This window comes from Nannobrachium achirus (assembly GCF_963921795.1).
Source record: "Nannobrachium achirus genome assembly, chromosome: 1".
In the NCBI taxonomy this organism is placed as follows: domain Eukaryota; kingdom Metazoa; phylum Chordata; class Actinopteri; order Myctophiformes; family Myctophidae; genus Nannobrachium; species Nannobrachium achirus.
This window is the reverse complement of record NC_137810.1, coordinates 52,113,388-52,227,322: the sequence shown is the minus strand read 5'-3', so window position 1 is coordinate 52,227,322 and position 113,935 is coordinate 52,113,388. Positions and strand designations below refer to the sequence as shown.

Below are 113,935 nucleotides of genomic sequence, written 5' to 3'. Positions count from 1 at the left end.
GGGACCCCTGGGGGGGATCCTCAGATCTACTACAGGGGGCCTGCCAAATCTGAATTTCTTTTTGAAACTTCGAATGTTTTTATGTATCCTGGTTTTATGTATTGTACTTTGATGGTTTATTACTATTCTCAGTATTATTTATAATGTTTTTTTGTGTTAAACAGTTATGGTTGACAGCTGTTACTGCAGGGATTGCAATAATGAAGGTATTGCAACTTTTCACTTTGGGTGCAGAACATTATTTCCATTTATTGCACTGCACTCACACTGACCACACACACACACACACACACACACACACACACACACACACACACACACACACACACACACACACACACACACACACACACACACACACACACACACACACACACACACACACACACACACACACACACACACCTCTTTGTTATTGTCACCCCAAAACCCTCACCTTATTAGAGCCCATGGTCAATTACGCCCAAAGAGATTCACTACAATACAGTAATTTCAGACATGCAGGATATATTCGTCTTCATCATCATCATCTTCAATGTCCAACCTAATAGTGTTGACACAGTCTCCACCATAGCATAGAGTGAAAGGCAGGTTATTTGAGCAGCTGCACCGTCCCTTACAACCTGCTTTGCAGACACATTTGATGAGCTCAAGTACTGCCTTTGGAGCAGGGAGAGCAAGAAACCTGACTGGAATATACCCTACACTCTCTGAATTCCATCTATTTTCTTCGATTGGTGGAAGCACAGGGTATGGTATGGTCAGGTATGATTTATCCTGCACAGAGTTGGCGCGGAGGTAATGTGGTAGCAGTGCAGCACGAGTTGGAGGTAGCATCTCACCCTCCAAGTTCTTTGACAGAAATAGTTCCCATCTGAGTAATCCCAGGGTTGTTGGACCTTTTGAACTGTAAACATGGCATGCAAAATGTTCCGACTGCAATGTTGCAATCTTTTTGGTGATTCCAACAAATGTTCTTCCCCAGTCAGCACCTGAAAAACTATGTACGCAAAGGAACCCTTGACATTTGTAACATCCAATAACTTGAACTCACTCAAATATATAAATTTCCTTTTTTTGTACCGGAGGCAAGGACTTGATAAGGAATCGGGGTATCAGCCTCTTCATGTGTTTGCACTTCCTCAAAATCATGTCCCTTGATGAAGGTATCCTATTATGATGCCTACTTTGTCATACCTGACAAATTGCCCTGAGCTTCCATCAATTGAAAAAAATAGATGGAATTCAGAGAGTGGAGGGTATGTCCAGTCAGGTTTCTTGCCCTCCCTGCTGCAAAGGCAGTACTTGAGCTCATCAAATGTGGCTGCAAAGCAGGTTACAAGGGACGGTGCAGCTGCTCAAACAATAACCTGCCTTGCACTCTCCTCCCTGCAAATGCTATAGTGGAAACTGTCAACACTATTAGGGAGGACATGTATAGTAGTGAATTTCTTTACAACAACAAAGAGGTGTGTGTGTGTTGTGTTGTCAGTGTGAGTGCAGTGCAATAAATGGACATGTTAGACTGCGCGCCCAAAGTGAGAAGTTGCAATACCTTAATTCTTGCAATCCCTGCAGTAACACCTGTGAACCTGTCTAACACACAAAAATGTAATAAATAATACTGAGAATACTAATAAAAACAGTTAAAAAAAGAAAAGAACTTCCCCATCAAGATACGGCAGGCCCCCTGTAGTAACTCTGAGGACCCCCTAGGGGTCCCGGACCCCCTGTGGAAGACCCCTGGGTATTTGCTACTACTCATTTTTGCTTTCAGAGCCCAGTTACAACAAATTTAATGCTTCAGTTATGATCTAATTTAACATTGCTCTGGAGCAGGAGCAATGCGATTACTGAAATAGGCTCAGGGGTCTGTTTGGGGGGTCCCAGGTGAGGAAAGACCCCAACCAAAAGTCAGAAAGGTTATTCTGGCTGCTTTAAAAGTGTAATAAATGAACTCAGGATGTTTTAAAACCTACAAAACAACTCTAATATTATGAAAATCGGACATTAACTGGCTGGGGTACTGTTCAGAGGCAGCCATCTTGGAAACATGGCAGCCATTTTGATTTTTCAGTGTCTAATGTGTTTTATCATAGGAACAACCCCTAAGGAGTACTTGTGAAAAGTTTTAGGTTTCTTTCCACTTCTGAAGTATTTTAGTGCAAAAATGCATTTATCTGCCCCGCTACCATTTAGTGGTTAAGATTTAGACAAAACTATGGTGTGTGTGTGTGTGTGTGTGTGTGTGTGTGTGTGTGTGTGTGTGTGTGTGTGTTTAGGTGTCAGACCGCCATTCCGAAACACCGCCATTCCGAACATTGACTAGGGTTAGGGTTAGGGTTAGGGGTAGGGGTAGGGTTAGGGTTAGTTAGGGTTAGGGTAAGGGTTAGGGTTAGGGGTAGGGTTAGGGTTAGAAGTCAATGTTCGGAATGGCGGTGTTTCGGAATGGCGGGGTGTAACCGTGTGTTTATACCAGTAAGACGCCCTAAGGGCGAGAAGGGACCTCGAGGTCGTGCACAGCATGGGCGCGAGCAGACTATAGGATATAGCCCCATATATGGAGATTAACCTCGCCTCACCTGGTGTTCATTTACAACTGGCGGTTTGATCTAACCTGACTCCGCCAGACGGTGGCAGTAGTGCGTATACTGCATATACCACCCTACTTTTACCATCTGGAATAGATGTGGGGATGTTGATGTTGTCATCTGCCCATTTGTCGATTTGGTCAAAAGAAATTGGTTGAACAGAACGCATATTTTGGGACCATCGCTCCATTGTTCACAATGGTTTGTAATGCAGGCTGCTATCCCAGGAAGTCATGTGATCCAAGATGGCCGCGGTGTGAATATGGTCTATTGCTCGGGCAGACCCGATGTAAGGGGCGGGCCATTTTTTCAAATTCTTTAGCAGGTGATTGGATGGGGCCGTCTGTCTATCACAGTCTGCGAGTGCCAACTCCAACCACTCATATTGGCCTGTCTGCATGTCATTACACCCAGAATCCGCCTCCTGGGTTTCCACGTGGTCTGCAGTCAGACTCTATTGGCTCAGAGACGGTCAGAGCCCGCCCGTAGCTGCCGCTGATTCGTCCAGTCTGGGACTTTACGAGTGATATCAACTCTCCCCGAGCAGTCTCAGATGGTAAAGTAGGGCGGTACGCACTGCTGCCACCATCTGGCGGAGTCAGGTTAGGTTTGATCCGGTCTAGGCAGAAACCACAAGCAGAAGAAGCGGTGTCGCTTTGTTTTGTTTCCCACCGTTTGTTTCCCCAATCTCTATTAAAATGCTTGAGTAGCCTAGTGTAGTCTTGCCAGTCGCTACGAGTTGGACTAAAAGATGCATATACCAAACAGACTTTTCAAAAGCAAAACTACTCCGCAGTTTATTAGGTGGGCTCTAAAAGTATGTCCTTGAGCGCAGGGGAATTATTTTGGGTCAAAACTGTTTCCGGTTCGATAGTTCCGGCCAAATTGTAGTCCTTTGAGCGTACTACAACATGACGTAGAGTGGTTTCCGCTCCCGACCGGATCAAACCCCCGAAAAGTGAAGTGATCCCAGACTACCGGTATATGGAGATATAGCCCCATATATGGAGAACCCTGATGTCATCAATATTCAGCAGAAGGATATAGATTATAGCCCCATATATTATGGAGACCCCTGATGTCATCAATATCATCCCAGCAGAAGTATATAGGATATAGCCCCATATATGGAGATCCCTGATGTCATCAATATCTTCTCAGCTCAGCAGAAGGATATAGCTGACCTGTTCTGAGTCTGACATCACAATGATATGATGCTATATCCCGTAGCTATATCCTTCTGCTGAGCTGGGATGAGGTGTCGTGATGTCAGAACAGGTCAGTGCAAAATGAATTCTGTCTTGGCATATGTGGCAATGCCCATATCAGCGCATTCCAGTGGTTCGTGCCTGACCTGTTCTGACATCATTGTGATGTCAGAACAGGTCAGCTATATCCATATATATGGATTGGAGTCTGTGAGGTCAGATGTACAGGTATTGGCCAGCTCCATACTGTATATGGAGATCCAGGTGATAGTCAGCTCCACATGAGGAGAGAGGTCAGAACCAGCTCAACAGAAGGATATAGATATAGCCCCATATATGGAGCCAGCAAAGACATCTAGTGCTGGCATCAGTCTAATGTAGAACTCCATATATGACATAGCTGTCATGACGAGCACACTGTCAAAACTATACATAGCCTTTACCCCTTGTGCTCAGATGCAAGAGGAGTGAAGAAAAGAAGAGAAAGAAGATTAATGAGGGATTTTGAGTGACAAATTAATGAGGGATTTTGAGTGACAAACAAATTAAAGAGGGATTTTGAGTGACAAATTAAACTGGGATTTGAGTGACGGACAGGATCTGGTGACTTCCATATAGATGTATACAAACACATATACACATCAACAAACTAAAAGGAGGAAGATATGTTGACAAATATTGTCACCAAACCGTGTAGCCTAAGTGATTTCCTTATATGGCTTCACATATCAAGTGTACTAGTAGCACACAATTTTAAACTGACCTGCAACATTCTGTCAAGCAAACAGGAGGTTAGATATGCAAGTCTATAACAGAATATACATTGCAACAATAAACAATAAACTTCAATGTGAATGCCCTAAGCTGGTGTATGCATCTGCAGTTGGATTTGACGCAATCTGGACAGATTATTGTCATTGAAGAATCAGACCTACAACTAAAAGACATCCCGCAGAAATAATGGAAACTGAAGATGACACTTGAGGGAAAGTTTAGCAACAGAAATGTACATTTATAGAAAGATAGCAGACAAGATACCAGACAAGGTACCCAAACAAAGGAAACTGGCTACAGAGTATTCCCTTATTGCACGCATGGCAGAGATCCCAAGAGCATCGTTTTCAGGTATAGAAAAGAGAAGTTCACTTCTTTAGCCTATAAAGACAAAAGTAGGCCAGGAATCTAGCTTGGAGAGAACAACCTGCAGCTCATTTGCTTGTGTAACACAAGTCTAGACCAAGAAATGTCTAGAGACACAGAACTGATTAGTTATAAGGTTTATATATTTAGTTACAACAGTGTTACATTTGGTCAATGATTTAGATCTGTTTAATGCGTTCCCTTTAACTCATATCTGCTATTATACACAATACATGTGTGGGTGGCTATTATGTCTGTTTATCGTAATTCTGTTATTGTATCATGTTTGGCGAAAACAAACAGGGGTTCTCCCAGATGTGCAAGGCACACCCATATTGTGCTCCGAATGGCCCAGATACAAGGTAATATAAGGATTGAGACAAAACAAATTTCCTTCATAGTGTCAAATGCATGTCTGGGAACAATGAGGCAAAGATACCCTGTTTCAAATCAAAAGATGAACGATATATAGGCCTACAGTGTGTGTGTGTGTGTGTGTGTGTGTGTGTGTGTGTGTGTGTGTGTGTGTGTGTGTGTATATATACTGTATTTATGCCTATAATAAGCCTTAGTCTCTTCCCTCTTTATGGTTGATCAGTTGTATTTCATATGCAAAGGCGCTGTACAGTCTTGTTTATCATTTCAAAATAGGTTTCTATCTTCGTTAAATGTGAATGAAAACAATTAATGTCTTTGAACTTGAATTTGTACTAGTCTGTTACTGTAGGCTAATTATGAAGTTGCTACCCATGAGACCAGTTGCATAGTCTTACAATATGATATAGATACTCTATATGGAGATGTACCTAGATGGAGATTAGCAAATGGTTGCAATTCCAATATTAATCATTTTACTGTAGCCACACTCATGTAATGAATGTGCACATGAGCACACAGCCAGATTAACTTATCAATGCTGACCCTTGCAATTCGAGTGCTTATTGAGATTTAGGGGTGCAACAGTTAATCAAGCAAAACAATTTATTCAATTGTAAAAACAATAATAATGATATTCAACAATAGCACAAGTAGTGAATCTACAAGCTCACAATGCCTCGTAGTACACATGACACATTGTGAATTTGTAATTTTGTAGACTGGCTATTCTCTAGTGACACCATCACATGACAAAGTATAAAATAAGGCATATTGTGTTAACCAGACTAATCGATTTAGTTGATTATGAAAATATCTATCGCCTATAATATCTATCTAAATCTAAATATCTATATGCCTATCGACATTCTAGATTTGCTTTCATTCCCTTCTCCACTATTATGCAGAAACTCAGACAAACGTGCCAGACGTGCCATGGAAATACAGAGGGGAGGGGGGCCTTCTATCTGTGCTGTGACAGTAAACATATCTTGAGCAGCCAGTGTGTGTATGCTGCTGTATGTTTAGGGGAGGGCTAGGAGGAGAGAGGGAGGAGATGGCATGTTGCCACAGTGAACTCACTGACACCCCCCAGCTCCCTGAGTGGAGCTGAGGCCAACATCGGGACTGCAGCCAACAGGAGAATAGCAGCAAGGCTGTACAACTAGGCCAGGCCAACTGGAACACGGTTGCTATGTGGATTCTGGGATCTTTCACGGTGTGTCAGATTGCTGCAGGCTTGTCCTCTGTGTCGCCTTGCTGGACTTCTGCTCTGCTAATATACCAAGGCCCTTTTTTGGATGCACATTTCAGTTCAAGCCACAGGCTTGTCAGCAAACAAACCATGCACATTCCTGTGGGATAATAATAAACTTTGTATAGCACCTTTCATGACAAGGAATGTAGCTCAAAGTGCTAATGGAAGGCTATACAAATGAGCAATATAAGGAATATGATAGCCTACATTCTACATACTGAATGCAGTAGGACTAGATATGACCCTAGCTATGGACCAGAGCCAGTATGATACATTCTCCTCCTGCTCATTAAAATTCCTGAGAATTACCCAAACCAACAATGCAAGGCAGAAGACCCAAGGGTGCACTGCAATACATTTCTATTCAAGCTATTGCACTCCTTAATCAAGACAGTATAGTGCAGACAGTAAGGCAATGCTGCCATCTACAGGAGACCAACCTTACTGCATGGCCTCATGGCATAAAAGATGCATTCAGAATAAAACATGTAAATGGACAAGACAATTATTCTATTCGTAGAGATTCAAGTGACCATGAATTATGTCCACATTGTTACCACAAATATGCCTCTGCTCGGGTAAAAAAAATAGTCCACAGTCAAACATCAAGTTTAAACTTCAATGCAATAATTAAGAGCAACAACTGGTTCAGAATTTCACAAAGGAGGATTTTAAAGAAGTTTATTGAAATAAAGATCAATTTCAGTCCCAGTCCCTTATGGTTTCAAAAAGCGTGCTTTGGGTTTTAGCGCCAACATCACAGATGACTCTTCTCCAAAGCCCTCTTTGCTTATACAGCAGCATGTTTATAATCAGAGAGAAAACCTATACAACAGGTCATTTGGCACAATCAACTCATACAATGGTGTTCCTGTGCTGGCATATCAATACTTTCCAACAATCTGCTCCATATGTGGGCAAAATGTTGACCACCTTTACTGATGATTTTATTCAAAATGGATATTTTACCACAACAGAGCTGTAATACAGTAATTGTAACAGAATGTCTATAGAAAACAACTTTACAATAAGAACAGTGAAAACTAGCTCATTTTTAAAGGGTGGCAGCAGGCTACCAGGCGATGCTGAAAGTTGATTCGGGTTGCAAAACATTCACATTCTCTCCCAGCCTTCTCCCCACCCTTTCCCTCCCTCCCAGCCTTGACATCATGTTTCCAGATCCAACATCAGTCTAGAGACCCAGTAGTATTCAGCATTGTGGTGTTGGAACTCCGAGCATGGCCATGTGTAGTGTTTGCATTTTGCATTTTGAAAATTGACGACAAAGGCGAAAACTAATGCCAAATCTATGCTCCTTTATATGGTGGTGTAGGGGGTGATAATCTACAAACTCAAGTCTCACATCTGCGACAAACTGAGCTTGTTGATCGGCCATGTCCAGCACAGGACAGGACAGTGTCATACAAGGAAGCATAAATCAGGTTTAAGATGACATTTAAACGTCTAGGCCCGGTCAAGCAGATCCCATTTTAAGTGAGATATCTTTCACCTCAGTCCGAGTAATCGGTCACCTCTCAGAACAAAGTCTGAGTGAAGCGTCACGTGGGATTGATCAATCAAAATAAAAATCAATTGTTTTAAAACGTAGAGAATACAGTGTTTCTTTGCCAGCGCCTAAACAGAGCATTTTGTTGATGCATTTAGTTTCGTCCAACTTGGTATGCACTTTGGTATACATGCTGGCCAGAGCCATGTTTCAATGGATGTTACTTCTGTTGGACTAGGCCTTTGCTTGGATTTGTATGTCCTTGGGCAGTTGTTTCAAGTAAAGATACAAATACTGGTCATTATAACACATTCATAAAGCATGCACTCTGATGGACAAAGAGAAAAGTTTCATTTGGACAAAAAACCCAGGTAACAGCAAGATTAGCAGGAAAGTGCTGATTTTTCATATTCACATAAAAAAGGTCAATGTAAGAAATGCATTTGCCGACTAAACCCAAACTCAACTCTTGTCATTTTCCAAGCAAATTCCGTGACAGCCATGTTATTTTACCCCCACTTTGTTTTTATAAAAACTGAATGCATTTTTCGTAAAGCTTCTCGGAGAATGGTGCCGATCCAAGATCAATGGATTTGTTCATCCTTATGAAACATCTGGTGTCATGATCTACAGATAAAAAGGCAAAAATCATCACGGACGAGCTTTCCTTCACTGAGAGGCCTTAAAAAAAGGGAGCCCTGCAGTACTAGGAACACCAGGCAGGCACAGACTGTTGGTAGAGTCATCCGCTCCAGACTGGAGAATGATTGAGGGCGGCTTCATCTTAACAGTCGTCTTAATGACTATCATGTTGTAGGTGATGAGCAGATCAAACATAAATGATTCTGTTTTTTTTTTGTTTGTTTTTGTTTTCTTATATACACTGTAAACAAAATAAAAAACATAAGTAAGGTTACGACGATAACTTGTCGGGCGCCAGATGTATGGTTTAACCCAAACAATTTTTTTGCACATTCTTAAGTGGAGTAGAGGAGGCTTTTGGATGATGTCTGCATCATCTTACAATTAAAGGATTTCCTTAACTGTGATGCTGAAGAGTCGCGTCAGCAATTAAAAATATTTAGGAAAAAAAAAATACTTATCGCTACTAAAACATACAAAATAAACTGGATTGTAATGCTGGCCAACAAAAGCTAGGTATAATCCTACATTACATCCTAATTGATAAAACCAAGGACCCTTGCTGTAACCATTTAATAGACGAGCGTCTCAACTTGTCAAGACTTAATGAGGGGACTGTGTTTCACAGCTGCTGTCAAGCTATATTTTGAATGAAAATAACATGAGCTAAGAGCAGCTCTTACACGTTCCCCCCTTTTAAGACATTTGCACATAATTTAAGGACTGTCAAACACACACCTGTGCCTGACAATGTACATTTTGTCGCGTTGTCTTCATTCAATCGATAGGTATATCGTTATCTCATTAAAAAGGGGGAGAAGGGGGAAAAGAAAGATGAACAAACTAACTGCAGCAGATGCGGAACTTGATGGCCAAGGCAGCTTTTGAATGAAATACTGGCTGATGTTCAAGACAGGACGCAGAGACAAAAAAAAACAAGACACTGCTTTGTCATACTGATATTGAGGAGTGTATAATTCTAAACAGACTCATTACTCCAACAAATGTCAAAATAAATTAAAAAATGTAAGGAAAAACCCATAGTAAAATAAGTTCAGCATCAGAACCTTCCATTTGAATATACTGTATGGGGGGAAAAAATGTTTAACATCCATGTAATTCCTCTTTTGTGTGTACTCAAAACAAGCTATTTGCGTTTGGCATACAGTCTGCAGACTCGTCTCAATGTCCCTTTCCTTTCAGACTAAAGCCAGAGATTATTAGGAGCTCTCCAAAAGAACATGGATGTTTTGCGTTTACACTGTGTGAGATGTCTGTGCACTATAAGGGTTTATAAGATCGAGGGCTGGGTAAAGGGACTTTGCCAACACAGGACCTTTTTCAGGATGCAGTGTAGCTACACGAAGGGACACGATGTAGTGTAGCAAGAGTACTCAGAGAGACATGATGATGCAGTCAGTGTAGCTACACGGAGAGACCACGGCCAAACCAGCCAGTCTCCTCTTCCAAAAAAAGGACAAGACAAAAAAAAAAAAAAAGATTGAGAGAGAAAAAAATATCATATGGTCTGCTTTGTCCTCACTAGTGCTTTTGGCCCCAATGAGGGGAAATACTCCCTTCATGGCATCTTTCATAAGTACTTTTTAGAGCAAGCGGAATCCAGAGTTTTCCTTTCTCTGCCTGGTTTCCAGAGAGAACAGGGAAACAGTCTAAACTAGTGCCAGTTCTGAAGTTGCTGTTGATCATACTCAGCTATAAGTTTCTTTATATGTGCCAGTTTGTTGTGTAGATATTCACAGCGATTCTTCTCTTGGCTATAGTTTGGATTAGTCTGCAAAAGTAGAAAGGAAGAACACAGCATTAGAAACACAGACAGACTTGCGCCCGACTCGAGAGATGGTATATAAACGATCATATGAGCAAGAAGTGTTTCCGGAACGTACCTTTTTTATTTTATGATACTCTTGGAGTATCTGATTGTGGATTGTCTGTTGAAAAAGATGAGATAAAAGTGTGAAGGATATCAATGTACAATAACTGGCACAATAAGGCCAGAGCAGTTGAGTAATACTCAATAAGCTTTGACAAGAAAACACCTATAAAAAATACTTGTAAAAGGGATAACATGCAATACCCACTGCACCAATTTAATGGCATATACCGTACCTTATACTTGTCTGTGCCTTGTGGGAGCTGTTTGAGCTCGGTGTCCAGTACGGTGAACTGCCGGGTGATGCCCTCTATCCGCGCATGCAGGCCACGGTACTCACTGTACTCAGAGTTGAAGTCATTTTTGTAGCTTTGACGCTGCTCCGGGGAGCCAATGACCGTGTACTTCCTGTGCAGGAGACGAGGGAAGAAGACCCGAGTCATTGCAATGATTTTTGTTTTAAGAGGGAAAACTCGTCCTGCATTGGACTTTTCATGTGTAGCGCTTACTTGAAATAGTCTGCCATCTCGGCCGATGACGAAGGAACACTGGTGTTGTTGAACAATCCATTCAGCTCTGAAACCAAGAGCAAGGTCACAATATAAGAAATAGGCATTGATTTACTTTTAACCTATAGACTAGCGTCAATACATATCATCGTCCCTAAACTAAAATATCACTGCAGTGCATAGTTAATACTATGGTATGTTTTCTAGTCCACTCTGACTACCAGTCTCCCAAGGTCTCACTTACACAGACCCTTTTGAGTCCTCTCCCAAAGAGGAATTATCCATGAGGCAATTGTGCCCAGTGTGCTAATACACACAAGACCACCTTTTTTAATCACCCTCACACTGGCAAGAAGTTTAAGATTAATAATGTAATAACTTGTGCTTCATCCCATGTGGTGTATATGATCAGATGTCCGTGTGGTTTGTCATATGTTGGCAAAACTACTAGACGGTTGAAACAGAGAATGAGCGAACATAAGAGCTCTATCAGGAGAAATGACAGACTACCAAGGAGAGGTGGTAACCATGATCTTCTACCTAAACAACGGGAAGCATACTGGATACATACATTGCAGACCCTTCATCCTAGGGGGCTAAATGATGAATTGTTGTTGAATGCAATGCTATAAATTATAACTTCTAAAGAGAGCCTTAGCCAGTGGTGGCCTCTTTATCAATTTAGTCTTAACACTCCTTGGCCGGTCCCTGTGTATTTTGTATTTCTTTATTTTGCTTTATTATGCTTGTTTTCCACTCTGACATTGAGAGTATGACATATTTGATTTGTGTATATTTGTTGATTTCTGTGTATTATTTGGCATGACTTTTCTTTATTGTCCTTTGTATTATTGTAATTTGTTATTTTCAATGATACTAAGAGGACCTCAGAAGATACTGTGTACTTTCAAAGTCACATGACCATGTCAACACAGCTGTCTGAAATGAGTGATAACATGATGACTGTTTCTGATTGGTCATTTGTACCAGTTGAAATGTATGTAGTGTTTGTCAGCCACAAGTGAATTTAGCTTGAGGAAGGTCTTACGACCGAAACATTGCTTTTAATAAATGTACCCCTGGAACGTGCAAGTGGCAGTGTGCGGGTGTATTTTTTCATTGAAATTCATTCATTCTACGGCTTTGTGACCTACGCACCTGCTTGAGAGGAACTACTGGGTGTGCGACAGTCTTCTCTTAACATGGATTTTCTCCATAAAATGCGTTAAATTGCAACAATAAAATAGTTTTGATATAAAATGCAGATACTTGTCTCAAATTTCAAGTCCCTGCAAGAGTTTCATAAGTACTGAAATTAATGGAATCTAGTGCATGTTCGAATAAAACAAACCATGGTATGCTTTGGACAATGGTTGCAGTTTTGCCGTAATTCCAAGTACAGTATACCATGTCCATGAATCACCTGTTCACATGTTCTTTTGAAGATTTAGAATGTATTTTGATGGAGAAATACAAACAGTGGTGAACCAGGAAAAGCAATTGCACAGTGGCATTCTGCACTCTTTCTGAACCACACTGATAACATATTTGATATGCATGAGTCAGTCTTTTTGAGTTCCACACCACACAGTGGAGTAAATGGTGGCATTTTGTTGAACAGCAGGGGTCTCTGGTGCACAATGAGTCACATGCTGATGATCATCATGACGCATAACTGCTCAAACTGGTGACTACATGGTGTCCAGTCACACCAGTCATTTCAGTAACTCCTTCCTCTATATTGATGTCTGAAATATTTGTAGGTGAAGTAGGAGTCATGAAAGCCGGTGTCCAATGCATGGTTAGATTTATAATAACATGAAGTGAAGCAGACTAGTGTGTGTGTCTCACCTGTGCTTCTGTGTGGAATACTGCTGCTTTTCAGACCCTCAGGGCTAGAGTTAATCTCACAGGTTCGCTTTGGCTCAGGCACATGTTCCTCGCTCCCCTTCCTCTCCTTCTCTTTCTCCTTCTCCCTCTCTCGCTCCCGCGCCTTGGTCTTATCCTTGTCTTTGTGTTTTTTCGACTTCTTCTTGGACTTGCCATGCAGGGATGGCAGACTCTTGTCCCGGGATCCGTCCGGGCCCGCGTGTCCGGGGGACGAGGAGGACGCGACTAGGCCGGGCACGACGAGCGGCGCGGGTCCCGAGAGGACGGAGGGCGGCTGGCCGAGCCTCTCGGACACGGCCGCCTCCTGGCTCTCGCCGTCTCGGCCGTTGTGGTTGGAGTCATTGCTGACGTCCGACAGCGGGTCGAAGGGACGAGGGATGTCCAGCAAGGGGAGCAGCGGGGTGCCGGACAGTGCGGACACCGCGCCGCCGTCCGCTATGGACGTGGCTGTTGAGGCCGCCGTCGACCCGGCTTGCGAGCCGCCTGCCTCCTTGCCATTGGAGGAAGAGCTGAGCTTGCCATTGAGCGGCGCTGCGGCTGCCTTGCTGGCGAGGTGCGATATCCTGGGCTTCTTGTTGGCAAGAGGGTCGATGAACTCTGCAGCAGCGGGCCGTTTCTGGCAGAAGAAAAGTAATGACAGCGGTTTTACAAGCTGACCCTCAGACAGGGGTTCAGTGTGAACCGGCTTCATCTTTTAAAGTGAGTGAGGGGGAGTTTATTTTTATAAGCCTGTGTGTTATTCACCCATTAAGAACTGAGGCTGATTCTACGAATGCCTGCTAAACCAGTAGTTTTCAAACCTTTTCATGCCAAGGACCCACAGAAGAGAAGATTTGTGTAAAACAAATATATATATTATGCATGTCTAAATTATATATATTTTTTTTAACACTTTCACGATTTTCTAATATTTTCAAAAACAGCAGATGTACAACTACTGTTCTAAACTAGTGGTTCTCAACCTGTGGGTCGGGTCCCCCAGGGGGGTCCCTAGATGACAGTGACGTGAGAATTTAAGGACTTTTAAAACCTTTTTAATAAACAAAAAAAGACACTTACAGCATCAAAAGTAATCAACAAACTATATCATAAAAACTGGTCAAACATTGGCCAATGTGAGGCAAACATTTTGAAAATAGATGATCTACAAGCTCACAACGCTTCGCGCTGCGAGGTGTTGTGAACTTGTATATCTGCTATTTTCACAATATTTAGAAGCAAGTCAAACAAAATAAAATGCCTCACATCCCACACTACACTGTTCTAAATCCTAAGAATTAAAATCTAAAATGACAGATGCTTTCCCGCTTTTAATGGGTTAACAGAACCAAGGAACCAACTTGAAAAGTCTCAACACTATACCTTGAAGTTGTCTTGGGATGATAAAAGACAGAGCAAACAAACTGTGTTAAAAAGAGGATACAGAGGTCCAGGGGACTACTGTATAACAGTTCATCCGCACTGCCCACGATGCGATGTGAGCGATGCGACGAGACGCGAGTGATGAAATCTCATTAAAATACAATTGTTTCAATGAGGACGTCCTGACCTACCGCGAGCGACAATGCGCCGTGCCGCGACGTCGTCCACCCCTCCGGTTTTCGCTCGCGGAGCCTCTATTTGAGCGAGGTTTCACGGCGACGTCCATATAGGTAAATGGCCATGTCCCGCCCCCCAAACACTTTATATTATCATTTATTTATTTGATTGGTTCAGGCTACGTTGCAACGCAATGGCCGACGCTCCATATGCGAACAGTATTTTGCGGGACATCGCGTCGCGTCGCATCGCTCGCTCCCGTGCAGTGCGGATGAGGTGTAAGCTGTCAGATGGAGAGTCAGACAGGTCAGAGAGATGGGGGTGGTGAGAGGAGAGACAGACGAGAGAAGGATGTGTAGTCTCAGCACACAGAGTCTATGATGACCATGCTCTTTCAGCACAATACCATGGATTCTGTTACAGACAGGGTATGTTTGACCCGACCTATTGTAATGACTTTGGGTGCGGCTAACCAATCACTGTGTGGTTGGCCGTCTGTCTTAACAGGATGATTTAAGACTCTCGAACAACTCCAGGGGACCAGGGTTTGGAAGCTCCACTGACCCGCACAGCTCCTTAACCAGCGTGCCTTGGCAGCGGAGCTCCCAGCAGACAACCTTCACCTATCGTCGTTGTCGGGTGGAAACCTTGTATGTGCAAAACCGTTCGTTTTGTATTTACCATTTTAAAAATTATCAAAACTAGTGAAAATAGCCGATCTACAAGCACACAATGCCTCGAGGTGCGAGGCGTTGTGTGCCATAGCCTTGTGTGATGAACCAGGGCTTTACTTTACGGAAAAAACATACACATTTGAAACTTGGAGATACGGGGTTTCTTCCAGACAGTGACGCTATGCTGATGAACTGTCCGCATGCACGACTAACCATCGGTGGCACTTGTTTTACACCAATGCAGCTAGGAAAGAGCCTGGGGGCAGTGTTTGTGTCTGCAAATACAGACTGGGGGAGGGAGGGAGGGAGGGAGGAAGGAAGGAAGGAATGGAAGGGTGTCTGAGGTGAGAACCACCTTAGAGGAAGGAGCTAATAATAAACATGAGCAACTCACTCCTCCTTCCTAATGGGACTGAAAAACCGGGGAACTCTTTTTAGGACTGGCAGTGAGATCAGGAGACTCATCAGGAGCAACGATATATAATCAAAGCATGGATTAAGAGGGCAGAGGAAATTATAATTTGCGGCACAACCCTAGCCGACAAGTGTTACTCAATGAAAGTGACATCTTCAACTGAAATATGACGCTAACAAACAGCTTGAATGTGGGAGAAATGAAAGATATTGTTTGTCAGTGTCTGTACATGCTAATGATCATTGGTGCAAGTTTCAGATAATTTGCTGAACGCACAGAGGAGAAAAACCCGGTCAGAAGGACAGACAGAGGTTTGGAGATTTATAGTAAGGATGAGGAGCGGGGCCATTGACCATAGTACCACAGTGGCCATAGGGTTGCTCTTATGGGGACAGACACATGAGGTACAGCAGGAGAGGTGACACAATGCTCACCTGAGATGGAGAACTGCTGGCCAGCTCCTTGGGTGGGCTCACCGGGTTCTCTGGTGGAGGGGTGCTCTGAGGATGACACAGTTTCCTGAGAGAGAAAACACACACACACACACACACACACACACACACACACACACACACACACACACACACACACACACACACACACACACACACACACACACACACACACACACACACACACACACACACACACACACACACACACACACACACACACACACACACACACACACACAGTCAATAACTACTTTTATACAGAGATCCCACAATAGGGCATAAGGACAAATATAAGTGAGCGAGGGTCTGTATGTGTGTGTTTCTCTGGGGATGGTCTCATAAACCACTAAGCCATGGGATTTCAACAGGGGGTCCGGGACCCCTAGGGGGTCCTCAGAGTTCTCCTTTTTTATATTAACCACTTGAACCCTATAGCATCCATATTCTGAGAACTTAAGCCAAAAATAACTCACAGCGCTGTGTTGAGCTTGTAGATCGTCTATTTTCGGCAAAGATCTTTGAATCCAAAATAGACTGATGATTGGCTGTCATTGTGCTGTCAAAAGATGAAACTATATGCAATCTATTAACAGGTTGTGGGGGTCCTTGCTTCATCTCTCTCTCAACTAAGGGGTCCTTGGCCTGAAAACGTTGAAGACCCCTGCACTAAGCCATTGGATTGGGCTGAAAACTTGGGTGTTATAACCAAAGGTGTTATAGTTACATCATATACGACTGACGTCAGTCATCAGACTTACACTATGCGGTAGGTCTGAGACCCACGTTACTAGACCCAGTTTTGTTGCAAGTTAGAGCATGCTGAAGTTGTATAACGCACTCAATTGCTAGAGTTACAAAACTCACTTATAATAAATATATATATATATATATATATATATATATATATATAAAACATTTAATTTCACGCTCTATCCTCCTTTCTCTTGTTCGCTTTATTTCCCTCTCTTTGACACACAAACATACGTTGATGGGTATTGTTACAATGGTGGATTTGTGGGAGTAATGGGTTTGTGCAATCATAAACACAATGGAGGTGAAATTCAAGAGAAGCAGGGATAGGTTCAACCTTAGACGTCACACCTGATGGGTAAACAAAATATCAATTTGGCACCGTGACTACCTCCACTGCCAACTCAACGGTGGAACAAAGCCAAAAGGCACAAAAAGGGGGTGTGCACACTGTAGCTACCTTAATTGATTATGAAGGTGTCCAACACAAAGAGTGATGTTTTGAGTCCATACCCTTCATCAGAGTAAACAAGACACCTTCTTAAATATATCTATGCAGGTCAAGTGATCGTTACCCAATGAAAACCCTCATTCCATGCCCATACCCTTTATACAGAACAGAGCATAGAACAGTGTTTCTCAAACTTTGAAATTTCAAGGTCTCCAAGTAACTCTGACAGTGTACAAATGGAACCAAATGAACATGTCAGGGTTCATTTGGTTGCATTTATACACTGTCAGAGTTACAGACGTGTATGGGTTAATTTAGACCCCCCTAAAGGAATCCACAGAGTCCCTTGAATCCACTTTGAGAAGAAACGGTGTAGAATAAGAGCGCAATATTCCCATTTTGAACAGGCTGTATGAAAGGAGCAAATGATTTGTTAAATCAAGTAAATCATGCTTTCATCTAAGAACAATGTGAGAGGGTGCAGCATCCAAGTAGGTAGGGTGATAGCTTAAAAAGTCCTGGAATAAATTCCTTACCAAAAACTTTCTTCACCAATGTGTTTGTAAAGGTCTCTAGTAACACAACTCACAAAGACTGAAATTCAGTTTCCCTTGGAGAATCCCTTACAGCTGCTGAAAGTTGGGGTCCCATTAACTTTAACTATACAGGAAAAAACACACCAAAATAAATATGCTTTAAGTAGCATGTGAGGGGTCAAACTAGGGGTATTTCATGATTCTGAATCCATTGCAAGCATTTGTTTTGGGGTAAAGGCGGCTCCCACAAAACTGTGAAAAGTGATGACTCATCACTAAACCATAGTTTTGTCGGGCAATTATTTTGGCCATAGCCGGGGAGCCACTGGGCCAAAATGAGAGAGGACCTGTGATGTCATGACATACTCCAAATTTTAGTTTTTCCTATTAATTTGGTCAATAAGGTACACCGAATGAGAGGCCTGCTCTGCCGGAAATACTGCGAAAAAAAGTTTCCCATTGACTTCACTATACTGGAAAAAAAACACACCAAAAAAAGTAGCATGTGAGGGGTCAAACTAGGGGTTCTTCATGATTCTGAATCCATTGCAAGCATTTGTTTTGCACGAAAAACATTCCTTGGGTTAGATTTCAGCCTCTCAAACCTGTGAAAAGTGATGAGTCATCACTTTTCACTTTTATTTTGGTCCGTTTTCTAGCCCAAGGAATGTTTTTCATGCAAAACAAATGCTTGCAATGGATTCAGAATCATCAAGAACCCCTAGTTTGACCTCTCACATGCTACTTAAAGCATATTTTTTTTGGTGTGTTTCTTTCCTGTATATTGAAGTCGATGGAGTGAATATACAAATGGCCATAACTTTTTTTCGCAGGATTTCTGGCAGAGCAGGCCTCTCATTCTGTGGACCTTTATGACCAAATTAATAGAAAAAACAAAAATTAAAAGTATGTCATGACATCACAGGTAACATCCTATTCTTTGAGCTTTTGGGCCTGTGGCTCCCCGGCTACCAAGGAATGTTTTTCATGCAAAACATGCTTGCAATGGATTCAGAATCATGAAAAACCCCTAGTTTGACCCCTCACATGCTCCTTAAAGCATATTTATTTTGGTGTGTTTTATCCTGTATAGTTAATTTAATGGGACCGTAACTTTCAGCAGCTGTCAAGGATTCTCCTATGAAAACCGAATTTCAGTCTTTGTGAGATGTGTTACTAGAGACCTTTACAAACACATTGGTGAAGAAATGTTTTGGTAAGGAATTTATTCCGGGTAAGGAATTTATTCCAGGATTTGACACCATTTCTATAGATATCCCCTTACTAATGACAAAAGTCACTCACTAAAATTGGAATTGACTTGAGGGAATTGACTGAACATTTCTCCTGAAAACTCCAACCTTCTTGAATTCCCAGGGAAAGGCTTGAGAAATTGCAAAGAAGTTATAACCCCAGCAGCCTCAACAGACCAGTCTGTTCTAGAACATCCAAGACTTTCAGATCAGAGGAATTCTCAATCTCTGCACACAATTTCGTGGCAATATCAGCACATGTTAGTCATGGCTCATGACCTCGTATCACGTTTTGTTCTTTCCACAGTTCACAAAATGTTGTTCTGATGTATTATGATGCACACAGCTTAACTGATTATGTACCGAGAGTTCTCTGACTAATCTGTCATACAATAGCTGCACATAAACACACCTTATAAAATCTTTGAACATTCAGAAAGAACACACGTGACCTCTGCCAACACAGATTAAGGACATCTTACAGAAAGCAGGCCAAAATGATTTGCAATACAACAGCCGCCCACTGGGAGATAGCCTTGTGGGCTGCAGTAAGCCATTTCTTTTTATATAATCACTAACAATTAGGATTAGTCATAACTGCACAGAAATGAAACAAAGACTTCAGTATGTTTATAAAGTCTATATGTCAAGTTTAATTGATCCGTCAGTAGAAATGGGTCTTTAAGGCTATACAGTCCTGAAAGGACTTTCTGTACACCAAACACTCTAGCACTGCAACAAGAAGCCGCAGATACAGACAATAAGACGTTTTGATCAGAGAAGTCATGGCTCATGGCCATTTGGCACACTTATTTGGTACGGCTTAAACGGCAACTGCAACTGGCAACTGGATTATGGCGTCTTTACAGTCACCACGTCCAATGCCTTGTCAGCAGGGGGCAGTGGGATACAGCCAGACTTGTTAATGCCGCACCCCTGGGTTCATTGTGGGGTTGAGGAGCTGAGGGACTGGGGTACAGCAATACTGTGTGCTCATGGGCAACTTGCCTGGCAGGCAGAGAGACAGACGGGGACTGCACATAAGTCTGACCACCCATAAGTCTGATCTCTCATTACTCAAACGGTGGTCAGGGTTAGGGTTAGGCTAGGCATAGTTTTACTGAGGTTAGTGTTAGGCATATTTTTACTGAGGTTGGGGTTAAGGTCAGGATTAGGCATCGTCGGACTAATGGGACGTCAGAACAATGTGTGGTCGGAACAATGACATGGCACCAGGCAGACAGGCGGTAGGACTTGGGGAGGCAGTAGTTCAGTCAACAAGACCAGGCCACCAAGAACACCAGACTGGCAGCTCCACCGTCAGACAGACAGACAGACAGAGACAGACAGGCAGCCAATCGGCTCGTCAGTCAGGAGCAATGGGCATGTCAGCAGGCACACAGATACAGCTGGACCTTGGACCACTGCCATCTCACACATGGATCAGCATGTGCTAGAACACTGTTGCATCACAGGCAGCACAGTAGACTGACTGCTGCAGCTCAAACTCAGAAAATGAGGGAGGGAGGGAGGGAGGGAGGGAGGCAGTTGGGAGGCTATGGATGTTAGTCAGCTGATAAAACTCACCACAAGGCTCAAAGTGCAGAAGAGAGACTGAAATCAGACCGAATCAAAAATAGGATGCATGCATAAACGTGCACGTGCAAACGCACATTCACACAAGTAGGAAGCACGCATTAGTACAGTGTTTCTCAACCTTTTCAGGCCGCTAACCCTAAAATGATCATATTTTAACTGGGGACCACCCCCCCCCCCCACCCTGACGAGCACTAAGAGTTGAGGCATTACATTTTGTATAACACTGTTCTATTGTGAAAATAGCAGATCTACATGCTCACAACACCTCGCGTTGCGAGGCGTTGTGAGCATGTAGATCAGCTATTTTCACAATTTCTGCCTCTAATATTTGACAATTTGGCCAATGTTTAATTTGTCATTTTAGAGGTATTAAAAAGTCCTTATATTGTCACTTTAGAAATGTGCATATACCCTCTATACGCTTATACTTGGTTGGCTTGTTTACTGTTGAGTGAGAAAACAATGTTGCACATTAAGTTAATCATCTGGGGACCCCCTCAAAATAATTTGGGGGGTCCCCAAATTATTATGCAGTGGTTCTAATGCAGAACCACTGCATTAGTACACTGAAATTTACACATAGTACACGTGCAGCCAGAGAAATTCAAACACCCTTTGTTTGCAAAGCGGTGGTAATTTGCCACCAAAACATTTAGGCTTATTATGGAGACTGCGAACATTTCCAGAATCAAATACATTATGAGCGGTCTTGGTAAACCCAAACTAAGCACTGAGAATTGATGCCTGGTCTATAAATAGCTATAGCTGGGGAGCTGGCGTTTCCTTACTGCCCCAGATCTTGAGAAACCAGATTTTTCCACTGGGAGGAAGGCCAGCAGTGCATGCTGTCAACAAAGAGAACACTTAGTCCACATTCAGTGGAGCAAACAGAACGCGTCATGAGGACCGCGGAGCCACCTGTCATTCTAAACAGATGGATTTTCTTCCTCTGCTAAATGACTTGTTTCTGTCTCCCCAAGTATTACATTTCCATGGTGGAGTAATTACATAAGTCATGATGACAGGGATGGTGTGTTGCAGTCATGTAAATACATACCATAACCCGAGATGACCACTTTAAAACAGAGCCTTTAATAGGATGTTCCAAAGGGTAAGTTGCTCGGCGCATGCAAGTCATTCCTTAAAAGAAATATATATATAGCCTACTGTATATATCTCGCTTCAAAAGCGAGTAAAAGTATCAATACTGCAATGTAGAAATACCCCGTTAGAAGTTAACACTTGGGACGCCATTATTTTGGTAATTATTTGGCTTTAGAGTGCCGCCATTCACTTGCGCTTTATTTTGAAGAGCCCCGGAAGCCACAAGTGAGTCCATGTTGTGGAAATTGATGTCTGTAATGGCGGCCGAGTATGTTTATTTTCACACGGAAATGAAAATTCCTAACCGCGGCCAGTCATACCTCACGGCCCAGTGTCGCCGTGAAAAAAAGCGGTTCTCTGCGTTCAATTTAAAATGTACTTGAGTAAAAGTATGAAAGTATTGGCATCAAAATGTACTTAAAGTACCAAATGTAAAAGTACTCATTATGCAGAATGTCCCATTTCAAGTTTTCAAATGTATAAAAATCTTTAGAAAATAGCAAATCTACAAGCTCACAATGCTTTGCGATGCAACGCATTGTGAGCTTGTAGATCCTCCATTTTCAAATGGCCGAAATGTATATAGGGATTAAATGGCTAATGTATGTTTTGTAATACTAATCAAAATATAAAAAGTAACTAATAAATTAAGTTTTCAAATAATTGTAGTGGAGTAAAAGTACAATATTTGTCTCTGAAATGCAGTGGAGTAGAAGTACTGATAATTGGAAATACTCAAGTAAAGTAAAAGTACCTCAAAACTGTACTTAAGTACAGTACTTAAATACAAGTACTTCGTTACTTCACACCACCGCACAACTCACATTCCAGAACCAACACTGCACTCCACACTTTCCCCGAATACAAGATCAGCAATACACAACACTATCATCAGTGACAATAATAGCTTTGACACAAAACAACATCTATCAAGTATTATGGTGCATACGGTTTACCACATGAAGCTGTGGTAATGTATACACATAGCTATGCAAGTAGCCTTTGGAACCATGTGGCCCATATGTCAGGAGCCCATCTCCTGTTCCCATAGTGCATAAAGCAAGTACACCCCTACTGGACATGGCACTAGTACAGGGGTCTTCAACGTTTTCAGGCCAAGGACCGCTTAGCTGAGACAGAGATGAAGCAGGGACCCCCAGATTCCATATAGTTTCATCGTTTGACAGCACAATCATCTGTGTATTTTGTATTCATGCCAATTTGTGTTATCAGATATTTAACCACTTGAACCGTCAATAGTTAATAAACTTGACCTTTCACTCTGTACTTACCAGTAGTGTGCTCTTTTTTCCCCCCTCTACACCAAACCGAAAAAAGACGATCTACAAGCTTGTAGATCTGCTATTTTTGGCTAAAGTTCTCAGAATATGGAGGTTAGGGTTCAAGTAGTTAACATAAAAAAGGAGAAAAAAGGTTTCGATCACAAAAAGATTTGAAGGACCCCCTGTATTAACTCTGAGGACACCCTAGGGGTCCCGGACCCCCTGTTGAAGACCTCTGCCATAGCGCATACTGGACATGGCACTAGTATGTCACAGGGACTTGCCCCCAGTCCAAACCCTGACACTGAATGACTTGGCCGGGGACTGAACCCCTGCGACCTTCCGACCTCGGATACGTTAACCTCAAGACCACTGAGCTGGTGTATGTGTAGCAACAACTTAAAAGTAAAAAGAAAAAACGAAAACTAAAACATTGGTTACGCAACAAACTAGGGAATCATTTAGGAACGTATCCAAGAAAATGCCTTAGAACAAGACAGAAAAAAACTAAACGCTCCCACACTGTTCATTATTGCACTGTGCGTTTCAAGCACGCGCTCATCATCGGAGTCATCTATGAAGCATGGATTGTTTCTTTTTAGTTTTCTTTACAACAGTTTTGAGCAATTTTGGGGGTTTGGATGCGCATGTCCCACTTCTTTTTCATGGAACTCATATCCGACATCTCCCTGCACCGATCTCTCATAAACAAAAACATGTGATGAATGGAATGCCATCTCTGTCTACGTCACAGCACATCTCCTCACGTACCGAACAAGGATTCTCTTGAGAAGCTGCTGGTCTCCCTCGGTGTAGCCCGGCCAGTCCTTCTGAATATCCTTAAACAAAGAGTCCTTCAATGTGAAGGTGTTGTCGCGCCCACTCAGGATGGCCACCTGGAAGATCACAAACACAATAGAACACTTAACGGGTCATCCCAGAGTGGGCTGGAATGCTTTTCTTTCATTTAAAATGTTCTCCTAATTTAGTCGTTATGCCAATTCCTCCAAGTAATGCCCATCGCTGCTAGTCTTGGAGAGGGTGTAGACAACCATGTATCTCTACATATTCATAGTTACAGAGATACCCTCCTCACCCAACTTCCAACCTGTGATCACGACCAATAATGTGTTTGAACATACATTGGTACAAAAGGCTGGATGCACCGTTCAAGCCCAGTGTCTCGGTTTTTGGAAAAACTTTACAACGCCAACAAGGCACCTCATGTGCTTTCTAAGATATGACATTCAAGATAATGGGTGAAGGGGAAACTTCTGTTAGGGGTTATGGATTTATTTGTATTTGTCATATGAACCATTTGCTCACAGAAGCGCAACTAGCATAGGAACTTTTAAAAAACAAAAACAAATCTAAGAAATTCCATGTATAATTTATAAAACGTAATCTCTTTTGGGTCTCGACCTTGAAAGTTTGGGAACCACTGCTGTAGAGAGAGAGAGTGTGTGTGTAGAGTGTGTGTGTGTACGACACCTGTTGCAGGTGGCTGTCCAAGGAGTCCTTGTCCGACTGCGTGAGGAGGCCATCTTTCTGCAGTCTGACGATGAGCTCAGGCTTCCTGTATGGTTTGAGGGCCAGCAGGTGTGTGAGGCGCTCTCGGAGCGGCCTCTGTTGCGTGCCGCCCTTTTTGAGCGTGCTGCTGGAGATGATGACCGGCCGGGACGTCCTCCTCGACGGGGCGATGTCCGAGAGGCCGGGAGCCGGTTTCCGGATTTGAACCTTCTTCCCTGGTGTTCAGAAATGTAGGAATGTTAATTAATATGTTTAATGTTTTGTTAACATTGCCTGGTGGTTGAATGATAAGATGGGATCATTACTTTTTTTTTTCTCTATGCAGTTATTCACCCATCTAGAATGTCAAGCACCAACAATACTAGCGTCTCATTCCAAAGTCTGATGTAGGTATAAGAAATGTAAGTACATTGATATCTGCGTCCTTTGCATTTGAAACTGTGAAAAAAAAGTGAAAATCAAAAAAAAAAAAGAATAAATTAAAAAAAACATTGCCTGGTGGGGGCAGGGCAAATCTGCAGATGAGTTACTGTAGATAGGCCTGTTACACAGTGATTGATCTTGACATCCACAAATTCCAACTCGCCAACCTTCGAGTTCAAACCTAAACTTCATCATGAGTGTGGGACTCTGCTATAATTCTTTTTATTCTATGATTGAATCCTTTTTTGTAGAGCCAACAAACCACTTATAGGACTAAACAGGAGCAGACATGATCTCAAAACGTAACTCTAGTCACCGTCTCACAGCGTTGAAGTCCTCGTTCAGCTGAATCGTGCTTACCTCCCACTGAGACTCAAAACACATTCGGGCCAGACCATGCATTTTAAAATTTAAAATGTGTATAATATTCATTTAACTCTGTAAGGGTCAGTTTGGGTTTTGCTTTTGTTTTCTAAATGGCCTCCATGTACTTAAGGAATCAAGAATAATGCCTAATTTATACTCTTGTCATATGACATGTTGTGAGCTTGTAGATCTGCTACTGCCAGTCTTGGATAGTGGGTAAACCGTATAAATCAAACTTAAAGGGCAACTCTGCCCTAAATCACTTCTAGGGTCATTATTCTACTTATATTGTTCCCAAAAGACTGTCCATGGGGTCTGTTAGGTAGAAATGCCCCTGTTTTCCAGTTTACCCAGCAGCTCTCATAGCATAGAGTGGAGCCTACTGTATAAGCCTATCACTTTTACACTATTCGTTGTGGTCATAAGTGATTTTCTTTTTCATGAATGTGTTACTAGATGTCATTACAAACACATCCACACCTTGGTTGTCCCACACATGCAAACACAATATCATAAATCATGTTTTGGGGTGAGCAATTGGCACAAATGCCAATCAAAGTGACTGTACTGGCCAATCACAGGGCATCTTTTCCGGGACTTGGCAAAACACATAAAAGCATAACATCTGTTTAGCAGAGTGTGATGGCTTGTGTGGGACAACAAATGACATGGATGTGTTTGTAATGACAACTAGTACCACATTCATGAAAAATTAAAACGCTTTTGACCACAACAAATAGTGTAAAAGCGACCGGCTTACAGGCTCCACTCTATGATATGAGAGCCGCTCGGTTCTGCTGGGCAAAGTGGACAACAGGGGCATTTCTGCCTAATAGACCCCATGGACAGTAATCTTGGATCAATATAAGTAGGAAAATTTGCCTAGAAGTGATTTAGGGCAGAGTTGTCCTTTAAGATGCTAAAGCTGTTCCACTTGACCAGACCACACATTGAGGTTGACTGTGTGTGCGTGCGTGCGTGCGTGCGTGCGTGCGTGTGTGCGTGCGCGCGCGTGTGCGTGACATATTTATTACATATGTGCGAGAGATGGAGAGCAAGTGTAACCCAGTGTGACAGCATTAAAACACTATATCGTCGATTCGTCGCTGCTGTTGGGTGGAAATCTTGTATGCCTTAAACTGTTACTGTTTTCAGGAAATGGACAAATGAGCCTGTGTTCCTAATGGATCCAATGTAATTATTTGCAAGTCTTGTTAATACTTGTCATTGGTACAAAATGTATAACACACACAGACAAACCTAGGCACTTTACCTAAGCATTACATTTTTTTCTCTCACAGATACAAGGTTTCTGCCTGACAGTGACAATAGGCTTGAGTCATATTTAATAAGGACCTGGTTCCAGATGAGCCATGCAGGCCCCATGCTTTGCCCCCCCCAACCCAAACACTTATGTCTGGCCCACAGTGAGTCTGCTCACTAGGGGAGCCAGGCCAAGACAAACACACAAACCATCTGGGTACAGACAACAAAACTGGTATTAACACACTCAATCTCCCTTCACGGCCATTAACACTAAATAGTCCAAAGCCAGCAGCAGCAGACACGAGTAAAAGCACAAGTTTAGATTGGGTCAAAATCAAAACTAATCATCAGCCAAGTAGAAGAAGGAATATAATTACATTCATATTTTGGTTTTTCATCCATGCATAGAGTATATTCACTGTATATGTGGGCGAGTGCGAGGCTGTCTGGTTTCCTGAGGGACTGACGCATGATTATGTGGTCAGTCCAGTCCGTGCCAGCGCTGTGTCTCCTTACCTACGTATCGTCCCCCAGGTTTGATGACGATGGCACCCCTGCTGCGCGTCTCCTCCTCAACCAGGGCCATGCTTTGCCTGGCCTTCTGGTAGGAGTCATCTGTGGCACACACTGTGATCTTGTCCTGGATCCCAGCCAGGCAGTCCAGCTGAATGCTGCCCTCGCTGGGAGGATACAGAGGACAGTGTTGAACAGCAAAAGAGTGACACAGAGGCAAAAGGTGGACTAGGCTGAATGATAATAGACTGTTTTAGAGAAACAAGAATGTGTTTTTACAGGATCTTCAGGACAGGAGGTCCCAAGGCAAAAGCTGTCCCTTTATTTATTTATTTTTAGATATCGCTTTCTCATTGAGCCCCGGATGGAGCATTGGCCAACTCAAACTTCAAACAGTGGTAGTCTAATCAGCACTGCTGATATCCATGACAAACACCCTAAGGGCAACGCCACCATTTGATTGTTTTTTATCAACTGTGGATTCCCACATCCCGAATCAACTGCTGCATCAAATCACATTCTTTCCTGCCCCCTCTCCTCCCCCTTTGATTCCCCTCCACTTTGATGAGGGTTTGGCACTGAATGAGACCGCGCTGGCAGTCATCCTGGGTAGCTGAGCTCTGTCATTGGGTTTACATTGGAATTAGCGGGCCGATTAGGGTCCAGACAGTGATGTGAATGAACTCCAATTGACCCTTTTATTAGACATATTTTTGGGGACAAGTGTGTCAGGAGACTTGACCTTTTGCAGAAGCGGAGGTCAGCCCCTCCGCCTCACATCTCTCTTCCTAGCCCTCCATTGCAGCACAGATGGCGGTCTGATCCATTTAACCTTGTCAGCGTTTTTTTGTCTCATGGTAAAATCTGAATCCGGTGGGACAGAAAGTGGGCAGAAAGTGCTTTAGCTTCCGAGCTCTACCTCTCCATTTACTGGCTGACAGCTGGAGCCACACCGGGAATGTCTCTTCTCAAATCCTAACTATGAGGGCTACATTCCAACAATTCCTCTGTAAGCAAGCACACTTAATGTGCTACGATGTCTCAACATTACTCACAGAAAACAAAAATGGCCTGTAAGGTCGTGACCCTTGACACAATCAACGGGAACTGGAGTGTGCACAGTGTCCGTACATCTGTAGAAGTGCTTGAGAAACTCAAGAGTCTACATTTGAGGGAGATGTGCGTTCACAACTTCACATGCTTTTGTGTGGCCTCACCTGGTTATGTACTGCTGGATGCAGTCGAAGCTGCCCTGGGGGTTATCTCTGCCCACATTCGACAGGTAGAACGTAAAGGTTCGCAGCTCATTGGGACTTTCCGACCGTGGTATTGAGATTTTCTGTTGGAAACAAAAACAGAGGAGGAATATAAGAAGGAAGAAGGGAATATAATAGTGGCTGTTGTCAAACAATCTGCCATATACATTACCACCTGGCCTTAAAATAATGAAAATAGCCAAATAGTACGTTTGTGCGAAACTCTTGTATGATGAAGTAGGGCTTTAATGGAGATACAAGGTTTCTGTCTGACAGTGACGATTATGCTAAATATGCCTTTAGGCACTTTGATGAGCTGGACTGTGTGCTAATAGTTTTCATGAACGCACACACACACACACACACACACACACACACACACACACACACACACACACACACACACACACACACACACACACACACACACACACACACACACACACACACACACACACACACACACACACACACACACACACACACACACACACACACACACACACACACACACACACACGTGGAGAGGACATAGCTTTCTAGAATTTTACCTTCTAAAGAATTGATGTACTTTGCTGGGAGTTTTAATTGTGGTGTATATTTATGTATCGGATTCGTCTTGTCTTGAATGTACTCATTGAGCAGAGCAAAGCGATTTTCTCTTGTGTACAATAAAGACATCCAATCTAATCTATATATGCCATATTAAAAAACATAACTTTAAATGTACTCACTGCTGTCTACAGCCAAACAAATGTTACATTTACTGCTGACTCTACAACCACTGTCTTTATCCCTTTCTCTCTCATTATGTCAGATTCTCCTAATGTTTATTATTAAACTTTGTATGTCTATCTATTGAGGCTAGCTAGATAATAGTTTTCACTATCACAGAATATTGAACTGTAATCTAAATATTCCCAAATCTAAATACCATTTGCAACATTAGAGGTCTGCCTGAGAGGCAAAGAGAACTAAGATTATAAACCACCTACAAACAGACCGACCTGCAAGAAACTCTGAAATTGGAAACTCCACAATTTAATCAAGTACACCAACTTCCAAATCTAAGAAAATGGGCAAAGTTATAGAAAATAGGCACTTTTATCATTGCATTGGACTTAGTTTGCTGGCATCACAGATTTGTCAGCAATTATTTTGTACCTTTGACAGCAGGCTTATGATATTAGTAACAAATAATAATAATGATTTCACTTTGGGTTTTCCCTGTATTTTTCAAAGACCTGGACATTCTTAAAATCTGTTTCCACACATTCCATACCTTCTAGACCTGCGTAGGAGCTTTGCTTGGAAGAACAATTTGACTCATTGCTCCAATAGAACTCCACTCAACATGGCTCATTCATTCCCATATAGCCTAAAAAAGCACTAAGATATTTTTGTATGACTTGATATTCATACCATCAACCTTATTTTCATTTTAATGATTAAGCTTCCCTTTATGCCTTATTATCTGAAGGAGTAATATCCAAAAGTGTGTTTTACATAAGTCGGCCTCCTGGTGGCGCTATAAAAGTAAGATGTGAAAAAAGCAGGGCAAAGGTTTTTCCTTGGCCTATAGGGAGTGTGCATACAATGTTTTACACTGATTGGTGGAGTTATATGTAAAAACACATATCGGGCTATTATAGTGCCACCATGAGGCTGATATGAAAAAAGTGGCATTTCTTCCTCTGCCTAGTGGGAATGTGCGTGCAAAATTTCATAGAAATCGCACTCTGTGTTCATGATTTGAGGCATTTTGTTCAAAAGGGAGCACTCTTGCAAACTTTGGAAGCCAATCAGGATGGAATATGTCTCAAAGACCCGTTTAGTCTAATGACTTTAGAGATACTGTGTACCGATTTGCGGGATTTTTGGACAAAATCTTTAGGAGTAGTCCAAAAAAGTGTTTTGCACAAACCCGCCTCCTGGTGGCGCCCAGGCCCATGTGAAAGATTGGGGGCAGAGGTTCTGCTCTGGCACCCAGGGAGTGCGTGTACGGTTTTGCTGCCATCGTGCCAAGGGTGCCGGAGATTAGCTGTCCACAGACGGAAGGACACGCGGACACACGGACAGGGGCGAAAACATACAGTAAATGGTAAATGGTAAATGGTGCATTTATATAGCGCTTTTATCCAAAGCGCTTTACAGAGATTGTGCATTACATTCACCCATTCACGCACACATTCATACACCGGTGGCGGAGGAAACCATGCAAGGCACCAACCTGCTCACCGGGAGCAACTAGGGGTTCAGAGTCTTGCCCAAGGACCCTTCGACATTAACTCAGGGCCAGGGGAGCCCGGATTCGAACTGGGAACCCTTCGTGCTCTAATAACGGTTTCTCTACCCCTGAGCTATGCCGCCCCCCTGAGCTATACAGTGAGCTATACAGTAGTCTCGTCCATGCCTTTCAGCCTGGCGAAGACAATAAAGGCTGTCTGCTCTGGTTTCCCTGACCTGAATTCAGGACGTTTCTCTCAGCCAAAGAGGATCACTCTGACCTGGGTTTACAAAGGCTTGATAAAGTTACTGGCAAGATGCTGTTAGGGAGCCACGAGAGCCCAGGTCTCCTTCGACTATCTCATTCCACCGTGACCTGCAAGGCAAAACCTAACCCAGATGAGCGGCTGGCCTTGTGACACACGTCGTTCTTTCCTGCCCGGTGCCCACTGTGACGGACTCGCTGAGAGGCTGCTAGTGGCTCAGCTCTGTTTACCCAAGGTACCAACACGTGTGAAGCCTGCAGGTGGCCAACTATAAATAAACAGTGTCCCCTGCCTTTCTGGAAACCCTGGTGCTCTCTCTCTCGCTCTCTCTCTCTCTCTCTTGCTCTACGTTATGTGAGACACTCTGCTCTCAGTAGAACATAATGCCCCATGCCTCAGCTGCAGTCATACACACATGCAGATCAGAATCAACATGACATTTCAGAGTCAGTTGACCTAGCGTTCCCATCTACCGTGACTTACTACATACAAGATAAGAGGGGGCGATATTCCAACGTTTATATGGGATTGACCACCCTCCAAGCAAGTACAGTACATGAAGAACAGAGTAAAAATAAATGAAGTCATTTTCAAAATCAGGCTAAAAATCATTAATTGACAATGAGAAAAGTATATATGTTTACCGGCAAAAGCTACAAAAGTTGTCAATAGCATCGACAACATGCATAGTAGTTTCTGTGCATAAAATGGCCTGCTGTCAAAGGTAGAAAAGAATTGCTGACAATTGAGATATAAATAAACAATTTCTTTATGCTCTGAACACACACATTGCGTGCACATACCATGGCCAGGCCAGGGCCCTATGTCGGAGATTTATGCTTCAATTCAAAAAGTACTTAACTACAGAACTACTAAATTATTTTACCATTTGTAACTACATCTCTCTGTGACAGTAGTATTTTCCTGCTGGCATACCTGAAGCATATATAGGTTCACGCCAGAAAAGGACATGAGACTCGGTCCCTGTCCACAACTATAGCCAAGGAGAGACAGACCACCCGTAGTCCTGCCATGGACCACCAGTTGAGAAACAGTACACTAAATGACCTGGTGACTTAGGATGACAAGTCAATGTGGTCAGTTACTGGGAAGCAGGGAGGTCAAGAACTTCCACATAAAAGGGCGTTCTAATCTCAAGAAGGGAAATTGTACCGAATTTCCCGGTTGAGTCATTATTATTAGGAAATGACCACTAGCATAATATTTTAGTTAAATAATGACAGTTAATTAAGGGCTTGATAAATGCGTTTGTATCGTGCAACAAATGATATTAAGCCCTTAACAGTCATTGTTTAAGAACATGTGTAACTATAATCATTCAGTGTTATAAGCAGATTATAATGGTGGGCGTGAGGGCAAACCACTAGTACATGAACATTTCAAAAATAGACGATCTACAAGCTCACAACACATGGCATAGCATCATGCTGTGAGCTCATAGTTCGGTTTGAATGGGGCTTAATTGGTTAAATAACGTTATGATATTATAAAAAAGAAATCTTTGCTTATAAGTTAATGTTCTCAAACGATCTTTAACCAAACCCATATTTAGCATCGGACAGGCTCTAGTACACACATACACACACACACACACACTCATGGAAACGGGCTGCTTTAGGGTTAAGTGAGGCTTCTTGTGTGAGATGTGTTTAACAAACAGCAATGGTAGTGGCCTAGCGTGTCCCATAAAGGCATCACTGGAAAATGATGGTGTGACTGTGCAGAACAACATGAGGACAATACAAATCATGATACAGCAGCTGGACCATGTAGGAGCAGCAATTCCTACATCCTCTGCCATTTCACTACAGAGCCGTTTAAGAGCGCACAATAACGCTGGCCAATTGTATTCCCGTTTTATTCATTTGTACAAGAGCGAGTGAGAGAGAGAAACCAGATATAGTCGCTGGCAGATGAAGCAATGGAGGCAGAGGCACACTGCAGTGAGTCAGTCGAGTCACTGACTCACTTTGAAGAGGATGGCGAGAGTCAGAGGGGGGCTGGTCTGTGGGCTCAGGCCCATGTTTACCAGGCTGTAGAGTGTTGACATCACCCAGTGTGGCATGTCACCTTGTTCTTATTCACAACTACACTCACTGTGTCACTTTGTTCTTATTCAGACAAATAGACAAGAGTACAGTCAGTTTGAAGAGATAAATGTGTGTTTGCTTAAAGGAGTTGGACCCAACTAATGTTGCTATTTAGTGAGTGGTTTTCATGACGGTAAATCATTATTATTGCTGTAGATGTTTTGATCAACTTGCCATGCCCAGCTCCTTGTAACTCTGCAGCAAGCGCTGAGCTGGTTATAGCAAAAATAGAGTGGAGAATGTCCCAGGAGCGTATTGGATAAAATGTAGCGTCAACTGAAACTGATCTATTCTATTTTTGCAGTTTCTTTATGATGGAAAAAAGTACGAGTTTGAAGATGTGACAAGAAGATGTGACAAGACAACAGAAGGCATCCGTTCACACAACATGACTGATGGGGCACAGTTCTACCGAGCAATGAGCAGAGAGAGAGAGATGAAGTTTCATATTCATTAACTTCTATTTGTCATGTTGAGCTCAGAGCAGCATCACGGCACAATGAGAACTTTGACAAAAGTAGCATGATGGAAACAGCACAAAATGGAGAGCGAACAAAGAGTTACTCAGTCAGAACTCAGTAAGCAGGAGAAAAGCCAGGCATTTTTATTTAGGAGAATGTTAACCCTTTAAAAATGGGATGGCATCTGTGTCATTTAAAAAAAAGGAAGATATACACGCTCACACTCACAGCTGCAAGCTTGTACATCTGCTATCTAACTATTAATTTAGCTAATGTCTGTCTGTCAGTCTGTCCGTCCGTCTGACCATCTGCATGCTGACATCACCGATACTACACAGTTTCGCCGCCATGGTACCCGTCTGTCTGCATGCTACTCTGATGTCATACTCTGACATCATAGTACTGACATCACAGACTGGCCTGGACACGGACGGAACACCATGTATGGGCATAAAGATCTTCCCAACAGGCACTCCAACATGGAACACCATACAGTATATGGGCAGAAAGATCTGCCAAACGGGCTGAGACTCCTACAGTACATTCAATCCCTGATACTGTGCTAAGACTATTATGAAAAGTATTGAAAAATATTGAAAATGTTGAATAATTTTGAAAAATAATAATAATAAGTTTGAGAACTACTGATTCAGAAGGCATGTGTAGAATCGGCCTCAGGTCTTAAGAGCGTCTTCTAAATGCCTTAAGCGCAAATTATAATTGCAATGTACAGGTCCTGCAGGGAAAATGCAAAGAGGGCAACAGCAAGGACCTCCAAGCAGCAGACGTTCCGTCCTGTGACTCCACAAGGCTGTCTACGCTGAGACGTCACGCCAAAGTGTTACTGTTAACCAAACCGCCGTCTCCCCTACGTAAAGGCCAAAAATACACCCACATAAAAATGTGTGACACTTCTTGGTAGATGCAGGGACGTGCGTGGCACACTGGCACAGTGTCTGACTCTGTCTGAACAAGTACTGTATTTATCCAAGTGTTTTTTGAGGGCAACATTTATCCTTCCTGGAGATGTTGTGAAGGTTAATACAAGAAAGAAACCACAGTAAAAAACAAAAAAAGACATGAGCAGAGATGTTAAATCAGTAGGGATGGGACAATAATTGTTATTATATAGTTTATCGCGATAAAAAACACTTACAATAATGGTATCGTGGAGATTCAAATTTATCGTGAAATTATCCTCCTTCATGCACTGGGATCAATTCACCTTTTATTTGGAAACCTGGAAATAACGTACTTGATACAGTCTTCTTTTTCACTTCTACCAAATCTCTTTCCCAAAAAGATCTACAAGCTCAAAATGCGTCACAACGCGTTTTGAGAAAATGTTCCGCCCCAGGATAATGGATGTTGGGATATTTTGATTATTGCGATAATATCGTAAAATCGCCATTTCTTTGGTCACAATAATCGTGACATGAAATGTTCATATCGTCCCATCCCTATAAATCAGATGACAAAAAACAAACAAACTGAAGGAGCCAGGCTGCAGTGCAGTCGCTCCACTTATCCACACAACCCTCATTATGACAAATTCTCAGAGTGGATTCTAACAGGCTGTCCAACACAGCCCTGCTTGGCTGTGCTTGGAGCCCTCCTCATCCCTTCATTCTGCATGGTATCCTGCAAACAATGCTTCTTTTCAAGCCCAGGGCCGGAGGACAGGACCAGGACCCCTCGTCCCCAGCTCCTCTAGTCCTCTCTGTATAACGCCATAGTTAATGAAACATGAAGAGAGGGAGAGGAACAGAGAGAAAGGGTGAGACACTCAATATTTGAACACTAGTAGCTCATTAGTAAAACCACAGAAGTGCCTTGGGGCAGGAGGATTTGGGTCGAACAGTACCAGACAAATGCACTGGCCAAAATTTATAGCACTATATAAAAGATAAAAGGCCTATCCTGTTGTTAGTGTTAACCCATTTAGGCATAGAATTATTTAATGCTTTACTATTGAAAAATAGCAGATATACATTACAAGCTCACAGCACGAGTGCCACGTTGTGAGCTTGTAGACCTGTTATTTTTTTTAAATCGTCTTTGAATATATCTTTTTAAAGGCGAACATTTCTAACTCAAATATTTGCTTCTGGGTGGTCCCTGGAACAACATATTTTGTCCTGCATGAAAAAGTTTGAGAACCACCGATTTATAAGAAGGATTTAGAAGACATTTATAGAATTGCGTCTAATTCAAAGACTTGCACAAATGTTAACGATTTTTCAAAAATAGCAGATCTACAAGCTTGCAGCTCGGCAGTCAGTGCCGCGCTGTGAGCTTGTATATCTGCCATTTTTTAATAGTTAAAGCATAAAATAATGGTTAAAGTGACACAGATTTGCATTTAGGTCTAAATGGCTGTAAGGGTTTTGCTAACATGCAACATTTTTTGCCAGCTTAGCTATGATCACCTAAGGGAAGGGAGATTTCAGATTTTGACGTGTGCCGCATTAGGAAAATTATATTATTCTTTCCATTTTCATGCAACTTCTGTGTGACTTCCAACAGATATGCGTGTGTGTCGGTTGTAAGGCCGACGGCCTTGTGTTGCTTGGATGGGGTCCCATTATAGACTTGTTCCGACTGGCAATGGAATCGTGCTGTAGATCACTGAATCATACTGCATATCACTGACTGAATGGAAGAGCCGATTGTGTATTCCTATGCAGATATAAAGCAGATTTTAACCAGTTGAGTGTAGTAGTAGTTTATCAGAGTCCCTGAATGATGACCTATACCCTAGGCTAGTGGTTAACATGTTAACTTTCCATGGAAGAGACCCAGGGTCTGCCTGGAAGGTAGAGCCCGACTGTTGCCATATCGGCCATACCGGTGCCAATACCAATTGCAGAGAGTGCTAGACCATCGATTGCTGATATTTTTGACCGATATTTTGTAATAATTAATACAAAATATATTTCAAAAACTTCTAAACATATTTTTTTTAAGATTGAAAACATTTAAATAAAATGCAATCACATTAATACAAAAAACATAAATAATGTTTTGGAACATAAAAGGCTTAAGGATTAAATAAATTGATTGATTGATTGATTGATTATTTTATTAGACAAAAATGGAGAACAGTACAAGTATAGTCAATACAATTGAAATATAGTACAGTACATGTACAGTTAAACACCCTGCCTAAAAGGAACATCCCAAATAAGACCTTTTACAGTCTTTTTTTACGTTGAAAGCCCTCTGTATTTAATTCATGGACATAATAAATAGCAAGCAAAGAAAACATTCAATAATATCGCAGTTATAAAAACACTATGTGTACAGGATCGGGGAAACAAGGGGGTGGGGCTAAGGTAAGGGGGGGGGTGCTCACTTCTCACCTGTCTATGGGACAAGTGGTAACTACCTCCTTCTCTGGCCTCCTAAAAGGTGAGTTTTCAGGGCAGTTTTGAAAGATGCCAGCGAGCTCCATGTTTTAAGGGAGGTAGTCAAGGAATTCCACACCTGGGTGGCAGTGTTGTAGAAGGAGAATTTACCCATATTTGTCGTATGAGTTTGTCTTTTTAGATCATTGTGTGCGCTCCCTCTGGTGTTGTGGCTGTGGGTGTTGCTAACTTTTTGGAGATGTTTGGTCAGATATGCGGGTACTGGGGGGATGAGTTTTTTTTTTTTTCCGTTTTTTTTTTATTTTGGGGCTTTTATGCCTTTATTGTAGGACAGTAGACTGACAGGAAATGGAGAGAGAGATGGGGAGTGACACGCAGTGTCTCATGGAGGGGATGTTGCGCTAGCAGCAATAAGACTTCCAACTTCCGGTGGCGATCATCTCTTCAGATTAAGCCATGTTGTGCTAGCAGCAATAGTAGTTCAGGTGGTCAATCTCTTCAGAATAAGAGTATCTCGACTAGTGCGGTCTAGTTTTTATATTTGGAGTTAAGATTAAGATTATAGGAAATATAAGGGCATTTATTTTTAAATAATTTACTGTTTTGTCTTCTTTTTTCTTCTCTTTTTTTTGTTTTGGGGGTTTTATGCCTATATAGATAGGACAGTAGACTGACAGGAAATGGGGAGAGAGATGGGGAGACACGCTGTCAGGCATCAGAGCCTACGTGGTATGCACCTGGACCGGTACTAGGCCAGCGGGCGCCCCGTTTTTCTTCTTTTTGAAGATGGTGGAAACATGTTCCAACCGTCCTCCCCATGCTCAGCGTCCATGTTGACAGGAGAGATTATCAGAGGAGCAGAGATTTTAAAACGATCATCAGGCTCAGGACTGAAGAATGGAAAGAGTTTCCCGGTGAAGGTGCAGCCAGTGAAAGAGTAGAGATGAACTATACTCTCCACATCATAAAAGGAGACCAGACCCTCCTCATAATCCACAAACACTCCCACTCTCTGGAGATCCTCTCTTACAGGAAGGAGGACATGAGGGTCAGCAGCAGCCTTGCACTCATTATCATAGCACAACCCTATAGTCCAGTAACCATTGTTGGGACTCAGTGTGTTTCTTCCTTTCCGGTTGATGGACTCCCTGGCCACTCCTACACTCCACTTCGTCCCTGCAACCTGAACCTCATAGTAAAACCTTCCGGAGGAGAATCCTTGTTTTCCTAAGACATTGAAACATTTACAGAGGCTCTTTGTGTTGTCAGGGAGATATCCAACACACTTGTCTTCCATCATCAGATAGGATGAGGTGGTGATTTGCTGTATCAGGGTCCAGAGTTACAAGCACCTCATATTGCTGTAAGCTCCTCAGCTCATCTGCCTCGGCATCATACAGCTTCTCCTTCATCTCTTGACCGAGTCTGTTCTTCAGCTGAGCCACAGACGTCCTCACTGTCCCCACATGTGAAAACTGATGTACATTGACCTTTGTCCAGTCCTTGGTCGGTCTCCACCCAGTGTTGTTGGATTTAAAGTTCTGGAGGAGGTGGTCTTCAGTATGTGAGAGCTGTTTCAGTTCCGAGCTTCTCTTCTCCAACTGGGTGACTTCCTGTTGCAGCTCTTTAATGAAGCCCTCAACCCGTTTCTCTGTTGTTTTCTGCTTCTCTTCAACAACCACATCAATGAGCTCAGCCTGGCTTCTCTCAATACAGCTGATCAGATCAGTGACGACCTGCAAACCTTCTGCAATGACTGTATCTGCAGCTTTCCTGCAGAGCTTTACAGAGCGTTTTAGCTCCTGAATCTTCAGTTGTCTTTCCTGGATCATCTGCTGAATTTCATCCACCGTCTTTGCTTCATATTCTTCTATCAACTGGTGGCTCCTGAACTGTTGAACCATCCCAGAAATAAAAGTATTGACAGATAAGTCTGGTCTCTTAATGAAGGGCTTTGCACATAATGGACACTTACACACATCACGAGTGTCCCAGTAATGTTTGATACAAGCTTTGCAGTAGTTGTGTCCACATGGAGTGGAGACTGGATCAGTGAACACATCCATACAGATAGAACACAGGAAGTAATCTTCAGAGACGGGAATTCTGGCGGATGCCATTTCTACACTCTGAATAATTCTGGGGTGTCCTCAAGCAGTGATGTCTGATTTTACAAGAGCAGAATAATAAGCTCAAAGGTATTCCTATGATAGAATACAACCTCTTTCAGACTGCATCTGTCATCTCTTTGACTAAAGCCCCCCCTACACTGTGTAAGCAGCTTTTAAGTCCAGTCTCATGTCATCAAACATGACGTCATCATATTTGATGCCAGTTTTGTCCATATATGGACTACCACACGGCTCCAGACTAACCTCTCTCCTCTCCAAGAAAATATCTGGTAACCGCAGGCTTGAATTGTCAAGACTTCAAAATTGGTGTGAAGTGAATGCCTTGTGGAATAAAAGATGTGATGTAGCATTTTATGGTTTCATTTAAACAAGGTACAGGTTGCACTCAGATCTGCAAGAGTGACTTAGTTAGTGAGGTTGCCACTAGCAACACACTATAGTACTTGTCCAACTCTAGTGAGGTTGCCACTAGCAACACACTATAGTACTTGTCCAACTCTAGTGAGGTTGCCACTAGCAACACACTATAGTACTTGTCCAACTCTATTCTATTACTTGTCGCACAGTTTTGGCAGCACACTCGAGTCATGTCAAATCAACTGGCTTCATCGGGAATCATGTGCTTGCATTTTGTAGAGTTGTTGAGATCATTTATTAGTGAAATAATTGTCCCCATTGACTTGAAGGGAACCACATTTGCAATTTCCCAGAATTGCATCTTTCTATTTTGTTTATTTTATTCCTGCATGTCTTTACAAACAAGGACAAACGTTTCAGCCAGTGTTCATTTTGACAGCAAATCTTTATGTAGTATGTCCTTTTGTTTTAGTCACATTTTAGTCATCTGACATCTTTTAGTTTAGTCTAGTTTTAGTTGACTAAATAGGAAAACATATCATGTAATGTTATAAATATATTGAATCTGTACCCTACTGTGTATTTACCTAAATACTAGGAGCAGCATTTTCACCACATAGTGGGAGTAACAAGCAACCAGGGCAGCGATATTTACAAAACACTTTTCCATAGATCTGACAGTCCACATCTCTCTTCTCCATATGCCCTGCTCACCAAAACGTTGATTCGTCTCTGTGCTCCACACAAGTAGTTACGTTATGGATGTTGTGGATAGTAACATTAAAGATAAGATAATGTTAAACAGAACGTGACAGCACAGTCAGATACAGACTTTAAAGATAAGATAATGTTAAACAGAATGTGTTAGCACAGTCAGATTAATACTTTTAAAAAGGGAGCCGTTGTTTGAAAAAAGGACACATTATTAAATCGATCCGTTTTAATGTTTCACCTTTGGCATCTGCGTAAAACCCATAATGTTCTCAAATACAAGAGGTTACGTTTTACTTTGGCACTTAAAGATAGTCCATGCTGGCATTGATTTCACTGACCTGTGATGCAACTCCCACCGTAAAAGATGGAGGATTATTTACTCCAATAATGGTCTTTATTAACCTCTCTCAATAGAGGGTCAGCTCTAAATCTCAAATAAAATCTCCAACTCTGTCTCAAAACACATCCATTCCAGTCCACAAGCCCTATCTATAACCGGTAAGACTCCCTAATCGGGAGATAAGCGACCGTAGGTCACTTATCTCCACAAATAGGGCAAAAATGTGTTTTGCCAAAATCTTCCTGATCCATGTTGATGACATGAGTGTAGACATACTGTGTAGTGATTTTCGTGATTTTAGGCCAAAATCTGTAGGAGCAGTGTCCAAAAATGTGTTTTTAAAAATCGGCCTGGAGGTGGCGCTATATGGGAGAGATTCATGTTGATGGGATGAGTGTAGACATACTGTGTACCGATTTGCGTGATTTTAGGGCAAAAATTGTAGGAGCAGTGTCCAAAAATGTGTTTTGCAAGAATCGGCCTCATGGTGGCGCTAGAAGAGGGCCATGTGAGAAATGAGGGGTGGGGTCTCCGCGCCGGCAAGGCGGACGAATAGGTACCGGCCCCGGCTGTCCCGGTCGCTCCTAGCCGGAGTTACGGCATTTTATGTGAGCTGCAGTGTAGGGGGTCCTCCACTGGGGGCGCCACCACTTTTGCATCCGTTCTGGAGCACCAGGAGTGGGTGGTCCCCGGGAATTCCCCGTGAGCAGCCCCGTTGGGGTGGTCATTTGGTCAGTTTAGCACATTTGGTCATTTTTTACATCTGGGGGTCCCCCAGGGACCTGGGGGTCCCTGGAGCTCCGGGGGTCCTTGGAGGTTGTAGTTTGGCAGGTAAGGAACGTGTGTGCAAAATTTGGCATGGATCGGGGCAACGGTTGCGGAGATATGAGCAGGGCAAGAGTGTGACGTGTGAGGTGTGACAGACAGACTGACGGACTTACGTGTGAGGTGTGACAGACAGACTGACGGACTTACACTTTGTGCAGGGTTTGATAGTAAATGCGACCTACGGTCGCAACCATAATTTTGCCAACACTTGTGCATGGTATATCTTTACTATATGACATATACCCCTCTTACTCCTGTCACCCCCTGGCGATAGAATTGCGTCTCAGCGGTTTATAATGGCCACGCTATCACTTCACGGTGCGCTCTTCAGGTGCAAGGTGAAAGCTGTCCAGTTAGTACAATTCAATATGAATGACAAAAACATGTGAGGTTGGAGAGTGACACTAGGCTATCCAGCTCTGTAATTTAGAAGCTTCCTCAGCCCTCCTTAGCATGCCACTGAACTGAAAAGCAACAGGTCTGCCTCCACTGTCAGCTTGCTTCAGTCAGTAAAAAGTAATGCAGTATTCAACGCTTCAAATGGCCTGTAAGAATACCAGCTTTTCCACCATCTTATCCCTACAGCTTTATATGGGACTGTGTGTGTGTGTGTGTGTGTGTGTGTGTGTGTGTGTGTGTGTGTGTGTGTGTGTGTGTGTGTGTGTGTGTGTATTCCCACTATGATGCACATCAAATAAAAACATTAGTCAGTAAATGCCAAAACAACTTCTTAAATTACAATGCATGAATTTTCTTTAACAATCATCCCTTAACTTATGACTTACAGACCTAAGCCAGGAGTAGGCAACCTGCTGCTCTAGAGCCGCATGTGGCTCTTAGGTCGCTCCCTCTTGGCTCCAAGTTGCTTGGGCAAAGTTAGCCTAGTAAACAACTACATTTCGTAATCCAGAATGTTTTCCGGAAGTGGGCGGTTTACGAGGCTAGGGCAAAGTAGTATGCAAAAGATAATTCATAATAATAATACTTTATTATTGTAGAAGTCATTACGTTATTCTTACATTCTCCTGTTGCCTACAACCAGATAGAAATAAGAAACTAATTATTGAAGGAAAATAAATAACGTATTAATGCTTGGATATGTTGTTTGCTTTCACCACCAACGCATGCTAGCTTACTGGTGTAATTGATCTGCTTTGAGAAATTAGCAAACAATAAAAAATAAAATGAAATAAAAATAAAATAAAAGTAATATTGAAAGACCAGAGAAAAAAAAGCACAAATGAATAAATAAAGCAAGCATCTTATTTGCGGTTCCAGAGATTTTTAATACATTTTTGGGCCAAAAATGGCTCTTTTGATAATAAAGGTTGCATACCTCTGGACTAAGCCAATCACGCGTAAGGTTTTTAAACGGGAGAGCGGTTCTCAGATCACTCAAGGTCATATCTGAGCCCTTCAGGAAAAGGATTAGTACGTAAGGTAAGTACTAAGTAGTAATAGTCTACATAAAGTGCAAAAAGAAAAGCATAATGGGTGGAGTCCGCTCCTATGCAGAAGCAACAAGACTGCAGTGTACTGCACTGCACCTTTCTTGATATTATCCAAAAATAAATTATCAGACACAGGGATGGCAATAGAAAATGCATCCAGTGTGCCTGGAGGACACGGCGCACGGGACACACCCTCCATGGTACTACGCTATCTCCCAACAAGTCCAACTGGGGGACAGCGACGCTCCATCTAAAATGAGAGATTTTGGATTGGACATATTGTATATGGCCATGCTGCAGATGTTAAAATTAATATAGTAGAACCTTTGCCTCCTTAATCTTGTCTCACACACCAAAGATTATACTCTCTAAAGTCTAAAAAGACCCTAAAAAAGCAGTATGCCTAGCTTTCAAAACATATTCAGACTTTATTAAGACAGTCAGTCAAACCTGTGAAACAAGCTGTCCCTCATTGCATGTGATAATTCCCATCTGGTTTGAAAGTAATGCCTCCAGACAACATGTAAACATACAGTAGTAAACAGGCGTAGTCCTGGCTCTGCCAGTACTTTAGCAAGCTGCTGCCAAGAGGGCATTTGTGTGTGTGTCTGGATAAGCAAGCGTGCAACAAAGCCTGGAACGCACACAATGTTGTTCACCTGCATAAAAATGTGAACCTTACAAGAAATGTCCTTTGAATGTCAAGCCTAACGTGTGTGTACTATGAGTCAGTGACTTGTACAGGCTGGTACTGCAGAAAAAGTTAATGACGAATTTTAGAGCTTGCCATGTCTGTGTTTCTTAGACAGGACAATGTCTGCCAACATTCAGAGATGCTGATTCACTAGCGCCTTTTATCCGATATGCTTTACAATGTGCATTACGTTCACATAGATCGACAGCAGAGGCAACCATGCAAGGCACAAACGGGAGCAGTTTAAGGGTTCGGTCAAGTACACTTCGACATGCACCAGGGTTTGATGCTTTTAATATTGTTATAATCTAAGGCTGGGCAATATATCAAAAAAGTATCGATATCGAGGTATCAACATGCGAGATATACATATTGACGGAGACGGCTTGAAATGAGGTATTGGTGTATGTATCAAATTAATTAACAGACACACTATGCATGCACGTAGCACATGCAAAAAAAGCATAACCCGGTGTGGTTATTTCAATAAAACCATTGTTGGAAAATGGAAATAAGGCATTTAATTTCTTTACTCTGTGTGTACTGTGCACTGTGCAGTGTGTATGCATGGATATGCTATTCATTATTTGGGTTAGGCAGGCAGTGGACCTAAAGCTGAACAAACGTTAAAAACGATATAATGCAATTGTTTTTACTTGTATCGTGAGTAATATCGATAACAAGGTATTAAACAACGTTATTGAATATCACAGGTTTCCTAATATCGCCCAGCCTTATTATAATCAGAAGCCTAATGGTCTACAAATGTACTGAAACAATGTATTCATTTGAGGTTTGGCACACAGCACACAATTGATTTTGCATAAAGAATAGGATAATAGCAAATAACAGCATAATACCGTCCCAGGTTTTTAAATCGTACCAAAGAATAATTTCAGATGATAAAATAAATGATTAATAACACTTTATTCATGGAAATGTTCTAATTAAGAACAACGGGTAAACCGGTGGTGGGGCATGTATTCCCAATTTGCATCGTTCCCAATTAGGCCAGTACCCAACGGGCAACGGACTAGTATTCTATTTCTAACATAACTTCATGAGTTATGTATAAGTTTGTCTTTTAGTCTCCTGCAAGGTCTTTGATTTTCTCTCCCTTGCTGCCTTCACTACAGACACTGGCAAGCAGGGGTGAGACGACATAAGTGTGGCCCTCGTGGTACTGTAGGTGTTTACACACAGTGGGTAGTTACCTGCTGCCTCTATTGTTTTCGAAAAACACAATGGCGGCTTTGCCAGTGGGGCAGGAGCATTAAGGGGAGAGAAAGCAGCTGACACACACATAACTGGAAAGAAAATCTTTGCGAGGCCTAGGGCAGAGATAGTTTTCACCCATGTGTACTGTATGTGTCCGTCTGCAGGCTCTGCAGCCATTATCGCTAACATTTACAAATATACCAACCAGCTTCATATTTCCTGTGCATGCTGTAAGCAGGCAAAATAATTAAATATATTTAAATATATTTGGGGGTGGAGCAACGTGGCTGGAAAGTGTAATAGAGTGAATCTCTGTTGAATCACAAATGTTTTGTGCACTATAGAGGACTAAGCCACTAGTAGGCACCTCAGATATACAGTATTTATGTAGCGTTATACATGTACATAGGCTGAGGCATAACAGCAGATTTGCAGCATGCAGGGAACACCCCCCCCCCCCCAAAAAATAAAAAATAAACTTCCCCCTGATCTAGTCAAGACCTAGCTCCACCCCTGCGTCTGTGCATGTAAAAATATATATTTCCAGCACGTTTACACATGTGGGGGAGTAATGTTAACACTTATGTTGCTATGATTTTTTCTCTTCAATGTCTCGCGTTGCCATGGTTACCATAGACTTCCATGTAATTGTGCAAGTGTGTAAAAAGTGCACGCCCATGCCTAGATGATGCACCACGTGTGTAGATGCTGTTCACAGCTTTCAAACAAAAAAATCCGCTTGGAAATCCGTTCAGGCATTCATGATTTATCAGCCATTATGTTTTCTTCAGATGTAAACAAACATGGCTGCCATGTTTGAAAGAATGGGTTGGTATGGGGGTTAAACATGCAATTTCGCGATCGCGATCATGCCTAATACATTTCTGGAGGTCCAAAAAAAATTTAAAAAAAAATTTTTTTTGAATTTTTTTTTTTTTTCAAAAACGGCCCAAACTCGGGAAACTCGGGGTTGGCACAGCACTAGTACCAATACAAACTCGGGAAACTCGGGGTTGGCACCATATGTGTTAAGTCACATTGGTGAAGTTTATAAATATCACTACATCCGTCTCTTTCACACAGCCAATGGTCCCACTGGCTACAGTTTATAGTTTGACACCCCGGAGTTAGAATGTAAAGCAATTATGGATTAGGGTTAGGATGCAACCTAACAGTCCTCTGTTAAACGTGTTGTGCCAGAAGAGGAACTCCCAATGTTCATATTTGGACTCTTTTGCATAGGTGTCCATTTGAATACTGTGTTTCCATGTTGACATAAGTATGAAATTAGTGTTGAGTCCATTTGAAAGAACCACAACCAGGTTTGTTGTCTTCATACAAGTAGGCCCATATCCACACCACAACAAACAAAATATCTAATTCTGAGCCTTTTTTTATTTGATAAATCTTAGATGCTGTACATTATTCATGAAAATAAAAATAAATGTCCCCCATCAAATATTTAGATCAAGCCTATAACTAGGTTGGCAGTTTAAATGGACAATTCTTCTTGTCCACTCACTGTCTGATGCAAACAATGGTCACACTTAAATATACAGCAAGCAGAGATAACCCCAGTCTCCTTTTTTTCCAGCTGGCTGACAACCTACTGCCTATAAGTGTCCGGGAGTGCGTAGTCACCTGAGTGTACAGCACAGAGTGTATGTCACCCATCAATCAATAGAAATTGTTTAGACGTGTGCTCCTTACAGAAGTGTACAAGCAGTTTGGGTGGGGGCGGACATGAGAAGCAGGGAATCTCTACTGTGTGTGTGTGAGCACTCCACTCTGTCTGGCCTGGTGGGATAACTCCAGGCCAGTAGAGCTGTGTGTCCTCTTCCCGATCTGTGCAGATGTAATTGCAGTCACGGCTGCCAGAACGAGAGGAAATCTAATCCGGTCAGTGGTCGCTGCAGCAGATAAAAACTTGTGGGACTCACTAGCAGTGAGTCAGTGCTTCTAAGGCTGCTGCAGCCTTGGTCTGCCAGGCCTAAGGCAGGTGGCACTATACATGCGTTTGTGCTTACGCATGTGTGTGTGTGTGTGTGTGCATGTGTGTGTAATTGCGACTGTCAGGTCGCATTTACTATGAAAACCTGCAGCTCATGTCCGTCAGTGAGTGAGTGTCACACTAGTAGCGCCCCAGCTGTGGGCAATCAGCGACGCGCCACACGATATAGGGCGATATACGATATCGCCCTTACGGCGTTACCTGTATAAATATACACTTTATCTTAAAAAGATATAAAAAGATGCCTTTCATGGTCAATTTCAAGCCCACACAAGTATAATCAGGGAGGGTAAGCACTAAGAGCTATGTTGAAACATTGTAAGACATTTGTAGTGTGTAACAATTGTCTGTCTTGCGTCGGGTCCATTTGGTTACATTTGTACTCTCTCAGAGTTCAATAGCTATGTTGAAACATTGTAAGACATTTGTAGTGTGTAACAATTGTCTTGCGTCGGGTCCATTTGGTTACATTTGTACTCTCTCAGAGTTCAATTAAAGGGGGTGAAACAAGTGATGTTTTTTGTCGAGAGTCTGTTCCCCCGCCACAGAAATTCCACCTCAGCCCACGTATGTCTGTTTAAAACTCATGACCACGCACTGCAAAAGCAGACAGGCAAGGGCATGGAGTGTCAAGTCAAGACTGAGCAGGGGTGCTGAGAATCTTGGGTAATGAAGGCAAAGACGTTGGCTGCCATGTCATTTGTGTCCAAAGTGGCCACTGATACCCAAACGACATTATTTTACGTCAAATTTAATTACGATGGTTTTTGATGGAAAAAGACGTTTATCAATTTGCTCACTGGGCTTATCGTGCTATATCTTTGTCCAAATGGTACAGTATGTAGTGTCCTCTGCGATTATGTTGTGCGTCTGTGAGCCTAACGTTTGTGGAGTACAATGTTCTTGTTATTAACTCATGAGTAATGGGGAGGGTGAGGGTAAAGATGGACTGACACTACAGGATAATTGGGATGATTTTAGATCCCACTCCATAATCTTTGATTCCCTACGAGTACACCTGCAAACTGAAATAGCTCTACAAAACAACATTTTTAAATGGAAAGCATTTCTTCTCACTCACCATTTCTCATGAGTTCTAATCTACGTTGCATCAATGACACTATGGTGACAAAGAGAAGGCGACAGACAGAAAACGGTGACCTTACCCCTTGGTTTCCAGTAAATCGAATCAACGGCTGTGACGACAGGCCCTGAAAGAAAAGAAGAAGACCATTATGATTTTATTTACACAAAAAATGTTAAACACTTTGAAGGGATTGAATAAATGTCATGGAATAGATCCTTGGCTAGCCCTAATCTGAACTCATTTAAAAACAACAACAACAGATAGGCATAAAAGCAGAACTTTACCTGCTCAAGCATCAGTTATGATATGTGCAGGGAGTCAGAGACCAAAACCACAGCATATTATTACTTTAGGTTTACATCTTAGCTTATGTGTGCATTACTGTACTTTATGACTTTATACAATCGGGTAAATCAATCCACCCAGCATCTCTTTCTCATGGGAAAGCAGACGCTCCTTTTACTGCACTTAATATTGTTAAAATAAGAACAGTCAGACAAGAGGCAGGCCCCCTGTGAAGGAAAATCACAGGGTAAAGCCCTTTGCACACAGGACAGTTGCGTTTTTTTTCGTTCGCTGCATGAATAAAACGCATTGGATTTGGTGTGCAATGCTGTGCGGAATCGGCGCTGCGGATCCCAAAAGGAGTCATAAAAGGAGTGATGAGTTTTTTACCGCATGCGACAAGACGCACGAATCGAACTGAGTTCGGTCGAGAAAAAAAACGCACGGCCGCAGCCACTCGTCGCACGGCCAATTCGGATCCGGTGTGCATGAGGTCGTAGAGAATCATTGTTTTCTTTTTAAAAAGTGAAATTGTCCGTTTTATCCGCACGGATAAACGCGCCTGTGTGCAAAGGGCTTAACTCATATCACATTCGCTCACATACCAACTACTGCACAATATGAACACGGGACCTTTACACTCTCCAAGATGAATTTACAATGTACCTCCTCTTAGCAAGGAATATCTGAAATTCGCATTAGCGTAAGTAACTCAAGGTCTGCAGAGATCGATCGATTCCCTTATTTCAGAGCTCCCATGATACCCTTGGAGCGGCTTCTCTTCCTGAAGGTTGTAGAAGCCAAGACCACTGCCAAGCTCCATCGCTCCACCGAGATGGGTTGAGTCTCCCTTTCACATCCCTGACCCTTGCCTTCCTTTTACCCCATTAAAATCATCCCTACAGTGCCATGAGACAGAAATTCAAAGAAAAACCAATAAGTTGTCTCCCCAGCATAGGCCAGTTATTATCACGTTTACCCGTTACTGTATATTTGCCAACACAGACAGAGCAAGACAGAACACAGACTCTGTCTAAATCTGTAGAAAAACACAGTAGCATGCCAGTTACTGGGCAGTAAATGTGTGTGTTGGTGCACAGCCATCCAGCCCAAAACGTGGCACTCGCAGTGCTGACATTTTTCAAATATTTTTAGCTGTTAGTAGCCCCCAGATGAGGCTCACACGCACGGCAAGTCTGGTCAACTTGTGAGGGACCACACAGACCAATACGGTCAATTGTAATATGTCCAACTTTCTGTGGTCTCTGCACGCTAATGGAATAGCAAAGGCCTCAAAGCATGGATCTTTCTATTTTTGACCAGGAATTCCATTTTCTGACACAAAACAGATGCTACAGCACTGACATATTGCATACTGTTTGCAGGTGGTAAACAGATAAATAGGTCAATATCCACCGAATGGCACCGATATGACAAGATATGATCCAAGTAAATGATAAATATTATTCACATCATCCTCATCACCATATGCATCCAGTCGACATAACACTGTGCTTCTCATTTGCAAAAACATTACAATAGATTTTTCATAATCAACTAAATTGATCAGTCTGCTTAAGCCCTATTATAATACAGTGTCATGCAAAAATAGTGAAAATATCCTAGAAGCTCACACCTTTGCCTATAATGGCACGACAAAATAATTGCTAAAGCAATGTCACTTCATACATTAGTTGGAGCAAATCCGATACTTCAGTGACCACGAGAGCGAAGGTCCGTTTCTCAATGGATTTGTCATCTAGGAGGGTTATTAAACAAATCTGTCCGGGGTGTATTTTTTTAAATTGCTGGGAAAATGTTTGACAGCTAGGGTAATTTTCAGTCTCATTCACTTAGCCTACTATACACTACACTATCAAGGAAAAAATTACTCCCAAAAATTCAAACTAGGGGTTTTTAATTATTCTGAATCCATTGCAAGCATTTGTTTTGCATGAAAAACATTCCTTGGGCTAAAAACGGACCCCAAAAGACTGTGAAAATTGATGACTCATCACTAAACCATCGTTTTGTGGGGCCATTTCTTGCCCAAGGAATGTTTTTCGTGCAAAACAAATGCTTGCAATGGATTCAGAATAATTAAAAACCCCTAGTTTGACCCCTCACATCCCACTTAAAGCAGATTTTTTGGGAGTATTTTTTTTCCTTTATAGTGTAATGTATAGTAAGTGAATGAGACTGAAAATTACCCTAGCTGTCAAACATTTTCCCCATCATTTTGAAAAATACACCCCGGACAAAAAAAATGTAATAACCCTCCTAGATGACAAATCCATTGAGAAACGGACCTTCGCTCTCGTGGTCACGGAAGTGCCACAAATGACCCAGCTACATGCACACTGTCCAACCATAATACTGAGCAGTATGTTGAGTCATGACAACCTAACCATATCATTCAATATAATGCTTGACTGCTTGCTTGACTTGACCATGCTAGTGATGCCACACAATGACAGGGGATAGCCCCAGTTGTCTGTGCAATATGAACCCAATGGCATGAGGGTACTATATCTATTGTAGAAGGTTAAAGTTTAAAATATAAGGTGATATCTTGCATACTGTAAGTCATATTGGGACGCAATTCTGCACATGCACTGTATCTAGCTAACCCTACGGTACCATGTCCTTGGTTCGAACTCCCTTTGGTCCGACCACCTAAACCTAACCTTAACCCTAACCTCAGTAAAACTATGCCTAAACCTAACCTTAACCCTAACCTCAGTAAAACTATGCCTAAACCTAACCTTAACCCTAACCTCAGTAAAACTATGTCTAAACCTAACCTTAACCCTAACCTCAGTAAAACTTGCGCTGGTGAGTACCTAACCTGCCGACGCTGGTGAGTAGCTAACCTGCCGACGCTGGTGAGTCGCTAACCTGCCAACGGTGTTCGGACCAACGGGAGTTCGAACCATGGGGCAGTCCCCAACCCGACTCCATAGACGTTTGTCCTTTTCAGCCATTGTTAATGTTTCGTGTGTGTGTGTCTGTGCGTGCGTGCGTGCGTGCGTGTGTGTGAGAGATTATACTGTACATTAATTTTGAACATGAACTAGCATTAGTAATAGTTTATGTATCTGCAGTATTTTCCCAGCACAATCTGACAAATTAAGCAGCTGCTATAAAGCAATGTGATTGCAAAAGCCTGTGTGGCTGTGGCCTTTCACAAAAAAGCACCACAAGTCAAGTCAAAACAAAGCTATGTGGTGTCTAAAAAAGTCTATGGTTTTGATGATATTTCACCGAGTGACTTAACAGTGAGGCAGCAGCTTTATTAGGCACTATAGCTGGGAAGATCATACTAGACTACAGTGAAAGGCAAAAGAGGAAGTCGCGTTAGCTTTTCTTCCTCGTTGATGCGCCAGGAAGTCAGGCGTGAACAAGAAAATGATGATAAAGGTCAGGGTAGATCAAGCATAAATAAAACACAAGGTACAGTAAATGGCAAATGGACTGCATTTATATAGCAGTATTGTATTCATCTATATAGCAGTATTGTATTCATCAGTCGCACTCGTGCACCTCACATTTAGCAGGTCTGTCTGTATGTGTACTGTAATCCGTGTGTACGGTATGTGGGGGCAAGTAAATTATGCTGGTGCACCGATATGAAACCGTTAAAGCTCTGTAATATATTTTGTGTGTGTGTGTGAATACAATCATTTCGTCCAATCTGTTTGGTAGGGTATGTTGATACAATCAATATAACAATATAACAATTGGGGTGGTTGGATTTCATCTCCCTGCTCTTGAGACATTTAGAACCTTTGACACGATCCCGTTTCTGATTTAACACTCGGGTCACTTGCACAGGGTTCAAATCCGGGGTAGACCAGGAATGTTAGTGCAGCTTTAAAGGTAGGGTAAGAGATTTCATTTTAAGTTTCCTCCAATCATCATCAAGTGGGGGCGGGTCTTGGTGCGCATAAGGCTAGGCCTGGGGCGGTATGGACATTTTGTTACCGCGATTACCGTCTTCCCATTTACCGCCGGTACTGCGGTAATTACCGCACCCCCGTATCTATTAATTAAGGTTCGGCGATAAGCCAAAATATTGCAATCATCTTCCCAAAAGTCGCCTCTCCACAGTGGAGAGGCGACACAGCCTGACTGCCCGAGATATACTTCTCCGTACAGCACAGCGGGTCTGGCTTTCAAAGGAGCAGATCTACAAGCTCACACCACATCGCATCCGCGATGCGTTCTGAGCTTTTAGATCTGCACTGTCGGGTTACCATAGTAACGTAGGCTAGCTACTTGGGCTTTTCAGACACAAACAGCTATGTGAACAAACCAGAAGAGGAAGGGTAGTCAGATCGTGTACAGTGATTCTGTAAACTCAAGTCACGTCTCAACTCTCAAATCACAGTGATTGAGTGCTGCTATATACAGGTTTTAGTTACAAGACTTGACAGAAAAGGTTATAAAATCGCCGACGCGCCGCTGGACGGAGCACAACGTGCGACGCGGTGGAGCTGGAGAAAGTAAAATAGTTTCATTTTCGGTTTTGTCCACGCGGCCCGCGCTCCGCCAGTAATCCGTATGAATAAAAAAAGATATGCCACAACACAAGGTATGTATTAACATCCTTGTGTCGAGTGGATTACAGAGAAAGTATATGCTGCATTGCTGCTCCGTCATAGAGTTGTGCTCCGTACTCTACTGCCCTGCGTGCACTGTGTGTGTGTGAGTGACGTATGTGGGCGGCTTCCAACGTGTGGTACACGGCCCAGAGCAGAGCGGCATGGAGCGCATGCGGTCCTCGCTTCTCCCCCGTTTTAAAACTCGCTCGTTCTCAATAAAAATAGACTATTTTTTTGTCTTTTTTGACCGCGGTAAGGACCCTGACACCGCGGTAGGCCGCGGTATACCGCGATACGGCGGTACGGCGGTTACCGAACCCAGCCCTACATAAGGCCCGCCCCCACTCCATCCTGATTGGAGGAAAACCTGTCTCCTCCACCAAAACTGAAACTTTTTGTTATTATTTGAATTACCGTAAATGAAATCACTTACCCTACCTTTAAGCACAACAAACACAACCAACTAAAAAAAGTTATGCTGGAGCCCTGCAAAGCATTTCACATTCACCCATTGACACACATTTACTCACTGTGTGGCAAGTTAACTACGCAAGGCACCAAACTGCTCATTGGGATCAGTTACGGGTTAAGTGCCTTGCTACAGGACACGTTTTCAAACCAGGAACCTTGTGATTCCAAGACAGCCACTCAACCCCCTGAACCACTGTACAGCAGGGTTTTCACACGACTCCAGAAATAACCTATTTTTGTTGAGTTTTGGACAAACCTTTTAGGAGCAGTAGCAAGAAACGAGTTTTAAGAAAACACAAAATGGCTTAAAATCAAGTGTGGCACAAATGTCCGAGGCCTATATGGGGAGTTGTATCATGATCCAAGGAATAAAAACGAATTGATTGTATGACCTATGGTTCAAGAGTTGGAGGCGAAAGTGGCCCGTTAAAGCACCATATGCAGACGGACAGGAGCAAAGACATAGTATAAATAAATAAAATAAAAAGCCATTATGGTATCATAAGTGGTGGGTCACATTTGTGTGTGGTTAAAGCTTACCCACTCTTACTTGCACTCTGCATTTCTTTAAAGCACTAATATGGACTTTTACAACCCCAAATGTGGTTTTCACATCACCACTCACTGGTTTGACACAGGGCACACAGACTGATGGGGTGTGATGCCATGTGCCACACGCCTCATCAAAGACGAGCATAAAAACCTGGTTTGCACAAAAAATGCATGTCTTTACTCAGACTCCGATTGGACAACAGAACCAATGTGGGACGGCCACGTTGGCCTGTTGTCCAATCACAGGCTGCTCACTGCACTAAATGAATGCAGTCAGTGAGCGGAGCGCTCAAGACCGTGAGCAGTCCTTTGCACTCACTGAAACCAGTTTTCAGGGACTGCTGATCAATGGTGTAAAGCAGGAGTCTTCAACGTTTTCATGTCAAGGAACCCTTAGCTGAGAGAGAGATGAAGCAGGGACTCACACTACATAACGTAAGAAATTGTGTTGCAGAATGCAGATTTAAAATGTTCATGGATTTCTTATACAGTTTAAACTTGTTTGACAGCACTATCATATGTTGGATTCATATATTGTTCAACCACTTGAACTGTCAATACTAGTCTGCTCTTCTTTTCCCTCTAAACCAAACCTCTGTGCCCAAAAATAGCCGATCTACAAGCTCACAATGCCTTGCGAGCTGTTGTGAGCTTGTAGATCTGCAATTTTTTGGCTAATGTTCCACTAAGAATAGGGATGCTATGTAAAACACATGATCCTATCACACAAAGATTTGGCGGCCCCCCTGTAGTAACTCTGAGGACGTCTTAGGGGTCCTGGACCCCCTGTTAAAGACCTCTGGTGTAAAGTAACTAAGTACATTTACTTCAATATTGTACAAAAGTAATTTTCTTTGATGTTTGTACTTTACTTGAGCATTTCCAATTTCCAATACTTTTACTTCTACTCCACTACATCTCGGATGTAGTGGAGTAAGAAAAATAGGCTTTCAACATCTTAGAGCCATCTTTGTTTTGCTGAGAAGCGAAAGTGTATTTTAGTTTTTTTACTACAGATGAGAGGCTGAGCAGTCTGGGCTGCCGCGGCTGTGAGCACAAGGGCTCATCATCGGTGACATAGCGTTAAGGAAAACTCCAAACCCTATGGACCAGAGCTAGGTAAGCTTGAAAAACACATTAGCCACGCAAAAACACAATATTGTGAAGAGTGGGTATTTCATGCCAAGACAGTACCCCTAATAAATAGTTGCATTTGAACAACAAGCACGGAATGAGTTACCTTACACCCAGTCAGTCAAAGTTCTCTTTTACAGACTAGCACTTGAGAGACAGACAGTCAATTATCTATTCTATTCACTTATTTTGCCAGGATCTCCTTGTGACCCCCAGGGACCCCCCAGGCACAGTTTGGAAAAGTATTGACACAACACACAAATTTGTGCGACAACTTATCCAGGCCATTCAAGTATTTCTAAACTGTCCAGTCATTAGTCAAGACAAACGGCGGAAATCCAGCGAAACGCTAGGGGGGGGACATAGAGTTTGTGGGGAACCCCCACACTATGTCCTACACTAAAATAAATTCACCCATTTTCCTTCGGATACAGGCGGCTTTATCAAGCTGCTGTCATCATTATTTACTTATCACTGCTGCAATGTCTGAAGGAAGCCGAACAATACCTGGCAGTACAAAGACGTAACAAGACTGAAATGAACAACCTTGAAGTTTCATTATATTCAACATTTTATTAACTTGTTAAGTCATACTTGGGAGTTCATGATACTGTAGCGTCTGAGCTGTAGTGCATCAGTGGACTAGAACAACAACAGTCGCCACCTTACGACGTCATCACCCTGACTCAACTCACTACAGCTGACTCCGAGCTGAGCACTGCACTGCCCCGCTATGATTTCTGTGCGTGGTCAAGACTACAGAAAACAAATTCATGGTTTGGCATTTCTGGTGGAACTCTGTCAATGGGAATCAATCATTACAAATGTATTCAACCAAACCCATTTACAGTATAGTATGAGATTGCCTGTGTGCGAAGCTGGGTGGTTTAAGATGGGCGGGTTGCATTCAGAAAGTAGACAAACCTCTGCCCGTTTTTCATCTGGCAGACAAGAGTTGAATACAGTAATGGGAAATGAAGAGTGACATAGAACAAGCTCAATGAATGAGACTAATCTTGGCAGTTTCCCATTTGACTGACTAGATGATCAGGAATGTGGAAACCAACATTCATAGAAACATGGTCGACATCCCAGTTTTAGTCACTACAGCACAGTTTTAGCCACTACAGCTTGCTCTGAAGACCAACTTTGTTGCTCCTTGTGACTTGATGAGATACTAATCTAGACACTGCCCCAGCTTAACGTGACGTTGGGTGTAAACAAAATTAGAGGAGACAAGCGAAGACAATTTAGGATTCATTAGACAACTCTTCACCTCATCAAACCCATTTCCAAAAACGTTGTTGAGACAGCAAACTATAGTTTCCTTTGTGTAAACCAGTGGTTCCCAAACGTTTTAGCCCCATGACCCAAAAGAGAAATGACACATTTGCCCAGGACCCAAACTAGTGAAAACAACAGATCTACAAGTTCACAGTGTGTCGCTTCATGCCTAATGGGTCCCACAAATGGGTCCAGACCCACTGTTTGGAAAACAGTGGTGTAAACCAGGGGTCTTCAACAGGGAGTCCGGTACCCCTAGGGCAGACATGGGCAACTGGCGGCCCGGGGGCCACATGCGGCCCCCACCTTCACTTCATGCGGCCCGCAGGTTAATACCGGAATACTGATATATTATTGATTTCAGCTGTTAGAATTCCAAAAATGACTTTCTTTAATTCCGTCAGGCTATATTAGTAGCTTAATGACTAGTATAGTATTATTATTATTACTATTTTTTTATGTCCAATGTATTTGTATTTAGGTTCATAAAGTTAAACATGAGTATATAACTAAATGCGTTTGAAATTAAAACAAAATGTTACATTTCTGGATTCCAATTAAAAAATAACAAAAAATTATTCAGGATTCCAATTCAAAAGAAGCAAAAATAGCTTGTAGATCAGCTATTTTTGCTTCTTTTGTATGAGATACTAGAATGACAAAGTAGGATGAAGCAATATGCAATGTGGCCCTCTGGAGTCAAGGTGGAAATATAGTGGCCCTCGCCATCATCAAAGTCGCCCACCCCTGCCCTAGGGGGTCCTCAGAGTTACTACAGGGGGTCCTCCAAATCTTTGTGTGGTAGAAGATTTTTTCCTCCTTTTTTATATTAACAACTTGAACCCTAGCATCCATATTCGGAGAACTTTAGCCAAAAATAGCATATCTACAAGCTCACAACGCCTCACGCTGTAAGGCGTTGTGAGCTTGTAGATCGGCTATTTTCGGCAAAGAGGTTTGGTGTAGAGGGGAAAAAGAGTAGACTAAGTACAGAGTAAACGGTCAAGTTTATTAATGACAGCTCAAGTGGTTAAATATCTGAAAACACAAATTGACATGAATCCAAAATACACTGACGATTGGTGCTGTCAAACAATGAAACTATATGGAATCAATGATAAGGCTGTGGTGGTCCTTGCCTCATCAGTCTCTCAACTAAGGGGTCCTTGGCCTGAAAACGTTGAAGACCCCTGGTGTAAACAATACCAAAGTCAGGCCAGCTAGATTTACTTAGAAATGAACTCTGAACTCTCTCCTATAGCCTATCCAGCCACACCAGCCCTTTCATGGAGCACTGTTCTCTGGTCTACCGCTGCAATGTTAAACACAGCACCCAATTTAGCTCTCCCACCCTCCTCTGCCCTCCCCCACCCACCCGGTCCTGCTAACATAGTGCAACACTCAGCCTGTTCATTTGAATGGGCTGCTGACATGTCACTATTCTCTGGGACCTGAGCCCAGAATGTTCCACAGAGCTTGCTAACCTTAGGGGACAGAGTGTGGTGGCTCCTGACCATCAGGGGCGTCACAAGGGGTAGGAAAGTGGGACTGAGTTACCAGGGCCCAAGGTGGAGGGGCCCTAGCAACTATTGAAAAATAGCAGGTATACAAGCTCACAGCGCGACACCGAGTGCCGCGCTGCGAGCTTGTAGATCTGCTATTTTTGAAAAGTCGTGAAAATGTGTGCAAATCTTTGAATATGTATTTTTTAAGCGGACATTTGTAACTCAAATTTTGCTTCCGGGGGGGTCCCTGGAACTAAATATTTTGAGATGGGGGTCCGTGGCCAAATTCATATCATTTTGGGGGTCCTTCACATGAAAAAGTTTGAGCATCACTGACATGGAAACATGGGTTTCTTGCACACTTTTTCACAATTTTTCAAAAATAGCAGATCTACAAGCTCGCAGCGCGGCACTCGGTGCCGCGCTGTGAGCTTGTATATCTGCTATTTTTCAATAGTTAACATTCATGGGGGGCCCGCAGTGAATCCTTGTACCCAGGGCCCAGAATTTGGTGTGACGCCCCTGCTGACCATGGTTCGGTGACAAGGCCAGGGACGTTCATACACACACAGCCACAGAATGGGGACCAGCTGGAACCACTGTTTATTTCTAAAATGAACTATGACGGAAAAAATGTTTGTCGACTACCTTTTCTCACGGACGAAAAAAACTAGACAACTTTCTTTCAACTTTTTCTTTCTAGTTGTCATTTTATGCTTGGTTGCGCTCGGGTGTTGCGCTCTGAAAATAGTCGATCTACAAGCTCACAACACATCGTGCTGCGATGTGCTGTGAGCTTGTAGATCGGCTATTTTCAGAGCGCAACCAAAAGTAAAAAAGAAATCACAATATGACGCCATCAAGGCGCCACGAAAATTAATTTTAGTCCACTAAATCAACTGTAGATTTAGTTGACTAACATCTTATGATATTTAGTCGACTAAAACTAGACTAAGTAAAACATTTCAGATGACTAAAACATGATTAAGACTAAATGGAATTTTATTCAAAAGACTATGACTAAAACTAAATCAACCCAATTTCCTGTCAAAATCAACACCAGCTGGAACGTGGCAGAGATGTGACAAAGCAGCCAGTTGGTAAAACCGAACGGATGATTACAGTCTTTACAGAAGCAATGTTTAGGCCTACAGATGTGCCGTTTCAACTCTCAGTTTTTACTGCTCTTTTCCTGAAAAATAATGTCCTGAAAATGCATTTTTTTCCCCCACCGGTTTCTGCAAATCCCCTGAAAATCAACCGTCTTCCAATGGCAGGACGTGTGAAGTTTTGAAATGGCACATTTGCATAATAACATTTCCCAATTTTAAGAATAACCTACTTACATTATTCCATATACTGTATATGAATTAACTGCTACACAAGCAGAGCAGACATGACAACTTGTTTACATGCACTGTGTGTGAAAGATCTACCAAGGGTCAGGACCACAGACTTACGGTGCAACAGTAGCCAGATAATCAAGTAAAGAGTCAAAAACTCCATAACGCAATGTGCCAAGGGGGGCCTATAGTGTACAGTACATTTTCAAAAATTCAAAACCTATGTAAGAGAACATAGTTGTAAAATGTATAATAGTCTATGCTAAAATGACACTCCTTAAATTTGTTTTAGTAGGGCGCCTGTTGACCTACTATACAGTACCACTTAGGCATTGCCACATAGGCATGGATGCATGGCGGCGTCGAGGGTTCGATTCCCAATCTGGACGACCTTTGCCGCATGTCACTCCCCATCTCTCCCCCCATTTCCTGTCAGTCTACTGTTCTATCAATAAAGGCATAAAAGCCCCCCAAAAAACAAATCTTTAGTAGTATACTTAATAAATACGTTATTAAGCATCAGCTCAGAGTATGAGGGATAAAACGAGTGTCAGCAAAATCCACCCAGTGGTTCTCAACCTGTGGGTCTGGACCCCAGGGGGGGACCCCACATGACTTTGGGGGGGTCCCCAGATGACAGTGACAGTCACGGCAACCACACTTGCAATTTCCAATTGCATCTTTCTAGTTGTTAAACAATATAGGAAAGAGGAAAATAGCATATCCGTGGAACAGAGTCAAACTAAATAATAGTGCCTATCCCATATGCTTGTCAGATTGGGGAGTGGTACCCAGTTCAAATATGATTTGGGGGTGCTCGAGAACCACTGTTCTACACAATTAACCTCTTAAATGCCAGTCCACAACAATGCAACTTGTCGCAACTCCTTGCAACAAAACCGTTGCATGCAACTGCTTGCAACCATTATTGCAAGGAGTTGCACTGGTGTGAAATGGCCTTAAAAGGATAGTTCATCTAAAAAATGACTTTTCATATCGATTACTCACCTCACGGAGGCTTGAATTCAGGGATATCGTTTGTGTTTTGTCGCATTACTAAGCCAATTATTTGAGGACTCTTTGTGTCTCCATAGGGAACCACTGCTGGTCACCAGATTATTGGCTAAGAATGCGACAAAAACAATATATCCATGAATTCAAGTCTCCATTGGGAGTAATCGATAGGAAAAAAAGTTATTTTTGGGGTGAACTATCCCTTAAACGGTTTTGTTGCAAGGAGTTTCGACTAGTTGCAAGGATTGCCATTGGTGCGTCTAAAGGCCAGACCGCACCAATGCAAATCCTTGCATTCTTGCAATCCTCTAAGAGACATAAGTCATTGACGCCAACATGTGCGTGCATACACAGATGACATGATGCTACATTGCAACAGTGACAAGTATGCTAATCTAGTTACATGCTGGGAGTTCGTTGATGGGATTTATTCAAAGCGCTACCCGCTGCTCAATGCATTCACCTAAATGTGAAGGTAAACTTTAACTGTGCATGTGCCACCCTCCCCAATGGGTCCACTATAAAAGTTTCATAGGATTACCCCGTCTTGTAATAGATGAAGCAGGAATAGTTGGGGAGCCCAATCCCTATAGCGATGGCCTTAGAACTGAAATTGTCAGGTGCTTTGTTGTATCACTGTCATGTGAGGAGGTGTTCCACCTGTCTAGGATTTCAGGGTTGGAGAGAGCATTTCAGATCATGGCCTATCAAGGACTGAACTTATACTGGGGCCGTGCTCTTTCGACATTTGCAATAACAGGTGTGTGTGCATCTGTTTTACACCAGCCTGATCTGACACATAAAAAGTAGGTGCTGAGAGCAGTGAGGGCGTCTGATAAAGATTTTGCAAGAACGATAAATTGCAATACTTTGGAGAATACGAAGCCCAATAGGCTGATAAGAGACAGATTTATTTTCTCTGTCTCTCAACAATTATAATATCCATAATTCAAGACATCTGATGCCACTGTCTGCACATATGCTTTTCATTAAAAGGCAGATATTTTTTGGTTTACCCCATTTTACATTTCACAAACTTTTACTGCATTTAATAATATTAGTCCTTGAAATGCTGTTTTCTCATGCATTTGAAATATGTGTGTGTGTGTGTGGGGGGGGGGGGGGGGGAGACACCCTGTAGAATTAATCATATTATCACCTATTGAAGGTAAGATTATATCACCGGTAGTTCTTTCTTTCGCTGATATTATTAGTGATTTTTGTGACTGAAGGTCACAGTTAACTATGTAAACCGGCACATCCTGTCAGTAGGTCTGCGATTCAATAACACCTCAATGTCTATAGCTGACCTCAATGCCTATGGCAGACCTGCCCATATATGGAGGCTGACCTGCCCAAATATAGAAATCCCTGATGTCATCCTGCCCATATATGGAGATCCCTGATGTCATGGACCTCCATACAGTATATGGAGCTGACCAACACTGACATCACTAACTCTACATCACCTGGATCTCCATATACTGTATGGCTATGGCTGACTCATTCTGACATCACCAGGATGACTCTCACATCTGTGAATGCCAAAATAAATCAGTACAGTACGTCAGTCTAACCAATATGCCCATATCTCCATATACATGGATCTCCATAATACTGTATGGGTATCAGGGATCTCCATATATGGGTAACTGGTCCGATATATATTTATAAAGGATACAATTAAATAGAAGTCTGTATATGGGTATTTCCTGATGATGCCGTGGGAACCACAGTAACAGAATCCATATATGGCCAAGACAGATGGTGCGACCTCGCCCTTTAGGGCGAGGTTGCTTTTCGCCCTTAGGCGTCTTATTGGTAACTAACTTACAATCAGAACTAAGATGTTATAAAAGGCTGTATAATTTGCACACTGTTGTCCACTTGCAGAGCCCCACAGCACGAGTATATGAAAGTGATGGGCCTTGGTAGCAGCCCTGGAGAGATAAAGAGTCATAAAGCTAAATTAACAACTTAAAGCTGCACCATGTTAACTTTCCTGTGAATGGATTTGAACCCAGGTCTCCTGAGAAAGTGCTGACATTTCTACCACAGAGCTAATAGAGAAATTGAATTTTGTGTTAAACCAAGAACAGGGTTGTATCAAAGGTCATGTCTAACCTATAGACACAGGAGGATCATAATATCCAAATGGATTTGGTTCCATTTGTACACTGACTACACTCAGAGTTACAGACCCGTTAAGGGGCCATTTGGAACCCCCTCAATGACACTTTACAGACCCACTGGTGTAGCAGAGCGTTTCCAGTGAGCCAACAAGCACAAGAATCTCTACCATCGGTAACACACCTGTGAAGGAAGTAAGGAAGGGGCCCAATTTCTTTACAATATGGCTACAGGTAAATACAACTTTTGGGGAGGTGGAGTTTGCCTTCAGGTTGCCTGACCGGGCAAGGGCTCGTTTGAGAGGGGACGCAACCGTCTATAAACACAGCACAAGATATCAGTCTAAACACCTGTCTATCAGTCTAAACACCTGAACGTCTTCTGGTCTGTGGAATGTAAAATAAGAGCACTGTTTACCTATAATGGGCGGTTTTCACTGTTGCTACACTTAAAAATATAAAATTGTGTGAACCCTAGCTAGGTATTTGGCATAACAATATAGGTATAAATACGTAAGTCGTAAAATGAACAGTAATTTAAATGTTACCTATCATTTTAAGCAGGCATGACCTTTGGTCAAGCAGAACATGACCAGTACTTGCCCAACGGGCAAGTGCGTCCGAGACCTTCGTGTCAACCCCTGGGCTACTATGATGTGTGCATAGAGCCTATTAACTCATTGAGTGCCTATCCCGAATTAGTTCGGGATATATGATCGTATCACAGGGTGCCTATCCCGAACAAGTTCGGGATATAAAAAAAAAAAAAAAAAAAAAAAAAAAAATTTTTTTTTTTTTTTTGAAAAACATTTTTTTGAATTTTTTTTTTTTTTTTTTGGACCCCATCAAATCTGGTGAACATGATTTCAATCGCGATTTTGCATGTTCCACCCCCATACAACCCCATCTAACATACAGGGCAGCCATTTTTGTTTACATTACATGTAAAACATAAGGGCGATTATCTCAAGAATGCCTGAACGGATTTCCAATCGGATTTTTTTGTTTGAAAGCTGTGAACAAACTGCACAAATCCACTCTGGATTGCATTGGATTTTTCAGAGCTCATTCTTCTCTGTTTTTTTCCCATGCATGAGGTGTGCAAGGTTTAATCATGGCTAAGTTGACGAAAATAAGGCTTCTAAAATGCTTGGTAGCCAATAGCTAACTTCAAGCTAACTTCATCCTCTTCCTGTACATGCAGTCATGCACAAAGGAAAGTGTTCAGGCAAGTCATGGCTGCAGGGCTTCTGCATATACCAGCATATCTCTATGGGATTTTCTCTGGCCACTGGGCGCCCTCTAGTGGTGAAAGGGGTGGCACTAAATGAGTTAACATACTCTACTTAACAGATTGGACAAAATATCAATTCGTTCACAAAATAAAATAAATTACATAATAGAACTTTAAACTCAAATCATAATACCAGCTGTAGTTGTAAGCCCCTGAATTGCACTGTGACGGTCTTTCTTTTAGCAATGAATCAAAAGTTGCCGCAACCATTCTAGTTACCTTGCAAAGCAGCACTTGCCAGATTGCAATGGCCCAACTTTTAAGATTTACAATCTGCACATGTCAGAGACAATGTAAATGAGACTGCATTGTCATAAGAACGCTGGAACAGATGCTGAGAAGATGAGTAATTCACTTTCCCCAAGGTGGCTGCCTGGCTGGCATCTTTGACAGATGGACAGGAAGAGCAATGCAAGAAAGCAGTCCCTTGTCCTGAGCTGGGACTGGGGGATATTGTAGTAGGCTTAAGGGCAGGATTTTTGAGACTCACCAACATCTTATAGAGTTGGTTATCTTTCTCACAATGCTTAAAGTCTACTGCTGAAGCGCAAGGTAGATGAGTGTGCTTGGCCTGTGTCTCTGCCACTGAAATGACACATTAAAGAATTAGCTAAAATTAGTTTTAGGAAGCCATATTTTTGAGCAGTGGTCACACCACTCCTATACGGAGCTGTGTGTGTATGCGTGTCTGTATGTAGCCTGCAATACCTCTGCTGACCACACACACACGTTAAGGGAGGGGCGCTGTTGTTCAGGCCAGGCACGCACACACACGCACACACACACACACACACACACAGCCTCCACCGCTCAGTTCACACTGGTGTGATTTTTCCTATATAAGACAAATCCACATGTGGACGTTTCTGGATTAAAGCCGATGACGTTAAGCAACATGACCTGGCACTCGGTGATGCCAGGTCGTCATGGGCCCAATGTGACATCTACTGCACAGGACAGTGCGAGGAGCACCGTGACATTTGCAGTCACACTTGGTGCTGGTGGTTATGGTCATCTCTTTGCTGTGTCCCATTCAATCTGGAGAAACCGAGGAGTCAGCATTCCTTAAATAACCATGGCACCGACGCACGCAGGCTGACCAACGTCAAGCAACAAAATCCCCACCAGTCTCCATTACTTCCCATACCATTCCCATAGGGGCCGAGAGGCAGGGGAGTTGACAGCGAAGCGTAACAACAAAACGGACTTCATGTAACCTGACCTCCTCAGGGCAGCCTATACAGCAACGCCTAGTAGTCAGCTGAGAAAACCATAACTGAATTGCAATGGTACACGGAAGCTTTTTTTTTTAATTGAACGCTAAGCTTCCCAAAGTGCCAGTTTAGAAGAGAGTAGAAGACTCATTTCAGTTAGGTAAAAGTAACACACTAACTGGGTCAGGGGACCAAATCAATTCAATCTGAATCAGTTCCCCATCTCGGGGGTAAAAAAACATCACACCGGTGTGAACTGAGCGGTGGAGGCTGTGTGTGTGTGTGTGTGTGTGTGTGTGTGTGTGTGTGTGTGTGTGTGTGTGTGTGGTCAGTAGAGGTATTTCAGGCTACATACAGACACGCATTCACACACAGCTCTGTATAGGAGTGGTGTAACCACTGCTCAAAAGGCAAGTCCAAGACTACACAAACACTACTGTATCAATAATATACAAAATAACTAAGACTTTTTTTCAATCATGTATAAAAATGTAATCCCTATGCATTTGTAATGTCTTCAACTCAGGAAAGCTTCTCTTAATCTGGAGCAAAGGGTTATTTGTTTGACGTTTTTTGGCAGCCTCAAAAAAAGGTTTAATATAGGAATGCAATGCTGTTCCAGGAATTAGCCTATGATCTATCACTGGAATGTGTACAGTTTGCAAAATGAATGACGAATTCAGCAAATGATTCATAATCATGTTTTGTCACGAGAGCCACAGTGTGCAATTCAAAATACATACTCCTAATTAAATTCTAATACCGATATCAGTTACGTTTACAATCATGATTCATGGTTATAGTTTTAATAATCAAAGAAGTCTTAGCCTAAGCCTTAATCAAAATGTCAAGTCTACGTCAGAGTTGAGCTCAAGGCTGAGCACATCATGAGATACTGTATTAAGAAATGTAAAAATCACACGCCATACTCACAATCCAATAATAACATGACCATTATGTCATCTATGATAGAACATGACATACAGTATGTGTCTAATATTCGACTGTGGAGCACTAAGAACTCATCGGTCACCACCAGTAAATTACAGTGGACAAAACTCAACAATACCTCAAAAACAAGGCTGCCATGTGCTTGGACATCATGTGAATATACATTTCAAATTTACAAAAACAAAAACATCTGAAATAAATAATATTTTATTTTCAACCAACAATTCATCGAATATTGACAATAAAATACTAACAATATAGACTCTCTCTCTTAAAGATATACATGATTGGCCAGTATAATAACCCACTACAGGGCAATGACCAAATGTACTCATCGTTACTCAGCCAAAAACATAATCATAGGTCTTTTTCTCCACGTTCCACATAACCTTGAGTCTGATGATGCTCAACTAGCCTTGCTCATTTCCTTGCTTATGTCAGAGCCAGTAAGTTACAAAATAAATAAAAAAAAGGAAAAGGGGGGAAAAAAGAGAAAAGTAAGTGAGCCTCCGGTCTGCCAATCCCCCGGACAGGGCTCCAGTTCACTCTGTCCTTCCTCTGAGATGTGCAAACAGAGAACTGGCTGACGTTGGCAGTCGAGTCTGATACAGGGAACAGTGGGCTGACTGAGGTCTGACTACCTGAGGAGGACTACTATTACAGAATAGAATTAGAAAACACGATGCCAAACACACAAAGACACCACCTAAAGTGTACACTCTTCTGGATGTACAAACAATATCAAACAATATCGCCTCGACCGAATCCTGTTACTAAAATTAGGTGTTCGATTCCATCGTTGGCTTGTAAGACAAAAAGCTCATGTACCAACTATGATCAAAGCATTTCAGGCTACACGACTGCAAATCCCTGCCTGAACAATGAAAGGGGTTTTCCAATACCCTTTACATTTTTTAAATAAAGGTGGTCTGTGTCAGTAGTGGGGTGCAGCCATCAGGACACGAGGAAGCTGTAGAGCGGAATGAGTTTATACTGTAGATGGTTTAACTGCCCTATGGACAGAAAGTGGTTTTGAAGGTGTGCTCTGTAGAGGCCCATCAACACGCAAGTCCAATTTGGATATGGCTGGATGTTTTCAAAGGCAATTACAGGCAGGAAACTGTACTACGGAGCATAAAAATCCTATCTGACAGTTATTGTTACACGACTCACACGACTATTTGCGCTGGGGCAAGAGTGTTAAGAAGAAAAAAAAGAAAAAAGAAAAACAGCGTAACATCGTGTGGGGCAGAATTGGCCGGTAGAATATGGGGAGTTGGGTCATGATTGTATGACCTATGGTTCAAGAGTTATGGGCCAAAACGTGAAGTGGCCGGTTATAGTTTCACAGCGATTGGTCCAGCGGTGGCTGAGATTAACACGCACACAGGACGGATAAAAAAACATAATCTCTGTTAAGCCACAATGTGTTATCAATTAAATTCCATCTGACTTGATACTGGACCTTACATAGTTGTATGTGCTCCGTACATTTTCCACAAGCAGGGCTATGTAAGGTCGTACATTTATCAAAGTGTTCTATAACTCACTGCTATAGTGTTGGGGAACAGCCTATACCTCAGCTACCTAGACAGTGAACTCAGCACTCTGCCAGGTCTTGATGAATCCTTTGTCCTAGGTAAAGATAGAAGCTGGACTACAGCACCAATCACTGCATCAACTTTGTTGCACTTCCATTTTTTCCGCGTCTCAACTTTACCCATTAATCATATTAAATATGGCGGCCATTTTGCTCTTACGTCATACTCAGGAAAATCTACCCCTATGTATGATGTAATTGTGAATACGTCCAAGTCAGCATTACTACATTTCTCACTTACTTACTCTGTCTGCTTGGCGTCATCTGAGGGGCACGACCCTTGACCCCCTCACCACCGTAATGTTACTACGGTAGGTCATGCTAAGTATGATTTTGATCACACATCATAAAACAATTCACCATGTCTCTATCTAACTTTAACACTAAATAACGGATAAGCTAAGATTAAGCTTGCGATGCGAGAGTGCGGTCTAGCCATCACCAACTCAGAACTCCTGAATCGCTGCCTTCCAAACCAGGGTCTTGAGCTCTGCTGTGTTGTTAGCTCCGGTGTCACGCCGTAGTGCATCCAAGAGAGGAGGACTACCCTCATCTGTAGGGCTGTCACGATTATGACATTTTACTTGACGATTAATTGTCACTCAAATAATTGCGATTAACGATTTAATTGTGTTTTTGTCGTTGACAATTACATTTCTGTTTGGCTTGTAGGCTTTGAAGTTGCACATGGCAGATATGACACATAACCTAAATATACAAAGAAATTATGGACATATTTGACAACTTTCTACTTAAAAATAACATTGATAGTGGAAATAGCCGATCTACAAGCTCACAACGCGTCGCATCGCGACGCGTTGTGAGCTTGTAGATCTGCTATTTCCACTACTTTTTACTTAAAAAAAAATATATATATGCATTTTCAACATTCACGATTATGACGATTATGAAAAATAATCACGATTATGTAAAATAATTGCGATTAGACGATTATGTAATAATTGTGACAGCCCTACTCATCTGTATATACTGTAGCCTCAAAAGGGAAAATATGGATCGCTACACCAGGACTAAGCTCCAAGTATGTCTAATGATTTGTATTTCCCACAAGACCATTGTTTTTGCCAAGCCTTTGCCTAGAGCAGGGGTGGGCAACTTTGATGATGGCGAGGGCCACTATATTTCCACCTTCCACCTTCACTCCACTCCATCGCAGCGCGATGCGTTTTGAGCTTGTAGATCGGCTATTTTTGCTTCTTTTGAATTGGAATCCTGAATAATTTTTTGTTATTTCTTAATTGGAATCCTGAAATGTAACTTTTTGATTTAATTTCAAACGCATTTAGTTATATACTCATGTTAACTTTATGAACCTAAATACAAATACATTGGACATCAAAAAAATACATTTTAATACTACTATACTAGTCATTAAGCTACTAATATAGACTGACGGAATTAAAGCAGGTCATGTTTTGAATTGTAACAGCTGAAATAATAATATATCAGTATTCTGGTATTAACCTGCGGGCCGCATTAAGTGAAGGTGGGGGCCGCATGTGGCCCCCGGGCCGCCAGTTGCCCATGTATGGCCTAGAGAGTACAATACAGCTTCAGTTCTTACCAAAGGCAAGTCTGTACAGGAGGTACATCCCAAAGAAATGCAACTCTTAACCATTAAGACAAAAAAACTATTTTTTCCCCTCCGTCTCTTGCGTTTACATAAGCAATTCGAAACATTAAAGATTTAGGCTTAAGCCTATGCTATCCCCAAGTGATATGAGTCAAGTAGGCCTATTGTATATTTAGTTTTGTTGTTGCTTAAAATTAATAGATTCACAACAAGACAGTGGACAAATTCACATCAAAGGACACAAAACATCAACCACTGAGGCTATGTCGAGTCATAAACACATTCCTCGAAATAAGGCTGGACAATACGGTTAAAAAGGTTATACACAACATTATTATCATTATAGATCATTACAGCTATAATACAAAACTGCAGTACGAATCCACGTGGCTATGCACATCTTTGTGCTCCATCCAAAGAAAGCGATCAATTTTTTCCTATTGATTCTAAAGCACAACATCAATATTGTTAAATTAAATTAGCTCATCCTTAAACAAAAGCTTGTAATTTGGACAAGAGGTATGAGAATAGCCTACTACAACTTCAATTTGAATTACATTAGTTTAAGACTGCATCTCAAGAGAGCAATGGATCTTTTAGCAACCAGCTTAGAGAAATTCACATTGTTTTGTAAATTGTCACAATAATCTAGTAAAGCTTGGCAATAACAAACAATATCTCAAAGAGTTGAGGAGGGTTGGCTGAGTTTGCCCTCTGGTTGTCTCAAGAGTGATTGTCAATATTCTATGAGACAACTTCCTCTCAAACATTTGCCTTTCACTGACAATATTATTGTCTTCTCATCAGCTGTAGTACACAGCCACTGAAGCTGGAGATAACGCCCTGTCCTCTTGGCCTGCCAAGTTCTTCTCAGTCAAATATTTATAGAACTTGAAACGTTAGATGGCCACCAGACTAGCTAGTTAGCAACACAAGGAGCTTATATAGCCAGCAACAGCAGATTCGTATCGGAAATGAAACCTGGATATTCTTGCTCTCGCCTTTAAACCCAGTGAGGCCGACTAACGAAAGATGAAGCCAAATATAGTATTTTGATTCCCTTTAAGTTGTTAAATGTACTTCAGTTCCCCTGTCTCTAAAAGCCCCAAGCTATGGTGCTTTAAGTTGCTGTGAGGGGGTTGGGAACAGGGATGATGGCCATCTTTCAACATAGTAATAGGTACTTTTCAGCATTCTTCACCAAGCTTTCATTAGCTGGTTCTGGGAAAGGCTTTCCCTTAAAGACAGCAGGACAAATATTATGATCAAGTATGACTAGGGACGATGGTTAGACTCAGAAAATATGAACTGTTATACTTAGTTTGGGACAGTTATTGGCAAGCTAGCAAGGCAAGCTCTTAATAGATTTTTTGACAGCTCAGCAAACTTGCTGGAAAACATCTGTAGCCTGCTTGACTGAAGTTAACCAATGCTAAATGTAAACTTTGCACACGCCAACCCCTCTACTGTCGTTACTAACTTCAGTAACTTCGTGGTAAACTAACTGTTGAGCTGAAGAGACGCACCTCAACGCAACTGAATGCGTCAAGGGTAATTATATTCAGTATAAACCGCCTGGCAGGAAGCTAGCTTTGCTCAACGAGAACGTTATTTATACAATTATGACAACCGTAAAGTGGGTGATCCTGGCAGTGACTTAACGATAGCAATAACTGTTCACAAATTATGAAGCGGTGGCTCTATTAAAATGTGGATGACAAGACTAGTGCTATCACCAAACTAGCCCAGCTGCCCAGGGCTTCAGTTCATGTAGCCTATTACTGTACTTGGCCGCGCGACCCTTTCAGCGAGCGTCGCGCGACAAAAAGAAAACGACACACGAACACACCTCGAAAAAGTATCGAGGCGACACACGTCGACACTATTTTCTGTGGAAAATGCGCTATTTTATGTCGCGCGACGGGAGCTATACGTTCCAAAAGGCACCCATGTCTGTCTGTCTGGGCTGGTGGGGACCTCTCCTCACTCCAGCCTGGCTGTCACAGCTGCCTGAACGCAGTGGTGGAAAAAGTACTCAAGTAAAAGTATCAAATACTGTAATGTAGAAATGCTGTGTTAAAAGTAAATGGCTGGAATTACAATTTCACTTGAGTAAAGTACAAAAGTATTGGCATAAAAATGTATTCAAAGTAGCAAAAGTAGGCTACTCCTTATGCAGAACGTCCCCATTTCAAGTTTTCAAATGTATATAGGCCTAACAATCTTTTTGAAACATAGCAGATCGATGCGATGCAGTGTGACTTTTTAAGTTGTAGACCGGCTATTTTCAAATGGCAGAAATCTATACATGTCTGAAGTGTTTAATGTATTTTTTGAAGGCCTAATAATAAAAATCTACAAATTAAGCAACACATTTTTAAAAAAAAATTATAGTAGGGTACAACATTTGAATCCGAGATGTAGTATTATGGAGTAGAAGTAAAAGTACAAAAATGTGGAAACACTCAAGTACAAAAATAACAAACAAAAAAACAGTACAGTACTTGAGTAAATGTACTTAGTTACTAATTGCCATCACTGCCTGAACGGATCTCCAGTCACACAGACAGCACACACACACACATAGACACACACAGATGAAAACATGTCAGTTTTTCAAAAACCCAACAAGCTGTTTCATTTACCTTGCTGCTCTGGTAGCCCTCGAACGCCTTCAGCGCGCTGTCAGTGAGCTTGACGTGAAAGACGGAGACATTGTTGCCGTTGCTCACTCTGCCACAGGACAGTCCATAGCACTGCTCCTCCTTCAGCGCCGCCATCTTGCTACCATTTCCACCACCGACCACGCGCAGCTAAAGCGCACGCACTCTCTCCAGTCTGTTGTAAACGCACGCACGCAGGACTCCCGGAGCTTTTCAATGAATATTCAATTAACGGTCCATGCGTGCGTGGTGAAGTCACCGAGGGAGGGATAACATGCGACGCGAGATTATTAAAAATGCCCCACATATGTATAACACAACCACATTTTAATGACACGTTTCAGTGTCTATTCCACAAGTCAATGTTATTATACTAATTTGTACAATACATTTTCTTATTGACAATTATGTTTAATCTAATGAATGTATTCATATGAATGCATACTGTGATTAATTACGTGCTAAGTAGACGGTCACTCATACATATAAATATGTAAATGACCCGTGAATGGATAGACTTGGATGACACAAAATAAACTAAGTATAAGGAAAACACATTGGGAAATCATTAGCGGTGCGTAGAGGGAAACATTAGGTCACTGGACTACGTCATCGAAACGTCAGTGTCTGAAAAAACCCCAGGGTAATTTGGGAATGTCCAAGCTGTAAACAAATAAAACGGAGAGTAATCTATTAGTCTCACATGAACATGTTCCAGAGTAGATAACGATAAGCTATAATAAGAACAGAACATTTTATGGAGTTTGTGTCTATGTGTGAAAGAGAGAGAGATATTTTAAAAAAAAGTACACAAACTTGCCATTTCCACACCCATACCTGTAAAAATGTTAACTAGCACATATGTATACAACATGCAGGAATTTTATTCCAGGCCATTTTGCAATGCCATGTAGCAAGACATCAGTCCAGGAGTTTAAAATAAATGTATGGCTTGTTGATCCCAAAGGGTGGGAAAGGACAACAGTAGATTGCAATGGCAATATATTTATATAATAACTAGAAACAAAACACTTGGTGCTTGAAGATTATGATGAAATGCAATACAGGCATATAGTAAATAAAGAAGAGTGCAGGGCACCCGAGAAGTCTGGGCACCTCAATGTGAAAATGTCTATTTTCTTCCACAAAATGTGAAAAAGTAAAGAATAAAAATATGCAAAATGTGAAAAGGTAAAGAAAAATATGCTTTGGAAAATGGTCTGAAATAAATGTTAGATGATAATGAACAAACACGGTACATTATTATCAGAGCTATACATTTACCCTTCAACTTATTGTTTGACAGGTTTTATACAGGAAGATGGCACCGCACCCGGTCGGAAGATGCTTTAAAAAAAAGACTCAAAACAGATCTTAATGCCTTCGCTTGGCCTTTTTTTCTCCATGTCTTTTATTTTTTTGTTTGTCTTGACTGAGTTTTTATACGTCTGTAGCACTTTATTATTGCCAAGTGATTTGCAAAAAATGTAAGTGTGTAAATAACATTTATTATGATGTCTGGACTGGACACCACAAAGTTTGCCAAGGTGTCTTATGTTGAAAGAAGAGAGAGAGAATACCTTTAGGTAATAACAGAATAGACAAACTTTTATTGAGATAAATACAAAATAAACCAAGTCAGGGAATGTCAGAAACTCAAGAGTAACCTACGTAATCTTCTGTAACTATTGAGTATGTCTGTGACACTTGTACCATTTTTATCTTTTTACATATGGATTCACTTTTGTCGCATATAAAGGGTATTAAAAATAAAAAACAAACTAAATTATAAATTAGCAACATTGCAATAACATTAAAGGAAGACACAACATTAGATAAATCATATGAAGTCTATAAATAAACCAAAGAATGCGGTTGAAGGCTCATTCTATATTTGGTCTTATTCATTGGAAAGTGAGGTATACAATATTGAAAGTGAAGAATGAAAACGCTCCTTTACAATTTCTTACACGCGGACCACTTTTATTATTATATAATCTTTGTCCTGAATGATTCTCTACCCTTATCTCTGCCAGTCTGGAAGGCCAGGAGGCATAGATTATATTTTTGCCTGTCTAGAAGTGCATTTCATTAGCCTGGCATGGCCAGACTAATATCACTGCGTAGTCATTAGTCTGGAATCTTTGGGGCGACACCTGCATTTCCAAGGGGGTGGATTTAAAAAAATATGCCTCTGGTGATAAACCCGCCCCATATTTGCATACTGGGCCCTGATTGGCGTGCTGGCATATTCGTCTGGTTTCCAGGCTAGCATTTCATGCAGAGATCTGCATGTGTTTCACACACCGCTCAGCTCTACTCTCCGCTCACTCACTAGTAGGTGACGTCCCAGCCTTAGTCACACAGCCACCAGATGCAAATGAAGGGAGAATACAGACTTTCAAAGAGCAGCGGAAATCTGGGAATCGTTAGCGGCAACTGTTAATGCAAATGTGATGGAACCGGTAACTGTTATACAATAGACCATATTCACCGGGCAGCCATGTTTGCATTGAAAAACCAGGGGTGGCAACGGGTGGCATTTCATTAACGTAATGGCAAGATGAACGTCGTGTGAACATGGTCTATGTTGGAACCAGTTCGTCAGAAGAACCTGATCAGGTTCCCAACCCTATGGCTTGCCCAGTGTACGTGTGGGTATAATACATGTGGATGCATTGTTCCATCGGGAAAGGTTCAGTGTCTTGCTCAAGGGACACTGAACATATAATAAGGGATTGAACCCGGGAACCCTCCGGCTCCCAAACGGCCACTCTACCTACACCATAGCCTTACAGCCACAGACTTATACCTAATGCAATGAATAGAGGTTGAGAGAATTAGGACACAGGGCAAGTGGCTTACCAGGGTGTGAGAACCTCAAGACAATACAGCATCTAGGTTACGCCAATCGATATCACATCTCTCCTACAAAAGAATAAAATCACATTCTCTAAAAAATCAGGTCGCAACTGATTTTCAATTAAACTCCATGACCTTAAGCTTTGAAAATAACTTAAAAGGACAATATCACAGTAGTTACTTTTTGGGTAAAATATGTCTTATGTAGAGATTAGATCATGAATGTATAATTATTTAATTTTCATTCCAGTGCTCAATTAGCCAGTATCATACAATCACTACAAACAATTATGCTTAATTTACACTTAAGCGCCGAAAATAGCAGATCTACAAGATAAAAGAGTTAAAAGCTTATAGATCGACTATTTTCAATATTGTATAAATCAGGCTTTAGTGTCTGGCAATGTGATAGGGCTACATACAGTAACTATAAAACTGCCGCTACCCCAGTCCCCCCCCCTCCTTTAATATTTGTTGTATATATTTCTCAAACATAGCAGAGAAACCTAGGGACAGTCAAAGTGAAGAGGCAACTGAACAGTCAACATTGGTTTCCCACTTCTAACCAGGTTCCAAAGGCATTGCCAGACATTTTAATTATTTCACTGTTTAGGCTCTCCTTTTGGAAGGGTGTTGGCTGGCAATTGCTACAGGTTTGCTTCAGTTTCTGGCAGCAATCACAACAGATAATGCAACACCACCGATGGCTACCGCAGTGGCACCAAATAGCCACTTCCAGCTGAGACCCTGGGGAAAAATTGAAAGAGATAAAGGAATAGAAAACAATGCATAAGTTGGATGATCATTAATAAGTCCTGAGCTTCCCTCTGTGTTTCATATGCAAGGCCTAAACTTAAAATCAATCAATTTCTCACACACAGTTCAAATAACAAAGCATGATCTGATGACAGGAAAGTTCCATAGAACTTACTACATCATTCTTCCAAGGTGAGCAAACAAATATTCCTCTGCTGTTATCATTAGAATTAGCTGACTCAGGCGGCATTCACACAGGCACGTTTTATTACGATTAAAACGAATCCTATAACGTATTGTTGGAAAATACACAACGGTTGGGCATGTGTGAAGACGCATCCGTATTCTTTTTCGAATAAAAGAAACGAATGCAAATCCACAAAAAAACGGTGGTTTCGATGCGCTACCGCAAACGCTTCCCTGTTGGTGTGAATCCATCTGTCTCAAATACAGGCAATATATAGAGCCATGTGCGGGTTAAATCCATAGTTATTTATAAAAGGTTAAATCCCCCTCCAGACCGTCCGTTCTCATTAGATTTCTGACCATTCTGGCCGCCTCCTCCCCTCATTGATTCAATTTCTGATCACCGCTCCCTCGATCGCACATGGTGTATTATTTGAGAGGAGTTGCTCACAGTTAGATAAAAGGAAAGTGCCACAGGAGTCACTTGTATATCATATATAGGCTATAGTCCTAATATAATATAGGCCGATGTGTGGGTCTCTCGCCCTTGCTCGCGCGCGCGGCTCTCTGTGCCAAATAATGTCCAAATGGAGACGCTTCATGCGCGGAGCGCAGAGAGGGAACCAGCGGAGGGCAAGACGAGGGGCAGAGAGAGAGAGAGAGAGAGAGAGAGAGAGAGAGAGAGAGAGACGTTGATGTCCTCCTCTTCGTAGATATTCATATCTGGCTATTAAAAGTATTTGCTGTCTGGTTTATTGCTGGTAGATTTTGCGAGTCCCTCCGGCCGCCGCTGGTTTTATTTTTTGATCGCCCGTTTACGATCGTCGACCGCAGATAAATAGGCTGACGCCTGCGCCTCAATTTTGCGGCGGTCCTGCGGTTACATTGTGAGTTGAACTTGAAGAATTAATAAACACAGGGAGATGGAGGGGGCATTATTATGCAGCTTGGATACATACATGTCCCATGGACAGACGTGGACGATTCCTTGTTTCGGATGACAATGTGCAGTGTGAGGGCAAACGTATCAATTAAATATGCAAGAATGTAGCAACTTCACCCCTCCCATTCGCACGACTAAACCGAATTATATTATGAGAATGTGGCCTTACCCACGAGGACTTGGCCTGGTGTTTCTGTGTGCCGCTGAGGGTACTGGTAGGGTTACCCAGCATCTTCTTGTACATGGCCTGCTCCGCTCCCTTCTGTTCCGAGTGCTTCTTCACCAACTTGGATAGTTCTGCATGGATAGTCTACATTGATAAGAGACAAAGAAAATGTGAGCAAGAGTTGCATGCCTCAGCCCAACTTGTGTGATATATGAATTTCACATAAACTCAAATAACAAACGCCTTATTCCCGGATGGAGACACAAATGCATTTGTGTCCCCATCCGGAATCAATGGGGCTAAATTTATTATAATCAAATTATTGTTTTAGGAAATGTGACAAAAACAAAAAAATATGATTGGACTCAAAGTCTCCAAGGGGTGAGTAATAGATAGGAAAAAAAAAACATTTTGTGGTCAACAAATTTCCTTTGAGGTGGGATTTCATGTTCTACTGCTAATGTTAGATACACCCTTAAATGCCCATGTGGACTGGCTTACATTGGTAAGACCACAAGGCCTTTAAAAACTTTAAATTGCTCAAGACTTAAATTGCTTAAATTGTACTATGAAAAACAATGTCTAGTTATGTAAATGGACAACACTTCACCGAGGTGAAACAAAACCTCCACTCATAGATGTGTGGGAATTTATGCAATTAAACATTCACACAGAAAGGAAGATATAAACTCTTAGCTCCTAAAATGTGAACTCTTCTGGATGCATTAACTGAGAACTGTGGCCGATGTGAGCAATTTTATATTGGACTATACTTTTGAATGAATTAATTGTCTCGGTCAGTCATTAACTATTTTATTCGCGTTCTGGAGTTTTCTTTTTTGCAAAATGGTGTTGCATTATTCCAATGTGAAAACGTATAGTCCATTTAGAGTCATATATACTGCGATTTTCATTACATACTGTTGCTTGGCATATAAAGTATGAATGTAGCCCACAAATACAGTATGAAGTATATGTAAAATTAAATCTAATAATTGATGGCATCTCAGACTTGATGGCAATGTGCAACAGGTGTTAAGTACTGTGGTGGGTAATTAAGATGGCAATCCTCTGTACTGCTACTGTATGCATCAGTCTGAGGAAGAGCTGTGTGCTTGTATGTCGATGGCAGCAAATAAAAATCCTTTCGTCGTGAGCCAGCTGGTGTGTGGATCTCTGTTCAACTTCATATATATACCCATAACCACAGACAAAATGTGTTTCTAGCTGTGCTATGCTGCACTACTAAGATATGGGTAAATACTGTGCAGGTCAGGTCTGCCAGTCTGGTGAGGATTGAGGTACTGAAAGCATACAGGTGAATATTCTGATACAGAAATAGCACAATCATCCTTATATGTACTAACCAGGTAAGCTCCAACACCTGGCTTTGTCCGGTCAAAAACTGGTGGGAAAAACATGTAAAAAATGTCCATCGCTTAAGCGTGGGTTACATCAGGCCTAGATATGGCCTACATCTTGGCACAAACGGCTCAAAGTTTGTTCTAAGCCCTGGGTCCGATTGGCCAAGTCAAACTCATAAATAGCACCGCTCACTTCTCACTAGGTGTGATTTTTTAAATAATCATGACAATGATGACTACTTTGGCATATACTGTACAGTTTATCATGTAGTTGTAGGAAGGAAATCTGCCCAAAGATGAATCACCTTTACAATAGTTTTAGGGACCGAATACTCTCCCAGAAGTATTGTTATAGTATAGTATAGTATAGTATAGTATAGTAGGGATGGGCCGATATGAAAATTTCATATCACGATTATTGTGACAAAAGAAATCACGATTTACCATATTATCACGATAATCAAAATCCATTATCCTGGGGCGGAACATTTGCCACAACGCAACGCGTTGAGAGCTTATAGATCGGCTATTTTTTGGCAAAGACATTTGATAGAGTGTAAAAAGAGACATATATTATAAGTACCTTTTACCAATTATAGAGGGTTTGTACCGGATATGCAGCTCGGCAAATAAAAGGTGAATTGATCCCAGTGCATGACAGAGGAGAGGACAATATCACGATAATTTAAGTCTCCACGATACGATTATCCTAAGTGTTTTTCATCACGATAAACGATAATATCGCTTATCGTCCCATCCCTATGTGAGAGTGATTAATATTTTTCCTCCTCAACAAAAGCCATGCTACAAAAACACCTGGCCTCATTAGAGAGCCACCATCACTCACTGGGACATCTGATCTATAGGTCCACACTACACTAGTTTGTCATTGTCGGTTTGTTTGTCCGTCTGTGATCAGCAAATCTCCAGCACAGCTGGACCAATCAGCATCAAACTTTTCACACACACTCCCAGTAGGCCAAAGAAGACAAATTGGCTCCACTGTGGCGTTATAACAAGGCCACTTCACGTGTCGGCATATACAGCAACTCTAGAGCGTGAGAACCTTTCTAGTTGCTACCATTCAATTAGAGTTAAAAAAAAGGATCTCAATGTACTGTAAATAAGCCTTGTGCTCTCCTGAGCGTATCCTTTTAGTTGACCTTGTACCAGTGAACGGTACTGTCATGAAACTGTACCTTTTCCTATGCAAACTTTTAATAAATACTTCAAACAATGCAAAAGATTTTGTCCAAAACACACAAATCGGTACGTGTTATCTCTAGAGTCATCATGTGATCAAGATGTATCAGTCAGATCTTTCATATTCTGTTCCGACCGGCTACATTTGACCTGGCCTGGCAGAGATCTGTGGGCAGTGTGTACTTTTCTATTTTAACGATGAAACGGCAACACACAATAAAACATTTTCTGCATAAAAAATACATGTGTTTCTTTCATGATAATTCACAAGATATTGTTCACAAAATATTTAGTTTTGTATTTTCTGCGTTGTGTGGAATTACAGGATGCATGTGACATTTAGCCTATACCGATTATTTATTTCGGGAAACGTTATTATTTCAAGATTATGTTATTTCAGGTCTCAGAGTCACTTATCTCTTCTAAAGACCCTGACACACAGTCACCCGCAAATTCAATGGGTGTTTACAATGGGTGCAGCCACACTGGAGGCGTCATGTGCACGTGTCAAAAGCTGTTGATGCGTCTCTCAGAGCACGGTTCTAATTTTGAGACATTGACGCATGGCAAGTAGCACCACAACACAATGACTGTAACCAACAGGTCCACGTTCAACAAGAGTGCTTTGCCAGTGGTTGAGACTCGTCTGACACACATCAGCAGCACGCTATGGCAGGCAGTAGAGAATCAAATAAAAGTAAGTTACTACCGAAGCAAATAACCAATGCAAAGTATTCCAAGCCACTGTCCATTACAGAGAAGCATGCCGTAAAGCAGTTGTTCCCCCCTGGGGGTCCTGGGACCCTCAGGGGTCCTTGCTGGGATTTCCCAGATAAATGATGGATAGTTAGGAACCAAATGGACCCTTACGGGGATGTAAGTCTAAGATTGATTGTTATGATGGTCCAAGGTCTAATGCTGGGGTTCTCAAAGTGGTGTTCAGGGACCTCCAGGGCCCTATATGAAATTATTTGAAAATCTTTTTTAACACCACAACGCTTGTGCACTGCATATTTCAGACGGGGGTCTGCGGCCAAACACACTTTCATTTAGGGGTTCTTGACATGAAAAGGTTTGAGAACGACTGCCGCAAAGCATCGAACCCCAACTTGGGGGACCATTCAGTGTGGGTTCACTCCGGGGAGCCATGCCTCACGGAAATATAATTGTATTTAGATTTTATTATGTGGCCCAGGCTGCTCTCAAGCTGATCTCCCTCTGCTCAAAACCGCTAGTTGAAAACATACGTCTGTAGCCTACTTAACACATAGTTAAGGACTCGGTTATTCACACCTTCACCTTCTGAATAGAGGGCTTCTGTCCACATCTGTGAACAATTCCAACTCCCGTCTGTCCGTCTCAACCGTAGAGCTGCCCCGCCCCCATCTATTCATTTCAATGAAAGTTGCTCAGTGGCGTTTGAAGCACCCGGAAGTCTGCCACAAGTAGCCCAAATAAGGAGTTGGCCTCAATATTGACGCCAACTCTTGTCCAATAGCTAGTTTTTCAGATCATAGAAGTATCCTCAGTTTTAAATGCGGAAGTGTTGCCATCACAGAGTTGACCACCAGCTTCACCGCTCAACTGTGGTTCTGGGGGCTTGGTCTTAACCAGGTTCCTCAATCAATGGCGAACTAAGACATAGGAAACAAACTCGCTATGGAATTCTGCTGTAACATATAATAAACATATTGGATATCAAGCCAACAGTGTTGGGGTAGTCCTGAAAATGCATGAAAAGAACAGCATTCAATGATGACGAGAGAGAGAGAGAGAGAGAGAGAGAGAGAGAGAGAGAGAGAGAGCACTCAAATAGTCTATGACATGTTTTACAACTACAAATAAAAAACATGTACTCTTCAAGCCAAATCAACGACAATCTACAGTATACTATTAGTAGTACACAAACTGTTGTGTAAAACAAAAGGGCACAAGGCGATACAGTATTGACAGATTGGTGTAGGATTGAAGTGGGGGATTTTGGGCACGAGTACCAAGCTGTTCAAGCATTCAGCTGATCCAAAAAGCCCACGCACTGAGCTCTGTCAGATGGCCTTGTGTAGCCAAAGAACCTCACGTATCAGCCTATGTAAGCAGTGTAGGAGCAGGAGCCAGGCATTAGACCTGTGTGTACAGTGGGGCACCAAGAGATAAACCTATTTACAGCAGCAACGTGAAAACAGATCCACTGAAATGATGAGTCTGCATCCCACCTGACTCTCCATTGGAGACTACAGCAATATTGTGGCACCATCTGTTGGACAGGGGTGAGCACTACAACACATTCCAGTTTTCTTTTTGTTTACCAAACTATTGATCTATTTTTACCTAAAAGAAGTGGGAGGTGGAAAAGGGCAGCAATACCTTGTTGCTTGGTTCCAACTTCAGTGCCTTCCTCAGAATTCTAATGGCTTCTGCATATTCACCTTGCAAGGCCAATACCTAAAAGAGGAGATCATAACTTTTCTTAATACAATGACCCATTACACAACTGTTTAGAGTAGAGTATGAGAGAGAAGAGATAGAGATGTATATAAAGACAGCAATGGAGAGAGAGAAGGAATAGATTCACAAATAGGCTACCTTGCCCATGCGGAAAAGTGCTTTTATGTTTTCTGGCTGGTGAGCTAATGCTGATACACAAGACTTGAGTGCTGCATCATAGTGGTCCAGCTTCAGCTGAGAGGCAGCCATGTTGTTTAAACATTTCACCTTCACATCTATTAGCTCCGTCTCCTCCTCGGGAGTGATGTCCACTGCAACACAGGAAACACCACACACAAGCTACTGATCACAGCATCAACAGCATTACAGAATTTAAAAGAAAGATCACAACGAGTCAACAACATAACATTCAGGCCTGCACACTCATGAGGGGTGACAAAGGTGGCACGTTCTGAAAACATATCCCATTTACTGTCGTGGTAACAAACCCTATTTAATCTACACACACCTCAGCCAGTTTTTTTTCCTGAGCTTCCCTAGAATCATCCTGAAACACTGTGTCAGCTGCCCTAACGTGAAAATTGCTTATTTTGTACATGTTTATGTTTGCGCTGCCATTACACCATCAGCTGTTTTTAAAAACTCCATTATCTAGACCTTTATAATGTGTAGTTACTATATGCTTACATTTTGTTCCATGAATTATATAACACAACAGAACGAACAGCAATAAGTATATCCTAAACAGGGCGTTCGGGTGGTGCAGGGGTAAGTACCTCACTACCTGCCCACCAACGCAGAGTCTAGGGATTCAACTCAACCGCAGTACATGCGACATGCCAAGCATGTATAGGAAAACAACTGTGTTAGGGGGAGGAAGCCAGGTGGCAAGGGCGATCTTAAGCCGGTTTTCCACAGGCCCAACTCCACACCACTCCACACCACACCGCCCACTTGTGTCAGGTTTTCCACTACAAGGAACTGGGTAGAGTGGTGTGAAAGTGGTACTTAACGGGGTACCAAATGCCAAGTGAGGCCAAATCAGTGACGTATACACGCTGCTGATACTGATTGGTCAGAGACAGAGTCTCACGGCTGAGCTGTGTCTTTCAACACAACAACTTGAGACAGATTTTAGTATGCAGTCACGGCTGCAAATCAAATATAAAAGCAAAGCCTGTTTGTTTTATATATCTGTTTTTAAAAGAGGACGATTAGGCAGAATTGTGTTCCCCAGCCCTGCAGTTGAGATACCACGAAGCACCAAGAACATTAACCAACACAAACAGTGGACATACACATAGGCTATATCGTCGCGAGTCGCAATTATCTACGGCAAATGCGTCGGCAATCCGTTATTTTATATAGATCTCAGTGAGATGTCTCCTGTTTGTATTTGTAACTGCGTGTGTTGAATGGGGGAACGAATCTACAGCCTACATGTACTGTACTGTAGCTGCGCTAGCATAGCCTCTACATTAGCTTACTTCTTTGTGTAGTTTGGCCAATAAAGTTATTATTTGACCATGAACATCCCGACGTTAGTCGTCGCTATAGTTGTAAAGACTTGATGAAGACCTGTGTGAGTGTGTGGCATCTAAAACATTGTCCACCACATCTCCGTGTTGAATGGGGAAAAGAATCTACAGTAGCCTACATGTACTGTACTGTAGCTTAGCATGTATGCTAGCGCAACTAGCCTCTACTCTTCTTTGTGTAGTTTGGCCAATAAAGTTATTATTTGACTATGTTCACCCCGACGTTAGTCGTCGCTATAGTTGTAAAGACTCGATGAAGACCTGTGTGAGTGTGTGGCATCTAAAACATTGTCCACCACATCTCTAAAAATAATTAGCGCAAGTTAGCATCTCCGTTGTGTTTACAGACTGAGGAGAGTATCCATATCAGTGTTACCAGATGGGAAATGTTGAATTATCGTACCGGAGGCTCAGAATTATCGTATTTGACATGAAACTATCGTACACGGCCAAAAAAGAGAAATCACTCGCGTAAAAACGTAATTTCACCAAAAAATGCGTCTTTAGTGTAAGAAACGACCTCGTTTTAGACTCCTGCGTGACAAAAACGCATCAGATATGCTGTGTGGAGGCAGGCAACTTCTTGGAGCTTACACAAATAAAAGCCTGAAACTGGTCTGGAAAGATGCAACCAGTGTTTTTAATGCCTCCAAGTACAGATCTAGGGTCAGATTGACTGATTTCCTGGCTTATTTTGAGAAGCCAAACCAGATCCCAGATCAGCAGCCAGGGAAAATAGTGAATTCACGCTCTTTTTGATGATATGCCGAAATTATCGTACATTTGGGCATTTTTGGAATTATTGATCGTACATCGTACAGAGGGTCAAATTATCGTACAAATACGATAATTATCGTACGTCTGGCAACACTGATCCATATGTTGAAAGGGGCGTCGATTTCTTTCGGGAGCGGAGGGGAGGAGGGGGAGAGGGGAGGAGGAGAGGAGAGGGGGGGGGGGTACTGTAGTGGAAAACCTACATAAAAAATGCGGTGCGGTGTCGTGCCGTGTCGTGTAGTGTCGGGCTAAAAAGTGGTATGGAAAACCGGCTTTAGTGGCAGAGGTGATTCCTGTTGTACAGTTACTCCTGAACGGGAGGAGTAGGACGGAGGTGCTATGTTATCCCAGTGGGGGCTCCTCACTGGCAGGTGAGCCAGTACTAGGGTACAACAGTAGTGGAAAGGGGTGGGAGGAATTAATTGGCATACCAACTAAACTGGGAGAAATAAGGGAGACAAATGATTGGCTCATCTAAGGGGAAAAGTATAACCTAACCATAGAAATCATAAAATAGTAATAAAAGCATTATGGTATATTTTGTATTCAAAAGATAGAAAGGTGACGAGTGTGCAGGTCCAAACGTGACCAAAACATCCAGCGGTCTTACAATGGGCTTCCATTTTAGCTGCTTCTCCTACTGCCCTGTGCCTGGATCACCCCTGCCCATTCACAATAGCTCACCTTTAGAACTAGATTCCGTAATCTGCAGAGCGATGCTATAGGAGTTGACAGCAAAGGCGTAATCGGCACGCTGATAGAAGTAGTTTCCCCGTTCCCGCTTCTGGCCGGCGAGGGCGATCCTCTCTGCAGGAGACAGGAGCTCCACGTCAGCAGCATCTGCGACCTCCAGCAGCTCTACCTCCATGGACAGCTCGGCGTTGGGGGGAACCTCAGGATCAATACTGAAAATAGTTGGGAGCATTCAAATCCATAATCACACACAATGTGAAACAGATCTTGACTTGATTCAGCTAAATATTTATATTATAACGTCACTGTGTAAGAAAATTGCATTGACCAGACGTCCCGCTGTGGCCAGGTTTGGCGAGAACAATCATGCACAAACCTCCGCACACAATATAGTGCAGGGGTTGACACTGATGTCTCAGAGGCACTTGCCCTTCTTTTGCTCGAAAATGAAATCCTCCATTATAAAATGATATTGAGTGAATATTGATGAATTTGAGTTTTTGTTAAATCCAATCGTTAACTGCAGAGTAGCGACAGTCATTTTGAAAAACCAGGATGAGTGTAACTGCCAATCATAGCCAATAGCCTAATATTTAATGAAGACGGAAAGCAATTGCCCATCGGGCAACTTGAAAGCAAACTCCACTTGCCCGAACTTTTTATTTACTTGCCACGTGCAGTCGGGCAACCGTAAGTGTCAACCCCTGCACACAAGCGACGCTTGTTTTAATGTGTTCCCAGCGTTGGTAGCTAGTTGCCTACTTCTGATAGGCATAATGATTTGTGTATGCGGACAGTGACACTGACTGAAATACTTGTCTGTTTCTACACTACAGTGGCAGATACAAATACAGACAGCTACATTGAAACAAACTGCCTACCTCCCCAAAGTGCTGTATGCATATTTTGCGTCAGCCTCGATGAGGGCCTTCTCTCCCAATTCCATGAGCTGCACAGTGAGATCCAGGGACTGAAAGAGGAAACAACTGACTGTAATGGGACATTTATATCACAACAATAAAGCATTAGTATCTAATATCAGTCATCTGAAGTCGTAGACTCTCCTATTCATTATCTGTGCTCTCTGTGAATATTAAAAACAAAAGAAACTGTGATATCACAGACATTAAAAATTTGTTTTTTTTACCTGGATTACATCTCCATCTCCCAGAGTGAAAGAGAGCTCGGGTTGCTCCTCTACAAGTGTCCCATCAGCCAGAGAAGTCTTCAGATGCACCTTGACATTCTGTCCTTTCAGAGGCCGGCTGTCACGCCCTTTGCCAACCTCTAGGATTTTCTTCTTCAGCTGGTCATTACCTGCAGACATGGAGTAACGTTACAATTCATACAATGTTAACAATAATTTAAATTAAACATGGCATGCCACCTACAACAGTGTCATACTAGAGGTCACTTTGTGGCAACCGATGATGGCTTAACATTAGCACAATCTCTTCCATGAACCCACATTGGCCACATACCTAGTACATCAAGCCACTCGCCCACTACGGCTGAACTCTCTTCTTCCTCTTGGTCTTCTTCTGTCTTTTCTGACTCGTCTGTCTTTTTCCCACCACCGGCATCCTCCAGGGGAGGAGGCTCGTCATCGATATCTTCTTCATCTAGAATCTCAAAGTCCTCCCCACTGTCCAGCAGTGAGATTGCTTCGGCCTTCTTGGTTGACATTAGAGTGTCCTCGTGGCTCTCACCAGCCTCCACTGCCTCCTCTTTGTCCGTCATCTGAAGACAAAACGTATGCAATTAAGTAGGCAGTAGTTTCGGGAGGCAGGGAGTGGGACTGTCTCTTCTACGCATGTATGACTATGGTCAACATCACAGATTACAACTGTTACTATGTAATGTATATTATTGTGACACTTTGTTTTTCCGTTTTGTGTGAGCATTCTGCATTTGCCCTGTGCTGTGCCTTGGTGGGCAACGGTTGAGATGGGACATGGGAGGGTTCGAGATGTAAATGTGGACACACGATTGTTATCCCATGTGGTGTTATATATAAAAAATAATAAGGTTGCAAAAAATTAAATGAAAAAAAAAAATAGGTAGTAGCTTATGTTGATTCAAATGTGTAGGCCAGTTCAGTTATTTGACGACAGAGGACTAATATAAAACCGTTTTTGTATGAATTGAGAAAAAAGGGACCCCAATTTAAACACACCCACACGCTTTCTTGTGGTCTTTCCCCTTTTAGTTGACCTTGTATCAGTCAAATGTACTGTCCTCCTCCTGTACTTTTTCCTATTCCTAACTTCTATTAAAGTAGTCAAAATCAATCAATCAATTAGCTATAAGTGTTAAGGCCCATTCCCACTGGGCCAGATAACAGATAAAAAATCTTTCTCCAGATATTTTTCCATTCAAAGTGGATGGTAGATACAGATAAAAAAAAGATCTGCCACAAATAAAAGTATCTGTGGCATATATCTGTGGTAGATATTTGTTTTATCTGTATCTACCATCCACTTAGAATGGAAAAATATCTGGAGAAAGAGATTTTTTTATCTGTTATCTGGCCCAGTGGGAATGGGCCTTTAAAGCAGCCCAATTCATTCAGAAGGAACCACAAACACTAAACCAACTTTAAACGTTCACTGCAAGATTTCGCTCACCAAACTTAACCTTTTGCCAACACCGTTTGTCAAATATCTGATATACCTACTAGACTTCACTTCCACAACAACACGTGTTCTTATCAACCAGGCTTACTGCGGTTTTCCAGAACTTTCTAGGAAGTTTACTGCAGCGTTGTCTCAACGAACAGCTTACAGAGCTATGCTATCTATCGTTAGCCAGGGAGTTAGCTGGCTAACAGTAGCCGCACTTATTTTTATTTGTTTATTTTACTGTCAATTAAAGCACAAGACCAACAATACAACGTTACTAAGAGGTCGCCCACATTTTACAACGAGCCTAAATTACCATTAGAATATCTGCTGAACCTGTTTGGATCAGAAAGTGAATGTTCCAAGGTCCACTCCAGCAATACGTGCTAATCTCTGCTTACAAACAAAACAAGCTCTCTTCCTGGTAACCTTCAGGCTTCTGTATTTCTATTGGACCTTCACTTAATCTCGCGTTGCAACGCTAGACCTCCCGTCTTCTTAAACTGCAAATCTACAAGCTCAGAATGCGTTGCTATGCGACGCGTTGTGAGCTTTTAGATCTCCTATTGTGTGAGAGAAAGTGGATTAACCAACACTGCTCCCTGGTGGTCAAAATGAGAAAACATCTAAATGTGTGCTGCTTCATAGGTTTCCAAAGTAGTGTTACCAAACCTTGATATAATTAATACCACCCAAAGTGAGTTTGAAAACATGACCACGACAAAAAACTCCCATACCTACTGGGAGAAATACAACAATGTGCGAACACAGCAGCAAGATGTGTGAACTGTTGCGATAAAAGAAGGATAGAGACTGGAACACAACCACCCGACTACAAACCATTGATTGACAATGACATCTAGACCTACTGCACATACAGTATTAAACAGAGCTGCTACCTTTAAACACATTTTATATTATATGAGTTTTTCTTTTTCTTATACTATTTAAATCGTATTGAGAAAAGAAAATCTGCTATTTGTTCCAAAAGCTTTATACCCTGCAAAATAGCTCTGTTTACACAATGCTGTACCCCTTCCAACTGTATATGTTCCCCATTTTCAACTGTTTTATTTTATTTTGACACTTGCTTTGCCAATGTAAATGTATGTTTTCTCATGCCAAAAAAGCTCCTTTGAATTGAATTGATATAATTGTCAATGCATGATTCTTGCCTGCCCGTCCCTTGTTAGGGTACACTGACTGAAGAGACCTCTTCCAAAGGAGTTGACCTGGGTCCTTCCCCATCATGTGAGGTTCATTGTTGTTGTGTCAATCCCTGAAGAAGACCTTATCAGATGAGATATGGTTGGCAGAAATTTTATCAGATTTTGAAAAGTTGGTTGTTTTTCATTAAAACACTGTTTGCATCGTGGCTATGAGCAGGACAGCCTCTTTCTTCATTTAAAGTCTTCTGCAACATGGCCAGCACCTTAGCAACATTGGTGTGCATCCTTTTTTCTTGTTGGTTTGACACTTTTAAACATTTATCTGTATGGGAGTCCCTGGCACAAAATATTTTCAGATAGGATAGGGACCCGTGGCCAAACACATTAATGTTGGGGTCCTTGACATGAAACACCTTCAGAATCACTGCTGTACATCTTTCTGTATATCAGTCCTGTGGTGGAAAAATCCATATAACAATCATTGTGGTATTAATTTATTAAATGTATTAGATGATGCAATTTAAACCCACTGCAGGGTTGACATCATCACCTGTTCCTCCCTGTAAAACCCCTTACAAACAGACGACTCACACAAATCTATCACAATATGCCGACTGTGTGTGTGTGTGTGTGTGTGTGTGTGTGTGAATAGAGACCATGTAAGGAGTGACCATCTGTTGTTACCTTTCTGTACATCTCCTGGCTATGTATAAATGTGTGTGGGACATGGGTGTTTGGGGGCTGATGGGGGAAGCTCTGGAGGGAGACGCAAGTCTCTCTCTCTCCTGCTGTGATGAGATCTACAATAAAGTATGAAGTCTGATTCCTGACAATGCAGTCCTGCACCTTCCTGATTATTTAACTTTCTTATAGTAACTTCAAAAACTTCCATTACAGTCCCTTGCTGCTTGCCCCTTGCTTTGCCTGTCTGTCTGCTTGTCTTTGTTGTACAGTACATGCATCTTATATTTACAATTGGCTTAAGGCCGCAGCCCACTTTGGCACAGGGCACAGGACACAGGGCAGCCCACAGTCAACGGACACAGGACAGTCAACGGACTTTGAGACACGCCCACACTCGAGCATAGGCACAGGGCACAGGGCAGTCCACAGTCAACGGACTTCACAGAGAGAGACGCACACTTTGGGGGGGGGGGGGAAATGCACAGAGAGAGACGCACACATCACCAATACGTTTTATTTCTTATTTTTTTCAAAACTTTTTTTTATCCTAATTTTTTTTTCTCAAAAAAAAATTTTTCTCAAATTTTTTTTTCTCAAAATTTTTTTTTCTCAAAAATTTTTTTTTTCTCAAAAATTTTTTTTCTCAAAATTTTTTTTTCTCAAAAAACTTTTTTTTTCTCAAAAAACTTTTTCTCAAAATCTTTTTTTTCTCACAAATTTTTTTTCTCTAATTTTTTTTTTCTCAAACATTTTTTAAAAAACATTTTTTTAAAAACCACCGCTCAGTTCACACGGGTGTGATTTTTTTTTTTTTTTTAACTTTTTTTTTTTTTTTAAACTAGATGTGAGCGGGCCGAAGGCCCGCAAACCTCTAGTCTTACAACAAGTATTAAGGCTGTTCCTGTTCTCTACTAGAGCAGAAATGTATTTTGGGAAACGTATACATGATTATAGAGAGTGATGGAGCAAAAACTGGAAAATGCAACGCAGAGCTGGCCAATGCCTCTGTCTCAAATAAAACCCATGACAAATGTAGATTATGATGCTGTAACCTTCCTATGATAACATGCACTTCTCACTTGTGGTAGTAGAGTGAATCATAACTTCATATTTTTATCCAAGAAGTTAATCCTGGAAGATCTTTTTATTCAAATTATTTTATTTGACCCTAGCCTCGCTTGGCCAGGTTTACTCATGTGCAAAGAGAAAAGCCTGGGAGAGATATGAGGCAGAGACGGTTCTAGGATGTGGGGCTGAATTCTCCAGGAAGTTGCCTTTTTTTCACAGTGTGGTGTTCCTGCAAATGTATTCCCCACTGGAAAAAATCCGGTCTACGTCTCCTGCTCCGTCAGTTGCGCTCACAATAAACAATATACAAACAAAAGCATTGATTCAGGCGATATTACACCTATTAAGAGCGAGTTAAGAGCTACAATCTATTTTTGTTTTTTCGCTGGGGAATGTAAACAGACTTAACTTCCGTTAAACGCAGCACTTCCGCAAGAAATCTTGGAACCGAGCGGAAGTCATATCGTGCCCAGGGTGATTTGACCCAAGTTAATACTAAAATTTTAGCACAGTGATTGCTTGTCCCATAGATCTTACATTATATTAATTATGTTGGGATATTAATGTTAATAAATTCACTATGACTCCAAACTTTTAGTTTCATATTTAATGAAAGAGAAAACAAACATAACTTTGTTTAAACTATATACATAAACAATTTTGATTAGAAGTTGTCTCTCTATAGATGTAACCATCTGTTGACAGGACAATAACTTGCCTTTTGGCTGAGAGAAAGCAACTCTTCCATCTGCTCCTGCAACATGTCCAACAACTGCATTCTGCGCTCACTCTTCCTCAAGCCCATGTCTGCTGACTGCACTGCTCTACAGCTTGCCATCTCCTAGTTCAAGACTAGGGTTTCCTGCAGCACTTTACAGGCCAGGCGCCCCGCCCGGCCTGAAAACCCCCCCGCCCCCCCAAGGGTATAAAAAAAAAAAAAAAAAAAAAATCAAAAAAATCTTTTTTTCTCAAAAAAACTTTTTGGACCTCCAACAATGTACTAGGCATGATCGCGATCGCGAAATTGCATGTTTAACCCCCATACCAACCCTATCTTTCAAACATGGCAGCCATGTTTGTTTACATTTGAAGAAAACATAAGGGCTGGTATCTCCTGAATGCAGGAAATACTCAAGTAAAGTGCAAATACCTGAAAATCTCCTTTGTACAGTATAAGTACAGTACTTAAGTAAATCTACTTAGTTACTTTACACCAATGTTTCTTTTTTTTTACTGTGCTGTAGACTTCTATTTATATGGCACGAGTGCTGGTTGATTAACCTGGGGGAAAAAAACAAGTTACACTGTCCTGTGAAAAACGTAGTTATTCAATGTTGAATAAATGTGAATGATAGCATGTAGTTGTGTTTTCCGTCATCATGGGCACATTCATGTGTTTTTTATAGGGCAAAAATAAGAATTAATATAAAAAATTAAGTGAATTAATTACTCGAATTAATTAATTAATTATCAAAAAATTTCGGCGCACGCGCTTAGCGCGTGCGCCATGAAATCCCCCCCTGGTCAAGACTTTTTCCTGCAGGAAACCCTGAGGGTAGAGAGAAAATACATGTTGGGTCTGAGCTAAACACAAAGGACGCCAGAATAGGACATTGATGTAGGGGTGCAACAGTTAATGGAATATTTCACCATGAAACATGTTTGGGGTCATTTTAATAACTACTCAGGGTTTTGTGTGCACCCCAGACAGTTTTTAAGTTGCTTGATTCAATATTTAGATATTTTTTTCATTTCTCACATACATTTTTTTTTAAATTGTCCCTGAAGTTAGAAACATTATAAGCCAAGACTCACCCTGAGAGCTTTCCGACCAGCAATGGAACCCGTCTTTCTGAACTGACACTCTTTGACTACGTGCTCCAACAGAATCGTACAGGCATCAACCAGAAACCTGAGAAAGCAAAGCACACACATGAAAGGAAATTTGCAAACAAATACAACTTTTGAACAGGAACATTAAACAGACATCATTTTCTGCCTTTTTAAATAAGCTGTCTCCACTTACCTAGGTATGTCCCCATGGGGTCAGTATTATACAGAGGTAGGCTCTCCAGTGGTACTCTGAAAACCTTCAAAAATACATTAAAACTGAATTTTAGACAAAGACAACTGGACAAATGATATAATCAATCACATTGATTGAATGCACAATTGTGCATTTTAGACTCTCAAGCCCAATCAAACATGTGATCTTTAATTGTGACCGCAGATTAGTATGTGAACGGTCACAGCTTGTCCATATGTATGTATCTCTGTCACGCCTGACACTGTAGTTCTAAGGGTTTGCTGCTCTGACATCATGCTCTGGCTTCACTGTGATGTCACACTAACAGAATCCCTTTTATGCCCATATATGGAGTTCCCTGATCATCAATATTAAGCCCATATCTAACAGGACTTCATATGGGAATGCCCATATATGGAGGCCACATCGGCCACATACCACACTAACATAATCCATATATGGCCAAGACAGATGGCCAAGACAGACCATATCTGTGTGGCTGGTTCTACAGACAGGGATCTCCATGTATGGGCCTAAAAGGGTATGGTGTCAGATGTCATAGACATCATAGGACTTTAACATAACAAATAACTGAGTAAGCATGTTTGGGCTCTCACAGCATATCTCCAAATACAGTACATGGATCTCCATATATGGGTACCAGCTAGGGTTCTCCATATATGGGTAACTGGTCCGATATACATCACTGGCCAGATGGCCACGGGCGAGATCGCAATTCGCCCTGAGGCGTCTTACTAGTCTGGTAACTATTAATTTACCAAATGTCTGTCTACTCTGACATATATGGGCATAAAAGAGAGACATGCAGACAGAAACAAAAGCGCTCCATATAATGTATGGGCATGAAATAAATCAATGCCCATGCCCACACAGTATAGTCCTATATAGCTCAAAACCAGCAGTATGGGTCCTCTCTTCATGATAGGAAGAAACCCAGCAGCACTGATGGTCCAGTTTGGCAGATTTCTTAAAAACTCAACATGTTATCACATCAGTAGAGTAAAAAAACAGTATGCTGTGATCATCATTGTTCAACAATGCAAACTAAATGTTGAGTAAAGCGATGCCTTTGTGAGCTTGTAGATCTGCTATTTTCAAAAGACTGTTATACAATTGAAAACTTGAAATGGGACATTCTGCATAATGAGTAGGCTACTTTTTAAAACATGAGTAGGCCTACCTTTACCACCACTGAAAATGACAAGGTGCTGGTCACTGTCAGGTGTGTTTACTATCCACAGACTACACATACAACTCACTTTCTTGGTAGATCTTGACATACATTTTAATCCCAAGTTCCTCTGTGGGAAAATATATTATTTATTACTACTACTAATAATGGCGTTAATGTTGACGAACCTCTGCCAGTTGAAAAGTACCGCGCTGTGCATTATGGGAAACAACAAGTTGCATTTAAAAAATAAACATCGCGTCAACTGCGCCGAGAACACAACAACGGCAGATTTACAAACTCTCAAAGTGTTGCAGGTGCGGCGCGTTGAGAGCTTGTACATCTTCTGCTGACTCCGCTCTCGTCTTCTCTCTCGGCACGTGAAAGGGGCGGTTCCCGACGAGACTGACCAATCACAGCGGGTCTTAGCTGTCAAATGGACCAATCAGACAACAGGTGCCTCTCCAGCTGATCTTATCAAACTGTAATGTCTGATCTTTCGTTAGTCTTTCACTTTGACACCTGCGAACTGGGACGTTCATTTTTTCAAGCAGAGAGTTGACAGTTGACTAGGCTACTTTTCACCACCACCACCACCACTACTACTACTACTACTACTTCGTTCCAGACTTCGAGTTCTTCAACACCAACGACACCTGAGACCATGGAGATGGTATGTTAACGTTTATTAATATATAAATATGTACTGTAAACGTGTAATTATGTTATTTAGCGCACGTTGTTGCTTAGACAGACGGGTTGTTTAGGAGGCCGTTTCTGGTAAGACTAATTTGAAACTTAGTTAGCATACGTATGCTAGCATAGACGTTATGTTAATATAGTCAACGTTGTTCAGACGGTTTGTTTTGGCTGTACCTGGTTACGGCTAATTTGAAACGTTACTTAGCATGAGGTCGTTTTCGTTCGATGTCGTTTGGATTAATGTCGGTTTACTTTGCAATTTTAAGTCGTTGTGCCTGATACATCATGATCTTCTACTAAATGCCTAATAATGAGAGTCGTTTTAAATAGTACTGCATCTTTCAAGCGATTTGTTGTTCGTTCCACTCAATGTTAATTTAACTCTGGAAATGTTGTAGGCCTACACATTTAGCCAGGCTAAAGTAGGCTCAAATGTAAACGGTTACATTAGCTGACTCTTTGGTCAGGTTTGGAACCTCACTCGGCTTTCGTGTACAGTGAGGTTCAAATGGGGCTAATTAACTGACTGACTCTCAGTTACAAACGGTCATTTACCACCGAACGAGAAGGTATACTTTCCATGTCAACAACCCCCAGATCAGTATTAGACTATGTATTTGACTATGGACCCCCCCCCCCCCCCCATAAGAAAATATGTAGTTTTTAAAAGATTTGTGTTGTTAAAATTCAACATTTCTTTCAAGCTGTCTTGAAAATGGCAAATCTACTTGCTCACAATGCCTAGCATCATGACACATAGTGAGTTTGTACATCAGTTAGTTCTTAAGGTTAAAGTGGTTGAGCCGATTTTGATAGGCCTTCTATATTGTGCTGGGGACCCCATCAAGGACCCCTACAGTTCTAACTAATGGACCCGTAAACGTTTACAGTTACAGTTACTCCCTCTCAGAGTTACTAATGAACACAAGGATTTTACTGTACAAATAACCAACTGTATAATGTTCTATCCATCTTCAACCGCTTATCTGGAGTCGGGTTGAGAGTGCAACAGTTCCAGACTTGGTTTTCCCTGGCACCATTAGCCACTTCATCCTGGGGGTTCCCAAGGCGTTCCAAGGCCAGCGTGGGGATATAATCCTCGCATCTGGTTCTGTCTTCTCCAGAGTCTCCTTCCAGTGGGACATGCCCAGAGCAGCACCCTAAGGAGACGCCCCAGGAAGCATCCATACTAGATGCCCTTTCCACCTTTTCCACGTGAAGGAGCATATTGCTCCTGGCTAAGTTTCATTTATACATTATTCTAATGAATTGTTAAAAAAAATTGCTGTCAGTCAGAATCCTCTTAACTTTTTGTATTTTTTTCATAAATTAAAATGAATACCCTACTTGCTCGTATTACAGCTTCACACAGAGGTATCGAAAATGGCAGATCTACAAGCTGGAAGAAGCAGTGTTGAGAAGCGGCGTGTTTGATACATTTGAATCCTGAAAAGTATCACTTTTGGACATTGATTTAGTACTTTAACTCAATTTACTAATGTCTCCATTTTCTCCCATAGAATGCTGCAGCCACCAGCTTCACCTGGACGTCTACCCTGATTCAGGACCCCAACAACCCGTCTAACACCAGGGTGGTCCTGAAGAGGATTTGGACCCAGCGCCTTCAAGTAAGTACATCGTTTCTACCTGTAGTGGAAAGTAACTAAATGCATTTATTCAAGTACTGTACTTTTTTTTAACTTTTACTTTACTTGAGTATGTCCAATACCTAATACTTTTACTCCACTACGATGTACAAGTTCGCAACACGTTGTTGTGATGCGACGTGTTGAGCTTGTAGACTGCCTATTTTTGTCTGTAGGAAAAAAATATTACACAAAAAAACTTATTTTAAAAATGTATTTAAAAACAAAATTCAACATACTTCGTCCTGAAGGAATTTATTGCAGGGAAGTATCTCAAGTTACTAAATGTCTACATTTCCTCACACAGGACACTCAGGACGACTGGACGTGTACCCTGGTCGATGACCCCCGCAATCCCAGGGTGACACCGAGGAGGAGGGTGCCAGAGAAGGATGCCTCAGCAGCAGGAGAAGCAGCCAAGCCACAGGTGAGTTGGTTTCCGTGTCTGACCGACAGTTCAGACACGGAAACTGAATCTCCTCTTTCTCCTCCCCCACAGGTCACCACCAGGAGGAGAGTTACCAAGGCCAAGAAGGAGCGGGGACCCAGGACTGGTTGGCTGAAGTAAGTACATCGATTTCGGTCTCTTGTTCTCGTGGTTTTGTTATTTTTGACCACAAATGTTTAAGAATCATGTTTAGATGATATTTAGCAAGCATGTTGTATAGACCAGGGGTCTTCAACAGGGGGTCCAGGACCCCAAGGGGGTCCCCAGAGTTACTACAGGGGGTCCTCCAAATCTTTGAGTGATAGAAACGTTTTTCCTCCTTTTTTCACTTGAACCCTAGCGTCCATATTCTGAAAACTTTAGCTAAAAATAGCATTTTCGGCAAAGAGCTTTGGTGTAGAGGGGAAAAAAAGCGGACTAAGTACAGAGTGAAAGGTCAAGTTTATTAAGTATTGACGGTTCAAGTGGTTAAATATCTGAAAACACAAATTGACATGAATCCAAAATACACTGATTGTGCTGTCAAACCATGAAACTATATGGAATCAGTGAAAAGGTTGTGGGGGTCCCTGCTTCATCTCTCTCTTGACTAAGGGGTCCTTGGCCTGAAAACGTTGAAGACCCCTGGTATAGACAGATGCTAGGTTAATTGTGTACCTGAGGCACTACATTGTTCTCTCTTAATTGTCTGGAGTTCATGCTCACTCTGCTTATTGTCATCTCACTCTTTTTGCAGGAGTATGCGAGGCTTCCTCCAGCAGAGGTACACCTCTCAGACCACGGGCGCCACCTGTAGGCCAGTATTGAGAACCTGCAAAGGAGACTCCTGCCGAGGAGAATGCCAACAAGGTGTTGCCTGCAAAGGAGTGAGGCCACCGCCACCCAAACACCACCTGCTGGTAAGTCCACGTTCACTACGGAGACAGATCTCTACAATAGAGAAATCAAGTTACAATAATGAATTGATAAATACATCGGTTACATGGTTTAATCTAGTTAGACCAGTCATCCATCTTTGAAATTAAGGTTGGATTTTCTTACTATTGATTGGAGTTGGTGCTTGATCTCATAGAAGTACAAGAGTTGAGCTAAACTAGGCCAAGCTCACGTTCAACAAACCTTTAACATTTAAACCCTATTTGCGTTGTTGACTGGAGGTCTGGAGGCTCTACTTTCCCCACTCCTTTTTTCCCCTCTGCTTTAAATCTCTTTGCCACAAGTTCCCAACATGACATGTTTTGAGCATGTAGAACAGGGTTCCCCAATTAGTTTTCCCCAAGGGCCGATCTTATTTCTAGGGTACCAAGCCGAGGGCCACAACATTGCAGGGGGTGACGGCGGCGTTCCCTCTACTCCAGCGACAGTTCAGATATCGTCACTGTCGGGCAGAAACCTTGTATCTCCAAATTTCAAATGTGTATGTTTTTTGGTAAAGCAAAGCCCTGCTTCATCACACAAGAACATCGCACAAAAGTGACAAAACTAGTGAAAACAGCAGATCTACAAGCACACAGCGCCTCGCGATGCGTTGTGTGCTTGTAGATCGGCTGTTTTCACTAGTTTAGTACATTTTTTAGACGATAGATACAAAACAAACGGTTTTGAACATACAAGGTTTCCACCCGACAACGACGATATACTACTGTTGTTGCTGCTCCTATTTTTGCAGAGTGCTTGCCCCAAACACCATTTGTTGTCTGCAAGCAGAGACATGGAAAAAAGTATCCATGAGTTTGTCTGTAATTGTGAAACCGTGTTGCCTGTTGAATTGAATTGAACTGATTGATCAGTGATTTGGTTTGTGTACATTTACCACCACTAACCTCCATTTAAAAGTATGTCTGAACAAGTTTATTTAGTTTAATTTATGAAGGAAATCAACTCAAGTTACAAATCTCTAATTCTCCCTATTTTCTCCAACAGATGGATGAAGATTACTTCGCCAACAGTAGGACGTGCATCGTCCTCGATGAGCCCAACAACAGCAGGATGGCCCAGAGCAGAAAGGTGAGGCAAAATGTTCATATAGTGAGTTTAGCATAAGTAACATAGTGCTTGATGAAATTAAAATAAATACAAACGAGGATACAATATTGTGATTAAATGTTGAGTTGTAGTTATATTATTTAGAACATTTTGTGACTTGCATTGCTTGAATATATAATACTGTATGTAACTAGTAACTGGCTTAGTTATGGCGAGACATAATTTACTCTTTGTATGATTCATTCATGTGGCAAGATATTTACGTATTGTAGTCGAGAAAGGGCTGGACATTGATACTAAAACACCTGTGTTTCTTCTCCATGCACAGAGACCATCTACTGCCGTTGCCACCAAGAGACCACCTGGACCCTGCCAACGATTACGGTTGTTGAGAGCCCAGATGCAGCCCCTGCGTGCCAGAATCTCCAATCCCTAGACTTCAGGACTTCAGTTGATGGACACTTGGACATTTACTTGAGTAGTGTACTCAAGTTCATTCTACTTCTTTTTTTTTTTCAAGCACTTGACTTTCACTGCAATACATTTCAAATAGAAATTTACTTTTGACTCAGCATTTCTAGGAACGGACTCTTAGACCCAATCTTACAAAAATACTACAGTTGTGCTCAAAATTATTCAACCCCCTCTGAAAATTAGGTTCATTAGTGTAGCCACTGTTCCTTTGACCTTTAACTTGTGAACTATGCTCAAAACTGTACTTTTAGGAACATTCAGTGCCTTTTTGAACTTTTTTGTGCCTGCTTTTCCTTTTTTAAGCTCTTTAAAGGACAATAGGTCAAACTCTTGAGCGCTGATTAAGTAATTTATGTTTATTTTTGATTACAATGATATGGTAACGGGATGAAATTACAGTAACGGTTGAATAGCCACATTACGTTTGACCATAGATTGTTAGTATGACAAATACATGTCTTTTAATAACTTGAATATTATTTGAATAACTTATAATGTTACACACAAGGATGGTCGGCAGACAATCAAGCAATGAATGTTCCTAAAAGTATGGGTTTGAGGATAGTTCACGAGTTCAAAGTTAAGGAACAGTGGCTGCACTAATAAACCTAATTTTCAGAGGGTGTTGAATAATTTTGTGCACAACCGTATATTGTGAATTAAGAACTTATGCTCTTTTTCAATTTTAGTGACTAACTGATCTACAAGCTCCCAACATTACACGTGTTAGATATTTTGGTTATTAGTTCTTATCGGACGCCACTGCGAGATGGGTCCTAGTTTTTCTTTTGATTCATCTTTTGTTTTAAATAAATTCATGTTATTTTGTACAGAAAGTATATTTTCATGATCCTTTGTTTGTAAATGGTAATGTTATTTTTGCACATTGATTATTATTGCATATTTGGTTTTAAGAAAACTAACAGCTCTGTAAATATTAGTGTTGTATTGTACGTTGACGATGGTTTAATCTTTTATTTCTCACATACGTTTTTTAATTATCTTGTTTTATACATTAAATACCGGTATGTTTTCTTATACAGTTTAAGTTGTGCTTGTGTAATAAATAATGTATTTTATATGATAATCATATATCAAGCTTCATCTCGTTATTTTCTTCTCTTTGACTTTACTGTGAAATATAAGCAATGCAAAGTGCTTCATTCCAGTAACTGAATATTGGCCGTAACAGTTGTTGATTTATGTTTTATTACAGGCATTAGGTTTGACTGATGACTATACACAACTAACTGTACTGTCTCCATGCAGGCCTGGGTATGGGAGTGAACTAGACAAGTGGAATAGACCATATCGTCACTGTCGGGCAGAAAGCTCATATATCCAAGTTTCAAACGTGTACGTATTTTGCCCTGCTTCATCATACAAGACTGTTGCACAAAACTAGTGAAAACAGCCGATCTACAAGCACACAACGCCTCGCATCGCGAGGCGTTGTGTGCTTGTAGATCTGCTGTTTTCACTAGTTTAGTACATTTTATAGATGATAAATACAAAACGAACAGTTTTGGACATACAAGGTTTCCACCCGACAACGACGATATACAAGTTACACATGAACATGTGGAGTTTTGAAATGAGGTTTTGAAGCAGAACCTGAAGCTAAAGATTGATGTCAGTGTCAGCTGTTGACACCCGAAGAACGAGAATATTATTGAAGGAAACCATAGGCAACAAGCTTCACTCTTCAGTCATTTCGATGGAAAGAATTCACTCAAGAGGGTTTATCAAAGGAAGAGATGGATTATGAAGTTGATGAAAATCTAGTCCTGCATTGGGAATCACAATTGTGTTTCTATTGCAAGCAGTTCTGAACATACTGTAGTCAGAAGGTCCACATTACAATGAAAGCAACAGACATTTTAAAGGAGGAATAAGGAGGAGGAAGGCATGACAAATAAAGGTTCTCAAGGTCAGGTCTGGGGACCACCAGGGGTCCAAATGGAACTTAATAGGTCTGTATGAGTGTAGACTGGGGTAACAACATGGTATCAAATGTGGGTCTGTGCCCTAATAATGCATATCAAAGGTATCTTGAAATTCAAAAGGTTGGGAATCACTGCATTAGCAGCAGAATTGTCCAAACCAAATGTATCATAACATCTTGAAGTCATGTGTCTATAATATAATTCACACAGCACATTGTTTCAGAACCATTAGCACACAATTCCAGTAGAGTATAAAGTTTGGCATAGATTTGTCCTTGTCTTTCTTTGATCCCAGCTAAACAGAAGGTGGCGGTAATGGAAAAATTCTGGATACCAACTGTTGTATAAAGGAAAGTGTGTGTGTGTGTGTGTGTGTGTGTGTGTGTGTGTGTGTGTGTGTGTGTGTGTGTGTGTGTGTGTGTGTGTGTGTGTGTGTGTGTACATAGTGTACATACACTAGAATTACAACTGAAGTTATACTCAAAGGTGATACTTGTAATTAGTTTGAACTTACCATCATGTACTGTATGTGTATCTGTCTGGAAAATTAAGAGCTCAGAGGAAAAGATTCAAACAACGGGGAAAAATCAAATGACATTTATTATTGATGCATTGTTTCTTTTTTGATAAGCAAATTATGTTTTTTTCTTTCAGTCTAAAGAAACTTTACAATATAAAGAAACATACAAAGGACATCTTTATTACCTACACAAGACACCTAAGTCCCTAAGACAAGATTCTGAACTATCCTACCATGAAAATACAAAGCAAACCCATGAGACAGACTGCTTCATATTGAATACTGCCGTGTCATTAGAAAGGACCATGAACAGTACAGGAGAATCAATTGCATCCCCTTCCCTTGAATTCCCCGGCCCCAGCATCACCTCCCCACCCGCCCCGCAAATCTCCCTAATAGTACAGTATTATACATCACAATAGAAGTACAGAGATGGCCAACAATCGATATACACAGAGGACTGAGCGAGGATCAGTGAAAGAGCATCAATCTATACAACGCTATTACAGGAGTGAATAGCAAAGGACACAGTTTTTCCCCTTAAGTATTACTTTTTGATCTATTATTATTAATTTAAAATGAGGTTCTCTAAGTATTTTTTCCTTTTTAAAAGTTTTTTTTTTTAATTGATAAAAATCCTTCATATTAAAAACTGTAATATGTGGTCGCATGTTTTTTTTTAAGGAGACGATGGCGTTTTGGAACAATCAGTTACATGATTATTCAAGAACCAATAGTTCACTAATAACACAGCAGGTATAAGGACAAAAGGAGGATGAAACAGCATTTCATCAGCCTCATTCACCTCTCCCTGTCCGTATAAGATATTTGCTGGCAGTTTAGCCTGTTTCAAGCATTTAACCCACCCCCCCCCCCCACCATATACATCTTTCGGCATACAGTTTCTACTGATTAAGTTACTGCATTCTATACATTTTTAAATGCAAGTTTTGGCATTCACCAACACGGACCAAATCTTAAGCGCATCGTCTCTCCTTTATGAAAAAGAAAAAAAAACATGGACAGTTTATTTATAATTTACTTTAAGCTGTATTCATTGGTAGTGACTGACATATCAAAACATGTCAATGATATCAAAATGCATTATACAGTATTTACAAAAATAAGTAAATTAAAGAAAAGGATAGAGGGGGGCTGAGGAGAGAGGGAGGGGTACTGCAGAAAGATCGGGAGGAGGAGCAATAATGGATCATTTATACTTCGTCGTACGACACGTCGCTCGCTGAAAATGACCGATTTTAAGGGGAAAAGAAAAAGCTATGCAATGTGAGCGACATAGTGGTGGGACGAGGCACAAATCATCAGGGGATTTGTGTCAGTACATGGAAGGAAAAACTGGAGAGAGCTTTTCAGGCCACTTAACCACCAACCGAGATTTTCCAAAGTAGCCGATCTACAAGCTTATAGTCACTGTCCGGCAGAAACCTTGTGTCTCCAAGTTTCAAATTTGTATGTTTTTTTGTAAAGTAAAGCCTTGCTTCGTCATACAAGACTGTCACACAAAACTAGTGAAAATAGCAGATCTACAAGAACACAACGCCTCCGTGAGGCGTTGTGTGCTTGTAGATCTGCTATTCTCTCTAGTTTAAATAATTTTTTTAAATGATAAATACAAAACGAATAGTTTTGGGCATACAAGGTTTCCAACCGACAACAGCGTTATGATACATCACATCGCATCACCACACGTTGTGAGGTTGTAGATCAGCTATTTTTTATGTATTGCCCTGCCCAAAATAGGGACGCTAAGGGGTGAAAGTGGTTAAAGCCCAACTACCCTGGAGGTGTCCTTGCTGAACTGGTTCACATTGATAGCAGACGACCGACAAGAACATCAATCACATCAGGCTCAATGATTCTTCTGTTATTGTTGTTTTAGAATAGCTACATGTTAAATATGCGCTCTGGAGTGACCTTATGAGAGACACTGTAATTCATAGCGTTGAAACAGCGATAGAGGGTTGCTCAGGCCAAGGGCACATGATATACCCAAAACAACAAAATGAAATTATATAAAATAAAGACGTGTCTTTTAATTCTCCCCTTTGTGTGCAGGTTCTGTGGGCTTTTTTTTCTTTGTGAATATAATTTGTAGAAATTCAAATAACAATAATTAAAAAAATAATAATCGAGAAAAAGGTCTGACTTACATTTCAGTCCAACCGAGGGAGAAATACATAGATTACAAATGCAGCCTAAAAACAAGCGCTCCTCTTCTTTTAGACCCTTGTGGCGACATCATCATCCGTTTACCCTTAGTTCATATCCCAGTTCTCCCATCACTATAGAGCTGCCACAACCCAAACCCTGTATCCAATTTCCCGCACGTACAGTCATTATTTGACTCAGAGGGACCTGGTTGGTGGGAGCTCCAAGGAGAACATTATTTAGCCTGTGTCTCATCAGGGCAAAGATACTGGGTCACAGGGATCTGTGAGTTCCGCCCAAACTGAACGTGAGAGGGCAGGCGTTACTGTATGCGGGTAACAAGAGGTCCCAGAATATCTCCATGTTCACAGTTCGAGACACTGGCATGGGACTGGACAGCATCCTGGGAGGCTACATTGTGCCTACGGTCCTTTGAAGTGATGGAGAAGGAGACAGTTTCTCGGGGGGGATTCACAGACAAGTTGTAAATAACAAATAACAAAATAACCACAATAGAAGCTAAATATGTTGTATTTACAGGCAAGACCAAATCCTTGATAGAGAAAAGACGATTTACAAATCTCTCCCTCTCTCTCTCCGTTCATGCTGACTGAGAAATGGCATAACAGATGGGCAATTGTGAAGAAATCAAAAGAAAAAAAAGTTCAAAACCTCTCAGAAAATCCTACCAGGAACATACTGCTGAATTCCATTAGAGCAGTCCATTCCTATACAATAAAAGTAGTGTGTGTGTGTGCGTGCGTGCGTGCAGGGGGGGGGCTGCTTATTAAGACAATATACCTAAGAAACAGATTATGTCTGTGTACCAATAAAGGCTCAGGGAAATCCACCGTTTCAACTGTATGAGTAGCTTTAGCCAAGCTAAAACCTGAGCACAAACCATCACGCAGAGTGAGGCCTATCAATTCATCTATGTCGGGTGGAAACCTCAAACTGTCCCAAACTGTTAAATGTCAGGATTCAAATGCAAAAAAACAGCAAAAGTAGCAGATCTACAAGCTTGTGGACCTGCTACCTCTGTTGCTTTTGTGTGACGCTGTTGCATGATAGGTCGTTAATTTACGAAAAAACACAAAGAGTTAGAATATGGAGACATTAAGAGGTTTCTGCCCGACAGCGACAAATTATTCCTACCACACCCTCAAGTCTGAAAGTGTGTGTTTGAAGCCATGAGCTGTCAGACGTTAGCTACAAGTTCCTCAGAGTATGTGAACAGAGGTATGTGATGATGGGACTGTGACAAAACAATATCAGCAAAAAAAAAGAAAAGAAAAAAAAACATCAAATACCTAAAATCATGTAAACAGAAGTATCATTGTGCATTTTCTTTTTTCAACTTGTGTGCTTATTCTGTCATTGTTGATGCCGTTGCTGAGATAAGATGTGCCCTTTACAGGAAATCATAACTACATTATTAGAACAATAATAATAACATAATGACAATTATAATAATATTAGCATCATCATGAACAACAAAACAAAACAAAAAAAATACAAACATTTAATGAAAGCCATTCTTGCCCTAAAATAAAATAATCAGTTCTTTTTTTTTTCCTTTTTCTTTTCTCCCACAAAAGGGGCAGAGTTTTTTTTTGTTGTTGTTGAATAAGGGTTTATAGCAACCCCAATCAGTCACCTCCTGCAAACCCTCATAGTAACGCAAGCTATGATCAGCACAATAGTGGAGTGTTGTTGTTGTCGTTGGTGGTGGTGGTGTGGAGCCGGCTGCAGAACAGAACACAACAGAACAGCGATGGCTCCAGGACAGGCAGGTTGTCTTTGTGTGTTTTCAGGCCAAGGACCCCTTAGTTGAGAGAGAGACGAAGCAGGGACCCCCAAAACCTTTTCAGAGATATCCATATATTGTTTGACAGCACGATCATCAGTGTATTTTGTATTCGTGTCAATTTGTGTTTCAGATATTTACCACTTGAACCGTCAATACTTAATAAACTTGACCTTTCACTCTGTTAGTCTGATCTTTTCCCCCCTCTAGACCAAACCTCTTTGCCAAAATAGCCGATGTATAAGCTGTGAGCTTGTAGATCTGCTATTTTTGGCTAAAGTTCTCATAATATGGACGCTAGGGTTCAAGTGGTTAATATAAAAAAGGAGAAAAAGGTTTCTATCACACAAAGATTTGGAGGCCCCCCTGTAGTAACTCTGATGACCCCTTAGGGGTCCCGGACCCCCTGTTGAAGACCCTTGTTGTAGGGGTTGAGAGAGAGAGAGACACGGCCAGGAGTGCAGGCTAGGATCTCTTTACTGTCCTGGGCTGGTGGGAGGAGGATCACCCGGCAGGGCTCAGGAGGAGAACGGCTGCAGAGAGAGAGAGAGAGAGAGACCCTTCTTGTGGCCCGAGAGGGAGGTGCAGTTTCATGCTCTCACTCCCATTTTGCAGGCGCTGGGATGAGGGGCCTTGAGAGGGGTCCTGCTGTCCATGGGCATCCCCAGGGGCTGTGTGGGGGGGGGGGGGGGGGGGGGGAGCGAGCAGCAGCACACCGTCCAGGTAGGGTGGGTGGGAGGTGGGGTTAGGAAGAAGGGAGTGGGAGGGTCGGGTTGGGTTGGGAGGGGGAAATGCAAGACGCACCAGGAGGGAGGGGGTAAAGGTAAGAGTAGGGTGAGGGGAAGATGAAAAGGAAAATAAAATAAAAAATAAAAGATAAAAATAAAATAAAAAAAATCACACACTCATCGTCATGTTGGGTGAATACTGTAAAGAGAGAGAGAGAGAAAAAAAAGAGGGAGGGGAGAAAAGATAAGCCAATACTATATTAAATGTCTTAATAGCTACACAATTCCAAGGTTAAAGCAATACAACTGACTGCGCTAACTTCTCACGTACGGAATACCAGCTTTTTGTGAGTTGCATACCACATTACCATGAAAACCTGTGTGGCGTCACTACTAGCTATCAGGATGAAAGTATTGTCTTTCTGTGTTTCTGTCGGATATAACAAGCAGGCAAGCAAAGAGCGCAGTCCAGCCAAAGGGAAAATGTTAAGGAAATTCAGAAACAAGTAATTGAAATCAGGAGAAGCGCACTATATGACGTTCTCTCCATGCATCAGAGAACGCATACTATGTGTGGTTCTCGTCCATGCGTACGGTTGCATGCCGCGTGCCGTGTTCGTTGGCCCCGTGTCCCATGATGTGATACTCACACTTTCACTTTGGAATGGGTTTAAAAAGTTCCCCGACATCTCCCCGTCGTCCCGCGGAGTCCCAGGGGGATTGTTCATGCCTGCCATGTTGTTAGGAGAATTCTGAAACGCAGGAGCACGGACCACATCAGGAAGAACGCAAGGAGCTCTTATTAAATAACATAATCCATTTTCGCAAATAGCAGCATGCCCAGGGGGAAAACAAAATCAAAGCGCCATTACGTGTGTGCGTGTGTCTTTCTATTGGGAGGCTATTCGATTTACTTCCAATATTCATACATTCAAGCACTGTGATTTTATACAAGTAAAACATCAATTCCAACGCGTATAACGTGCAGTAGAAAGTACTCAGGAGTCTCACCTTTGGCAACCCATCCATGTCACCAGAGCCTGTGAACAGAGAAATTGACATAAACATTATTATCAAGAAAGAGCTAACCATCCCAAGCAAGGTATCCCCACCGGGGGGGGGGGGGGGGGGGGGGGAGGCCAGGGGCGTCACAAGGGGTAGGAAAGTGGGACTGAGTTACTAGGGTGGTGGAGAGGCCTTAATTATTTTATACTTTAGCTATTGAAAAGATATACAAGCTCACAAAAGATGTACAAGCTCACAGCGCGGCACCGAGTGCTGCGCTGCGAGCTTGTAGATCTGCTATTTTTGAAAAATCGTGACAATTTGAATTTTGACCGGATTCTATAAGTGTCTTTTGAAACCTTCTAAGGTTTTTTGGGAAAAACCTATGTTTCTGGCCAGCCATCGTCAAAGAAAAGGTCCTTTTCACTTAACTGGAGCTCAGTTAGTCCATGTGAAGGACCCCCAAAATGATATTTATTTGGCCACGGACCCCCATCTCAAAATATTTATTTAAATGTATTTACTTTTCCAGGGACCACCCAGAAGCAAAATTTGAGTTACAAATGCTCACTTCAAAAATCCATTTTCATGACTTTTCAAAATCAGCAGATGGGAAACAAGAGCGGACCAAGTACAGAGCTAACTCAGGTCCGCTTTTCACAATATAGAGCTAGTTCCATTTATTTATCTACCTTGACACAGCAGCAGCCATCAGTCTCTCCTTTCAGAGTGTAAACGGGTGTAAACACAGACAGAGGCACTTCCTGACTCTCCAGTGATTGGACAGAGAGGGGGAGAGACAGAGAGTGGAGTCCAATGAGCCTCCCGGCCCATAGGATGATCCCATCGTCCCCAAATGCGGAAAAAATGTCCAGATAGGTTTTTTCTTGTTGCGCACTACTGAGCTCCAGGCGTTTGGAGGGAGCCGCCGCGGCCTGGGCACTCTGTCCGGGGTTGATGCAAGGAAGATCAAAGAAGGAACGGACACCAACGTCATTTTCGTCATTTCAGGCTCCATGGGACGCCGCCATGACACTTTGGCCACCCAAAATTAACATTAGCGTCTATGAGCACTTCGTCACTTCCGCCACCCAAAAGTGGCCACCCGGCGTGCCAACTTCCGGGTGTTGTCTGTTCCTTGTAGATATTCCTTGGGTTGATGCTTGTCAAGGGTCGGTGTCAGTCATGGAGCTTTGAGGAGAAGAAAAAAAAAAAGAAAGTGTAATTAAAGTAGCTGATCTGAGCATGCATGCATGCGTTGAATGAAATGATGATGATAGGTTAGGCCTACTATTGACATTTAAAATAAAAGCATGAATATAGGAATGTCATGTGTTATTTTAACAGCTTACAGGTATGTTTCTACACATTGTGTACATAAATATACAACATCTCCCCATCAGTTGGTTACTTGTAACAACTACAGTACAGTCAAAGTACCGTTCACCGGTACAAGGTCAACTAAAAGTAGATCCTAGTAATCTTTTTGGCTTATTTACACAGGAAATGAATTCATGAGGGTGAATTAATGATTAATGAATTAATGATATAGGCCTATTATCTACAGTTTCATGACAGTACCGTTCACTGGTACAAGGTCAACTAAAAGGAGATCCAAAGAATTAATTAATTATATATTATAGGAACAGGTACAGTTAGTTCCATGACAGTGCCGTTCGCTGGTACAAGGTCAACTAAAATCCTAGTAAGCTTTTCGGCTTATTGCCACCGTCCGTCGGGTTGCAGTTACTATCAAAACCTCCCCTGTCTGTCTGTCTGTCTGTCTGTCTGTCTGTCTGTCACTCAGTCACGTCACGTCACGTCACGTCACGTCACGCCACGTCACACTTTTCCCCTACTCATATCTCCGCCACCGTTGCCCCTATCCATGCCAAACTTTGGACACACACTCCTTGGCTGTATTTATTTAATTAATTAATTATTTCTCTGTCTGCGCCAGGCCGAAAGGCCTCGCCCCCTCATTCTTCCTATTGGCTGGGCTTGAAACAACCGTAATTCCGGGTGGCAGCATGCTACCGTCTCCAAACTCGCTGTCTGGACTTGGATGGCCAATAGGGACGAGCTGCAATTGTTGAAGCCCCGCCCCCTCGTACAAGTCTCCGCCCAGTCGATTCTCGTATTACTGGTATTAAAAACCACATACTGTACAAGCTCACAACGCGTCGGATCGCGGCGGTTGTTTTACTAGCAACAGAGTATTTAATTAAATAAATAAATAAATAAATAATGAATGAATGAATGAATGAACACATGAATAAATAAACAAATAAATAAATAGCGCGCAAGCGTGCTAACAAACCGTCCGTCCGTCCGTCCGTCCGTCCGTCCTTCCTTCCTTCCTTCCTTCCTTCCTTCCTTCCTTCCTTCCTTCCTTCCTTCCTTCCTTCCTTCCTTCCTTCCTTCCTTCCTTCCAATACATAAATAAACAAAGTCTGTCCGTCGGTGCTTTCTTTATTTCTTTCTTTCTTCCTATCTTCCTATCTTCCTTTCTTCCTTTCTTCCTTTCTTCCTTCCTTCCTTCCTTCCTTCAATAAATGAAGAAAGTGCGTGCGTGCGTGCGTGCGTGCCTCCCTCCCTCCCTCCATCATTTAATTACTTAATTAACTGCCTCCTCGTTAAGAACCTCGCAAGATGAACTGGGAGCTTAGTTCAATTTAGGCAAATTTCTTTCTTTCTTTCTTTCTTTCTTTCTTTGTTTCTTTGTTTCTTTGTTTCTTTGTTTCTTTCTTCCTTTCCTCCTTCCTTCCTTCCTTCCTTCCATCCTTCAAAATCCTTAAATAAATAAATAAATAAATAAGTAGCCTGCAAAATGATGCCTTTCCCAGCGCGAAAAACATGTAGATGACCGCATGTAAATGAAGGGGAGGAGCTTAGTCGACATATGCAAATTGGGGGCGGGCCATGGTTTGGAAATGCGTGTGGACGTGGTGCGCATACATTATGCTTGCATACATTATGCTAATGAGGGCGTTAAGGTAGGTTTCCCAGCGCGTAAAAAATGCAGATGACCGTATGTAAATGAAGGGGAGGAGCTTAGTCGACGTATGCAAATTGGGGGCGGTGCATGGTTTGGAAATGCGTGTGGGTGTGGTTCGCATACATTATGCTAATGAGGCTGTTAAGTGGCATCTCCCAGCGCGTAAAAAATGCAGACGACCGTATGTAAATGAAGGGGAGGAGCTTAGTCGACATATGCAAATTGGGGGCGGGCCATGGTTTGGAAATGCGTGTGGACGTGGTGCGCATACATTATGCTCGCATACATTATGCTAATGAGGGCGTTAAGGTAGGTTTCCCAGCGCGTAAAAAATGCAGATGACCGTATGTAAATGAAGGGGAGGAGCTTAGTCGACATATGCAAATTGGGGGCGGGCCATGGTTTGGAAATGCGTGTGGACGTGGTGCGCATACATTATGCTCGCATACATTATGCTAATGAGGGCGTTAAGGTAGGTTTCCCAGCGCGTAAAAAATGCAGATGACCGTATGTAAATGAAGGGGAGGAGCTTAGTCGACGTATGCAAATTGGGGGCGGTGCATGGTTTGGAAATGCGTGTGGGTGTGGTTCGCATAAATTATGCTAATGAGGCTGTTAAGTGGCGTTTCCCAGCGTGTAAACAATGCAGACGACCGTATGTAAATGAAGGGGAGGAGCTTAGTTGACGTATGCAAATTGGGGGCGGTGCATGGTTTGGAAATGCGTGTGGGTGTGTGGTTCGCATAAAGTATGCTAATGAGGCTGTTAAGTGGCGTTTCCCAGCGCGTAAACAATGCAGACGACCGTATGTAAATGAAGGGGAGGAGCTTAGTTGACGTATGCAAATTGGGGGCGGTGCATGGTTTGGAAATGCATGTGGGTGTGGTGCACATACATTATGCTAATGAGGCTGTTAAGGTGCGTTTCCCAGCGAGTAAAAAAGCAGATGAGGGGAGGGGGATGGATAGAGATAGAGAGAGAGAGAGAGAGATAGAGAGAGATAGAGAGTGAGAGAGAGAGATAGAGAGAGATAGAGAGAGATAGAGAGTGAGTGAGTGAGTGAGTGAGTGAGTGAGTGAGAGAGAGAGAGAGAGAGAGAGAGAGAGAGAGAGAGAGAGAGAGAGAGAGAGAGAGAGAGAGATAGAGAGAGTGAGAGAGAGAGAGAGAGAGAGAGAGAGAGAGATAGAGAGAGTGAGAGAGAGAGCGAAAAATACATATCCAATACAATGACTCTTGTTTTGAAATGCCCACTGGTATGACAGGAAGTAGCTCTGGTCCATAGCGTTAGTGGAGTTCTCCCTAACGCTATGTTCCTCTTCCTCCGTATTCCTTGGCAAAACCGGAAAACCCCGCCGTCTGGTCCAAAAATAACAAAAACTGTTTCGCCCCTCATCAAACCAAAGGTATCAGTGGACAGTTGAAAGCTTACTCTACTTAGTGGACGAGGTCTGAGCCCCCCACCACACGATTAAAATACATTTCTAGGGCAAAATGAAAAATATTCCACCGGATGGAGACGCTCTTCTTCGTTTTTACGAAACAGCGCTTCCAACGTCACAGAGTTGAATAACACCCAGTGAGACTAATGCTCTGTGTAATTCGGTCCTCTGACCTGCGAGGCAGTAGTGAGTTGGCACCTTGATGGCGACGACAAATAGTGAAAAACGAGAAGAAATGGAGTCTCCATCCGGTAGAATATTTTTCATTTTGTCCTAGAAATGTATTTTAATCGTGTGGTGGGGGGCTCAGCCCGCGTCCACTAAGTAGAGTAAGCTTTCAACTGTCCAATGATACCTTTGGTTTGATGAGGGGCGAAACAGTTTTTGTTATTTTCGGACCAGACGGCAGGGTTTTCCGGTTTTGCCAAGGAATACGGAGGAAGAGGAACATAGCGTTAGGGAGAACTCCACTAACGCTATGGACCAGAGCTAGACAGGAAGCAGCTTCCTGGAAGCTCTATAGGTCCCCTTAGTGCTGCTGACAGAACACAGGCTGAAGAGACGTTGTGACACTCGGGCATTATGGAATATAAAGTTTCAACACAAGACTTTGGGGCAACAGTTAATATTTACCATGCTCTCTGAAACCAAGAGGTATATGTGGAATATGGAACAAAACGTGCCCAACTGCTGTTGTTGTCATCCTCCTTACTTTAGCAGGTGAGTTAAGTAATTAATATAAATAATGCTGGTTTGCAGTGATGCATCGCTGTCAATTAAACTGTGTGCTGTCATTAATGTAGGCCTAGTTGTCTTAATGGATGATATTTATAATGCTGTTTTGGCGTGGTGATGTTTGTAGTGTGAAGAGAAGACTAATGTCAGAGTTGTGTAACAGACATTAAGGCCTCGCATCGCGAGGCGTTGTGTGCTTGTAGATCTGCTGTTTTCACTAGTTTAGTACATTTTATAGATGATAAATACAAAACGAACGCTTTTGGACATACAAGGTTTCCACCCGACAACGACGATATACAAGTTACACATGAACATGTGGAGTTTTGAAATGAGGTTTTGAAGCAGAACCCGAAGGTTAAGATTGATGTCAGTGTCAGCTGTTGACACCCGAAGAACGAGAATATTATTGAAGGAAACCATAGGCAACAAGCTTCACTCTTCAGTCATTTCGATGGAAATAATTCACTCAAAGAGGGTTTATCAAAGGAAGAGATGGATTATGAAGTTGACTTGCTTTGTCCACACAATGATGCATGACAAATAGGAGGAATAAAGGAGGAGGAAGGCATGACAAATAAAGGTTCTCAAGGTCAGGTCTGGGGACCACCAGGGGTCCAAATGGAACTTTATAGGTCTGTATGAGTGTAGACTGGGGTAAACACATGGTATCAAATGTGGGTCTGTGCCCTAATAATGCATATCAAAGGTATCTTGAAATTCAAAACGTTGGGAATCACTGCATTAGCAGCAGAATTGTCCAAACCAAATTTATCATAAAACCTTGAAGTTATGTGTCTATAATATAATTCACACAGCACATTGCTTCAGAACCATTAGCCCACAATGACAGTAGAGTAAAGTTTGGCATAGATTTGTTCTTGTCTTTCTTTGATCCCAGCTAAACAGAAGGTGACGGTAATGTAATAATTCTGGATACCAACTGTTGTATAAAGGAAATTGTATGTTTGTTTGTTTGTTTGTTTGTGTGTGTGTGTGTGTGTGTGTGTGTGTGTGTGTGTGTGTGTGTGTGTGTGTGTGTGTGTGTGTGTGTGTGTGTGTGTGTGTGTGTGTGTGTGTGTGTGTGTGTGTGTATGTACATAGTGTACATACACTAGAATTACAACTGAAGTTATACTCAAGAGGTGATACTTAATTAGTTTGAACTTACCATCATGTACTGTATGTGTATCTGTCTGGAAAATTAAGAGCTCAGAGGAAAAGATTCAAACAACGGGGGAAAAATCAAATGACATTTATTATTGATGCATTGTTTCTTTTTTGATAAGCAAATTATGTTTTTTTCTTTCAGTCTAAAGAAACTTTACAATATAAAGAAACATACAAAGGACATCTTTATTACCTACACAAGACACCTAAGTCCCTAAGACAAGATTCTGAACTATCCTACCATGAAAATACAAAGCAAACCCATGAGACAGACTGCTTCATATTGAATACTGCCGTGTCATTAGAAAGGACCATGAACAGTACAGGAGAATCAATTGCATCCCCTTCCCTTGAATTCCCCGGCCCCAGCATCACCTCCCCACCCGCCCCGCAAATCTCCCTAATAGTACAGTATTATACATCACAATAGAAGTACAGAGATGGCCAACAATCGATATACACAGAGGACTGAGCGAGGATCAGTGAAAGAGCATCAATCTATACAACGCTATTACAGGAGTGAATAGCAAAGGACACAGTTTTTCCCCTTAAGTATTACTTTTTGATCTATTATTATTAATTTAAAATGAGGTTCTCTAAGTATTTTTTCCTTTTTAAAATTTTTTTTTTAATTGATAAAAATCCTTCATATTAAAAACTGTAATATGTGGTCGCATGTTTTTTTTTTTAAGGAGACGATGGCGTTTTGGAACAATCAGTTACATGATTATTCAAGAACCAATAGTTCACTAATAACACAGCAGGTATAAGGACAAAAGGAGGATGAAACAGCATTTCATCAGCCTCATTCACCTCTCCCTGTCCGTATAAGATATTTGCTGGCAGTTTAGCCTGTTTCAAGCATTTAACCCACCCCCCCCCCCCCCACCATATACATCTTTCGGCATACAGTTTCTACTGATTAAGTTACTGCATTCTATACATTTTTAAATGCAAGTTTTGGCATTCACCAACATGGACCAAATCTTAAGCGCATCGTCTCTCCTTTATGAAAAAGAAAAAAAAACATGGACAGTTTATTTATAATTTACTTTAAGCTGTATTCATTGGTAGTGACTGACATATCAAAACATGTCAATGATATCAAAATGCATTATACAGTATTTACAAAAAAAAGTAAATT

At 41.8% G+C, this 113,935-nt stretch overlaps 4 protein-coding genes across 6 annotated transcripts in view; all 4 read right to left on the bottom strand.

The window, feature by feature from the left end:
* Positions 1-7,246: 7,246 nt before the first annotated feature.
* Positions 7,247-71,451, bottom strand: ell (elongation factor RNA polymerase II). The gene is made up of 12 exons (XM_080726443.1): positions 71,308-71,451; positions 47,768-47,812; positions 28,386-28,507; positions 27,172-27,335; positions 24,562-24,815; positions 23,842-23,966; positions 16,074-16,158; positions 12,973-13,627; positions 11,122-11,188; positions 10,849-11,020; positions 10,626-10,670; positions 7,247-10,513 (listed from the first exon to the last, which is right to left on the bottom strand). Exons 1-12 carry the CDS (start codon positions 71,440-71,442, stop codon positions 10,397-10,399), a joined length of 1,986 nt encoding a protein of 661 aa, XP_080582569.1. The 5' UTR covers positions 71,443-71,451; the 3' UTR covers positions 7,247-10,396.
* LOC308300764 (E3 ubiquitin-protein ligase TRIM31-like) lies at positions 38,122-38,976 on the bottom strand (the record flags this gene model as incomplete). Its single annotated transcript, XM_080744665.1, has 2 exons — positions 38,122-38,312; positions 38,832-38,976. 2 exons carry the CDS (start codon positions 38,974-38,976, stop codon positions 38,122-38,124), a joined length of 336 nt encoding a protein of 111 aa, XP_080600791.1.
* Positions 71,452-72,912: 1,461 nt separating the features above from the next.
* On the bottom strand, positions 72,913-87,312 carry fkbp8 (FKBP prolyl isomerase 8). 2 transcript variants are annotated; one of them, XM_080734556.1, is made up of 9 exons: positions 87,196-87,312; positions 85,740-85,998; positions 85,406-85,575; positions 85,140-85,228; positions 84,250-84,470; positions 81,389-81,561; positions 81,170-81,247; positions 76,242-76,382; positions 72,913-74,934 (listed from the first exon to the last, which is right to left on the bottom strand). In XM_080734556.1, exons 1-9 carry the CDS (start codon positions 87,196-87,198, stop codon positions 74,848-74,850), a joined length of 1,221 nt encoding a protein of 406 aa, XP_080590682.1. In that variant the 5' UTR covers positions 87,199-87,312; the 3' UTR covers positions 72,913-74,847. The 2 variants fall into 2 exon arrangements, with proteins under 2 accessions (XP_080590682.1, XP_080590683.1); XM_080734557.1 differs by lacking the exon at positions 87,196-87,312 and adding an exon at positions 86,983-87,113.
* Positions 87,313-105,519: 18,207 nt separating this feature from the next.
* Positions 105,520-113,935, bottom strand: part of ssbp4 (single stranded DNA binding protein 4) — a gene marked incomplete at both ends in the record, with an annotated part of 170,691 nt that continues 162,275 nt past the window's right edge. For both annotated transcript variants that reach the window (XM_080721764.1, XM_080721768.1), the window contains 3 exons: positions 105,520-105,643; positions 106,095-106,196; positions 106,456-106,484. In XM_080721764.1, coding sequence (XP_080577890.1) covers positions 105,614-105,643; positions 106,095-106,196; positions 106,456-106,484 — 161 coding nt within the window. The remainder of the gene's footprint in view (positions 105,644-106,094; positions 106,197-106,455; positions 106,485-113,935) is intronic.

What these genes read in the sequence shown, in the direction of transcription:
- ell (XM_080726443.1), bottom strand. Translation starts at nt 71,442, where the DNA reads ATGGCGGCGCTGAAGGAGGAGCAGTGCTATGGACTGTCCTGTGGCAGA. An exon ending in AGGGCTACCAGAGCAGCAAG is followed by an intron (nt 47,813 to 71,307) that starts GTAAATGAAACA and finishes CTTTTCTTTCAG; the next exon opens with GGCCTGTCGTCACAGCCGTT. An exon ending in ATCCAGCAGTACATAACCAG is followed by an intron (nt 27,336 to 28,385) that starts GTGAGGCCACAC and finishes GTATCCTCCCAG; the next exon opens with CGAGGGCAGCATTCAGCTGG.
- fkbp8 (XM_080734556.1), bottom strand. An exon ending in CACTTTTCCGCATGGGCAAG is followed by an intron (nt 81,248 to 81,388) that starts GTAGCCTATTTG and finishes CTCCTCTTTTAG; the next exon opens with GTATTGGCCTTGCAAGGTGA. An exon ending in AGTTGGAACCAAGCAACAAG is followed by an intron (nt 76,383 to 81,169) that starts GTATTGCTGCCC and finishes TTATCAATGTAG; the next exon opens with ACTATCCATGCAGAACTATC.